The sequence below is a fragment of the Dromiciops gliroides genome, chromosome 5 (genome assembly GCF_019393635.1).
Source record: "Dromiciops gliroides isolate mDroGli1 chromosome 5, mDroGli1.pri, whole genome shotgun sequence".
NCBI classification, from domain to species: domain Eukaryota; kingdom Metazoa; phylum Chordata; class Mammalia; order Microbiotheria; family Microbiotheriidae; genus Dromiciops; species Dromiciops gliroides.
The window spans coordinates 211,607,326-211,751,504 of NC_057865.1; the positions used below are offsets into that span (position 1 = coordinate 211,607,326).

Below are 144,179 nucleotides of genomic sequence, written 5' to 3' on the forward strand. Positions count from 1 at the left end.
TGATGACTGCTGCTGTATAGTGTAGGTTTGGTATGGCTAGCCCACCTTCCTGTACAAATGCATATTATTATCATTAGTTCCCTTGATATTCTTGACCTTTTGTTCTTCCAGATCAATTTTGTTATTAATTTTTCTAGCTCTATAAAACAATTTTTAGGTAGTCTGATTGGTATGGCACTGAACAAGTAAATTAATTTAGGTAGAATTGTCATTTTTATTATATCAATTCAGCCTAGCCATGAGCAATTGATATTTTCTCAATTATTGAGATCTGATTTTATTTGTATGAAAAGTGTTTTGTAATTGTGTTCATAGAGTTCCTGGGTTTGTCTAGGCAGGTGGACTCACAAAAATTTTATATTATCTACAGTTACTTTAAATGGAATTTCTTTTTTAGCTCTTGCTGTTGAGCTTCATTGGTCATATATAGAAATGCTGATGGTTTGTGTGGATTTATTTTATATCCTACTACTGTGCTAAAGTTAATTTTTTCAAGTAGTTTTTTACTTGATTCTTTTCTAAAATTCTATTCACCTCTAACTTCTTTCTTATTTATTTTGTGTCAAGTGTCTGAGGTCACATTTGAATTCAGGTCCTCCTGAATCCAGGGTGGGTTCTTTATCCTCAGCGCCACCTAGCTGCCCCAAGCATAATATATTCTGCTCCAAACTTTGACATTTACTCTGTGTGTATCTCTCTGCTTTAAATGTGTTTCTTCTAAACAACATATTGTAGGATTTTTATTTCACTCTGCATTTCACTTCCATTTCATGGGAGAGTTCATCCCATTCACATTCACAGTTATAATTACTGTCTATTTCCTTCCATCCTCTTTTCCCCTTTATTTGTACTTTTTTTTCTTCTTTCACCTTCTTCCTCCTCACCAGTGTTTTGCTTCAGTCCCTATTCCTTTTCTTTCCCCTTTCTTCCCGTGCTTCTGCCTTCCCTTATATCACTACCATCCTTTTCCCCTTACCCTTTTACTTCCTTAAAGAGTAAGCTAAGTTTCTTTATCCAAACGAGTGTATATGTTATTCTCTTTTTGAACCAAATCTGATGAGAGTAAGGTTGAAACAATGCTGGTCCCTCCCTTCTTTCCCTCTATTGTAAAAGGTTATTTTTTGCCTCTTCATATGATGTAATAAATCCCATTCCACCTCCCTTTCCCTCTCCTCCCCCATTCTCCTCCTTTTATTCTGCCCCTTAAATTTCTTTATATCATCACATCAAAGTCTATTTAGTAACAATACCATAATAGAGATACAGATCTCAGGAGTCAAAAGTATTATCTTCCCTCATGGGATGTAAACAGTTTTACCTAATTGAATAACTTTTTAGCCCTGTTTATCTTTTTATACTTCTCTTGAGTCTTGTATTTGAACATCAAATTTTCTGTTCAGTTCTGGTCTTTTCTTCAGAAAACCTTGGAAGTCCCCTATTTCACTGAATGCCCATCTTTTCTCCTGAAAGATAATGATCAATTTTGCTGGGGAATTGATTCTTGGTTGTAATCCAAGCTCCTTTGCCTTCTGGAATATCATATCCCAAGCCTTCTGATCCTTTGTTGTTGAAGCTGCCAGGTTCTTTGTAATTCTGACTGTGACTCCATGATATTTAAAGTGTTTCTTTCTGGCTGTTGTAGTATTTTCTCCTTCACCTGATAATTCTGGAATTTGGCTAAAATATTGCTTGGAGTTTTCCTTTCGGAGTCTCTTTCAGGAGGTGATCAGTGGATTCTTTCAATGATGATTTTTTTCCTCTGATTCTAAAATATCAGGGCAGTTCTGCTTGGTAATTTCCTGTAATATGGTGTCTAGACTCTTTTTTGATAATGGTTTTCAGGTAGTCCAATAATTCTTATATTATCTCTCCTGGATCTATTTTCCGGTTCAGTTGTCTTTCCAATGAGGTATTTCATATTTTCTTCTATTTTTTAAGTCTTTTGATTCTGCTTGACATATTTTTATATCTCATGAAGTCATTAGCTTCCATCTGCCTAATTTTAATTTTTAGGGCATTATTTTCCACAGTAAGCTTTTGCACCTCCTTTTCCATTTGTCCAATTTTTTCTCCCATTTGGCCAATTGTATTTTTTAAAGAATTGTTTTCTTCACAGGGTAGCTAGATGACACAGTGTATAAAGCACCATGCCCTGGATTTAGGAGAACCTGAGTTTAAATCTGGACTCAGACACTTGACACTTACTAGCTGTGTGACCCTGGGAAAGTCACTTAACCCTCATTACCCACACACAAAAAAAAGGAATTGTTTTCTTCAGTCAGTTTTTGTGCTTCTTTTTCCAGTGGACTTCTCATTCTCTCATTTCTTCCCCATTTTTTCTACCTCTTTCCTTTGATTTTAAAAAAGCCTTTTTTTTAGGGCCTAAAAATCTTATATTTATTTTTTTTACCTTTATTTATTTATTTATTTATTTAAATTTTCAACCTTTATTTAGATAAGATTTCCAATTTCAAATTGTTCTCCCTCCCACCCCTCCCTCCCCCCCTCCCCGATTCAGCAGGTAATCTGATATATAACATTACACATATTTCTGCATTAGTCATGTTATACAAGAAGAAACAGAGCAAGAAAGAAAAACCTCAAAAAAGAAAAACAACAGCACCAAAAACTAAAGAGATAGTATGGTGCAATCAGTATTCCACAGTTTCTTTTTTTTCTGGATTTGGAGAGCCTTTTCCATCATGAGTCCTTTGGAACTTTCTTGTACCATTGGATTGGTGAGAAGAATCTGGTCTATCACAGTTGATCAACACACAATGTTGATGATACTATGCACAATGTTCTCCTGGTTCTGCTCATCTCGCTCTTCATCAGCCCATACAAGTCCCTCCAGGTTTCTCTGAACTCCTCCTGCTCATCATTTCTTACAGCACAATAGTATTCCATTATATTCATATACCACAAATTGTCCAGCCATTCCCCAATTGATGGGCAGCCCCTCAACTTCCAATTCCTTGCCACCACAAAAAGAGCAGGTATAAATATTTTTGTACGTGTGGATCCTTTTTCCTTTTCCATGATCTCTTTGGGGGAAAGACCCAAAAGTGGTATTGGTGGGTCAAAGGATATGCACAGCTTTATAGCCCTTTGGGCATAATTCCAAATTGCTCTCCAGAATGGTTGGATCAGTTCACAGCTCTACCAACAATGCATTAGTGTTCCAATTAAAAAATCATTTTTGAGCTCTTCCAAGAAGGCTTTTTGGTCTTGATACTAGATCATCTTCCCACTTGAGGCTTCAGATGTAGGCATTTTGACAGTATTGTCCTCATCTGGGTTTGTGTTTTGGTCTTCCTTGTCATCATAGAAGCTTTCAATGGTAAGGGTCCTTTTCTGTTCCTTACGCCTATTTTAGCCTATTTTTAAACTTATAAAGTTGAGGTCTACTCCTGAGACACAGTGGCCAAAATTGCAAGCTTCTTATGCTGAGGGATAGGGGCCTGGTCTACGGCTTTTTTCTCTGAGGTCTCTGTGGCTTTTGAATTCCTTACCTCCCTGGGTTTGCTCCCTGTGCTGGGATGGCTTGGCTAGGTCTCACCTGTCCTGTGGGTGGTTCTCTAGCTGGCCATTTGTATTTGTACTCTCAGCCAGGGTTGGTGGGTCTCACAAATGGCTTGTTGTGCCACCAGCCTTCAGAGTCAGGACCAAGGGCCCTCAGCAATTTATTTATGCTGTGGCCAGGAGCCTCCTCCTGACTTGCCCCTCCCCCCTCCCCATTGTGTTGCTCTGAGTTGTTCTAAGCTGTGCAGAGCTGCCCTCCCCTTTTGTCCAAGTAAGACAGAGCTTTCCTGAAGTCTTCTAAATTATCTCAAGGTAGAAGATTGTGTCTTTTTGTCTTTTTTTAGGTTCTGTGGTTCCAGAATCTGTTTAGACGCTTGATTTAATGTTGGTTTTGAGGAAAACTCAAGAGAGCTCAGGCAACTTCCTGGCTTCTCTCTGCCATCTTGGCTCTGCCTCCCAGCTCAGTTTTTTAAGAACCACTCTCTAGAGGAGGGCTTCTTAACCTTTTTACACTCTTGACCTCTTTTCACCAAAGAAAATTTTACATGACCCCAGATGTATAGGTATATAAAATAGATATACATAACCTTTTACTGTTGCCAAATGTTTTGCTATCCCCACACTCAGTTAAATGACCCCATATGGTGTTGAAACCAACAGTTTAAGAAGCTTTGTTTTAGAGAATAAGTCAAAGCATAAGACCAAAGGGGAAAAAAAATAGTGCCATCTCTCAGGAATTGAACTGAGGGGAGAAACAACTTCAGGGAGTCCAACTGAATTGAATGACCAACACAGCAAGCTGAACCTTGTGCAATATCATGAGGTGACCACAAGAGAAAGGGGACAATCCAGGCCCTGAAGTGCAAAAGTTATGAGGTTACTGGTCTAGGTGTGTACTCTAGATGTGTGCCTCTTTCCTAGTGTATTCCATGTGTGTGCCCACTCTTCTCATTAATGCTGTATAAATTTTTGGAAAGTTCTTATGGACTCTAGAGAAGCAGGAGAGAATAGGGGGGTAATAAAGCATAAAGGCTTTAGATTTAATACTTCATTGTTTCTCTTATTTGCCCCTTATATTCTGTAATTTAATCAACTAAGCTAGGGAAAGATTGGCTGATCTCAGAAGTCTTTAGTGCAATTCTTCCCCACTACTCTGGGGCAACTAGGTGACTCAGTGAATACTACTCTTTATTAATAGCTTTTCAGTTTTATATAATTGAAATTCTTTGCTTTATATTTATAATAATCCCTGGGATGTATTCAGTTAAGAATTCTTCCCCCTAAGAATAGTTGTGAAAGGTACTTCCTTTCCCTTTCTTCTAATTTACTTATATTATCTTTTGTATTCAGGTCATGTATCCATTTGGAGCTTTTGGTGGTATATGGTCTGAACTGTTGACCTAAACCTAATTTCAGCCTGAATAACTTCCAGTTTTCCTTTCTCAATTAGTTCATTGTCCAGCTCATAGTTCTTCTCTCTACTTCACCTCCTTCCCCCATTGAAGAAGACTTCATTATACATGCTTCCCAGTTCCACAATGTACTCATCCACCAAACTCCCATAACTTTACTTCTATACTCCACGTGTGCTGGCTTGCTCAGATTCTTGATCTTGCCATAGATCATAAGTTTTCTACTTCCATGATCAAGAACTCTGACTTTCTCTAATCTGATATTTTTTTTATCTTTGCATCACTTTCTATGCCTCACTCCTCCTACACCTAATCTTCATTTTTACTGTGACCTCAAATCCTTCAATATCTCATTATTATTTCAATCCCTCACTCTTACTATGTTCTCCTTCCTTTCCAATCATTATCTCTTGGTAAACCAGTTAAACTCTACACTATTCTCTATTCTTGAATCCCTTACTCTCTTGTTCTGTTGCCAATTGTGCTCTGCTAAATCTGAATCATGGATCACTCCTTTTATCCACATCCTGTGCTCATGTGCTGCTGAAAAGATGTCAGAAAATCATGAAAACATGTTGACTAGGTCCCCTATAAATTTACGCTACCTAATCTACACTGTATCCTCACTGCAGCAAGGAAATCCCATTGCTCTTTCCTAGTTGATTCCTCCATTATTCTTTATAGCTGTTCCAAAATTTTTCTTCTTCCCTTAAGCTTTTCATGTTATGCTCTCTTAGGCCCTCAACTCATACTTCACTGATAAAATTGAAACTATCCCTTGAGATGTCCCTCTTCAACCCTTTCCCTCATCTCATATCCCTCTGATATCATCCCCCACTATCCTCTTCTTCATTCTGGTCTGTGATGATGAAGTGGTCTTCCTGCTTGCCACACCCAAATGCTCTACATATGCCCTCCAGTCTTCTCCAGGAAATTGTCCCCACTCACATTGCCCACCCCCCAATCTTTAAATAAGGGACAACTGGGTGATTCAATGGATAGAGCACTGGCCCTGATGTTGGGAGGACCTGAGTTCAAATCTCACCTCAGACACTTAGCTGTGTGATCTTATCTGTAATTGCTTTAAACATCTGGGGCCATCTCCAGTCATGCTGTTCTATATCTTGCCATTGGACCCAGATGCCTTTTGAAGAGAGAGTGAGGTTGATGACTTTGCACAGACCTCCCTCACTTAAATCCAATTCACTGCACGTCATGACATCTCCGCAATGTCCTGGTCCTCTTCAAGAATGAAGGACAGGGGGGGCGGCTAGGTGGCGCAGTGGATAAAGCACCGGGCCTGAATTCAGGAGTACCTGAGTTCAAATCTGGCCTCAGACACTTGACACTTACTAGCTGTGTGACCCTAGGCAAGTCACTTAATCCCCATTGCCCTGAAAAAAAAATAAAATAAAATAAAACAAACAAACAAAAAAAAAGAATGAAGGACAGGGGGCGGCTAGATAGCACAGTGGATAAAGCACCGGCCCTGGATTCAGGAGGACCTGAGTTCAAATCCGGCCTCAGACACTTGACACTTACTAGCTGTGTGACCCTGGGCAAGTCACTTAACCCCCATTGCCCCGCAAAAAAAAAAAAAAGAAAAGAAAAGAAAAGAATGAAGGATAAACATTGGGGACAGCTAGGTAAAGCAGTGGATAAAGCATGGGCCCTGGATTCAGGAGGACCTGAGTCCAAATCTGGCCTCAGACACTTGACATTTACTGACCCTAGGCAAGTCACTTAACCCTCATTGCCCCCTCCCCCCCCAAAAAAAAAAAGAGAATGAAGGACAAGCAACAACAACTAATCTTTAAATATTTCTGCATCCCATATCACTCCTCAGCTAAACTCATTGGAAAAAAAACAACAAATAAGTAGGGCCATACTGTCTTTTCTTATTCTCTTCATAGTCACTAATCATCTCTTAACTGCAATATCTTATGGCCTCTTCTTAGCACTGATCCTTCTTGACTTCTCTGGAGCATTTGATACTGTTGAGATCCTTCTGGAAATTTTTCTCTGGATTTTCATGACTCTACTTTTTTGCTGTGTTATCATTTATGTCACACACTGGATATGTCTCCCTAGTCTCTGTCCTCTATTCCCTCTATACTATCTGACTTGGTGATTTCATCAGTTTCCATGAATTCAATTATTATTTCCATTCTCTTTTCTGTGCTCTAGTCATCAAAAGCCTGTTAAACATTTCATTTTGGATATTCTGTATAAATCTCAAATTCAATATGTCTAAGACATAACTCATTATCTTTTTTCCAAAGTCCTCCACTCTCCTTCACTATTACTGTTTAGGTTACCACCATTCTTCCAGTGAAGCGGGTTTTACAACCTTTGTATCATTATTGCTCCTCTTGCTAACTCACTCCACATATCCTTTGAATTTCCAAATTTTGTGATTTCCCCCCTTCTATAACATCTTATTGTATTGTATTGTATTGTATTGTATTGTATTGTATTGTATTGTATTGTATTGTATTGTATTGTATTGTATTGTATTGTATATGTCTCCTCTCCATTCATACAGCCAATACCCAAGTTTAGGCCCTAATCAGTTCTCACCTGGACTATTGTAAGACACCTTCCCACCCCAATCCACTCTCTTATCAGTTACTCTAAAGAACATGTCATTCCCCTGCTCAGTAAACTTGAATGACTTTTACTAACTCCAGGATCAAATATAAAGTTATTTGGCTGGCACTTATATCACTTTTTACTCTGGTCTTTTTCACTTTTTCAGTCTAATATCATTCTTCAAACATGATATCCCATTTCCCTTCTGTGTTCATCTTCACTGGCTGTTCTGAATTCATAGAATGTTCTACATCTTCACCTCTTAGGCTCTCTTAATACTCACTTCAAATTTCATTTTCTGCAGGAAGTCTTTGCCATGCCCTAGTGGCTAGTGACTTCCCTCTAAGGTTGCCTTCTATTTACTTTTCATAGATATTGTGTTTACCTAGTTATTTACATGTTGTTTCCCCCAATAGAATGTGAAGTCCTTGAAGGCAGGAACTCTTTTGCCTTTCTTTATACCCCCAGAACTTAGCACAGTTCTTTGCACATGTTTATAAGTTAATAAATGCTTGCTGATTAATAGATTGTAAAGATCCATAAGGGAAGAAAGACCATTTTATTTTAAAAATATTTTAAAAAACATTTTCCCACCCCCATTCCCTTGTGCTTATCATGTAGGAAATGATTAATAGATGTGCATTTAAAGAAGAAATTAAGTTCTAGTAAAACTGAATCATCTAAATTGAACCCCTACTAGAGTGGATGGGTGCTGGTCGATAAATCTAGAGAAGCTTGACCTGTAGAATAAATTTGACAGAACATAATTCTGTACAATATTGATAGAAGTAAAGCTTATATTCACCTTCTTGGACAGTACCTTTCTCCCTACTCATGGCATTTTACCAAGGATCCCAAGGTCTGCATGCTACTCATACCTTCCAGGGTCGAAAATCCTGGACCAAAGATAAACTCAATAAAATGCTTTTGAAGATTCAAGACTATGTTACAATTGGGATTATTCAAGTATGAAATGTTTATATACCACCAATAAATAATATTAAATCTTTTGATTTCATTTTTCTTAGAACAGAAAAAAGGAACATTTCACTACTACATAACCTTAGGATGGACAATTTTTTCTGTTCATTTCATAACATGGATCTGCTCTTTAGTATAGTAATTATTCAAGCACTAGAGTTCTTCTATAAATAAGATTAAATGGATTAAATTAAACCAAATAATATCAAAGCAGCCATTTGTTTGATTACTAAAAATAATACATTGAGAATCATTCTTTTCTATGCAGGAAACAGAGTGAAAGCCATTGTATTGAAAGTGATAGAAAAGAAATCTGATTCTCTAAAGGCTATATTCAGGGCTTATGATTTTTTTAAAAAAGGGCAACTTCATTAATTTCTAAATGTTTTAAAACAAGCACAGAATGAATTGAAGTTATTTGTGGAGCTGAAAAGGGTCAAATGAAAAAGGAAACCAATCTATAGAGAAGCCCATACCTAGATAGTAAAATTACATGTTTGTTGTTTTTTTTTTAACACAACACAAAATTGCCAACTTATGAACTTTTAAGGGTTTCTTTTCCCCATGAAATATTCAAGGGAATGAAGAAGAAATAATTGTTTAGTTTCTAAATAAAGTCTTCCCTTAGGATTGCATTTTTAACTTGCCAAACTAAACGAACCAAAACTTTTGTTTCCCTAGTAATATTGCTTCCCAAGAAAAATACACCTGCAGGTATCAGGGGCCAGATTTCTCCCACCATGAACTGACTTTCCTTACCTTAAGCAACATTAGAGGGCACTTCTGCATGGTAGCAAATTATCTACCAGGAGAGAGAAAGCAAGAGATAATACATTAAGCTCCTTTAAACTGCTGGCTTTTTCTGAGATTGAATAATTATACCTCATTTGCACCTGCAGAAGATCATACTGTGAAGAGAGTTCCTTTAGCTGATTCCCAAGTCAGTATAGTAGAAGTATTCTTAATAGTTCAGGCCTGGTAGTATGCAAGTTGCCATGTGTTAGTTTTTAGAATAGCAGCTATTGTCTGTACTGCCTAATTACCTTGTCTGGCATTCTACCATCAATCACTCTTGCTTGGCAAGAATCTGAGTCAAGTCCTCATATTTTACATGTATTTTCATGAAGTCAGTTCTTACAGTGAAACTATCAGGCATTTTCTACACAGTTTTGGCTTGTAGGTAAGCAAAATTCCAAATTATTTAAAAAACAACAACCCACCTCTCCTGAAGTACTTGGTATAGGACTAAAGGAAGAGGTATTTAAGGATGATCTCTGGATCTCAATTTCATTTTTCTAGACCTTTTTTTGGGGGGGGGCGGTAGGAAGGCCTGAAACTGTTATTGGTTGTTTTGCTTGTTAAAGGGAACTATATCCCTCTTCATTTACATGTTAGGAAGAACCCCAAATGTTACACTACATACTAAGTTATTGTCACAGGAGTTCTCTTTGGGTCCTAACTAGCCATTATCCACAAGCCAGCACAAAAGACAGACAGAAAAATTGCCGTTGATTCATTCAGAGTGTGATACAGTCCACCAATAGATTATGGATGTATGTGTGTGTGTGTGTGTGTGTGTGTGTGTGTGTGTGAAAGAGAGGGGGGGGGAGAAAGAATTGGTAGATGATAATTATATATTCTCCCCCTTCAAAGTTGTATAAGGCAGAAAGAGGAATAAAAGAGATATGCTTATTACACAGCAGGAAGAGCACTAGAAAGAAAAGATATTTCTTATAACCAAAGAGGATGCTTATCATTTGTTTCAAAGGAAAGGATACATCCCTGTTAATATAGTTATTTGAATGAGATCAAACATCATCAACTACCAGGCAAGACAGAGAAAAGAGACAAACTTCCTTGCAAAATAAAACCTTTTACAACAATTAGCAGCAGAAAAGAAACATTTAAGAAAGCCATCCTGCAGTATTACTAAGGTAATACAAAGTAAGATGGCAACTATAGAACAAAATGGAGTTAGTTATGTCAATTCTCAATAGGCCACTCTTAGCTTCTCCAAATCCTCTCTAAACAGTATGGATCATATGACCATAGATGGAGAGCAGGAAATGAACCACAGTAGTCAGCTGCTCTCACTATTTGACAAGTGAAAAACCTGAGGTTCAGGCAAGTTAAATACTTTTCTCAAAAACACATAGGCAGCAAAGAGGAGTGTTATGAGAATCCTGCTCCTCTGGCTTTTCCACTGAACCACTCGGTTTTCTGTCTCTTGGACAGGTAGCAAAGTCATCATCATCATCATCATCATTGGGATGAATGAAAAACCTGAGAGGTTTTGGCTAAGAGATAATTAATTTATTAATTAGGCTGGTTAATAATAAATTTATGGTCAGTGGTTTCTATTGATAATCAAAGACAACCACGGAGACACTGAATATTTTTAAATAAGTTTGGAAAAGGGGGTGCTCCTAAGAGGTGAAAATCAATCCTGATTGGTGAACAATTAATGAGGGGGTGGACTTTTAGATGAGAATGTGTCAACCTTTAGCTCCTCCTGCTGAGAATGTGGCTTGGTCATGAGACTCAGCTGCCTCCAGCAATCTGGACAAAGGAATCTATTTCTACCCAGACCACTCTTGTTGTTTTTCTCCATCATGAATTGAGTCACCCTGCAAGGCATAGACTTAATACTTTGGGGATGGAATTCACCTGGATTAGATTCTGTTTACACTTTAAACAGAAGTGAGATCTCCTAATTGGGCAGGGTCCCACCTAACGTAGCAGAGCATGTTTATGGAGGATTTGGGGCTAGCTTATCTATCAGCAACATCTTTCAGAGGCTGACTGACTGGCCTATAGGCCATTATTAGCCTGGATCCCAATTTAATTATTGATTATTGATATAATAGAAAAATAATAACTTACCATAACCATCACCATCCTTTTTTAGCCTATTGCATTGAGTCCAGATGGACAACTTCCAAGTCTCTCCTTAATTTGGCCCCATTATATTTATTTAATAATATTTCTTACCATTATTCAAAAGTACAATTCAAGTCAACAAACATTTATTAAATGTCTACTTTTTTGGTAAGAGAATATTCTGGGCATTCAGATTGGTCTCTGACACCCAGGACCATATTATATGGGAGGGGGGACAAGCAGGTAGATACAAAACACCTCCATATTAGCAAATAAAAATAATTTTGCACTCTCTAGGCAAACAGCCTCTGTGGCCATACACACCTCCATAGAACTTGCCTTGGTCCCACTCAAGCATCTCCATGAATTCTACCCCCAAACTCCCATTTCCAGCTATAACTGGATGACTTGTGACAAGTCCATCCAAAGCTGAGGTGGTATCATGGATAGAATACTGGGCCTGGAATCGGGAACAGCTGAGTTCAAATCCAACCTCAGACACATTAGAAATTAAAATCACAAATGCCCTCCCAAAGGGTTTTGATAACCCACAGAAGCCCCTGAATAGCTCATTTGATCTTAACACATTCATTATACAAAAGAAGAAACAAGTTTAAGTAAGGGAAGTAACTTGCCAAAGATTACCTAGGTAGGAAGTAGCAGAGCCAGGATTTAAAACTAATTTAATGTTTTGTTTTTTTCCACTGTACCAATTTCTGCCTGTTCTTTAAGTCTTGTCTCTTCTTGAAGTCCTCCTTGACTGTCTCTACCCACTTTCATCTCTCAGTTCTTTCAGCTACATAAGAGAGAGGACAAGATACTCTTGTAAAAGTAGTAGGGTGCATTTGAATGAGCTGCAGACAAAAATGATTGGACATCAATAGATTTGTATTCTAGTTAGGGTTCTGTGACTTTGGGCAAGATCATTAACCTACCCAAGTCTCTGTTTCCCCATTCATAAAATGTGATAAAAAAATGACAACAATAAAATGAGGCAGGCACTGTTCTAAGTGCATTTACAAATATTATCTCCTTTGATCCTTACAATAACTCTAAGAAGTAGGTAATACTATTAATCTCCATTTTATAGTTGGGGAAAGGAAGGCAAACAGTGGTTTAGTGACTTGTCTAGGCTCACACAGCTAGTAAATATCTGAGGCCAGTCATATCTTCCTAACTTCAGGCCTGGCACTCTATCAATTGTACCACCTAGCTGCAATCTTCTTCACAAGGTTGCTGCAGAGGTCTAAGAAGATAATTTATGAGAAGGTACTTCTAACATGTAATAAACTGTGGAAGTATATGGTGCTGTTGTTTATTTTTAGGTGGGGCTAGAGACTGGACCTGTACTCCACAGTTGGTAGAGCCAATACAGGTCTGCAACTTCTGGTCTCAGAGAACTGCAGAGGGCAGTGAGAGATTAAATGACTTTAGCAGGGCCACATAACCAGGATGCAATGGTCTCTAGTATCCTTGTATATATTAATCTTTGCAAATCAGTAAATTGGGAGTTCATTGGGGATCTACATTATGTCTTCTCCACTTCAGTGTGTCCCACAGCACCTAGTGAAATTCAGCATACATAGCTGTAGCTCAATAAATACTTGTAATTCCATGTACATCCTGATTGGGCCAGAACTGCAGGGGTATTTCCTTACCGGTTATCTATAAATCCATGGAGGCATCACCAAGGTTGGGAGATTTGAATATAATCAGGTACCATAGTTTTGAGTTGGTGAAACTCGGAATATAAATATTAAGTGAAGACCAATAAACCAAATAGTGAAGTACAGAAAACAGGAAGCCAGTGTTCAAACACATGATGAAACTAGTTGAACAATGGCTAAGACAAATTGTCTATTGTGTTCAATAGACTCTCTTTGCACATATCCCCTACAGCTTTTTTTTTTTTTTTTTTAGTGAGGCAATTGGGGTTAAGCGACTTGCCCAGAGTCACACAGCTAGTAAGTGTTAAGTGTCTGATGCCGGATTTGAACTCAGGTATTCCTGACTCCAGGGCCGGTGCTCTATCCACTGCATCCCCTAGCTGCCCCCCCCCTACAGCTTTTTAAAAGGCTTTTTAAAACTCTTCCATGCTAGGTCTCGATACTCTTTTTTGGTTAATTTGACCTGCAGACATCCAAAAGTACTTCTTCAGTTGTTCAGTCATATCTGACTTTTCATGACCCAATGTACAGTATGTTTGTGAGGCAATAAGGAAACTGATACTGTTCATTGGGTTTTCTTGGCAAAGATACTGGAGTAGTTTGCCATTTCCTTCTTCAATGGATTAAGACAGACAGAGTTTAAGTGACTTGCAGAGGGTCACACATCTATTGAATATTGTTGTTTGTCCTTCATTCTTGAAGAGGACCATGACATTGGGATGATGTCTTAACTTGCACTGAATTGTATTTAAGTGATGGAGAGCTGTACAAGGTCACCAAACTCACTCTCTCCTCTAGAGTCATCTGTATTGGCAAGATAGATATCAGGACGGCTGGAGATAGCCCCATATTTTTAAGGCATTTGGGGCTGGGTCTTGCCCAGGGTCATACAGCTAGTGTCTAAGGTCAGATTTGAACTCATATCCTCTCAACTCCAGGACCAGTGCTCTATCCATTGTGTAAGCCATATTTGAACCCAAGTTTTCCTGACTACATATACTCTTTTATTTTTTTAATCAAAAAATTTATTTTAGCAACAAACATATATTTTATTTTTTCCAGTTACATTTAAGGCTACTTTTCAACATTCATTTTCATAAGATTTAGAGTTCCAAACTTTTCTCCCTCCCTCCCTTTCCTCTCCCCTCTAAAAGACAGCAACCAGATTATATATGTACAATCTACAAATGCTCTTTTTATCAGTTCTTTCTATGGGGGCGGATAGTAAGCTTCATCATTAGTCCCTTGGGATTGTCTTGCTTTATTGCATTGCTGAGAGGAGTTAAGTCATTCACAATTGCTCATTGAAGAATACTGCTTCCACTTTGCAGTGCTGCTCAATTCACTATACATCAGTTCATGAGTCTTTCCAGGTTTTTCTGCAATCATCCTGTTTGTCATTTCCTATAGCATAATGACCATTCCACTACAATCATATACCACAGCTTCTTCAGTCATTCCTCAATTGATGGACATTCCCTTGATTCTCAATTCTTAGCCACCACAAAGAGTTGCTATAAATATTTTTGAACAATTTTTCCCCTTTTATTTTTTTCATGATTAATATTGTTATCTGTTTCCCTTCCATCCTATTCCCTTCCCCATGATATTTATTCTATTATCCATTTTCTTTCAACCTATCACTATTCAAAAGGGATTTGCTTCTGTCTGTCCCCTCCCCCACTCTTCCCTTCCTTCTTTTGCCCCTCTCTCTTTATCCCATTCCCCTCCTATTTTCCTGCAGGGTTAGAGAGATTACTCCACCCAATTGAGTGTGTACATCATTCCCTCCTTGAGCCAATTCTGATGAGAGTGAGGTCTTTGAGTCAATTCTGATGAGTGTTAGGCTCATTTAGTGCCCAGATTAAATAGATTAGTCCACCCAGTTGGGTGTGTGTGTTAATCCCTCCTTGAGGCAACTCTGAAGAGTTTAAGGTCTTTGAGTCTTTTCTGATGAGTGTAATATTCATTTACTGCCCTGCTCCTCCCCCATCTCTTCCCCAACTCCATAAGCCTTTTCCTGTTTCTTTCATGTAGGATTTCACCTCTGCCCTTCCCCCTCCCCCAGTGCATTCTGCTCACCCCTCAATTTAACCCTAAAGATGTCATCATGGGGCAGCTAGGTGACACAGTGGACAAAGCATCCACCCAGGACCCAGGAGGATCCCAGCCAAAACCCAGCCTGAGACACAAGACAGTCACTCACTGCACATCCCCAGGTATGTCCCCCAACTCCAATGTTTTATCCTTCTCTAGGGTCTTGTATTTGAAAGTCAAATTTGCCATTCAGATCAGGTTTTTTCATCATGAATATCTGAAAATCCTCTTTTTCATTAAAGTCAAAATTTTTCCTCTGAAAGTTTATGATGAGTTTTGCTGGGTAGGTGATTCTTGGTTGTAATCTCAATTCCTTTACCCTCTGGAATATCATATTCAATGCCCTCTGGTCCTTTAATGGAGGAGCTGCTAGATCTTGTGCTGTCCTGACTAGGGCTCCACGGTATTTGAATTTTTTTCTTTTTGGCAGCTTGCAATATTTTCTCCTTGACCTGAGAGCTCTGGAATTTGGCTATAATATTCCTAGGAGTTTTCCTTTTGGGATCTCTTTCTGGAGGTGATTGGTGGATTCTTTCAATTTCTATTTTACCTTCTGCTTCTAGAATTTCAGGGCAATTTTCCCTGAGAATATCTTAGAAGATGATGTCTAAGCTCTTTCCTTGATCATGGTTTTCAGGTAGACCAATAATTTTCAAATTATCTCTCCTGGACCTATTTTCCAGGTCAGCAGTTTTTCCCAGAAGATATTTCACATTGCCCTCTATTTTTTTATTCATTTGGATTTCCTTTATTGTATCTTGGTTTCTCATAAAGTCACTAGCTTCCATTTGTTCAATCCTAATTCTTAGGCAATTATTTTCATCAGAGAGTTTTTGTACCTCCTTTTCCATTTGGCCAATTTGACTTTTCAAGCTGTTGACTTTTTTCTCATGTCTTTCCTGCATCTCCCTCATTTCTATTTCCATTTTTTCCTCTACCTCTCTAACTTTATCTTCAAAGTCCTTTTTGAGTGCCTCTATGGCCTGAGACCTATTAATCTTTTTCTTGGAAGCTTTAGATATAGGAGCCTTGATGTTGACATCTTCTTCTGAGGGTGCACCTTTATCTTCCTTGTCACTGCAGAAACTTTCTATGGTCCTCACCTTTCTCTGTCTGCTCATCTTGCCTTTCTTTTACTTGACTTTTAGCTCCTTAAAGTGGGGCACTATTTCCAGGCTGCAATATCTCAAGCTTCAGAAGTCTCAGGTAGTATGATTTAAGGAAGATCAGGTTCTTCACTTACCTGGCCTGTTCCCTGGTCCATAGATGACCCCAGACCAACTTGCTAATCAACCAGCTTTGTATGTTGTGGTTGTCAGCTCAGATAAGCCTGTACCCCTCCCCCTCCCCCCAGGCCACTGCTACTCAAGCCTACCTCCATGTTCCTAGCAGGGGTGAAAAACCCAAGTTCTTCCTCAGCACCAGCATAGACCCCTGTAGTCTCTCCCCTGCCAATGGCTCAACCTTCTCACCAGACTGTGAGCTTAGTTCCAGATGACACTGGTACTTCAGCTCATTCAGAGGCTCTGGTGGTCTCCATCTCTGTTGAAACCTTCCTGGGACTGGATCTATGTCAGGGTGACTGTGGGGTTGGGCTCCACTCCTGTCTCAGCACAGCAGCTCCCTCCTTCAGACCTTCCAAGCTGTTCTTGGTTAGTAGATGATTTCAGCACATTCTTCTGTGGGTTTTGCTGCTCCAACCATTGTCCTATGCTATTATTTGGATGTTTTTTGGAGTGATCGTGTCATGAGTTTGAGATCTCACTTTCCATATACTCTTTACTGAGCCACCAATCAATTGGCCTCCAAAAGTAAGACTAGGTATTCATTATTCAAACCAATAAGTATGAATAATAAAGCCAGTGAAGGAATTGAATTATTTAAATTTGTGCTCTACCTATTTCCATTAGGCTGTCATGTGTCTGAAGCCAGATTTGAACTCAGGTCCTCCTGAATCCAGGGCCAGTGCTTTATCGAATGCACCACCTAGCTGCCCCCAATCCAACAATTCTTGAGAGAAATTTGGAACCATGCCGAAAGGGCTATAAAACTGCACATATGCTTTGACCCAGCAGTACCACTACTAGGTTTATATCCCAAAGAGATCATAAAAAAGGGAAAAGGACCCACATGAATAAAAATATTTATAGCTGTTCTTTTTGTGCAGGCAAAGAATTAGAAAATGAGGGGATGCCCATCAATTGGGGAATTGCTAAACAAGTTGTGGTCTATGAATGTAATGGAATACTATTGAATTGTAAAAAATGATGAGCCAGCAGATTTCAAAAAAACCTGGAAAGACTTACATGAATTGATGTTGAGTGAAATGAGCAGAACCAAGAAACATTGTACATAGTATCAACAACATTGCATGATGATCAACTGTGATGAAAAATTCTCTCCACATCAAGAAAAAGAAGTATGGAATCTGAATGCAGATTGAAGCATACTATTGTCACTTATGTTGTTGGGTTTTTTTTAGTTGCTTGTTGTTTCTTGTGTTTTTTTTTTCTTTGTTCTGATTCTTCTCTCACAACATGACTAATGTGGAAATATGTTTAACATGAGCATAATCAGATTGCTTGCTAGCTTCAGGTAGGGGGAGGGAAGGGAGAGTGGGAGAAGAATTTGGAACTCCAAATCTTACAAAAATGAATGTTGAGGGCAGTTAGGTGGCACAGTGGGTAAAGCACTGGATCTGGATTCAAATGGATTTGAGTTCAAATCTGGCCTCAGACACTTGACCCTGGACAAGTTACTTAACCCTCATTATCCTGCCAAAAACAAAACAAACAAACAAAAAACCAAAAATGAATGTTGAAAATATCTTTACATGTAATTGGAAAAAAATAAAACACTAAGAGAATAAAAGAAAAGAACAAAAAGCCATCCTTACTTCCAGCATAACAATAGTTTTAAGTTAAAAGAAACAAACAAAATGCTTTTCAGACTTTTTTTTTTCTTTTGTGAAGCCTTCTTTTAGGTGCAACAGAGTCTTTTTAAAAAATTTATGGAATAAAGCAATAATTATGCATACAACAACTACATAAAAGATGCTGAAGAAAAGTGCACATAACTCTGGGACTAAGAGACTTCTTTCCTTTGAATCTGTGCAACTTAGGCTAGATTTTTAAGCCATCCTTAAGGCTTGATTGGTTTAGAAGACTGAGGGTTTGGGCCCTTGACATCACTGAATTCAGAGATAAGGAACAAGCTGATCTTAATGATGGGCTAGCTCACCATAATAGGTAATTTAGAGACAGAGGAGTTTTTCTCAACTGAATCACTTCTCAGTCCTCTCAATGCTTATCCTTCTTTGCTTATCCTTTCCCTCTATGGCTAAGTAAATCTGTTTTTGTTCTGTTTAACGATGTATGAATGTATCATTTTGTAGCAAAATTGGTTCTTAACTCTCAAGGGAGCATCCAAAATCACATCATAGTCCAAAAAAGACAGCATGACACAATGGGAGAAACATTAGACCTGGGAACAACCACTGACTAGCTTTGGACTACAGGAAAATCTCTGAATTAGTTACTCTTTAGCCTTAGTTTCCTAATTGGTCAAATGGAGCTTGAAAATGTGATGACTACAGAATCCAAAGGGGTAGCTCTAAGTGGTGTAGTGGATAGAATGTTGGGCCTGGAGTTAGGAAGACGCATCTTCCTGAGTTCAAATCTGGCCTCAGATACTTATTGGCTGTGTGACCCTGGGTAACTCACTTAGCCCTGTTTGCCTCATCTGTAAAATGAGCTGGAGAGACTAGGACAGGTTTTTTCAATGGTGTTACTGATCATTTTGTAAAATAACTTTGCATCTCTTTTATTTAGTCCCACTCCTCCTCTGTTTGGCTCTGCTTTATTGTTTCTTCCTTTTTTACTCCATTTATTCACATTTTCATGGAGATCCTGGTAGGAATAACAAATAAGTAATAAGTAGAGTAAGTGATAAGAAGAAAACTAGAGATGATTTTCCGAGGTCAGTGCAGCATATATTATATTTAGAGTTGTGTTTTAGGGTCTCTTTAGGTGGTAACTTTTATATTGTTGCCCTTATCACATGGGTGACTCTATTAGGACAAGGACAACCTTCTCCAAAAGTTTTGTCACATTTCTAGGGTGGAAAAGAATATTCTTATAATTTTGAATCACTAGGTGGTGGTTCAAGAGGTAGATGGAGACCAGAAATAAAAGTTCAGGGAATAGGTACAGACTGTCATTTGTGGAGACTTGTTGCTCAACAGAGAATGCAATGTTAACCTTAACAACAGGTTAAGGGCACCTGCTGTCTGATTATTTGAGATGTGATATAGGAAAGGATGTTTCCTTAACCAAACACACTAAAGAAAAAAGGAAAAGTTACATCATTTTAAATAGCAAACCCTGACTGAGTGTACTTATACATTCAGCTTGTGGGGCAGATGGTCAAAAGCCACATGCTTGTGGATTTTCCCACTTTTTCCACACTTGTATACTCACAACCATTTAGGGCATCCATGGTTTAACCTCTGTTTCTTTCATTCCTATTTATGGGTTGAGTTTTTCCATATCATCAGATTAGTGGGAAAATGTGAACAGGATATAAGGAGATGGAAGTAGTTCCATATGGGGAAGTAAGTACCCCTTCATGCCAAAATTTTAAGGGAGGGTTTTTTTTCTTTTTCTTTTTCCTTTCCTTTCCTTTCCTTTTCTTTTTTTTTGAGAGGGTTTTTTTAAGTTCAGTTTTGGAATTCCAATGCAATGAAATTAGTCATCTGAATTTTTTAAAGTTATTATTTACTGGGCGAACAAATGAGGATTTCACTGTTGGAAGAGGTTAGTGTTAATGGTAGCAGCCAAGCTGGGTGGGGTTGGTTTCAGAAACAAATAGTGAGACTCTAAGCTACCTTTCCTCCCTTTATGCTTGGAAAGAGTGTGGGACAAAGTTTATTAATGATGGAAGCATCCTGTCTGGCCTTTACAAAGTTCATTAATATAAAGCCAATGTCTTCTATGACCTTTACAAAACTGCTTGTTTAGTTGAGATGTTTACGTAACCATTTGCTCACGAAAGGAACCTAGAACTCATCCTTTTCCTTACTCTCATACAATTCCTGCAACCTCATGCCCTTGGATTCTGTTGTTGTTGTTCAGCCGTTTCAGTCCCATCTGACTCTTTGTAACCCCATTTGGGGTTTTCTTGGCAAAGATAATGGAGTAGTTTGTCATTTCCTTCTCTAGTTTCTTTTAATTTGATTATTATTTAATTTGAAGAAACTAAGGCAAATAAGGTTAGGCAACATTCCCAGGGTCACACACCAGTAAGTGTCTGAGGCCAGACACTTCTCTGCCCTCAAAGATCTTACAATCTAATGGGAGAGACAACAAATATGTACAGGATAAATGGGAAATAATTAATAGAAGGAAGGCACTGGATTTAAGAGTTTCCTATAGAAAGGTTTCCTTTAGAAAGTGGGATTTTAAAGACAGGGAAAACAATAGGAGAAACATTCTAGACATGTAAAATGCCAAAGAAAATGATCAGAGCCAAGAGATTGAGTGTCTTGTATATACATGGAACAGCAAGGAGACCAGTGGTGGGAGAGTAAGGTTTAAGATGTGGAGAAGGAAATGGTAAAACCACTTCAGTATCTCTGTGAAGAAAATCCCAAATAGGGCAACAAAAAGTTGGACAAAATAGAAAAATGACTGAACAACAACAACAAAATGTAAGATATCTGGAAATGTAGGAGTCTTGATTAAGGGCCCTCAGTGAAACCTTTCTTATGTTGGAATTTTACTACCTAATCTTGTGTGTGTGTGTGTGTGTGTGTGTGTGTGTGTTGGGGGTGGGGAATGGTCAGAACTGTACTTTGAAAAAAATAACTTTAGTAGTTGAATGGAGTATGAATTGGAGTGGAGAGAGGCTTGCAAGAAGCAGCCCCACCAGCTATCTATTGAAGTAGTCCAGGTATGATGTGATGAGGACCTGAACTAGAATGGTGGCAGTGTTAGAGGAGAAAAGAGGGCATATTTGAAAGATATTACAAAGGTGAAATTGACAGGTCTTGAAAACAGAGTGGATATGGGGTGGGGGGTGAGAGATAGTTGGGAGTTGAGGATGACACCTAGGTTGCAAGCCTGGAGAACTAGGAAGATGGTATATATATGCATACACACACAAACACACACACACACACACACACACACACACACATATATATATATATATATATATATATATATATATATATATATATATATATATATATATATATATATATATATATGGAAGGTAGGTGATATGTGGGGTTTAGCAGGAAAGATCAACCCTCCCTGCTGTATAATTCCTGTCTCTCTTGACATCACAATGGTCCTGGTTTGTTGTTTAGTAAATTGGAGAAAGGAGAAAAATACAATTAAAGTCTCCTTTGAAGAAAAGGGTGGGGGAATAATAAGCATCCAGAGATGTTTATTCTGCTTCCTATCAAACTACACAATGACACTTCCCTGCTACATTTTCAGGGGTATAACCTCCACAACACTCAACAACTAATAGCTTTTAACAAATAAAAGTCTAAATTTCAGCTAAGGTTTATGCATTATATAATTTCAGCTTTCTATACATTTGAGTTCCCAATATTTTGGAGCCCTCACTTCCTACAAGTTTACCACAGAAAGTCAACCCAATATCCTGGGGAACTTCCTTTATTTCTCCTGAAATCGCAAATATAGCCAGATCACATAGGCTATCTACCTTCCTCTTGCCATATGACCAACCCATAATTTTCTCTCTTTCTCTCTCTCATCTATCTATCCATTTGTTTAATGGCATCCTTTATACTGGTTCTTTTTCAAAGTACCTTATTTGGTTTTTAATTTTTTTTAATTAAAATCTTCCTTCTCTCTCTCCTACCCTTCCCAAGCCCAAACTTCACTGAGAAAGCAAGAAAAACAAATCTGTTACAAATATGTATAATCGAGCTTCAATCTACAACTTGAGTCCATCACCTTTCTATCAGGAGGTTTGGTAGTACATTTTGTCATGAATCCTCTGGAAATCTTGTTTGGTCACTGTATTGATCAGAGTTCCTAAGTTTTCCAAAGAAGTTGTCTTAACAATATTGTTGTTATTGTATAAATTGTTCTATTGGTTCTGCTCACTTCACTCTACTTGTACAAGGTTGTGTGAGCACTTGCCTTCTGTGAGTTCTCAGAAAAATAGTCTTTTAGGCAAATGGACTTTTGACATTCAAACAACATGGCCAGCCTATTGGAGTTGTACTCTGTGCAGTAGAATTTGAATGTTTGGCAGTTCAGCTTTAGAAAGAACCTGTTCCTAAGACAATTCAGATGGCAGCAAATCAATTTCCTGGCATGATGCTTTGACAGGCATAAAATAATGGCTCTATGAAACTTCATTTTGGTAGGGAGCCTAATACCTCTTCTCTCTCATACTTACTCTCATAGCCTTCCAAACACTGACCTCACCCTGACAATGCATGCATTTACCCCATGATATGTGTGTACATCTCTGGAAAGTATACTGTCAAGGTAAATTAACTTATCCATAGCATTCCAATTTTCTCCATTTGCTGTAATGATCATTCCACATATGGATGGTGTAGTGCTGACTGGTGGAGAACCTCTGTTTTCCTGGTGTTGTTTTTATGCTTTATGTGATAGCTAACTGGACATGCTACAACATCTTGGAACCACAGGTGAGAGTTGGGTGGCAGGTAGACACCAAAGGTGGAAAACTACCATGTAATAGTCTCAGCAGCCTTCACACCAGAGTTACTATTCTTCCCTGAACAATTGAACACCTTTTAAAAAGTATGCGAATGTAGTGGTGTTCTACCAGAAAAAAAACTTCAGAAAAAGTTGAAGTATGCAAAGACAGACTTTGCAAGATAAAGAAAGCCTTCAGATGGAATATGATATTGCCCACCCTAGAAAGAGTGGGGGGTGTGACCACCTTAATTTCATATGAAGAGGTCAGAAATACAATGGCCTTGCCTGCATAGAAGCGGTGTCCAATTCATATAATAATGTGGGCCACTAAACCATACATAAGGATTCCTGTTGGTCACATATTGACTTAGAAAACAGCATCAAATATTATTTAGTTTTATTGTGTTTTTATTTCTTTTCATAAATATTTCCCAATTACATTTTAATTTAATTTAATTTTATTTTTTTTTAGCGAGGCAACTGGGGTTAAGTGACTTGCCCAGGGTCACACAGCTAGTAAGTGTTAAGTGTTCGAGGCTGGATTTGAACTCAGGTACTCCTGACTCCAGAGCCGGTGCTCTATCCACTGCACCACCTAGCTGCCCCTCCCAATTACATTTTAATCTGATAGGACTGTGTATTGGATACCTCTACTCCAGAAAATGCACTCCAGTCACACCTTTGTCACTAGCCACTCATCTATAAAGATTCCCAAAAGGGAATTAAAGGTTGAAATTACTGTTAAGGCTATATAGGGCTTATAGAAGGAAAGGATTTTTGAGCAAAGAAGAATCTGTCCAAAAGCTAAGCATCATTTTCCTAGATGAAAGTGCTCAGCAACATTTCAGCTGAAGAGAGCTCAGTATCATTCTCCCAGACTAATTCAACACATGCTAAAGGAGCAGCCATGAACATACTTCCTCTTGTAAAGCAGCATTTGTTTGCTCAGAGTGTGCAGGTTTGAATCTTTGCTGGAGTCTGGTCTAAAAACTCCAACTGTAGAGAAACTCCTCCTTCTTGTTGTCCGTTCTCCTCAGCAAACTGACATTCTCTGTGTTCACTTTGCTGCAGGCCAGTTTCCGCTCTAGGTACCAAGAGTCCAGGCTCCTGCCAAATTGGGCAGAGGGTGGAGGGAAGAGTTGAGAAGGCAAAAAGGAGAGAGAAAAAAAACACATGTACTTGTATTTACCAAGTGATCTCAGAAGTAATTTAATACCAGTTCAAGTTGTCCACATCTTACAAATAAGCTTCATTCTGGGGATTGTTTACACACTACTTCTGGTGTGTCTTTAATAAATTAAGATTTGCTGAAGTGGTAAAAAACAAAACACAAAACTAAACCACTAAAGATACAGTGAATGGTCTGCAGGTTGCACAGAAGGGCCATTATTCTAAGAGGAAGTAGGAAAGGCAATCATAAAATTTTGAAAAATCATGCAATAACTTTGTACTTATTGCCCATCTGTATTCATTACAATGATCTACTTCATAGACATATAAATAGAACTGGCAAGAAACAGATCTGGTTTGCTTTCAGACATGGCACTGAGTTTCAGCAAATGAAATTCAATTAGAGGCTTTAATAAAGGAAGTCTGAAAAATCTGTCAGTGGATTTCTGCAAAGCTGTCCTCAACTTCCTCACATCATTTACTTGTTTGATGCCTCAAAAGTTAGGGTAGGTACAAAAGTCCCCTTTGAAGAAAGATAATATTAAATTGTTTGGTTTGTTGTCTGATCCTGGAAAATTATTTGATTCTTAGGAAACAAGTTATAAATTGCAATTCCTGAGATTTCTCACAGAAGCTTCAGAGAAATGATGTCCAGAAATAAGAAACACACTATAAATTGGCTGTTTCCTGCATGAAGGTGTTATGATACACAATTAGTTCCAAAGATGGTTCATAATTATATTTACAAAATAAAAGTGTTTCTGATTCAAAGAATTGGTTCCGTGTTTTTTGTTTTTAATTTTGGCAAAAGTCTCCTTCAGAAAAAGAGTCAAGATAGTAAGGCAATTATGCATTCTGTTTCCTTGTGCAAGCAAAAGATGCCACCATAAGGAGATCTCCTGATTACAATGAAATCAAGATATTTAGAAGAATACTTTCAACTGGACAGGCTCATCTGTACTTTTTAATCCCTCCTATCTGTAAACAAGCACCTTCAGAATGTTCCAAAAATTCCATAAATGCAATAAACTATGGAGAGGCAGACCAATGTAGTGAATAGAAAGCTGGTCTAAGAGTCAGAAATATATTGGTTCAAGTCCTGCTTCTGATACAAACTGACTGCTTGAGTATGAGCAAGTCACTTTATTTCCCTATTCCCTAGGAATGGAGACTGAGTAAAAGTTGCAAAGCATAAGATCTATCTATGTTGGTAGGGAGACAAACTTGACCATTTGTTATAACTTTGCAGAAGTTAAAGTAAAATAATTTGGCATCATTAACTTTAAAACCCTCAGCACAAAATTTTAGACTTATATGCCAGACAATTATGAACTATTTTTCTTGATAGCAAGATACTTTCTGTTGATACCACATTTAGGAAGATGTGGAGTAAAGGTGGGAGAAAAGAAATTTGTAAAATGTAAGTACCTCTTCCTCTCCTTCTCCCCTTTATCCCTTCCTGCATTCTCATCTTTCTTCCTTCCTGCCTCTGCTTCCACTCTTTCCCACCCCTCTTCTTCCCTTTAAACATCTCTGTCAGGCTTTATTTCCTCTCCGTCCACAACTCTCTTGCTGCCTCTGAAGATTCTACCAGAACCTCATTATTGTAGACACCTGACCATTCTGCTGAGTAAAAGTCGTTTGACCATGTCAGTGGTGGAGGGTGGAGTGGTGGTGGTAGTAGTAGTGGCAGTCTCAAATTCCTTAACATACCACTCACTGCCACCTTCCTTTGAACAATAAAACAGCAAGCATTGTTTTCTAGGACATTAACTAAATAATTCTTGGTCAGAGTAGCAATTTGATAAATGATTGGCAAGGGAAAGGAGGACCCAACTTCATCTCTAGCCCAGGCCACTTTATGAAAAAACAAATAAAGGATTTTTACATAATTAGTAAATAAAATAGAGGGCAGAGCCAAGTTGGTGAAGGAAAGGCAATGACTTCCTGAAACTCTCCCCAGTACCTCTCCAAATACCTTCAAATAATGCCATACAACAATTCCTGGAGCAGCAGAACCCCCAAAGGATGGTGTGAGATAATTTTCCAGCCAGAGATGGCTTAGAAGTTCGACAGGAAAGGTCTGTTGTACTGGGATGAAAGTGGAACACAGACCCATGCCCACACCATGCAGAACCAACCCCAGTCTCAGAGGATCAGTCCTTGGGAGCTTCTGAATCAGCCATGGCAACAGTTGATTCTGGAACTCAGCCCATGGACAGTGAGGGGGTCAAGAGTTTGGTCAGGGAGATATTACAGGGGTCACTTTGATGGCACTGAGGCAGAACTCTCTTGTTTTGCCTGTGTTCAGATCCAGACCACAGTCTTGGGTAGTGGCCTAAGTTCAGTAGGGATGCAGGCACACCAGAGCTTGCAGCCCCAGTGGAAAAGGATTCTGTTTTAGCTTAGAGGGCAAGCAGGCCTGAGGTTGCTTGCAGGCCAGATCACAGGCCAGGGGAGTGGTGAACATGCCTATCCTTAAATCGTACCACCTGGGTCCCCCTGAAGCTTGTGATAGTGTGATCTGGAAGCAGTGCACCACTTTAAGAAGGAGTTAAAAGTCAAGAAATAGACTGGGGAAATGAGCAAACAGAAAAAAAATGCTGACCCTAGAAAGTTTCTATGGTGACAAGGAAGATGAAAATACACCCTCAGAAGATAACAAAGTCAAAGCTCCCACATCCAAAGCTTCCGAGAAAAATATGAATTGGTTTCAAGCCATAGAAGTGCTCAAAGTGGACTTTGAAAATAAAGTAAGAGAGGTAGAGGAAAACAGAGAAAGAGAAATGAGAGTGATGCAGGAAAACCATGAAAAAAAGCCAACAGTTTGAAAAGTCAAATTGGCCAAATGGAAAAGGAGGTACAAAAGCTCTCTGAAGAAAATAATTCCTTAAAAATTGGGATTGAACAAATAGAAACCAATCACTTTATGAGAAATCAAGACAATAAAGAATGAAAAAAAATAGAGGGCAATGTGAAATATCTCCTTGGACAAAAAGCTCACCTGGAAAATAGGTCCAGGAGAGATAATTAGAAAATTATTGGACTACCTGAAAACCATGATCAAAATAGAGCTTAGACATCTTCTTCCAAGAAATTGTCAGAGAAAATTGCCATGATAGTCTAGAACCAGAAGGTAAAATAGAAATTGAAAGAATCCACCAATCACCTCCTGAGAGAGATCCTAAAATGAAAACTTCCAGGAATATTATAGTCAAATTCCAGAGTTTCCAGGTCAAGGAGAAAATATTGCAAGCAGCCAGAAAGAAGCAATTCAAATTTTATGGAGCCACAGTCGGGATAACACAAGATCTAGCAGCTTCTACATCAAAGGATCAAAGGGTTTGGAATATGATATTCCAGAGGGCAAAGGAACTGGGATTACAACCAGGAATTATCTACCCAGCAAAACTGAGTATAATCTTTCAGGGGGGAAAATGGGACTTCCATGCAAAAGAGGGCTTTCAGGAATTCTTTTTTAAATTTAATCTAATTTAATTTTTTTAATTTTAATTTTATTTTTTTAGGAATTCTTGATGAAAAGACCTTAGCTGAATAGAAAATTTGATTTTCAAATAGTTGATCACCTTACAATATTGCTATGACTATGTACAATGTTCTCCTGGTTCTGCTCATTTCATTTTGCATCAGTTCATATAAGCCTTTCCAGGTTTTTCTGAAAGCATCAATCTCAATATTTCTTATAGCACAATGGTACTCCATCACAATCATATACCACAATTTGTTCAGCCATTCCCCAATTGATGGGCATCCTCTCAATTTCTCAATTTTTCCTTTTTTTTTTTTAGGTCAAAAGATATGCATTTTTTTATAGCCTTTGGGACATAGTTCCAAATTGCTCTCCTGAATGGTTGGATCAGTTTACAACTCCACCAACAGTGCATTAGTGTCTCAATTTTCACACATCCCTTCCAACATTTGTCATCTTCCATTTTGGTCAGAAATATGTCATCTAATAGGTGTGAAGTGGTACCTCAGAGTTGTTTTAATTTGCATTTGTTTGATCAATAATGATTTAGAGCATTTTTTCATATGACTATAAATAACCCTGATTTCTTTATCTGAAAACTGCCTGTTCATATACTTTGACCATTTATCAAGTGGGAAATGACTAATACTCTTATAAATTTGATTCAATTCTCTATATGTTTAGAGATGAAGTCTTTATCAGAGAAACTTGCTATAAACCCCCACCCCCAGTTTTCTGATTTTTAAAAAAATTTTGGCTATATTGGGTTTTTTTGTATAAAATCTTTTCAATTTAATGTAATAAAAATTATCTCTTTTACCTGTCATGATGCTCTCTGTTTTTTGTTTGATAACAAATTCTTCCTTTATTATTATTTTAGCAAAATCTAGTTTCCCTGATTATTTATTTTAATTAAGTCTAATTTTGCATTATTGATACCTGTTTTTTTCTTTACTTCAGCTGAAGCATAATTAATTCTGCTCCAGCCCCTTTATTTTAATTCTGTGTGTCTTTCTGTTTTCCAGTGTATTTCTTACAAATAACATATTGTTGGATTCTTGTTTCTAATGTATTTTGCTATCTGCTTCCATTTTATGGGTCGGTTCATCTCATTCACATTCAAAGCTATGATTGCTTGCTGAGTATTTCCCTCCATCCTTTTTTGTCCTCTTTATTCTTTTCTTTTCCCCCATCCCCTTTTCAAAATTCTTTTTTGTTTCTCATCACTGCTCCTTTAATACACCCTCTCCCTTATCCTATCTCCTTTCTTTTAGCCCCTCCCCCCACTAGGGAAATAGTTGTACTCAGTTGTGTGTATATATGTATTCCTCCCTTCTTGAACCAATTCAGATGAGAGTGAGGTTCAAGTATTGCTGCCCCCTCCATTTTCCCCGAAATTGTAGAAATTCTTCCTTACATTCCTCTTTTATATGAGATAATTCCTTCCATTTTCCATCTCCTATCCCCCTTCCATTGCATCCTTCTTCATACCCTTCTATTCTTCTTTGAGATTTCTCCAACATAATGGACTCATACTCATGCCCTCTGAATAGACTGCTTCTAATTACCCTATAATAATAAAATTCTTCAGATTACATGTATAATCTTCTCATATAAGATAATAGTATAAATCCCTTATGATTTTCCATTAGTTTATCTTTTCTTTCTTTCTTTCTTTCTTTCTTTCTTTCTTTCTTTCTTTCTTTCTTTCTTTCTTTCTTTCTTTCTTTCTTTCTTTCTTTCTTTCTTTCTTTCTTTCTTTTTGAAGGGCAATGAGGGTTAAGTGACTTGCCCAGGCTCACACAGATAGTAAGCGTCAAGTATCTCAAGGCCGGATTTGAACTGAGGTCCTCCTGAATCCAGGGCCAGTGCTTTATCCACTGCACCATCTAGCTGCCCCCAATAGTTTATCTTTTAATGCTTCTCTTGAGTCTTCTGTTAGAATATCAAATTTTCTATTCAGCTCTGGTCTTTTTATCAGTAATGCTTGAAAATCATTTATTTCATTAAATATCATTTTTCCTCAGTTTTATTGAGTGATTCTAGGTTGAAATCCTAGCTCCTTTGTCTTCTCAAATATCATATTCTAAGCACCCCTTCCCCCATTTCTGTTTAGTGGTAGCCACTAAATCTTGAGTGATCCTGACTGACTCCGTAGGATTTGAATTATTTCTTTCAGGATGACCTGCGATTTTGTGAATTAGTCTATAATATTGCTGGGAGTTTTCATTTGGGGATTTCTTTCAGCAGATAACTGTGGATTATTTCAACTTCTACTTTGCCTTCTGGTTCTAAGATATCTGGGTAGTTTTCCTTTATAATTTTTTTCAAAAATGACATTGGGGCTTTATTTATTTATTTATTTATTCATTCATTCATTCATTCATTCATCCACCCATTCATTTATTGATTTAGTTATCTGTCTATCTATTTATTTATTTTAGCATTCAGGTAGTCCAAAAATTCTTAAATTATCTCTCCTTGTTTTATTTTCCAGGTCAGGTGTTCTTATTTTTATTGTTAGGATCTGGGTTACTTGAGAGGGATAAAACAAGAGGAGTGGGTGGCTCCAATGCTGGCTGGCCATGTTTCACAGGCTTGTAGGTGATAGAGAATTCACCCAGGTAGTGTCCAATCATCTCGGGCTTAATTTCAACCTGATTGAAGGAATTGCCATTATAGACGTCCACCATACTACCCACCATTTCTGGCAGGATGATCATACCTCAAAGGTGTGTCTTCTGTGATGTCTAAAATCTAATGTGGGTCCTAACCTGCCTCCCCCCAGTTTTGGGGGGAAATTGGCTAAAATTGCTGGCCTTTTTTTCTTTTTGATGCTTCCACAGCTCAGTAGGGGCCTGTAAGTTTTCAGTGCTTCCAACCCAGCATGATTCACTGCCTTACTGGTTTGTGGTCTGGTCTTTACTAAGGGAGGGTTCCTATATCCTTATGACCATACTTGCTCTCTTCTCTAAACTGGAACTGTGACCTAGGACAGTGCATGAGTGATAATGTGTAATTATCACAAGGTGGCCAGATGGCACCTGATTCAACATCCCATGATAGTGCAGGGGTCCCCTGGCATCTCTTTTCTGACCAGGTACTATGTGATCCTAGGCAGGGGGCCATCTCCAGTCATCCTGATACATATCTTTCCACTGAACCCAGATGGTTCTGGAGGAGAGCATGAGACTGGTAACTTTGCACAGCAGGTACAATTTAAGGATCAAGCATAACAGGACTGTGTGACATGAAAAAGTCCTAGTATAGGGGGCAGCTAGGTGGCGCAGTGGATAGAGCACCGGTCCTGGAGTCAGGGGGACCTGAGTTCAAATCTGGCCTCAGACACTTAACAATTAGTAGCTGTGTGACCCTAGGAAAGTCACTTAACCCCAATCGCCTCACCAAAAAAACCTAAAAAACCAACAAAATAAAATCAGGGTATGCTGGGGAAGAATTAAATCTGCAGGTATAAACTTGGGATAACCCTAGCCTTTTAAGAGTCATTAGGAAGGTGCAGGTAGGTGGCACAGTGGATAAAGCACTGGCCCTGGATTCAGGAAGACCTGAGTTCAAATCCACCCTCAGACATTTGATATTTACTAGCTATGTGTGACTCTGAGCAAGTCACTTAACCCTTATTGCCCTGGGGAAGAAAAAAAGAATCATTATGGAACAGCTTTTTTTCTTTTAACATAAATTTTGCCACTAGGTCACTAATACTTAGCATATAATTTAAAATAATTAGCATAGTGATAATATTAGTCCAATATCCCTCTCAGAGAACAATTAGTCTCAAGAACCTTCAAGAGATTATTGTCTAGATGGGGCTCATGTAACGTCAGAGGACAATTAAGTGATTGATATAAAATTAAGTGATAATTAGGACATATAGACCATAATGCTGTAGGAGTTCAGGGGTATGTGAGAACAATGAGGGTCTAGAATAGTTAGGTAAGTCTTTCTAGAAAAGATATTAATATGTGTATCCAAGTTTATGTTTTCTAATATAAACTATCCCTTTATATTTAAGTGACTCTTGGATCTTGCTGCTGTGATAACTTTTATCATAAACTTTCCCTAATACTAAAGCTCATGCCATGAATAAAAATATAATTATGAAGCAGTAAGAGAAATGTGTCCTTTTCTCTTAAATATTCACTTCATGTTAATCCACATATCAATTATAATTGATTGAATTAAAAAGTCTTAAATGATTGAATGAAAGATTAGTAGAAAGCAAAGTGGTTTTTAAAAGGGCATGATGATTAAAAATATGAGACAGTTTGTGGGTAATTTCATCATTTGATTAATAATACTGGCAGGATATTAATAAAAGAATGGTCATTGGTTATCTCTCAGACCAAAGACAATCTTGGTGGTGGGGCTTACAGATTATAAAACCTTGAAACAGTAGGTGGTTCATCAAACAGCAATGAAATCTAATTGGTTAATGTAAATTTGGTGGTAGGCTATCTTAAAATGAAGGGCTATACCTCCAGCCTTGGGTATCAATTCAAAGAGTGTGAAGCCTGATCAGAGAACTTCCTAACTAGAAAAAAGATCTGTCTCCACCCAAACTTGAGTAGAACACAATGAGCTTTGGCACCCTAGATTCCTTGCAAGCTTGGAGTGGATCTGATCAAGATGAAAAGATTCAAGGCAATCCTATTTTCAGGGAGAAACTGGACTTCTAAAAGTCAGGGTTTGGGAAGAAGGGGGGAAGCACTGAATCTCCCTGAGATATCTGTTATTAATAATAATTTCTCACAAGGGGAAATGTATACTAGCAGCAGATTGAGACTTACTTCAAGGATGAGGGAATATATTTTCACAAAGGACTCAACACATTTTTTAAAGTGCATTCTGAAATATAGGCAGTAAAAGAAAGAAACAAAACACTCAACTACCAATTAAGTATTTACTCTTAATGCCCCAATTATATAATCTCACTGAGGAGAGTTACCAGGCTTTGCCACAGACCAAAATATTTAAAACAAAATCTGTCCTCCAGACTCTGATCTAAGCCAGAACACAATAAACATTAAAGTCACCAAGAGGTACAACCTCAGTATTTCACCTCATGTCACCTGTGGGGAAAAGATTGGTCAGAAGTGTGTGTGTTTTTATAGGTTTGAAAGCTATGCATAATTTAACATTCTACATCTGAGATGTTCTCCAAGTAAGAAAAGGAATAAAATAAGTTCACTCTCTTTAAGATCTAATGATGGCTTTAAAAATGAATACAAACATGTGAATGTTATTGAGTCCAGAATGCTTCAACCATAGTAATGGAGACAGCGTTAATGGGAATTTTGCAAATAAAAAACTCCACTTGAACTAAGTCTATGATTATATTGGGAAATAAAATCTGGAAAAAGTTAACATTTTTAATACTTTTAAAAGGGAGAAAACAGTGGATTTTAAAAATAATTAATTGGGGGTGGGTAGGTGGAGAAGAATTATTTTATGACTAATGTTGAATTTCTTATCATTTGTGTATAAAATATAGAAAGAGGGAGAGCATGTGTGATTATAATTGAATATTTGTGGATGTGTAAAAACAGTGATGTGGGTAGAGTACAAAGTTAAGGATGAATTGGTCTACTCTCTAATAAATTAGAGCATACAATTCAACTAGCTTAATTGGATAAAAGGAAAAAAGCATTTGTTTCATCTGAATTCAATTCAACAAGTTTTATTAAGTATGCCAGGCAATATGCTAGGTAGTAAGCATACAAATACAAAAATAAAAACAATCTTTGCTCTCAAGTACCTTACATTCTACCAAGGAGATAAACATGCACATACATAAGTAAATATAAAATATACTCAAACTGTGGGGAGTACTTAAGCTGTGGGGAGCTTAATTCTAACACCTGGAAGAATCAGGAAGGTATCATGTTAGAGATACTTGAGCTTGAGCCTTGAAGGAATCTAGAGATTCCAAGAGGTAGAAGTAATGTTGGAGAAAAGTGTAGAGATGTGATAAGGAAAAGGAGCAGGTACAAGGTACAATGTACAGTTATTAGGCCAGAATATTAGAATAAGTGTGTACTGAGAATAATTTTTTTGTTTTGATATAGCTGATTCCATTTTGTTTTAAGCTTCCATTTTGTGACTGAGTAATTGTTATATAAGTTGTTTTTATGTAATAAAATAAGCACCTGAATGGCATAGTTTGGTAATGATATGTGTGTGTCCCAGATTTGCTAAACAATGAATAATAAGGTGTCTATTCCTCAAATTTGGTTTAAAAAAACTACTGATGTCATATGTGTCCTCTAAATTTTAAAAAAATAAATTTTTTCTTAATGACATGTATAAAACAAAGTTTAATACTCTTTTAAGTTTTGAGTTTTAAATTCTATCCCTCCCTCCTTGCCCTCCCCTCTCCCTGAGTCTGTGAGCAATCTGATATAGTTTAAACATGTGCAATTGTGCAAAAACATTTCCTTGTAAGTAATTTTGTGGAGGAAACTCGAACAAAAAAAGAGAAATAAATAAAGTGAAAAGTAGTATGCTTTTAGTCTGTGTTCAGATGCTATTACTTCTTTCTATGTAGATGGAAAGAATTTTTCTCATCATGAATCTTTTGGGATTGTATTGGATTTAAGTCATTGTCAGTTATTTATCATACAGCATTGCTGTTACCATGTACAATCTTCTTCTGGTTTTGTTCACTTCACTCTTCATCAATTCATGTAAATCTTTCACATAATTCAATGTAATTGGAATCTTTTACATGTAAGGTTTTTCTGAAATCATCCTGCTTGTCATTTTTTATAGAACAATAAATATTTCATTACAACCATATATCACAACTTGTTCAGCCATTCCACAGGTGATGGACATCTTCTCAATTTCCAATTCTTTGACACCACGAAAAGAGCTGCTATAAATATTTCAGTACAAATAGGTTCTTTAAAAAAAAAAATCTCTTTGGGAAACAGACCTAGCAATGGTATTGATGGATCAAAGAGTATTCACAGTTTCATAGCCCCTTGGGCATACTTCCAAATTGCTTTCCAGACTGGTTAGATCAGATCAAAACTCCACCAAGAGTGCATTAGTATCCCAGTTTTTCAACATCCCCTCCAACATTTATCATTTTCCTTTTATGTCATGTTAGCCAATCTGGTAAATATGATATGGTACTTCAAGAAGTATCATAATTCTATTTCTCTAATCAATAGTGATTTAGAGTATTTTTTCACATGACTATTGTTAGCTTTGATATCTTCATCTGAAAACCACCTGTGTATATCCTTTGACCATTTATCAATTACTCAGTTCTTTACATATTTGAGAAATAAAGCCTTTATCAGAGAGATTTGCTGTAAAATAACCTTCCACCTGTTTTCCTTCTAATTTTGGTTGTATGACTTGTGTTTGTGCAAAGCCTTTTAAAATTTAATATAATCAAAATTGTCCATTTTACATCTTGTAATGGTCACTATCTCTTGTTTTATCCTGAATTCTTCCCTTAAACACACTGCTAGTGAGGTTGGCTTTGATAGTTTCCTTTTATCATAAGCTTACACAGTCCAATCACCAATCAGAAATTAAATGTAATCAGCTAATGTCCATATGTAGAAGTATAAGAACCTGACCTTGTTTTGACTTAAGCTGGCTTCTGAGACTTGAGAATTAAGCATCTCAGGTATTTGCTGAAAGGCAATACTGAATGACTGATGAAGATTTGTGGACTTGCCAGGCAACTATTCAGAGGGAGATACATGGCCTCTGGCTAGGCAGAAAGGGAACCTTATCACTGAGTACCATTATGAGACATGCTTATTGAGAAGTCCAGGAAATCAGGTTGGTGGTTTGTTCTTAAATGTGTTAATGATTGTGTCATATAATTGTGTTATAAACTAATGCTTGTATGCATTTGATTAATGATGTTTGATTGCAAGCATTGATAGATATGGGTCAGCTAGGTGGTGTAGTGGATAGAACCAACCCAGGAGTCAGGAAGACCTGAGTTCAAATTTGGTCTCAGATATCTACTTGCTATTTGATGTGGCCAGTTTCCTTATATGTAAAATGAGCTGAAGAAGGAAATGGCAAACCATCCCAGTATCTTTTTTGCCAAGAATACCCCAGATGGGGTTGGTAAGAGTCAGACATGACTGAAAATGACTGAATAACAAATTGATAGGTGTAAGTCTGATTAGTGTTAGGATAAGTACTAGTTAGCACAAGTAATGATAAATAATTTTCTCGTGCAACATGTGTTATAGTATAGAAGGTTGTAATATGAAATTACACTAGACAGATAACTTGGATCCAGATTAAAATGCCAAAGAGGAGTCTGTATCTTATCCCAGAGGCAATGAGAAACCACTAAAATTTCTTAAATAATAGAGTAACTGTTCAAACCTTTGCTTTATTATTCTCACTGGCAGCTCTGTGGAGGATATATTGAAGGGAACAAAAACTGTAGTAGTACAGTAACTCCTAGGCACCATGCAACCTTGTCTTTACTGTAGAATTTTCTTCCCTACTCTTTAACCTTAAGCCTTTTCTTCTCCTTAACTCTACCTCCCCTTTTCCTCTTGCTTTGAGGATTGTAATACACTCAATATTATCATTACCTCCTAAAAAGCATATCACTTGACTGGCTCATTGTTCCATTTAACCCTGTGACTTGCTGGATTATGTGTCTTTTGTCTTATCTCCTCCATTCAAGTGTAAGTTTCCCTTATGACTTTTTTGCTTTTGTATTTTTATCCCTAGAAGTTTACACAATAAAGGGAACATAATGAAAGCTTAATAAATTCTTTTTATTCTTTCATTCATTTCATCAGAAAAGAAAGACTTATAAGAGAGCACTAAGTAATAGTTACAAACTTAAAATAGCAATCCATTACTTATTCTCTCCTGGGATAAAGAGGACTTTGTAGGACTATTAAACAGATGTTTAATTTTTGCTTCAGATGTGTACTACTTGAGCAACTCTTGAAGTCCAGATCTTCCTGTCAGTATGGCTCTGTAGTTCTTTCAGCTGCAGAATCCTTCTAACTGTGGTATCCTCTTCTGAGAGGCTATTGGGGAAATCACCTCTTTTTGAGGCAACTAGTACCCAACTCAGGAGCCCCTAAACTAATCAGTTTCCATGTCTCCAGACCCCAAGTCTCATAGACATGTACCAGTAGCCATCATGATACTTAAGAGTGAGGGAGAGACCTAACAATCCCCTTTAAAATTCACAGAAATGACTGGTAGAGTTGCAAGCAACTGGATCCAACTAGGGAGAAAATTTTCCCTTTGCTCCCTTATATATAAGGGATCTATAGATCACTAAGGGGGATGGCTATTCCAGGATTAGTAACTGTCATGGGGGAAATGGGTAATTATGGGGATCCTTAGGTATTCCTCTTTCAAGAATTATACCCTCTCACACACAAATCCAATTAGAATAAAATAATCTTTTTATTAAGGCACTAGAGAAAGTTGACTATGAGAAAAGTCAAACTTCTCTTTAGGGGAGATAGTTTCAGAGAATTGGTTCTCTGAGATACCTATCTCCTTGAACAGGAGAAAGGCAAAAGCTTTTATAGAGGACAGATGGTGAAGGGACAGATAGGGTGATCAGCTGACTGTGGACAGTTCCCTTTGGGGGTGGGTAAAGCTGGAATGAGGAGAGATGGTCCTGAATTCTGGGGTTATCTGTTCCCTTGGCGTCACTCAGAAAGCAGCCACAGCTAATGGACTAATCTCCCTTGCTTCTCAAGGTATGTCTGTCCTTCAGTTTATCTGGACAGTTTAAACTTTAATACTAACCCAATGACAGTCACCAATCATCTTACACACCATCCTCAGTCACAGAAACACTCAGGGGACCAAGCAGGAACTACTGATCATGAATATCTTTCTGAAAGTGTTCTGAGCACATGGCCCATGAGGAGCCAATACAAATACTCCTATCAATCCTGTTACAGGATACACTCATTAAATTTTAGACCTGAAAGGAACTTAGAAAAGATATAAGAAAAATTCTCTATTTTATAGAAGAGGAAACAAATCCAGAGAGGAGAATTGATTTGTCAAGTTATGCAGTAAGATAATGACAGAATTGAGCCTAGAACCCCATGTATAGCAGCCATGACTCCCATGTCCATGTTCTTTGCATTAGGACCTTCTGCTCTCTCGCTTTAAGTCTTTCTAATGCATGTATGGTCATTCTTCACTAGATTGAAACTCCTTGAATACATAAACCACATTTTTTAACAATAACTTTTTATTGACCTTTTCTTTATATGTCATTCAAAAAAATGTTTATTAAGAATGCAACATCTGCCAGCAGCTGTGCTAAAACAAAAGCACTGTTTTTGATTTGAAAGAGCTCTCATTCTAATGAGAAAGAGAAGATCAAGTACTTACAAGATAAAGAAAAAAATCATGGAAGGCAATATCACAAGGAAGGTAATTATAGAGAAGGGACTCCTGAAGAAGATGAGATTTGAGCTGAGTTTCAAAGGGAGTCAGGGAAACTAAGATGCAGAAGTTAGGAGGGAGATCATTTGAGGTATGAGGGAAAGACACTATTCATTTCAGAGTTAGTGATGACCTGTTTGTTGACACACCTAATTGCTTTTCTTGACCTCTCTGTAGTTTTTGAAGAGGGGAAGGAAGGAAACAGCATTTATTAAGCACCTATTATTTGCTAGGTACTATGCTAAGTGCTTTACAAATATATCAATCACCTTTTTCTTAACACCCTTCTCTCAATAAATTTCTGTGACATTACCTGTATTACTGCTCATTTCTACCTGTCTTACTGCTCCATTTCAGTCTTCTTTGCTGGACCTTCAGCCAGGTAACTCACTAACACTGGGTTTCACACAGGGCTTTGACCTGGGTTCTCTTCACTTTTCCATCTATTCTATTGCATTTGGTGATATCATCAGCTTCCATGAATTCAATTATCATTTCTATCTATCTCAAAACTATTAGCCAGTGTGGTCAAGCCAAGATGGTGGAGGAAAGGCAGTAACTTTCCGGAGCTCCCCACATGATCCATCCACATACCTCCAAATAATACCATAAGATAATTCCTGGAGCAGCAGAACCCACAAAAGAACAAAGTGAGATCATTTTCCAGCCAAAGATGGCTTAAAAGGGTGACAGGGAAGGTCTGTTGTATCAGGGTGAGAAGGGAATGCAACCATGGTGTGCAGATCCAGCCCCAGGCAGGCTGTGCCCCCAGAGCCTCAGAATCATCAGCTTCAGTGGCTACTTCTGGAACATAAATATGGAACAGTGAGGGGGTCCAGCAGTTGTCTGTGGGGAGATAGGAGAGATCTCTGATAGGGCTGAAGCAGAGTGCATGTTTGGAACCAGGAAGCAGAGTTGAGAGGCAGCAGTCTAGTGGGGGAGGGACACAGGCACACAAAGCTGGCAACCACAGTGAATCAGATTTCTGCTTCTGAGTTAAAGAGCAAGCAGACCCGTGGTTACTTACAGACCAGAGCAAAAGACAGGAAAGCCGAGAATGAGCCTCTCCTTAAATATTGCCACCTGGGACCCCACTGAAGCTTGGGACAGTGCAGCCTGGAAGCAGTGCCTCACTTTAAGAAGGAGTTACTGTGTGAACCTGAGCAAGTCACTTAACCCCAATTGCCTCACAAAAAAAAAAGGAGTTAAAAGGCAAGAAATAGGCTAGGCTAATAATCAGACAGAAAAATATGAGGACCATAAAAAGTTTCTTTGGCGACAAGGTAGATCACCCTCAAAATACACCCTCAGAAGAAGATAACAGTCAAAGCTACTGAATCCAAAGCTTCCCCAAGAAAAGTATGAATTGGTCTCAAGCCATAGAAGTGCTCAAAGAGGACTTTGAAAATAAAGTAAGATAGGTAGAAGAAAAAAATGGAAAGAGAAATGAGAGTGACACAGGAAAATCGTGGAAAAAAGTCAACACCTTGAAAAGCCAAATTGGCCAAATGAAAAAGGAGGTGCAAAAACACTCTGAAGAAAATAATTCCTTAAAAATTAGGATTGAGCAAATAGAAGCCTATCACTTTATTTTTTATTTTCTTCTATTCAAATAGTATTTTATTTTTTCCAATTATATGTAAAAATAGTTTTCAACATGCATTTTTGTAAGATTTTGAGTTCCAAATTTTTCTCCCTCCCTTCCCCACCAAGACAGCAAGCAATCAGACATAGTTATACCTTACAATCATTTTAAACATTTCCACATCAGTCATGTTGTGAAAGAAGAATCAGAACAAAAGAGAAAAACAGCAAGAAAGAGGAAACAAAAAAACAACAGAAGTGAAAATAGTTTACTTCAATCTGCATTCAGACTCCATAGTTCTTTTTTTCTGGGTGTAAAGAGAATTTCCATCATGAATCTTTTGGAATTATCTTGGATTATTGTATTCCTGAGAAGAGCTGAATCTGTCACAGTTGATCAACACATAATGTTGTTGATACTGTGTACAATGTTCTCCTGGTTCTGCTTACTTCACTCAGCATCAGTTCATATAAGTCTTTCCAGGTTTTTCTGAAATCTGCCTGCTCATCATTTCTTCTATTTATTTATTTAATTTTCTTTCGAATAGAATCTTATTTTCCAAAATATATGTAAAAACAATTTTAGCATCAATTTTTTAAAAACTTTGTGTTTCAACTTCTCTCCCCTCCCTCCATTCGCACCCCCCACCCACAAGAACTCAAGCAATTCAAAATAAGTTATACATGAGTAGTCATGGAAAAATTCCCATATTAGCTAGTTGTGAGGGAAAACAGTCAAAAAGCCCAAAACTTCAGATTAAGGAATTGTCAAAGAGGAAAAGAAAAAAACATTTTTTAAATGTGTTTCCATCTGTTTTCAGATACTATCAGTTCTTTCTCTGCAGATGGGCTGCAATTTTCATAAGTTTTTCAGGGTTATATTGGATCATTGCCTTGCTGAAAATAACCACAGGCTTCCCAGCCTTCCCCCACTATTGCTGTTATTTTGTATACAGTACATTTCACTCTACTTCAGTTCATGTAGGCCTTTCCAGGTTTTTTTGATAGTATGCTGTTCATCATAACCTGCATATAGTACCTTAAGCTTGACAGAGGATTTTCTTCATAAAAGCCCAGCAAAGTAGGTACCATACGTTTTGCCATTATAATCAGTCATCATAACTATTTCCTTCCATCCCACTCCCTTCCCATGACATTTACTCTATCTTCTTTTTACCTATTCCTCCTCAGAAGTGTTTTACTTCTGAATATCCTCTCCCTCACTCTGCACTCCCTTTTTTTTCACCCTTCCTTCCTTATCCTCTTCCCCTCATATTTTCCTGCAGGGTTAAATAGATTACTCCTCCCAATTGGGTATGAAAGCTATTCCCTCCATGAGCCCACTCCAATGAGATCAGGGTCCCTGAGCTAATTCTGTGTTCTAAATTTTTCTTACTCCCTCCCTCCTCAGCTCTCCCTATGAGATCAAGCAATTCAATATGTCATACTTGTGCAGTAATGCAGAACATCATCTTCCTTGAAAGTTTTTTGCTTTTTCGAGCTGTTGACTTTTTTCTCATGTCTTTCCTGCATCACCCTCATTTCTCTTTCCATTTTTTCCACTACCTCTTTAACTTTATCTTCAAAGTCCTTTTTGAGTGCCTCTATGGCCTGAGACCAATTAATCTTTTCCTTGGAAGCCTTAGATATAGGAATCCTGTCATTGATATCTTCCTCTGAGGGTACACCTTGATTTTCCTTGTCACTGCAGAAACTTTCTATGGTCCTCACCTTTCTCTTTCTGTTCATCTTGCCTTTCTTTTACTTGACTTTTGGCTCCTTAAAGTGGGGCTTCAGAAGCTTCAGAAGTCCCAAGTTGCATGATTTAAGGAGGATCAGGTTCTTCACTCACCTGGCCCGTTCCCTGGTCCATAGATGACCCCAGACCAACTTGCTAATCAACCAGCTTTGCATGTTGTGTTTGTCAGCTCAGATGAGCCAGTGCCCCTCCCCTACCTAGGCCACTGCTACTCAAACTTACCTCCTGGTTTCCAGCAGGGGTGGAAAACCCAAGTTCTGCCTCAGCACCAGCCAAATTCTGTCTCCCCCTGCCAAGAGCTCAGCCCTCTAACCAGACTGTGAGTTTAGTTCCAGATGAGACTGGCACTTCAGTTGATTCAAAGGCTCTGGGGGTCTCTTTTTCTGGGGAAGCCTTCCTGGATCTGTGTCAGGGTGACTGTGGGGTTGGGCTCCACTCCTGTCTCAGCACAGCAGCTCCCTCCTTCAGACCTTCCTCGCTGTTCTTGGGTAAAAGATGATTTCAGCACATTCTTCTGTGGGTTTTGCTGCTCCAGGCATTGTCCTATGGCATTATTTGGATGTTTTTTGGAGCAATCATGTCATGAGTTCAAGAACTCACTGCCTTTCCTCTGCCATCTTCTGGTTAATCACTTCTTGACTGTTGTGTCCACTTTTTAAAAATTGATTTTTAGTCTCAGGTTTGCAGGGTATGTCATTTAGATTTGCATATAGACTCCTTTGCTTTTCAGAGTTCCTATTCTCTTTCCTTTGGCTGTTTTAGTGGGTGCCTATTGGCTTCTGTTATTTTATATTTATATTTTATATATCTGTTATTTCATATTTGATATTTATATTTCTTTTATATTTGAAGGTATTTCTCAAAGGCACTTTCAGATTTTCTTTTTAGTAATTGGAATTAGTGTCTTGGACTTCAAAGTAGGGTATTTTTAAAATATTTTAAATCTATGTATTATTATTATTTTTTTTTAGTGAGGCAACTGGGGTTAAGTGACTTGCCCAGGGTCACACAGCTAGTAAGTGTTAAGTGTCTGAGGCCGGATTTGAACTCAGGTACTCCTGACTCCAGGGCCAGTGCTCTATCCACTGTGTCACCTAGCTACCTCCTATGTATTATTTAAAGTGCTGATTTGTTTTCTGTATTCAGGCATTTTTGGCAGTATTCTTGAAATTTTTTTTGCATTATGATATTCAAGTTTTTTATTTAAATTTATAATGCTCTCTCTTCTGGCATCCTTTGGATGTTTCTGCACATCCTACCTTCAAGGTCAATGGCTTTAACCTGTGATGTTTAAAATCTAACTGTGATGTCTAAAAATCTAATATGTGGTCACCTTAAACTAGAAGTCTTTGGGCATTAAGCATTTATTAAATTTTAATAGTATTAGCAAAAAAAAAAAAAAAAAGAACATGTGGAGCTCAGAAAAGCCCTCTCTAGCCTAGAGTTCCAGCCTGGTTTGTTTCTTCAAGTCCTCTGCTACAAGCTGACTTCAATCATGAACTGCCCTCAAACTGAGTGTGGAAGCTTTTTATAGGTCTGGAGCAGAGGCAGTCCTTATACACTGCTTCAAGCTGATTGGTAGGCATCATCCAAATCCATTGGTTCACTGGACTTGAAGGTGGTCTCCAGTTGAGTTCAAAGTCCTTAGCTTCTGAGAACAATACCTTCTTAAGGGCCAGCCAGGTATGGTTACAATCTAATTAAATTGAAGTAGGCTAATCAACAAAGTCAATCACTCTCACTTAATTCAATCAGTTTAGATTAATCTCCAGGCGAGCCTTTGAATATCTACCAAATCCATTATTTTCTTACAAACCTATATAAAGATTAAGTGTTCTTTTAATTATTCCACCTAGAAAAAAGAATAATTTATTATACTTCAAATAAATGGGGGAAATTATTTCTATTTCATTATTCTTATATTCCAAATCTGTTATTCTCCCTTCTGCTGCTTTGGAAAAATTCTCTACTATGTAAACAACTTTCCTAGTCTGATAATTGAGTCTTTTTTAATGAAATTAAATATAAATATAAATTCTGATGTTTTTTCCTTCCTAATTCTTTTTCTTATGGATCTAAGTTTTATTTTTGCTTTTAACCATTTTGGGATTTACATGTTCAATTGGGACTCCATGGGGTTTTGTGTTTCATCAGGTATTGATCCTTTTCTAAAATTCCTGATTCCCATGGTAGCCCCTGTAATTTTTCTTGTCACTCAAATTCATACCCTCAGCATTATCCACTCATTGAATTTTTTTTAATTTTAGACTTTTATTTTCCAAATTACATGTAAAAGCAAATTTTGACATCAATTTTTTTTTTTGCCGGGCAATTGGGGTTAAGTGACTTGCCCAGGGTCACACAGCTAGTAAGTGTTAAGTGTCTGAGGCCAGATTTGAACTCAGGTCTTCCTGAATCCAGGGCCAGTGCTCTATCCACTGTGCCACCTAGCTGGCCCTGACATCAATTTTTTAAAAAAAAACTTTGTGTTCCAACTTCCCTTCCTCCCTCCCCTCCAACCCCAACACCAAGAACTCAAACAATTCAACAAAAATTACACATGAATGGTCATAGCAAACAGTTCTACCTTATCTAGGTTGTAAGTGGAAACAGATAAAAACAAAACTTCAGATTAAGGAACTGTCAAAAAGAAAATGTGTTTCAGTCTGTTTTCAGATACCATCAGTTCTTTCTCTATAGATGTACTGCAATTTTCCTAGGTTCTTCAGAGTTATTGGATCATTGCCTTGCTGAAAATAACCACATGCTTCCCAGCAGATCATCTTACATTAATGCTATTATTTTGTATACAATACATTTCTCTCTGCTTCAGTTCATGTAGGTCTTTCCAGGTTTTTCTGATAGCATCCTGTTCATCAAAATTTCTATATAGTACCTTGAACTTGACAGAGAATTTTCTTCATAATTGCCCAGCAGAATAGGTACCATACCAGCATAACTATTTCCCTCCATCCCATTCCCTTCCAATGATATTTATTCCATTGTCTACCTTATTTTGCCCTAATCCTCCTCATAAGGGTTTTGCTACTGAATGCCCCTATCCCTTCCCTCCTTATCCTCTTTCTTTCCTACTTTCCTGAAGGGTTAAATAGATTACTCTTCCTTATTGGATGTGTGTGTTATTCCCTCCTTGAGCCCACTCTGATGAGGTTATGGCCTTTGAGTTAATTCTGTTTTCTAAATTTTTCTTCCTCCCTCCTCAACTCTCCCTATGAAATCAAGCAACTCAATATATGTCATACATGTGGTGTTATGCAGAACATCTTCACCTTCCTCAAAAGTGTTTTGCTTTTTACAGTTCCCTCCTCCAAACTTCCCTTCCCTCCTTCCCCTCTTCTCCCCACCCATCACATCTCCTCCTCCCACTTTTCCTCAGGGCAAAAATACATTACTATACCTGCTTGAGTATGTATGTTATTCCCTCTTTGAGCCAATTCTGATGATAGTGAAGTTCACTCACTCTCCCTCTTCCCCTCCCCTCCATAGGCTTTTTTCTTGTTTCCTTCCGATGAGCTACTTCTTCCTATTCCACCTCTCCCCTCCCCCTCACCCTTATTTTAAAGATGTCATCATGGGTGAGCTAGATAGCACAGTGGACAAAGCCCTAGCCCTGAGCCCAGAAGGCCCAGAGTATAAATCCAACACCAGACAGCAGATAACCCACCTTGTTTACTCCAAAAAGAACAAAGATATACAAGAAATAAATGCTTTACAAATACCATCCCTTCACATTCATTTCAGACCTGTGTCCTCTGTGTATTCTTTGCTGAAAAAGTTCTTATGCATTGGAAGTATTATTTTCTCATGTATGACTGTAAACAGTTTATTCTTTTGATGTCTCTTGTAAATTCTTTTTCCTGTTTACCTTTTTATTATTCTCCAGGGTCTTGTATTTGAAATTCAAATTTTCTATTCAGTTCAGGTCTTTTCATCACAAATGCCTGAAAGTCATCTTTTTCATTGAAATTCCATTTTTCCCCTGAAAAATTATGCTAAGTTTTGCTGGGTACGTGATTGTTGGCTGTAGTCCCAGTTCCTTTGACCTCTGGAATATCATATTCCATGCCCTCTTGTCCTTTAATGTTGAAGCTGTTAGATCTTGCTTTATCCTTATTGGAGCTCCACAGTATTTGAATTCCTTTTTTCTAGCTGCTTGCAATACTTTCTCCTTGACCTGGTAGTTCTGTAATTTGACTACAATATTCCTGGAGGTTTGCCTTTTGGGATCTCTTTCAGGAAGAGATTGGTGGATTCTTTCAATTTCTATTTTAGCTTTTGCTTCTAGAATATCAGGTCAATTTTCCCTCACAATCTCTTGGAGGATGGTGTCTAAGCTTTTGTTTTGGTCATGGTTTTCAGGTAGTCCAATGATTTTCAAATTATCTCTCCTAGATTTATTTTCCAGGTCAGCTGTTTTTACAAGGAGATATTTCACATTGCCCTCTACTTTTTCATTCAATTGGATTTGCTTTACTGGGTCTTGGTTTCTCATAAGGTCACTACCTTCCATTTGTTCAATCCTAATTCTTAGGCAGTTATTTTCATCAGACAGTTTTTTTCATCTCCTTTTCCATTTGACTTTTCAAACTGTTGACTTTTTTCTCATGACTCTCCTGCATCACTCTCATTTCTCTTTCCATTCTTTCCTCCCTTTCTTTACATCTTCTTTCTATTTTTCCTACTTTCTCTTCAAAGTCCCTTTTGAGAGCTTCCATGGTCTGAGACCAGTTCATATTTTTCTTGGAAGTTTTGGATGTAGGGGCCCCGTGGTTGATTTCTTCATCTGAGGCTGCACCTTGATCTTCCTTGTCACTGAAAAAGTTTTCTATAGTTTTGAACTTTCTTTGTTTGCTCATCTTTTAATTTATTTTAAACTCTCCATGGGGGGGGGGGAAAGGGGGGCTGCTTCTGGGCTCCACTCCTGTTCCCAGCTTCAGAGGGTCCCAGGTGTTTTGGTTTGAGGGAGGGTTGGTTTTGCTCTCTCCTGGCCTGTTCTCTGGTCTGGAGATAACCTCAAGCCTACTTACTAAACAACCAACTAGCAAAGCTTTCTGTGGTGTGGTTCTTAGCTTCCACAAGCCCACGCACCTCCCCCACCTGAGCCTCCTGCCGCTCAGGATTTCTTCTTGCTTCCCTGCTGTGGTGGGACAGCTGAATTCTTCCCTGTCCCGCTAGTACCCCTTCAGTTTCTGCCCCCCACCTCCAGCCGATCTGCCCTCTCACCAGACCACACACTCAGCTCTAGAAGATACCAGTGTTGTAGATGATTCAGAGGCTTTGGGTTAAATTCCTCCAGTGGTGTGTCTGGTGTGCAGTCAGCTCGATTGCAGGGTTAGACTTTACTCATGGTCCAGCATGGCCCCCTGAAATCTATCTGTAGCTGGAGAATAATCTCAGCCTGTATTTTTGTGTGTTTTTCTGCTCTGGGGGTCTTTTATTGCTGTTTTTGGGGTGATTGTATCAAGAGCTCTGTGCGTTTAATGTCTTTCCTCTGCCATCTTGGATCTTCCCCTATCCCACTCATTTTTTAGAATGAAATTATTTAGTTTCCAATTAATTTTCAGTCTACCTTTCCATGGCTCTTTATTACATGTAATTTTTATTTCATCATGATCTGAGAAGGATGAATTTACTAACTCTGCCTTTCTACATTTGAGTATAAGGTTTTTGTGCCTTAATACATGGTCAGTTTTTGAATATGTGCCATGTACCGCTGGGAAAAAAGGTATATTCCTTTCTATCCCTATTCAGTTTTCTCCAGACATCTATCATATCTAAGTTTTCTAACATTATATTCACCTCTTTACCTTCTTTCTTATTTATTTTGTGGCTAGATTTATCTAATTCTTGAGTCTTGTATGTTAAGACTGAATTTTCAGGGGCAGCTAGATGGCCCAGGGGCAGCTAGATGGCGCAGTGGATAGAGCACCGGCCCTGGAGTCAGGAGTACCTGAGTTCAAATCCAGCCTCAGACACTTGACACTTACTAGCTGTGTGACCCTAGGCAAGTCACTTAACCCCAATTGCCTCCCTAAAAAAAAAAAAAAAAAAAGACTGAATTTTCCATTTAGTTCTGGTCTTTTCATCAGGAAACCTTGAAAGTCCCCCATTTCACTGAATCTTTTCCCCTGAAAGAGAATGATCAGTTTTGCTGGGTAATAGATTCTTGGCTGTAATCCAAGCTCCTTTGCCTTTCAGAATATCATATTCCAAGCCTTGTGATCCTTTAATGTTGAAGTTGCCAGGTCCTGTGAAATCCTGACTGTGGCTCCATGAAATTTAAATTGCTTCTTTCTGGCTGCTTAGGGGATTTTCTCCTTCACCTGGTAATTCTGGAATTTGGCTACAATATTCCTTGGAGTTTTCCTTTTGGGAGCTCTTTCAGGAGGTGATCAGTGAATTCTTTCAATGATGATTTTATCCTCTGATTCTATAATATCAGTGCAGTTCTCCTTGATAATTTCTTGGAATATGATGCCTAGACTCTTTTCTGATCATGGCTTTCAGGCAGCCCAATAATTCTCAAATTGTCTCTCCTGGAGATCTATTTTCCAGATAAGTTGTATTTCCAATGAGTTATTTCACATTTTCTTCTATTTTTTCATTCTTTTGATCCTGTTTGACTGATTCCTTGTGTCTCATGGAGTCATTAGCTTCCAACTGTCCAATTTGAATTTTTAAGGAATTGCTTTCTTCAGTCAATCTTTGTGCTTCCTTTTCCAAGCCACCATATCATCAGTATATGGGAATATTTCTTTCTCCTCTTTGCCCATGCCTTTAGTTCATTTCTCATGTTTTATTTTTATTTCTGGCATTTAAAATGTAATATTCCCTTTCTTCATATTTATTCAGAAAGCTCTATCTATCTCCATTGTAAAGGATGCTTAGTTTTAGTTTTTTAAATAGATTTTTTTTAATGTGGTCAAGGAAAGATGGCATGATGTCTTTTCTTTGTAGTGTTTTTAATATACGTGGGTATTGTAATTTTCAGAGATTCCTATTTCTCTTTTTAAACATTTTGAAATATCTTTTTGTGTTTCCATGTTCTCTTGGGAATTCATCAGATTCTTTGTTTCTTCCATTGGTTCAATTTCCCTTGTGTTTCAAGATTTATTTAGAGACATTTGTAATTTTTCGGATATTTTGTTATTAATTTCCCTTCTGATTTAAGTATCTTCTCTGTTGTTTTATCTCCTTGGACTCTAAATTTTTAACAGAATTTTCTTTGTCTTGAAATCTTTGATTAACTCTTCCCTCCCTTTATTTCTCCCTCTTACTCACTTTCTGAATATTTCTTTTCTGATTGATTTTCCAGTGGGGTTGGGCCACAAGATTATCTCAGCCTAATACCATTTCTAGCTTTAGTTTCTGTTCTGACTAATTTTTTGAGGGACAGCCCTAGTCTTATCTGGATATCAATCCTTTTTTTTTTTCAGGTTCCTCAACCCAGTCCTTTAGTTCTCTATTTCTTTGTCAGTGTTTGCTGTCTTTTTCAGGGTCAGGGAAGTGCAAGGTGAGTGCTGGGCAGACTTTCTGCTGCCTTGTTTTACCCTAACTTAAGGGTTACCACAGACAATTGGAAACAAAATCCTCCTGCCACATACCTTCCCCTTTACCTCACATACCTATATCAGAAATCCACTGCTTGTTACAATGGAATATTAGGGGAGGGCATATTGGTAGTCCCTGCAGCAGGAAGGAAATCCCTTAATGCATTCCAAAACACAAGTCTGTGGGTTGGATTTCTCTGACAGAGTATGGAGATTTCTGGGGAGAGGTGCTGAATGAGGGTATTATGGATTAGCATTCTCCACTGCTAATTCATAAGACTGTTACTTTGTTGGAATTCTTGCTTTTTGTCCTTTGTATTCAATGGTAATTACAATATGTTTTCAGAGCATAATTGTATTTGGGCTCTAAGCTTGAGGACAAGGGTGACTAGAAGAATGATGGTCCCCTTGACAGTAATAGGAAAATGAGGAAGTGGAAAGTGTATTGGGGGAAAGATGATTATTTCTGTTTTGGACACAATGAATTTTAGATGCCATGAACAGGATAAAATGAGGCAGATGGTAGGAGCAATACAGGGCTGGGGGTGACAAGTTGTGATCAGCAACAGGCAATGTAGAGCAAATGGAAGTCAACAATAAAAGTGAAGAACAAGATTAATGGTCATAAGGAATATGTATGTGTGCATACATATTTTACCCTAACTTAAGGGTTACCACAGACAATTGGTAACCCTTAAGTTAGGGTATATATATAAACACACATATAATATATATAAACATACATATATACATACATATGAATATTTATGCACATGAATATGTGCATATAGATATGCACGTGAATATATGAATATACATATGCACATGAGCACATATATGTATACATCTCTGCATAAATTTATTGTGTATATTATATGTGAGATGAATGAAATCTCCCAAGAGACAAAGTTTATAGGTTCAATTTATTAATTAGGCTAGCCAGCAATAAATAAACGAATAGTTGGTGCTTTCTCTTGATAACCAAAGATGCCAAGGAAGGTTCTGAAATGCCTTAAAGACATTTAATGAAGAGGCAGGCTAAAAGTCTTTAGCTCCTCCTGCTGAGAACATGACTTGATCATGAGACTCAATAGTTTTATGGCATCTGGGCAAGGGAAGCCATCTCCATTCATATTCCTCGAGCTGGTTTTCTCCTTCATGCCTGGATTGCCCTGAACTCTAAAGGAGATCATGAACAGGGATTTCCTTCTCCAAAAAAAGGCTCACCCAGATTGGATTGTTTTTATACTAAAAATAGAAATTAGGTCTCTCAAAGAAATCAAAGCTATCTGTTTTCATATGTTAAAAAAATGTTCTAAATCACTATTGATCAGAGAAATGCAAAACAAAACAATTCAGAGTAGCTAACATGAGAAAAATGGAAAATGTTGGAGGGGATATGGGAAAACTTGGACACTAATTTGGAACTATGCCCAAAGGGCTATAAAACTGTGAATTCCCTTTGATCCAGCAATACCACTTTTAGGTTTATAACCCAAAGACATAAAAGAAAAAGAGAGAGAGACTAATTGACCTTTTCAGGAATTGGGTCTTTACAGAAAATAAAATGGAAAAGGGTGGATCACATATTAATAATTAAAATAATAGTATAGATTAAATGATCATATGCATATACATATGTGTATTATTAAATATGTGTATATACACCCATAGACATGTGTGTACAAACACACATGTGGGTACAATGCATACATGTGTATATGTCTTAGACAAGAAAGCAAAGACACTCTTGCTCTTTGAAGGCAAGGGACTCAAGAGTAAAAATAATTTGGGAAAATAACAGATAGCTTAGGAAATTATATCTGAATTATTTTAATGTTTGGATAATGTCTTAATATATAGAGATATAAAACTCCTGGACAGAAATGAAGTATAATTAACAAAGACAGGTAAACAATATGATTATTACCATTAAGAAAATTGAAATTTATGCCTTTTTGAGACATTTCACTGAGGTTTTAATAATATGATTTCTTGGAAAAGATAAAATTTCCAAAACAATTATTGAAGTAAAAGACTGAATTTAAGCTTTACTCTTTTGTATGCAGACAGCGATATTGTTTGGAAGAACTGTGAATGACTTTCCTCTAAACAAAACAATGTTCCAAGACAATCGCAAAGGACTATTGATGAAATATACTATCCATCTCCAAAGAAATAACTGATCTTGATCGAACACAGACTGAACCATTCTATTTTCACTTTCTTTCATTTTTCCCCTATAATCAAGTTTTCTTGTACAAAATGAAAAATATGGTAGTGTTTTATGTAATTGCACATGTATAACCCATTATCTGATTGCTTGCCACCTCAGGGAAAGGGGGGTGGGGCTAATGAGGGATTAAAATTGGAACCTAAAACTATAAATAAAAATGTTTATTATAAAAAATAAAAAATAAAAAGAAGCAAATAAAATAAAATTAGAACAATTAAAATGGTAAAGAAGAAATCTTCCCAAGTAAGTTACCACAGAAAATCTAGGAAAAATACTGAAGCATCATAGGAAAAATGTATGTGGTACTTGAGTTTTGAGATTTTATAGATTGGTTTCAGGAAAAAGTTCATGCTTCTTTTCCCCTGCTTACTTTTCTACAATTTTTCTAAGAATGAATTCCAAGATTCATTTCTCTAAGACTCCTGAAAATTTTTCAGATCTTCCTTACTACTTAGATTTAGGTCAATTGATTTGAGATTGATTTGAGAAAAGTCATGACTTGTCAAAGTTTCCCCATTCATTCACCTCTAATCTCTTTATAATCACTGTTTTTTGGTGTTCTTACACAACTGAATCTAGACTACTATGTATAGAAGACTGGGGTTTGAATCCCAGCACTACTTACTTATTTACTTTCTGTGTGATTTTGTAAAAGTCATTTTGGCCTCAGTTTCCTCTTATGAAAAATCAAGGGATTCATCTAGGTATTTTCTGAAGTAAATTACAGCCCTAAGGCCTGTGATGTTGAACAAACAACAAAACGAACATGATACTTGATTTATTCAGAATATCAATATTTGATTTTTTTCCTCATTTTCCTCCTTATTACTAATATCTTAGGAAGTGTGTCTCATCTTCAGAACACTCACAAAATGAAAAATAGACATTTCAGACAATACATCAGCATTTTCACTTAAAAGATTAAAAAATTAACAGTTATTAAGCACCTAACACATGATCAGCAATATGATAGGAACTGAGATACAATATATAATGAATATAATGATCTGCTATTCACAACGAACTGACACAGACAGAAAGATAAAGTTAGATCTTTTTACTCATAGTGTGAGTGAATTAAAGTTATAAAATACTTATTATGCTACCAAGTTATTAAAAATTTTAAAACCTTCCCCAGCATATGATGACAAGAATGTATTTATTTGAAATTTAAAAATTGAATACTTGAAAGTCACATCTTTACTTGCCAACTCCATTGGTCACACCCTTGGGGCAATGAGCAAAGCTCAGTTACATAATCTTGGCTGGATGAAAGAGAAACCCTTTTTGCCTTCCCTTCCCAGCTTCCTGCTCACCCAGTCAGTGGGCAATGGGAGGGGAGAGAAAGGGAAAGATTCTCACTGAAAAGGGAATAAGTTAAAGCTATAGCATGGGGTTTAAAGCAGAAGCATGAGCATTATGCATTCTCCTCAACCCCAAAGGAGTCCAATAGTTTCAAAGATTATTTTAACCATCCCATCTCACTAGGATTAAAATGCACTTCTCACCTTGCTTGCCAGATAAATTAACTGTGACTATGAATATGGAAATGTCCATTTCTCTTAAAACTATGAAACCCAGAGGATAAGGTTTTATATTATTCTTTCTTTTCTTATTTCTAATTGCTTTTAAAATTCCTAAATGTTTTTTCTCTTTTTTGGTTTTCTCTGTCCAAAACCTATCCAAACAACATGTTTCCCAAATGTACAAACACCTTAATGATGGGGAAAGAATCTCTATAGTCCTCATAGGTGCACACATAGGAGCTCAGCACACTCAGCTTAAAAAGAACAGAAGTCTCATGGGGTAGACAAAACATATACTTGCAATAGGTGGAGAAAAAAGCTAGTTTAATGAATCAGGGATAGAGAAAAGTGGGAAATAATGACAGTCACATAATAGAAGGTACAAAAGAGTGAACTGACAGAGGGGCTAGGTGAGGTGATTAGTGTATAAAGATTAGGTGGAGTGAAGTATTTGGTTTTGTTTTTTTTTGTTTGTTTTTTTTTTTTTGCACAGGGCAATTAGGGTTAAGTGACTTACCCAGGGTCACACAACTAGTAAGTGTCAAGTGTCTGAGGCCGGATTTGAACTCAGGTCTTCCTGAATCCAGGGCCTGTGCTTTATCCACTGTGCCACTTAGCTGCCCCCGGAATGTAGTTTTGCTAGCCCATTATGACACCCATGTTGAGGTAATATTCTAGAAAAAGAAATGTTGAGATTCCAACACAATTTCTCCCAGGAAGTTCCACTAGACCCTTGAATTATGAAGGCTTACTTGTCCTTAAACTGAAGACTCAGAAAGATTAATTGGGAATTAAGATTAGTGATGTGGAGAGACAGTTGAAGAAGGATGAGTATCTAATGCTTGATACATGATGCAATTACTTGCTATTTATCAAACTCAAATACCTATTTAACAATAAGAAAAGGGTTGGGCCCAGAGGGATTGAGACATTCATCTTCTGTCTCACCACTAATAGTCCCCTTTTAACTCTGGATCCACAGATGCAGGCCATTTTCAGTCCTCAGTATACATAGAATGTAAAACATATATAGGATAGGTATTTATTTTATCTATATACATACATGCCAAAATATCTTAGGCAGATAGTAACAACTATTATACTCTCTTAAGAGAATGAGACTTAAAATGTTCAAACATCAAGCATTTTCTGGGACTGCTGAATCAAAATTTTATTTTCACTTTAATAACTTTGTCCCATCTAAACAGTTCCTTCCAGGTCCATGTCTTTTGTCAAATCAAACCAGGGGTTGGATTCATCTTGTTGATGGTAGCTCTCTGAGGCAAAAATTCTTCCTACCAGTCAGCTCCAACTGAAGGACCCAAGAGCTGTGACTTCTGGAACAAATGACATTTTCCCCAAGGTTATGGAGTCCATATGAGAAATACAAAACAGAAAAATAGGTAGGGGTCCAAAGCCAGACTCATCTGGCCTAGTAGAGATGCTGCTTTAGCTACCATTTGCTCAGAGTTGGCATGCCACAAGGCTAGGGAAGAAGCACTGTCCCTCAGTGGTAAGTCTACCATGTAGATTCTAACATTCCTAGCAATCAGGTTGATGGAGAGAGAGAGAGAGAGAGAGAGAGAGAGAGAGAGAGAGAGAGAGAGAGAGAGAGAGAGAGAGAAAGAGAGAGAAGCAGAGGTCAGTCATCTACTGAACCACCACTCTTCTAGGCTTAGTGGTCAACATTGCTTGCTACAACTTTGATACAGCTTCTTCCCTTTCTGCCATCATGGAGAACCAACTATAATTTTTTTATGCCACCCCAAATGGGAAAGCCATTCAGAACTGAACTACATTATTCATCCCTACTCTCTAAGGAGCAGACTTATGAAGTGTTCTTTAATCAGAGTAGAAAAAATGAATACTCTCTTATATATGCAAATGATCTTCGATCTCATCAATTTGGAACTTTTCTCCAATGACTCCATATTTACCTCTCTTGTGTGTCTCTTTTCCATATTCTTCCATAAGTTCTCTACAAGGGAACCCAACATGATGTAGACTTTCCTTACTTTTTTCTTGAAATTCATAGGATAGCAGTGGATCACTCTTCTTGTCCATCCATTATCTACAACCAGTGGAACCTATGACCAACTTTTCTGGCTGTCGTTCTTGTTGTCATTTCCTTAGTGACATCTTGAAAGGCTGACTGATATAGTGAAAGAATGCTATGTTTAGAGTAAGACAATCTGAGTTCAGTTCTTGGCTTTGGCACTTAACACATATGGGAACTAGAACAAGTTGCTTAAATTTTCCAAGTTTTAAATCCTCATGTGTAAAATGATGGGTTGGGAAAAGGGCTTTTGAGGTTCCTTCTAATTTTAGACCTATGATCCTTTGATCTTTTACTCTTTTTCTTTTAAATTTCTCATTGGTTATATGTTATAAGTTATAATATTGGTTATATTATATAACCATATTGGTGATATTAATTTTTAATTTCTTTGAAACTGTTGTATTCTGTGTCTTGCTGCCGTACAACAATACTGGTAGAATATCAGGGTTTTTGAAAATGTATATTTTTTTTCTCCCATGGGAAACTTCAGTTCATTATAGAAACTATTCTATTTTCCCCAAGCAATGTAACCTGCTCTTTTCTCCAATTCAAGCTCAACCCACTGTCCATTAGTACTGCCTGTTTCAGATATAGTGATGAGAAAAATCCACAAAAATCTTGTCCATTTTACTGTATGTTATAATCTGTTTTGTTTTTACTGTGCAGATGGTTCAAAAAGGGCTTTTCAGTTACAATAAGTGGTTGCAGATCTCTTAAAGGAAATTCTCAAATGTTCTAGAGCTTGATGCCATTCTCCAACAGGAGCATCTGGAGAACCTTAACCCACACAAGTAATACATCATCTATATGGACTCCATATTGGTTCTCCTCCATTACTGATCACAGTTGTGAACAATTTTGACTAATAATACTTGAAAGGCTATGGCAAGCAGCAAAGGTACCACAAGAGGACAGAAATGTAAATGTCTCAATTTTGAAAAAGTGAAAGAAAACAGAAGACACAAATGGTTGGTAAATATTTAGAAATGGAACCATTGATAAACAAGAACCAGAATGGTTTTATCAAGGGAAGATCATTTCAAACTAATCTCATTTCCTTCCTCTCCCCACTCTCTTGCCCCAACCCGACCTTAATCTGACAGATAAAAGGAACAATCTTGATACAGCTTGCTGAGATTTCATCAAAACTTTTAATAAAAGCATTTTATTCTGTTTTGTGCACAGGATGAAGAAATATGGATAGTACTATTAGATGGATTCAGAGGTGCTCAAAGAATGGTTTTTAATGATTCAAAGTTAATATGGAAGGAGGTCTTGAGTGGAGAAGATCTGAGGTTGGCCCTGTGACAAGTCTATTTATCAATGACTTGAAAAAGGTTATAGATGGCATGCTCATCAAAGTTGCAGATGACAGAAAGCTTGGAGGGTTAGCTAAGGCACTGGATGAGAGATTCAGGATCCTAGGGTAGAACACTAGGATGAATCTATTAAGATGAAATTCATTATGGAGAGGATGTAAGTCACAACTGGGAAGAAATCTAAATCTCAAAATTAGGGACAAAAAAATTAACCTAAGAAGTATAACATGTGGGAAAACTGATTTTTTTTCTGTATAAACATTTTTATTTATAGTTTTGGGTTCCAATTTTTATCCTTCGTCCCTCCCTTCCCCTCTCTGAAGCAGCAAGCATTCGGATATGGGTTATACATGTATGATTATGTAAAAATATTTGTCATTTTGTACAAGAAAACTTGATTAAAGGGGAAAAATTAAAGAAAGTGAAAAATAGCATGCTTCAGTCTGTTCCATCAATATCAATTCTTTCTTTGGAAGTAGATAGTACATTTCATCAATAGTCCTTGGGGATTGTCTTGTATCATTGTATTGCTGAGAATAGTCAAGTCATTCACAGTTCTTCATCAAACAATATTGCTGTCTCTGTACAATGTTATCTTTGTTTCTGTTCACTTCACTATGCATCATTTCATACATGTCTTTCCAGGCCTTTCTGAAGTCATCCTGCTTGTCATTTCTTATAGCACAATAATATTCCATCACCATCATATATCACAGTTTGGGAAAAACTAATTTGATAGCAGTTTATTTGAAAAGCATCTGGAAGTCTTAGTTTACAACAAGTTCAATATGTTAGTGATATGACATGGTAGCCAAAATTGCAAATGTGATCCTAAGTGGCTTTAAGTGAGGCATACCTTCTAGGATTAGGAAATGCCCCAACTTAACTAGAACTTGACTGGAATAGGTTAAATCTTTCCAGAGGGAGACAATCAAATTGGTGAAGTGCATTAAGTACTATGTGTCAACTGAAGGAATGGTAGAAATTTATCGTAACACAAACAAGATTCTAGGTGTACATGATAACTGTTTTGGTGTATTTGAAGGGCTGTTATGTGAAAGAAGGATTAGACTCTTTGAATTTGATGCTAGACATCGCAAAAAAACCTGAGCTTTGATTTCAGGGGAAAAATTTTCCCTAAGAATGAGAACTGTGTGAAAATTGAAGGGACTACTTTTAGAGATGGTAGGTTCATCCTCAGAGTTCTTCAAATAGAGGCTGGATGATCATTTGTCAGGTATGTTAAAGTCTGGATTAGAAAAGATTCCCATAGAGGTCCCTTTCAAATTCACACTAAAATTGTGTGATTCTGTACCCAGAGGAAGGTGAAATACCTCAAGTCTGTACCATATGAGTATCACTGCAAGAAAACTGTGATGTTTAACTTAAAGAGAAACATGGTGGGCATAATGGAGGAATGAATAATAGCTATTTTTAAATACTTGAAGGGATGGGATGTGGAATAGGCCAGGCTTCTTCTCCCTGGTCCAAGAAGGTAAAATTGTTCCCAAAACATGGGAGTTTGTATATTTACAACAAAGTTAACCTTGATATAAAGAAAAACTTCCTGACAATAATACCTAGCCAAAAGTGATGTAGGCTATCTTAGGAGATAGTTGGTTTCCCTCATTTGGTGACCTCAAACAAAGGGTGGATAGCCACTTTTATATGTTATAGAGGAGATTCTTGTTCAAGTATGGACTTCAAAAGAGGATCTCAGAGATACCTTCTAACCCTAAAATTTTGTGATTCTATAATCCTTGCTGTCACATGAAAGATAAAAACAGGAAGATTTAGGTTAGAACCAACCAGTGTGAACAATAAATCCCCTGAAATGGTCACAGATATCCACATTCATACAATTTTGAGTTCTATTTATGTAAAATATATTCATAGGTTCCAGACCAATGGAAATATGCAGTATGAATTCAACTAATGCAACCATTTCACAGGATTCAATTTTTATACTAATTGGGACTCAGCTGTATATAAGGAAGAAATTCTTAACAAATTAGTGCTATCTGAAGGTATAGTACTAGTACAATATAGAACTATAGTTTCAGTAAGGATTAAACTCTACACAACTAGAGATGATCAAATAAAATCTTTATGACCACTTTGGGGGAATAGCATAATGGAGATTCCTACTTTAAGAATACATTGTTTGAAGTAACTTCATTAGTCTCATGCTAATATTTGTATGTTCTTAGAAACACACACAAAAGTTAATATGCCTCCCTTTTAACATAGTGACAAAAGGTATGACTTTCTTCCATATCTTATTGTAGATATTAAATATGAATTCACAGGGTAGCACAATACACTGACCATATTATATCTGATATGACTCATAGAACAGACTACATCCTTATTCTCCAATGTAGTACAGTACATTTGGGATTTTTTTCTCTCCTGCAGAGAGAGACAAATACATCCCTCATAATTGAATGCATCTGAAATTCACTATGTAGTCTATTATTTAAGGTGCAATGGAATCATCCTATTAAGTGGTGTACTATGCCATAATAACACCTACTACTCTTGCAGTTCCCAGGACTAACTGCCAACCATTCCTCTAGACCTGAGCCAGATTTCAAGTGACTTGAAGCAAAAAGATTTCCCTCTGGATAATGGTATCCAGTGTTCTCAATTAACACAGGAAAGGTTGATTAATCTTCCTTTTGGTGGTCTTGCTCTGTGTTGAAGGGAAGAAAAAAAATCACTGCTCACTTGATTTGTTATTTCCACTCAGCTGTGTCTACCAACTGGCAGCCAGGCCCTAGTGTGGGTTTGAACGATTAGTGGAGTTCCCTCATCCAGTAGCTGCACTCACCATGGGTGTGGCCCACATGTTACCACAGCTGACACACTAGGAACCCAAATGGTCCACAGACAGAATCTCTCCCACAGGGAGATTCAAATAGGAAGCATATCAGCTGGAAGTAATTATTGGGGATTTCCCCCCTTCTCTGGTATTTAAAGTTGGTAATTGTCCTTGAAAACTTGGAAAATCAATTTGATCTCTTTCTTACTCTACAAGAAGAATCTTTTTTCACTCCTATGATATCCTAAAGTTCATGTGTCAGCTAATCACAACCTATTAAGGAAAGCAACCCCAAATTAGGATGACTTTGGTGCTATCTACTGAAACTTTCAAATCAGCCAAGAGCAAGCAAAACGAAAACTTCAGAAATTTCAAATTGACAATGGTGAGTCTTGCAAGATAGGTGATGACTGCTATAGGTTGGGAGAGTTATGACCTTCTGGAACCTTCTGTTATTATAGAACAGCATAGTCATATAGTCACATTGTTTCATTGCCACTGTGGCCTGAAGCTGGATATATCCTGAAATTTTCTGAGGATGTTATTCATAAATGCTTAGTTAATCAAACTCAGGCCTCTCTCTAGAATCAGTATGCACAGGCCAAATTTATTGCCAGGAGAAGGAAGGTGCCAGACCATTAGAAGGTAAGCTAAAACTTGTGTTCTGGCTCAAAGGAATATGAATTTTCAAACTTTTTAGATTTTTAAAATATTTATTAAATTGACTGACTTTCTGTCCTGACAATTAGAACTTTGTACTCCTCAAGAATTTACAACCTCCAGGAGTACAGGTATTCTCTTTTTAAAAAAATTTTTTAAATACCAAAGGTAATTTTTCCTCTTTTTCTCCCTCATTCCTTAAGCAAAAGTCTGAGCCAAAATCACTTTTGATCGGTCAGTGCACATGATTACCAACCAGATTGATACAAAAGACACTTTTCTGTCTGAAATGGTTCAGTCCCAAATGTGAAATGCCAACTGAAGATGTGCCAAGCTCTGTGAACATTTTTGGGCTTTTCTTACCATCATGAACAATAATGATATCTCTCTCAACTGAGGAACTGGCTCTCTACTGATTTTGCCCCTAATTTCTTCTAATTTCTTTTTCTTCCTTTCTTTTCTTTTCTTTTTTTTTGGGGGGGGGGGTGGGGCAATTAGAGTTAAATGACAGCTAGTAAGTGTCAAGTGTCTGAGGTCACATTTGAACTCAGGTCCTCGTGAATCCAGGGCCAGTGCTTTATCCATCGCACTACATAGCTGCCCCTGTCCCTAATTTCTAAGATGAATGATTATCTTTTCTTTTTGTAAATTGGAAAACTCTACTAAGATGAGTGCCACTTACTCATTAATGGCATAGGGAATAATAACTACTCTGACTGATGAGAGTCACTGAAGATTAAATTTTCTTCTCCCAATTTTAAGGAAGAAAACAAATAAGAGTCATATTCAAAACCATAGAGACAGGAGATAGAATGTTGAAATAGAAAAAAAGCTAGTAGTCCAATTTGCCTGGAATGTGGGACTGTGTTGAGAAATAATATAAAATATGGATAGACAGATGGGAGCCAGATTATGGAATTCTTTAAATACCAAACCAATAATTTGTATTTTATCCTACAGGCAATGGAGAGCCACTAAACTAGCAAGTATTATGTCCAGAGAGGCAGCACCATTTAGTAGAAAGAACACTGAACTTGCAATCAGAAGACACGAGTTTGAATACTAGCATGACCATTTACTACCTGTGTGATTTAAGACATGCCCTTTATTTGGCATTTAAAGCTGTAAATTCACAATATTACCCCTCCCTACTTTTCTAGTCTTCTTAAACTTTATACACTTCCTTGCAATCTGTAGTCTAGCTATACCAACCTACTTGCTGGGGTGGGTGTGGGTATGTGTATACATACATACATACATACATACATACATACATACATACATACATATATATATATATATTTATATGTTATTCATCTATGATCTCTATGCCTTTGTGCCAGTGAAAAGGCACTGTCACCTGACAAGGTCTAGAACCAGCAACCTCCAACAAAGGGCAAGTCTGCAGTTGTATTGCTCAGATTCATGTTGTTCATGGGAGACTGCAGAGGTCAGACTAGGAAGGTAGTTATCAGATTGGACTTTGGGGTAATCTTAAAGTTCAAAGCTCTCTGTTCTGAGTCACTCCTGAAGTGGTTAAAAAACATAGAACTCAACACTTAGAAAAAGCATGAGAAGCACACCAGGAAATGAGGATTAAACAAGGTCCCAATGATTGATGATTCCTGCAGAAATGCAAAAAGTCTATCCTTAACACCAAATAAAATTAGAAATTTAGATTAAAAGAATGAGTGTTTACTCAAAAGATACCAATGATAAAGAGCTATTATAAAGCAAGACACGAATCAGAAGACAATAACTCCACATTATCTATAAAATAAACCTCAAAGAAAATTACAAAATTCTTGGAAGAAATGAAGTAGTTTTTAAAAAATAATATAATACATGACCGTTTTGAGGAAAGAACTGGAAAGAAATGAGACCTATTGAGGAAAGAATGAAAATGAGAAACAACAAGTTGGTTAAAGAGGTACAAAATCTTATCTTACTTTCTGAAAATCAGAGTGGATCCAACAGAATTTAGTGACTCTATGAGACAATAAGAAATATTAAGAAAAAATCAAAATACTGAAAAAAATAAGAGAAAATGTAAGATCTTTTATAAAAACCAACTGACCTGGAATAGAGGTCAATGAGAAAAAAAATTAAGAATCATTGGAATATGTGAAGAAGAAGAGCCAGGATATCATATGTCAAGAAATCGTGAATAAAACTTTCCTAAACCTATTAAAATTAATGAGCAATAAAGACCCTATAACATATGGTGGCTACAAGGAGATGAGGGCTAGGGAATATTTGAAAAGGTGAAAGAGGCTTATAACCAATAATAGTTTACCTAGTGTTATGGGAGGATCATGGACCCCGGTTACCCCAGAAGTTGTCTGGGGAGGTCAAGTAACTTTTTCCTTGAAACACCAGGAGTTTTCCCTGAGATCAAGTAGACCTCTCCTTGAGCTCAACCAAGGACAGACACACCCAAAAGAGATAAGCAGCACTGGATTCAACTGAGCAAGTTCCAGGACAACCACCCTACATTCCTCCTCACAACCTGGATGAGGTAATCCTGTTAGGTGTGGCTATACCAGGCAGGGGGGGGGGGGGCGCGCAGAAACTGCCCACAAGCATACTGTTCAGACACACCAGGATGGAGTTAATGGCCATCACCAGATTGCCCGTGACCGTGATCAAACTACGCCAGCCCACCACCAGACGACCTCCAACCCATCACAGAATAAGGGACATTTTACCCACACCATCTTAGCCCTATAAAAGGGTGCTCCCCAAGCTAGTTGGGGAGGAAAGCATTTTTAAAAACTAATTAATTAATTAATTTTTAAAAATAAAGTATTTTATTTATTTTTTTCCCATTACATATAAGGATAGTTCTCAACTTTTGTTTATACAAGCTTTCCAATTTCAGATTTTTCTCCCTCCTTCCCCACTCCCCTAGAAAATAGGTAATCTGATATATATTATGTGTGTATACACATAATAACATTAAACATATTTATTTCTGCATTAGTCATGTTATAAGAGAAAAATCAGAGCAATGAGGAAAAACCTCAAAATAGAAAAATAACATCACCAAAAACAAAAGAAATATTATGGTTCATTCAGCATCTATACGCCACAGTTCTTTTTTTTTTTTTTTTCCTGGATTTGGAGATCCTCCTCCATCATGAGTTCTCTGGAACCCTTCTGTACCATTGCATTGGTGAGAAGAATATAGTCCATCACAGTAGATCAACACACAATGTTGATGATACTGTGTATAATGTTCTTCTGGTTCTGCTCATCTCACTCATCATCAGCCCATGCAAGACCCTCCAGGTTTGTCTGAACTCCTCCTGCTCACTGTTTCTTACAGCACAATAGTATTCCATTACATTCATATATGACAACTTGTCCAGCCATTCCCCAATTGATGGGCATCCCCATAACTTCCAATTCCTTGCCGCCACATAAAGAGCAGCTAAAAATATTTTTGTACATGTGGGTCCCTCTCCCCTTTCCATAAATAATCTCTTTGGGAGAAAGACCCAAAAGTGGTACTGCTGGGTCAAAGGGTATGGACAGCTTTATAGCCCTTTGGGCATAATTCCAAATTGCTCTCCAGAATGGTTGGATCAGTTCACAGCTCCACCAACAATGCATCAGTGTTCCAATTTTCCCACAGCTTCTCCAACATTTATTATTTTCCTTTTGTGTCATTTTAACCAATCTGATAGGTGTCAGAGTTGTTTTGATTTGCATATCTCTAATCAATACTGATTTAGAGCATTTTTTCATATGGCAATAGACAGCTTTGATTTCTTCACCAGAAAACTGCCTATACATATCCTTTGACCATTTCTCAACTGGGCAATGACTTGGATTCTAATAAATTTGATTTAGATCCCTATATATTTTAGAGATGAGGACTTTATCAGAAGTACTGGCCACAAAAATTGTTTCCCAGCTTTCTGCCTCCCTCCTAATGTTGTATGCATTGCTTCTGTTTGTACAAAAACTTTTAAATATAATGTAATCAAAATCATCCATTTTGCATTTTATAATATTCTCTATCTCTTGTTTCGTCATAAACTGTTTTCTTTTCCAAAGATCTGAAAGGTAGACTATTCCTTTCTCTCCTAATTTGCCTATGCTATCGCCTCTTATGTCTAAATCATGTATTCATTTTTACCTTATTTTAGTACAAGGTGTCAGATGTTGGTCTATGCCTAATTTCTGCCATACTATCTTCCAGTTTTCCCAGCAGTTTTGGTCAAATACTGAGTTCCTATCCCAGAAGCTGGAGTCTTTGGGTTTATCAAACACTACATTACTAGTATCATTTACTACTGTGTTTCCTGTGCCTAGCCTATTCCATCCTTTACTCTATTTCTTAGCCAGTACAAGATAGTTTTGATGACTGCCACTTTATAGTAAAGCTCCAGGTTTGGTACCGCTAACCCATCTTCCGGTGCCTTTTTTTTTCATTATTTCCCTTGATATTCTTGACTTTTTGTTTTTCCAGATGAATTTTGTTATTATTCTGTCTAGCTCTATAAAATAATTTTTAGGTAGTCTGATTGGCATGGCACTGAATAAGTAAACTAATTTAGGTAGTATTGTCCTTTTTACTATATTAGCTCTGCCAATCCATTAGCAATTGATATCTTTCCAATTATTTAGATCTGATTTGATTTGTGTGAAGAGTGTTTGGTAGTTGTGTTCATAGAGTTCCTGGGTTTGTCTTGGCAAGTAGACTCCCAAGTATTTTATATTATCTACCATTACTTTAAATGGAATTTCTCTTTCTATCTCTTGGTGCTGGACATTGTGGGTCATGTATAGAAACACTGATGATTTATGTGGATTCATTTTATATCCTGCTACTTTGCTAAAGTTGTTAAGTGTTTCAAGTAATTTTTGAATTGATTCTCTAGGATTCTCTATGTATACCATCATATCATCTACAAAGAGTGATAGTTTTGTTTCCTCTTTGCCTATTCTAATTCGTTTAGTTCCTTTCTCTTCTCTGATTGCTAAAGCTAGCATTTCTAGTACAATATTAAATAACAGGAGTTATAATGGACATCCCTGTTTCACCCCTGATCTTATTGGGAAGGCCTCTAATTTATCTCCATTGCATATAATGCTTGCTGATGGTTTTAGGTAGATACTGTTTATTATTTTAAGGAAAGCTCCACCTATTCCTAAGCTCTCTAGTGTTTTTATTAGGAATGGGTGCTGTATTTTGTCAAAAGCTTTCTCTGCATTAGTTTTCTTATAGATGTGGTTGATTATGTTAATAGTTTTCCTAATGTCGAACCAGCCCTGCATTCCTGGTATAAATCCCACTTGGTCATAGTGTATTAACCTGGTGATCACTTGCTGGAATCTCCTTGCTAATATCTTATTTAAGATTTTAGCATCAATATTCATTAGGGAAATTGGTCTATAATTTTCTTTCTCTGTTTTTGCACTGCCTGGTTTTGGTATCACCACCATACTTGTGTCAGAAAGCGAATTTGCTAGAACTCCTTCTTCACCTATTTTTCCAAATTATTTATATAATATTGGAATTAATTGTTCTTTAAATGTTGGGTAAAATTCACCTGTAAATGCATCTGGCCCTGGGGATTTTTTCTTAGGGAGTTCATTAATGGCTTGTTCAATTTTTTTTTTCTAATATGGGTTTATTTAAGGATTTTATTTCCTCTTCAGTTAACCCGGGCAGTCTGTATTTTTGTAAATATTCATCCATTTCATTTAGATTGTCAAATTTATTGGCATACAGTTGGGCAAAATAATTCCTAATTATTGCTTTAATTTCCACTTCATTGGTGGTGACATCACCCTTTTCATTTTTGATACTGGTAATTTGGTTTTCTTCTTTCTGTTTTTTAATCAAATTATCCAATATTTTATCTATTTTATTGTTTTTTTTTATAAAACCAGCTCTTAGTTTTATTGATTAATTCTATAGTTCTTTGCTTTTAATCTTATTGATTTCTCCTTTAATTTTCAGGATCTCTAGTTTAGTATCTAATTGGGAATTTCTAATTTGTTCTTTTTCTAGCTTTATAAGTTGTATGCCCAATTCATTAATCTCCTCTTTCTCTTTTTTATTCATGTAACCAGTTAGAGCTATAAATTTTGCCCTAAGCACTACGTTGGCTGTATGCCATAGATTTTGGTATGTTTTCCATTATTATCATTGTCTTGGATATAGTTATTGATTGTTTCTATGATTTATTGTTTGATGCATTCATTCTTTTTATTGTGTGTGAGGCAATTGGGGTTAAGTGACTTGACCAGGGTCACACAGCTAGTAAGTGTTAAGTGTCTGAGGCCGGATTTGAACTCAGGTACTCCAGACTCCAGGGCTGGTGCTCTATCCACTGCACCACCTAGTGGCCCCCCATTCTTTTTTTTTTTTTTTTGTTAGCGAGGCAATTGGGGTTAAGTGACTCGCTCAGGGTCACACAGCTAATAAGTGTTAAGTGTCTGAGACTGAATTTGGACTCAGATACTCCTGACTCCAGGGTTGGTGCTCTATCCACTGTGCCACCAAGCTGCCCCCCATTCATTCTTTAGAATGAAATTATTTAGTTTCCAATTGATTTTCATTCTACTTTTCCCTGGCTCTTTCTTACATGTAATTTTTATTGCATCATGATCTGAGAAGGATGCATTTACTATTTCTGCCTTTCTACATTTGACTATGATGTTTTTGTGCCCTAATACATGGTCAATTGTTGAAAATGTGCCATGTACTGCTGAGAAAAAGGTATATTCCTTTCTATCCCCATTCAATTTCCTCCAGACATCTATCATGTCTAACTTTTCTAGTAATCTTTTCACCTCTTTCACTTCTTTCTTATTTATTTTTCGGCTAGATTTATCTAATTCTGAGAGGGGGAGATTCAGATCCCCCACTAGTATATTACTGTCTAATTCCTCTTGTAACTCATTTAACTTCTCCTCTAAGAACTTGGATGCTATACTACTTGATGCATACATATTTAATATTGATATTACTTCATTATCTATAGTACCTTTTAGCAAGATGTAGTTTGCTTCCTTATCTCTTTTAATGAGATCTATTTTTGCCTGTGCTTTGTCTGAGATAAGGATTGCTACCCCTGCTTTTTTTACTTTAGCTGAAGCATAATATATTCTGCTCCAGCCTTTTAACTTTACTCTGTGTGTATCTCTCTGCTTCAAATGTGTTTCTTGTAAGCAGCATATTGTAGGATTCTGGTTTTTAATCCACTCCGCAATTCGCTTCCGTTTTATAGCAGAGTTCATCCCATTCATATTCACAGTTATTACTCTCTATTCCCCTCCATTCTATTTACCCCCTTTGTACTTCCCCCCCTCTTTCACCCTATTCCTCCTCACTGCTGTTTTGCTTCTTACCCCTGCCTCCCCCAATCTGCTCTCCCTTTTTATCATGCCCTCCCTTTTCTTTACCCTTTTCTTCCTTGCTTTTGTCCTCCCTTCTATCAGTCTGCCCCCCTTTCCCTTCCCCTTTTACTTCCCTAAAGAACGAGCTAAGTTTCTTTATCCCAACGAATGCATATGTTATTCCCTCTTTGAATCAAATCTAATGAGAATAGGGTTGAAACAATGTTCACCCCTCCTTTCTTTCCCTCTGTTGTAATAGATTTTTTTCACCTCTTCAAATGATATAATTCATCCCATTCTACCTCCCCTTTCCTCTCCTCCCCATAGACTCCCTTTTTAACCCCTTAATTTTCTTTGCATCATCACATCAAAGACAATTTATATTTATACCCTCTGTGTAAAGTCCTTCTCTCTGCCCAAATACATTTATAGTCCTTAACAGTTATGAGTATTATCTTCCTGTGTAGGGATGTAAACAGTTTAACCTAGTTGAGTAACTTTATGTCCCCCCTCTGTTTACCTTTTTAAACTTCTCTTGAGTCTTGTATGTTGATTGAATTTCCTATTCAGTTCTGGTCTTTTCATCAGGAAACATTGAAAGTCCCCAATGTCATTGAATGTCCATCTTTTCCCCTGAAAGAGAATGCTCAGTTTTGCTGGGTAATAGATTCTTGGTTGCAATCCAAGCTCCTTTGCCTTCCGGAATATCATATTCCAAGCCTTGAGGTCTTTAATGTTGAAGTTGCCAGGTCCTGAGCAATCCTGACTGTGGCTCCATGATATTTAAATCGCTTCTTTCTGGCTGCTTGGAGTATTTTCTCCTTCACCCGATAATTCTGGAATTTGGCTACAATATTCCTTGGAGTTTTCCTTTTGAGGTCTCTTTCAGGAGGTGATCGGTGGATTCTTTTAATGATAATTTTATCCTCTGATTCTATAATATTAGGGCAGTTCTCCTTAATAATTTCCTGGAATATGAAGTCTAGATTCTTTTTCTGTTCATGGCTTTCAGGCAGTCCAATGATTCTCAAATTGTCTCTCCTGGATCTGTTTTCTATATCAGTTGTCTTTCCAATGAGGAATTACACATTTTCTTCTATTTTTTCATTCTTTTGATTCTGCTTGACTGATTCCTGGTGTCTCATGGATTCCTTATCTTCCAACTGTCCAGTTTTAATTTTTAAGGCATTGTTTTCTTCAATGAGATTATGCACCCTTTTTTCCATTTGGCCAAATGAATTTTTTAAGGCATTATTTTCTTTAGTGAAATTATGCACCTTTTTTTTCCATTTGGCCAGATAAAATTTTTAAGGAGTTGTTTTCTGCAGTTAATCTTTGTGCTTCCTTTTCCAAGCTGCTGATTCTTTTTTTCATAGTTTTCTTGTTTTGCTTTCATTTCCCTCCCCATTTTTTCTTCTACCTCTCTCAATTGATTTTTAAAATCCTTTTTGAGCTCTTCCAGGAAGGCTTTTTGTTCTTGAGACCAATTCACCTTCCCTCGTGAGGCTTCAGATGTAGGCAATTTGAGGGTATTGTCCTCATCTGAGTTTGCGTTGGCTTCTTCCCTGTTGATACAGAAGCTCTCAATGGAGAGGGCTCTTTTTTGCTTCTTACTCATTATTGCATCTTATTTATTTATTTTTTAAGTTGAGGTCTGTTCTGGGGGCACCAGGGTCCCTGTTTTGGGCTTCTTGTGCAGGGGTATAGGTGCTGTTTCACTGGCTTTTTACACTGAGGACTTTAAGTGTGTGCAGTTTGCCCCCCCCCCACTTCCTGTCTGAGCGTGCTAGTATCAGTGGGCCTAGTCGTGCCTGTCCTGTTCGTGGCCCTCCAGCTGGCAACTTGCCTTCTTGGCTGGTGCAGGTAGGTTTTTCCACTGTCTTACTTGGCCACCAGATTTTTGAGCCAGGTTCCGGGGGCCTCAGTTGTTCGGCTGTGGCCTGCAGCTTCCTGCTGACTTGCTCAGACCCCCTCGGCGCTAGGCTGCTGCCCTGTGCTGCACCTCCCTTTTGCCTGAGTCAGACCAATCTTTTCCTGAAGTCTTCTAAATTATCTCTGGTTGGAAGACTGTGTCTCTCTGTCTCTTTGCAGGTTTTGTAGTTTCAGAATAGGTCCAGAGGCTTGATTTAATGTTCTTTTTGAGGGAACATAAGGAGAGCTCAGGCAGCTTGCTGATTCCTCTCTGCCATCTTGGCTCAGCCTCTGGAAACACATTTTAAAATTTAATTTAATTTAATTCCCTCTTTGACATTCTTTAATCTGAAGTTTTGTGTTATTTTTGACTGTTTTCTCTCACAACCTAGCTAATGTGGGAATGTTTTCCATGACTACTCATGTATAACTTATTTTGAATTGCTTGAGTTCTTGTGGGTGGGGGGTGGGAGTGGAGGGAGGAAGAGAAGTTGGAACACAGAATTTTAAAAATTGATGTTAAAATTTGTTTTTACATATATTTAAGAAAATAAAATTCTATTTAAAAGAAAAAATATGAAGCAAAAGGGAGTGGAAAACCATACATTAGGGTTTAAATTCAAAGGTGTACACTAGAGACATCTGAATTCCCAAGGGGACATGCAACCACAGCAACATATTCCCAAAATGGTTCAAAAGAGGAATAAGAATCACAATAGCAGGATCTTTGTAGGAATAATCAGTATAATAGAAAAAACTCAAATTCACAGTGACAAGTCTCACCAAAGATGTAAAAGAGAAAAAAATTGATTAAGAATACAAATAAATGGAAGTGAAAGACAATATGAAAGAATAGATAAAAGCACTAACAATAAAAGAAAATTTGATCTCTATATAAGAAAGACATATTGATCTTGAAGACAGGAAGTATATAAACAAGGATTTTAAGTCTCCAAGAAAAATGTGATAGGTCAAAATATCTTAACTTCAATTCAATTAATATGTTAATTAAAGAAATAATGCGATAGAATTTAATATTACTTCTGAATGCAGAAAAGAACTGCTGTTGAAAATAATAAACAGATTGCCTCCAGAATAAAAAAAAAATCTATACTGAAAACTCTGAGGTTCATACAATTCCAATCAAAATAGCATGGAAGGAAATACATAATTAATGATGATAAATATGGATATAAAGAGAATTAACTCACACATGAACCAGAAGAGAGTAGCAGAAAGTAGAATCCAGCAGTATGTTGTTTGCAAGAATGTGCTTTAATCATGAAGATTCAGAAGAGTTTAAATAAGGGGCTAGAGCAAAATATGTTATGCTATAGTTAAGCTAAAAAAAAATAGGTGGCAATACTGATCTCAGACAAAGTAAAAACAAAAATCGACTTCATTAATATAGAGTATTAACATGGGCTCTGTAATGACTATCCTGTATGGTAGAATTTCTTGAAAGGGGAGAAGGATGAAGGTCTTACACAACTAGCCAATCAGAAAGGATTTTGAAGCCCCAGACTACTTGACATACCAGTAATCCTTTGTGAGTGAACTCTAGTGAAATTTGGAGATATCTGTAGCTACCAGAAACCACAGGACCAGCCTTGATCAGCTGCAAGGACAACCTTGAACAGAAGCTGCAGACTCAAGACCTTGCTTAGGACTTTAAAAAAAAATGTTTTTATTTAAAATGTTGAGTTCTAAGTTCAATCCTTCCCTCTCTTCCCTGATAGCTTTCCCTGAGACAGATAGAGATCACACATGTGCAATTATGTAAAACATTTCCATAAAAGTTATTTTGTATAAGAAGACAAATTAAAAGTAAAAATTGAAAGTGAAAAATGGCATGCTTCAGTCTGTATTCAATCAGTATCATTTCCTACTCTGGAGGTGCTTCATCATTAGTCCTTTAGTATCGTCTTGGGTTATTGTATTTCTAATTCACAGTTCTTCATTAAACAATATTACTGTTAATGTGTACAGTGTTGTCCTGATTCACTATACTTCTTCTATGCAAATCAACTATATATATATACACGTATATATGTGTGTATATATATCTATATGTACATATATATATATATATATATATCCACTATACATAAGTATGTATCCTGTTTCACTTCACTATACATTAGTTCATGGAATTCTTTCCAGGTTTTTCTGAAATCATCCTGCTTGTCATTTCTTATAACACAATGATATTCCATTACAATCATATGTCACAGCTTATTTAGTCATTCCCCAATTGATGGGCATCTCTTTGATTTCCAATTCTTAGCCACCACAAAAAGAGCTGCTATAAATATTTTGTATAAATAGGTCATTTCACCTTTTCCTGGATGTCTTTGAGATATAAACCTAAGCAGTGGTATTACTGGATCAAAGGGTATGCTCAGTTTTATAGTCCTTTGGACATAGTTCCAAATTGCCCTTCAGAATGATTGGATCAGTTCCATTAACAGTGCATTAGTGTTCCAGTTTTCCTACATCCCCTTCAACATCCAACATTTTCCGTTATTTGTCATATTGGCTATTCTGATAGGTGTGAGGTGTTACCTCAGAGTTGTATTAATTAGCATTTCCCTGATCAATATTGATTTAGAGCATTTTATATGACTATAGATAGCTTCAATTCTTTGTCTAAAAGACATATCCATTGACCATTTATGAATTGGGGAGTGACTTTTATTTTTATAAAATTGACTCACTTCTCTGCATATTTGAGAGATGAGGCCTTTATCAGAAATGCTTGTTGTAAAAATTCTTTCCCAGTTTTCTGCTTTCCTTAAAATTTTGTTTGCATTTGTTTTATTTGTGCAAAAGCTTTATAATTTTATATAATCAAAATTAACTACTTTACATTTTATAATGCTCTCTATGTATTCTTTGGTCCTAAATTCTTCTCCTGTCCATAAATCTGACAGATAAACTATTCCATTTTTTTTTTAGTGAGGCAATTGGGGTTAAGTGACTTGCCCAGGGTCACAAAGCTAGTAAGTGACAAGTGTCTGAGGCCGAATTTGAACCCAGGTACTCCTGAATCCAGGGCCGGTGCTCTATCCACTGAGCCACCTAGCTGCCCCTTCATGCTTTCTTAATTTCCTTAAAGTATCAGTCTATATGTGTAAACCATGTAACCATTTTGCCCTTATTTTGGTATTTTGTCTTTTGAAATTAATTTGTTGGGGGTAACATTTTAAGGTAAGCCCCATTTATTCTTATGCTCTCTAGTGTTTTAAAATAGGAATTGGTGCTGTATTTTGTCAAAGGCTTTTTTGCAACTATTGAGAAAATCATATAATTTCTGTTGGTTTTCTAATTGATATGGTCAATTATGCTGATAATTTCCTAATATTGAACCAGCCGTGCATTTCTATTCTAAATCCCATTTGGTCATGGTCTATGATTCTTTTTTTTTTTCCTTTTCTGGTGAGGCAAATGGGGTTAAGTGACTTACCAAGGGTCACACAGCTACTAAGTGTTAAGTGTATGAGGCTGGATTTGAACTCAGATCCTTCTGAATCTAGGGCTGGTGCTCTATCCACTGTGCGACCTAGCTGCTCCATAGTCTATGATTCTTATAAAATATTGTAATATTTAAAAATTTTAGCTTCAATATTAATTAGGGAAATTGGTCAATAATTTTCTTTCTCTGTTTTGGCTTTTCCTGATGTGGGCATTAGCACCATATTTATTTCATAAAAAGCATTTGGTAGGACTCTTTCTTCACCTATTTCTCCAAACAGTTTATATAATATTGGGATTCATTGTTCTTTAAATGTTGCTACAATTCACTTTTGAATCAATCCAGTCCTGGGAATTTTTTCTTAGGAATTTAATCGATGGCTTGTTCAATTTCTTTTTCTAAGATTTGGTTATTTAAGTATTTTATTTCTTCCTCTTTTGATGTGTGTAATTCATATTTTTGTAAGTATTCATCCATTTCATTTAGGTTGTCAAATTTATTGGCATATAATTGGGCAAAATAGCTCCAAACAATTGTCTCAATTTCCTTTTCACCCCTTTCATTTTTGATACTAGTAATTTGGTTTTCTTCTTTCTTTTCCTAAATCAAATTAACCAATGGTTTATCCATTTTAGTGTTTTTTTTTTATAAAACCAACATATAGTTTTATTTATTAGTTTGATGGTTTTCTTACTTTCATTTTTAATTATCCTTCCTTTGATTTCCAGGATTTCTAATTTGTTATTTCATTGGGGATTTTAAAATTTGTTTATTTTCTAGTTTTTTAGTTGCATCTGCATTTTCTCTATTTTATTGTGATAAGTAATTAGAGGATAAATTTTATCCTAAGTACTGCTTTGGCTATATCCCATAAATTTTGATATGTGTCTCATTGTTGTCATTTTCTTTAATGAAATTATTATTAATGAAATTACCTTTTTCTTTGAAGCTTATTCAGTGTCATACCAATGAAATCACCAAAACATTATTTGTTTGAGCTAGAAAAAGTAACAAAAAATTCATCTAGAAGAACAAAAGTTCAAGAATATCAAAGGAATTAATGAAAAAATGCAAAGGAAGGTAGACTAGCAAAGCTAGATCTCAAGCCATATTATAAAGCAGTAATCATCAAAATTATCTGGTACTGGCTAAGAAATAGGATGGTAGATCAGTAGACTAGATGAACTATATAAGACATAGCAGTAAATGACCATTGTGACCTAGTCTTTGATAAACCCAAAGAACCCAGACGTAAGTGGTGATATCATAACCAAATTAGAAGAGCAAGGAATAGTCTCCTTTTCAGAATTGATGGGCTAAATTTAGATTGAAGTATACTATTTTCACTTAATCTATTTTTTCTTTTGGTTTGTTCCTTTTTTCATAACTGTGACTAATATTAATGTTAATATTAATATTAATGTTTTACATGAATACACATATATAACCTATATCAAATTGCTTACTATTTTAGGAAAAGGGAAGGAGAAAAACTTGGAAATCATAATCTTGTAAAAGTGAGTGCTAAAAATTATATTTACATATAATTAGAAAAATTTTAAATACTATTTATATCTTGTATTATATTGTACTGTATTGTATTATATATAATCATATATTATGTATATAATTATATGTACATATATACATAAGAATATGTTCTCTATAAAGTAGAAACAACTGTTCTCTAAAATACTTTAATATTATTCATGACATTGTACACTGCCATATCCTGTTGAATGTATCCTTCTGTTAAAAAAAAATAAGGAAGTTTTCTTCCACATAATCATAGGAGAAATGGTGTTGTTGTGGTTTTTTGAATGTACATTCAAGAGGGCATGGCTATGTATAATACCAGAGAAGAACTATGAAATCTTCAGTTTACCTTGTTTGGGTAAGTTTAAGAAATGCTTTAAGGTTCCTGTAGAAAAAGCATTTTAATAAATTAATAATAAGAGTTCACAGGCATATGGTGCTTTCTTTATATTTTACTCAGTACTTTCTCTATGTAAGGAGTTTCTGGTCAGATTCCACCTGAGTCTGACAAGGCTTTACATTCAGGAAAGTTCTGTCTGTTACAGGAAGCCAGAGTTTGAATGGAAGGATGAGGACTTGGGTAGACTGGCATTTTCCATCTCTAGAAGTTTGAAAGGGAAGGTTTGGTGCATTACTTTGGTCCATAGGCATTGAGAATGTTTGCTGTTAAAATATTTACCTGATTTGCCTTGTTTTTAACTTTAAGTAAATTATCCAAGTTAGAAATCATGCTTTGCAAACTTTACAATGCTATAAAAATGTAGCCCTTATCATCATTATTATTGTTTTATACATTTTCACTAACTGCTATGTTATTTCATATAAGTGACAGTAAAATGGTGTGGCTTTTTGAGAAAGCATGTCAGGGGACTTGAGGGTTGTGGACATTAGTTTGAGGAGATTGAACAAACACAAACCAGGATTTAAAATCTTGGCAGTACCTATGGGGCATTACACTAACAACTACCACATGAGATCAGTTATGTTAAATATAAAATATGTGAGCAAACAGCGGACAAGAAAGGGCAGTTTTTAATATTTTTTTTGTCTTAGATGTACAATTGCAGCCTCAGTGTCCACAGGTTCAATTTGCTTCACCTGAACAACTACCATAACTTTTCTCAAAAAACAAAATAAATGTTATTGTAGTGTGTAAAATAGAAGTGCCGCTTACATAGTACTGGTAGCTATGCTTTTATGAGAGTCCTTTAGACTCAGTGTGCACGTACAATATAATCAGATCATTATACCCTTGGTGACCCAATTTGTATGGCAAATGAGGCAGAGTTTTATTTTGTTTGCTTTATTGTTTAACCTTAATAACATGAGGTACCATGTACAGTCTCAGTCTTTGTAGTGTTTTGTTTGCAATTCCCTCTACTCTATAAAAATAGACTCTGAGGTTCATAAGGCTTGTGTTGTGCTCTTTGACACATATTGCAAAATGACTTCATACTATAGAAGGCCAAGTCAAGGTACTTTGCTGTCTAGAAATTGTTCTTAATGACCTCTCTCCTCTCTACCTCCAATATAAAAGGTCTAAATCTTATTCAAAGGATATCAAGTTAATGCCTATTTTAGTATCAGTTGTAAGTCTGGAACAGAAAGTATGGATTCAAATCTAGATTTTTTCATTTTTAATGGGTAGTAGATAAATGGAGACTTTCCTCCATGCTTTTTAGCAAATTCCTTATATAGCTCTAACAAGCATTTAGAAGATGAGGTAACCACCAGGAATAGCTGCTTTATTATAAAAGCTTAGTGTTAAGCTGCTCTTGCTAATCTGACATAAGGGAAAACTAAAGTTTAAATCTCAGGCTTTGGCAAGCAGTATAAATTGCTGCCTGGAAATTAAGAGCCAGGCAGTAAATTGATATTCAAAGTAGGTGTGGATGTAGAGTCAAAACATGGCAGAAAGTATCTTCAGCTCTGGAACAGACCCTTTGGTCCCAAGCAATAACTTCTACAAACAGGTTTTCCATGCATTATCCTGACCACATCTGTTATGGATGCTCAATATATTGGAAAAGAAAGGTACAACAGATGTACCATGAATAGAGCCACACAAAAACATTCCAATATGTTAAAACAACTGATCCAAGTCAGCAAGAAAAATTGAAGAGCCAAGGGATAAACCCACTACTTGTTTCCAAATTCTGAGAAAAGCTTGGGTGGCATTTCTAAATAAGCTTTTTTTTTTTTTTTTTTTTTTTTTTGGCGGGGCAATGGGGGTTAAGTGACTTGCCCAGGGTCACACAGCTAGTAAGTGTCAAGTGTCTGAGGCCGCATTTAAACTCAGGTACTCGTGAATCCAGGGCTGGTGCTTATCCACTGAGCCACCTAGCCGCCCCCATGGGCTGGCATTTCTATAACTGTTTTTTTTCCCCATTATTGTTATCCCTTTAACTTCCTGGTTCTGGGCAGGATCATTAACACCAATGCTTCATCACTGACAGGAAAAAAACTCTTTGTGGACTTTCCAGGTTTGCTTCAGTAAACTTCAGTAGTTCAGATCTTTTGGGAAACATTTCTGGACTTACTATCATTTAATATATGCCCAAGCACCACTACTAACAATAATTATACTACTGATATTTACATAGCAGTTTAAGGTTTGCAAAGCACTAGACATTCTTTATTGCATTTGATCTTCACAATTCTGTTAGGTAGGTACTGAAGTCCTATCTTACAGATAACAAAATGGATTTTCTAACAGGTTGTGACTTTTATATGGCCACATAGCAAATGTTAGAAGAAAGATTTTAACTTAGGTTTATCAAAACTCCAGTTCTAGGACTTTTGAACTACACAATCATATCTCCAATAATTATATATACTCTGATGTTCCACTATTCCTCTTATGGTCTTATCTATGTCATTTTCTCCTCAAAAGATGCATATTAAAACACACCCATGTCTATACATCTGGAAGCAGAAAAGGACCTTCAGGACTATCAAATCCAACCCTTTTATTTCGCAGATGAAGAAACTAAGGCTCAAAGAGTTTAGGTTATTTGCCTAGGTAACACAGATAATAACTGGCGGATCTTTGACTTGTAATGACTGGTAAGCTAACTCCAAATTTAGATCTCTTTTCATCTATTGAAAATGAGAAAAAATGGGGCAGCTAGGTGGCACAGTGGATAAAGCACAAGCCCTGGATTCAGGAGTACTTAAGTTCAAATCTGGCCTCGGACATTTGACGCTTACTAGCTGTGTGACCCCAGGCAAGTCACGTAACCCCCATTGCTCCACAAAAAAAAAAATATGGTAGAGAAGATGGGCTTTGGAGTCAAGAGAAATTGCATTCAAATCCTGCCTCTTACCTATATTAGCTTGTGATCATGAACAAGTCATTTAATTTCCCATTGTTTTAGGCAACTCTAAGATTCCAAGTTACATACAAGTTGACTATCTACATCAATGGAGAAAATTTACACACCAGAAGTTCCCCACAGCAATGAAGTCACAGGTGTGTATGAATGCAAAAATATATGTGTGTAATGGTATGGAAATTGTCAGGAAAAGCACTAATTTAGATATGGTTTCATTTTGTGACAGCACTGGTCAGCATTTTGTGAGATTAGACTCACAAAAGACATCTGACATTGATCAGATGAACCTGGTTTTGACACTTTTGGGAGGGGTAGTGCTATTTCTCTGTCAATCGAGTGAGATATATTTTGTGTCTTATAGCTTATGCTGTCTTTTTATGTTTTTAATTGTGTGTTTTTAAGAAGGAATATTATTCTGAGGAAATGTGAAGTTGTATTTTTAAAGAGCCCATGTCAAAGAAAGACATATAGCAGCAATTATTAGTGTGAGGAAGGCAAGTGTTTCAAGGATCATTGAAACCCACAATCAATCAGGACAAGTTGATCCAAAGTACTAAGAAAAGTGTAACTGATAAGGCAATAAAAATTCCAAGATCTGACAAACTAATTTTGCAATTAATGAATCCTCAAATAAAAACAACAACAACAAAAGAAGAAAAGATCTTCACAGGGTCTACCAGTAGGAGAGATTGCTATTGACAACTCTAAAGTTATATGTAGGTTTATTGATATTAGAACAATGCCAGTTTTTTTTTAATTGCTATTATTATGAAGAAAAAACAATAGTCACAGACAAGACTAAAAGATGAAGACTGGAAAAAAAGGAAAATTTTACTAATAGAATTCATGTTTTCATTCAATCCTATACCAAAACAATTCTAAGAAGCCAGGTATGCCTTTATATAATATCTGGTCATCTTATTAGCTTACAAACATCCACCCAAAATGTTTTTGAAATTTTATATTTCTATAATGTCTGGAAGTCTTCTCCCCATTGGGGATATTATCAGTTTTGATAAATATATTGATTTACTGTGAAGTATAATGGTTCTACAATTACATAATTTCACAAATGGAGATAGAATAATGCATCATGACCTTACACCATTGCCCAAAAGGTTAATAAATGTATCCAAAAGTTAAAGATAAAAGTGCTTCAATAGACTTGGAACTTACCTATTTTAAATCCTGTTAAAAACCCATGGACTCAAGACTAGCAAAGATATCAGAGTAGGAGGGATCAGTACAGTTCAACTCTTATCACTTCTCCAACAAAGAGTGAGGAAGAAAATCATACCAGTTGTGATTGGGAATTTCAAAGAGAAATGACAAGGGGTTAGCCTGTTATGTTGCTCTGACCTTAGAGCGGAATCTTAGACTTGCCTCAAGGTAGCGTGAACAGGAAGATGCTTTAGACCAGGGGTAGGCTTACAGTTCTCTCAGTCCAACTTCAGAGCTGACTCACAGATTAATTCCACAAGGTAGTGCTACAGAGCAGGGAAGGAACTATGAACTGAAAATAGGCCTACAGCTATGTTATGTTAAGCCTTCAGAGCCTTCCAGCTATCTGAAAAGGCTTAAGTTAATCAGCTGTTGTCCTTCATATTCAAAGAGGACCAAAATGACATCATCATGTCATGGTCAATGTATACTGTGTCCAACTGGGGCTGATCAGACCAAAAAGAGCTCAGAGTGCTCCACCACAGGTCAGGCACAAATAGTCCTATAAACATTTGGAATGGAGATGTCTCTAAATTTGTGTGTCTCATGTTTCTTTTGGGCTCCTTCTTGGATACAGGCACACCATGCCAGACCGTCATATGTCAGTGTTTCCCATGTGTCACAATTGATACCAAAATTCTTCAGAGAGATCTTGAGAGGGTCCTCTTTTTTTTCTTTTTGCTTCTTCTGATCTCCAGGTGAGTTTTTGCCTTGTGTGAGTTCTCTAGAGAAGGTTATCAGTATTGTATACCAGTTTCACAATGGCGCACATATCAGGACCATACAAAGCCCCAGCATTCCCTGCAGAAGTGACCAAAGCCCTAACACAAGATGCCAATTCAGAAAACAAGTTTTGAAGAGAGAATAAATAGGACACCAAGGATAAAGACCTATTATGGAACCAAGGATATCCATAAAACAAACCCAGAAAAAAACAATAACTCCACAATATTTACAAGCAAGGCTTCAAAAAAAATCACAGCTTGGTGAGTTAGAATTCCTGGAGGAAATAAAGTAATAGATAGAAAAATTTTTAAATGATATTATAAATCAAATTTAAGTGGTAGAAAAAATACTGGAAAATAAATGAAAACTCTGAATGAAAAATGAAAGGAAATTAACATAAAACCTTATCCAAATAATAAACACCCTGAGAATTAGGCTGAACCAAAAAGAAATTAATGACTCCATGAGACAATAAGAAATATGTATATATATATATATATATATATATACATATATATATGTGTGTGTGTGTGTGTGTGTGTGTGTGTGTACATATACATATATTAGTTGAGAATCAAAGGCCTAAAAAAATAGAAGAAAACTTAAGGTTTTTTTTTTTAACTTCAAAAACAACTGACATGGTAAATAGGTCAAGAAAATATAATTTAAGAATCATCAGACTACCTGAAAACCATGAGGAAAAAAGAGCTTGGATATAATTTTTCAAAAAATCATTTTAAAAAGTTACACATATCTATTAGAATAAAGAACAAAATGAAAATAGGCAAAAAATATCCAGATTATATCCTAAAAAATAACCCAAAATGAAAACTCCTATTAACTTTATAGCCAAAGTCCAGAGCTTCCTGGTCAAAGAAAAAAAATACTGCAACCAGCCAGAAAAAAAAATAAAAGAGTTCAAGGAGGTGCTAGGTGGCACAGTGAATAAAGCAGTGGCCTTAGATTCAGGAGGACCTGAGTTCAAATCCAGCCTCAGACACCTGACACTTACTAGCTGTGTAACCCTGGGCAAGAGACTTAACCCTCATTGTACTGCATTAAAAAAAAAAAAGTTCAAGTACTAAAGAGCCACAGTCAGGTTCATACAAGATTTGGCAGCTACTATATGAAAGAGATGACACCTTGAAATATGATCGTCAAAAATACTAATATATATATATATATATATGTATGTATATACATACATACATACATACAACCAAGAATAACTTACCCAGAAAACTAAATATAATACTCCAGGTGAAATTTTCCTTTAATTAAATAGAGAAATTCCATGTATCCCTGATGAAAAGATAAAAGCTAAGCAGAAATTTTAAAAATGAACACAGAGCCAAAAGAAACATTAAAAAGTAAATATGAGTTGAGGCACCAGAAGGAAAATAGAAATATGAAGTGTTTACATTCTTATAGTGGGAGATGTTATAAATGTTCCTTCAGAGCTCTAATGTCATCAGAGATTACAGAGAGGGCAAAGATTGAGAAGGTTGTTATATTATGTTTTTATTATCTTAATAAAATCAAAGAAATGGAGGCAAAAAGAAATATGGTGGGTAAAGAAAGGTAGGAGAACTTACTTTCTAACATAATTGGGGTGCACAAGTAAAAGACTATACAAATAAGAAAGAAGTTGGGGAGAACTGGTGTCACTTGAATCTTTCATCAGAATTGTCCAAAGGTGAGTAGAAATTGTCAGAGTGTAGTGTAGAAATACATTCAGTTAAACAGGGAAACAAGAATGAACAGGAAGAGAAGAAAACAAGAAGAGTAGCTTCTTAAATTAAGAATCGAAAGACTGAGAAAATAGCAAATCTAAGGTATTAGGGAGGAATTAGTCATAAAAAAAATAAACTCAGAGTTTAGAGAGTAAATAATAAAGAGGGGTTTTAAAAGAAAAGGGAAGTCAAAACCTGTGTAAATAAAATTTATGAGAAAAATGTCTTTTCCATAAATGATAAATTGTTAAAGAGTATAAAATTCCACTAGCCACATGAAAAAATGCTGCAACTGACTATTAATTAGGGAAATTATAATTAAAGTAATTTTCTACTTCACATCATAAGATAGACAGAGATGGCAAAAATGAAAAATAATGAATATTGGAGGGACTGTGGGGAAACAGAAAAATTAATGTAAAGTTGTTGGAACTATGTCGTAATGTCATTAAACTATGCTTTTATGCTTAATCTTTGACTCAGCAATACAGTGATACCATCATAAGACATATAACACAAAGAAATCAAAGAAAGAGGAAAATAACCAGTAGGTATGTTTAATAGCTAAATTGTTGTATCCTTTTATGCTGAAGAAGTAAGGAATATATTTCAAACACCTGTAAACTCAATGCCAAATAGTATATAACATGAGTGATTGCAGAAAACAAGATTACACATTGCATATTAAAAAAAGAATATAGAGTAAATGTCATGGGAAGGGAGTGGGATGGAGGGAAATATTTATGATGATTGATTATAATGGCAAAATGTATGGTTACCTACTTTGCTGGGCTTTTATGAAGAAAATCCTCTGTCAAGCTTAAGGTACTATATACAGGTTATGATAAACAGGATACTATCAGAAAAACCTGGAAGGTCCTACATGAACTGAAGCAGAGTGAAATGTACTGTATACAAAATAACAGCAATAGTTGGGAATGATCTGCTTGGACCACGTGGTTATTTTCAGCAAGGCAATGTATCCAATGTAACCCTGAAGGACTCTGCCTATCTGCAGAGAAAGAACTAATAGTATATGAAAAAAGATGGAAACACATTTTTCATTTTTTTTCTTTTCCTCTTTGACAATTCCTTAATCTGAAGTTTTGGGGTTTTTTTTGACTGTTTTCTCTCACAACTAGCTAATATGGGAATTTTCCCATGACTACTCATGTATAACTTATTTTGAATTGCTTGAGTTCTTGTGGGTGGGGGGTGGGAATGGAGGGAGGAAGAGAATTTGGAACAGTTTTTAAAAATTGATGTTAAAGGGGCAGCTAGATGGTGCAGTGGATAAAGCACCGGCCCTGGAGTCAGGAGTACCTGAGTTCAAATCTGGCCTCAGACACTTAACACTTACTAGCTGTGTGACCCTGGGTAAGTCACTTAACCCCAATTGCCTCATTAAAAAAAATTGATGTTAAAATTTGTTTTACATATATTTTGGAAAATAAAATTCTATTCAAAGAAAAAAAGTTTATGTATACCTATTTTATATACCTGAGGTTGTGTAAAAATTTCTTGGTCAAAAAGGTGTCATGAGCGGAAAATATTTAAGAAACCCTGGATTAGTGGACTGCTCAATTTCTGACTATTTTACCAGAAGATATATAATGGGAATTATTTATACAGTACAGACTAAAAGAAATATGACGTGCATAATTAGCAATACTGTAAACTTGTTCATATTTTATGAGTTTTCATTATCTGCCTCCCTGTAAATTGTAATGCTAGTTAATCCCGTTTCAGGGTTTGTCAAATATATACTTGTGAGTCTTTATAATTTTAGCTTTTGAGTGTATATATGTGTGTGTCTATGTGTGTTAAGAATAAAATGAATGTTCCATACCTGGTTTGCATTATGCATTTGAATATCTTTTGGGGAAAAACACTAACCTAAGTTATTTATAAGTAAAATAATCTCTGGGATATTGGGGCAGGGATGGGGCTAATGATCAAAAGAATGCATGAACATGCAACCAATGCCACAATTAGAGGCTAGGATTGGACATGGTCCAAAATACATGCCTGGGTACATGGGCCCCAGAAGGAGTTCTACAGAGACTATTGACTTTAAGATTCAATTTTCACATCCTTAGCTGGTAAAAGGAGAGATGGAAGAAAAATGTGAGAAGGTTGGCATTTCCTTTTACTATTGACCTGTCATAACTATGGCCTTATGATCCCCACATTATCTGGGACTCTGGATTATATGAGTCCTATTATCATTTTGCCTTCCTCCCAGATCTTGCAAGAGTTCTGAGGGCAATGTGTCACAAATCTCACTGTCCTCTCTCTCTTGATGAATTCTCCTGTGCTTCATTCTTTGTAATTCAGTATGAAATACACCTTTCAAACCAATCGCATAGTCTAGAAATGACTATTTGCCTTTTCTGGGGTCAGGCAAATGAGAATTGTTGGTGCACTATTTTGAACCACAAGGAGATGATTAAATTTATAACTACAAACTTGCATTTAATAGCAATAATTTAATTTTCATGACCTCTCAGACCTTTCCAAAATAAGAATGATAAAAAAGAAATAAAATAATTGCAGCCATCTTCACAGGCTAGGATTCTAAGAGTCCTAATGAAGTAATGATCTGATGAACTAATATCAGAGAAGGCCAACTCAATCACTCAGACCCTCATCCCTATCAGTTCCCATATTCTAGCTGGGCTACACAATAGGACCCACAGGCTTATGGCCTGGGATCAATTCAGGAATTTCCTTGCTGCTACTCCTACAGTCTCCTATAGCAACATCTCTCTGCTTATTTGTTCTTACTCCAAATTTCTGAGACAACAAGCAATGAGACTCAACTTTTTCTCAAACCCTATACACTGTGCAGAGGTAGTGTAGGAAAGTAAAAAGAAGTTTGTACTGCCTGGGGAGGAAGTATCCTTGTTATAATAATGGGCAGAAGAGAAAAACTTGAATTCACTGTAGCAAATTTCACCAAAGAAACAAAAGAAGGAACAACATATTGGCAATGGAAATGCACTGACGTTAAAGATAATGAAGAGCAGCAAGAAGCTATAACTTAAAAAAAAAATGATCAATATATGAGCCAAACATTGATCTTGAAGATAGGATATATAGACACTTTAAAGACATCTTATAAGTCTCTAAGAATATGACAAATTAAAAAACCTAAACACCACAATTCAAGAAATAATATAAAAATTTCCTTGAACTTCTGAACCCAGAAAAAAATATCAACTGAAAGAATATACAAATCACTTCTGGAAAATATAAAGCCAGAAATGTAAAAGTACAAAATTCCATCCTCCTTCATTGCTCATTTCAGGAAGAAAAAAAAAGTCAATTGTTATCATTATCCAATGTTCCTTTTAAAAGATGACTTTGGGAATGATTGATCTTTGGGAACCAGACACAACTTCATTAATAAACGCATGCAAATAACCATGAAAAATGGATAAGACAATTTATTTAGAAGACAACTATATTTTTATACTGCAAACTAGTCAGACAGAATTTAACTTTCTTTGAACTTCAAACAAGTAGAGAAAAACTTTCTGTATATTTTCTTAAACATAGAACTCTTAGATTTGATTCAGAAATTTAAAAAGAACAACCCTCAAACAGTAGTCTTGTTCATTAAGATGAAACTGTGAAAGGGAGAAAATTGTATTCACATTTCCTTTACTAAGTACTATTCTATATATGACATTAGATAATCTATTAATAGTGAGCATATAGTGTGGGTACATATTACTCTTTTTAGATAGGATACTCCAATGAGAGGATAAAATTTAACTTTAGTCATTAGTTATAAACTGAAATTGAGTAGCAGGGTTTATTTTTTTCTCTTAAAATAAAATGTTTTTCCAGATTTTGTACTTTTAAAAAAATACACACTACCATTATAGTATTTATATTCCCCATATTCCTAAGGCTTTCTCTTTCAGAATGGTGACTAACATGATAAGTCGGTATTTTAAAACCACCTAATGTCTAGCACTTTAGCACTTTAAAACCTTGGAATAATAGGAAATAAAACCCAAAACATATGCTTTCTCAGTTAGAGCTTCTTAAAATCTAGATGAAAGATATAAGATAAAATGCACAGATTATATTTTATCACTTAGTACTAAAAACGTATGCTATATAAGTGTTTTAGAACTTAAAATTAGCTCTACATTGGCTGCCATAGGCTAGATGTATTTTAGAAAATGGCAAAGAGAATTTGATTCAGCTAGACCTTGAAGCATTGATATGATTTGGGTGACTGAAAAAGAAGGGAAAAGGAGTTCAAAATCAAAATGGTATGAATAAGCATTGAGTATGTGAAGGAAAGTCAAGAGACTGATTTAAGTGGAGACAATGTTGCTTGTATAATGGAAAATACAGTTAAAGGTAAAGTAGAGATACATTATGGGTATATATGTATTTGTAGAGAGCTATCTCACCAAAGTAAAATTAATTTCAAATTTGAGAGGTAATGCAGAAAATAAGAAGTAACATTTATTTAGCATTGTGTTTAGTGAAACATTTTATTTATTTTATCTTATTCAAGCCTCACAGTATCATTGAGTTATTTATTATTATATATCCATTTTATCAATGAGTAAAATGAGTCTGAGAGTGGTCAAGTGTAATCACCAAGGGTCACATAGCTGTTAAGTGTCTGCTTTAGGACTCAAACTTAGGTCCTCTATCTCTAAATCCAACACTCACTCCATTCTAACACCTAGTTGCTGTTCAATAAAAATAATTGTGGGGCAGCTAGGTGGTGCAGTGAATAAAGCACCGGCCCTGTATTCAGGAGGACCCGAGTTCAAATCTGACCTCAGACACTTCACACTGGGCAAGTCACTTAACCCTCATTGCCCCACAAAAAAAAAAAGGTAAAAAGCTATCTATCATATAATGGATATAATTTCTATAATGCTTGTAGTTTAAATATAGCTTATTTGCAATGTTTATGATGTTACAAATTTAACAATTGAGTGATCCTGGGCTAGTCACATGTATGCCTAAATGTATGATAATCTATGATCTTCAAAAGATATATCTCCTTCTCTTGTTCCCTGATCCTATCTCTCTTCCAAGCCTCCCTATGTCCAATGACAGTATAAATAGAAAGAAGGATCAATCCAAGAGATCTTATAAAGGAAGAATTGTCTGACTGCCTGACTTAATGACTTACTAGATAAAGGAATAAAGAAGCCAGAAGAATGAGATAATCATGGTTTTGAGTATGGACAATCTAAAGAATGATACTGCTATCAAGAGATGTATGATATACATTTTTGTGCTCTATAAAATAGTTTGTGACCCTCAACTGAAAGTAATATTAAATATTAATAAAATTATTATTAAATAGCAATAAACATTGCTTGCTTAGGGAAAAAAAGAAAGAAAATGTCCTACAAACTTTTTTTTTTAATTTCTGGAAAGATTTCCTGAGTACATAATGCTGATACTCAAACAAACTTGAATTCTAAATATTTAAATTCCTTTCTCACTTATTTTTCTGATGTGATTTTTTAACTTGACCTTTACCAATGCAACCTAAATTCTTAGAGACTAACAAAATTCATGGTCCCGTATGAAGTAAACTGACTTAGAAGACTTAGAAGAATGGATAGAGAAGAGGTATTTAACTTCTTTGTTTATTATCTAATCAGTGCAGGTGAAAATTCTTTGTTGTGTCTAGGTAGGACACAAGCTGATCTGAGAGAGTGGAAGTCAGCCTCAGCAGGTTTCATTTACCTCAAAGAGTGAGGGTACAGGAGATTCCCCCAACTGTAATATTTAGCTCACAGGCTGGTCTAACAGAGGTTCAAGCAAAGTACATGGACTATCTTATCTACCTTTCCCACCCTTATAGGGAGGATATGGGCTGGGGGCAGATGGAGAGCTCATCTACCTCCCTGCAGAGAAGAGGAAAGGTGATAGAAGTCAGTAAGAATCTTGAAGGCAACTACTGAGGCCATCCCCAAGTGTACAAACCAAAGCTTCAGGATTGCCAAGATAGTTGGGGTCTTCTTCTCTAAGTTACCCTTTAGGCACTGGGTTCAAGACACAGTCAATTATTCTAAAATGGGGGTTTTTGTTTCCTTTTCTTAAGTTGGATAAATCTTGGCATGACTGCAGTTAGAGTTTTTTTGGTTCTGATAAGCTGCTCTTGTTATCTTCCAAATTTGTGGGGTTCCCTTGATATTCATGGACTCAAGGAAGGGGCCTTGCTTGCCCAGATCTAAGGGTGGTACTGCCAAAAGAATATGTGACTTTTGTGGTGTCACATAGCTAGTCATATACTAGTATGTGTTAAGGAAATTGAACCAAGGTTTTCCTGACTTTGAGCCCAGCTCTCTGCACTATGCCAGGCTGCCTCTATGATTTATGATTACAATTTGTTAATTTTGTCTTTCATACCAAATTCACCTCATGGAGGAAGTGTAGAGCTAAAAATACTCACACTCATCACCCAGGACAACAGGAAAAGCCAATGGCGTTTCAATTAAGAAGCCCAATAGAAAGGAACTTGGCCCATCATGAAAAACTAATTTTAAAAAATATATCTCATGTCACCTCTCTCTTGATAAGTTATTTTAACTGCTAGAATTGCACAATGAATATTTTTCTTTAAAGTAGCATACATTTACAACACCACCTCAGTAATCAAATGCTAAAAGGCCACAGAGAGGCTTGATGATGTCTTGGTGGGCCACCAACCCTTCACAGCATTATCACAAGACCTGTGTTCCACTTACAATCAGGTTGCCTTAATCTTTAAGTAAACATAACCTGGCTGGCCTCCATTTCCAACACTCTTTTCAAAAGTCAATATGAACACAAATGTAAAGATTAAAATAAATAAAAATTCTTCACATAGGAACAAGAGTCTCATTGTCTAGCTTGGCAAATTTACCTGAGGCTGTTTTCTTTTTTTGATCCTTAATTGAAAAATTGAGCCTCCAGCAGCCAAAATATACAGTGAAGCTAAAGGCATTGGCATCATCAAGAAACTGGCACTTGAGGCTGCAGCAGGGAGTTTTTGTGCCATGTGTCTGTTTTTGATTTATTTCTGTCATAAAAAGCAAATAGGTGTAGCATCAGAATGATTTGAGATTTGTTCCCAACTTAAACGCCTCCAGTGGCCTCTTAAACTTGTAACAACTCATGTTAGGAAAATGGAACTGTCTTGACAGAGTTTACTTCTAGCTACAAAGAAGTGGTTCCTTCTGTTTGTGTTTTTAGGGAGCAAAAGGTGGGGCATTGATGATAGTGGGAGGAGGTTGTGGAAGGAGGTGAAAGCTCTGATGCTGCCCTCCCCCAAAACAAATAATTCTGGGGTTTTATGTCTGCAGATGTGTGTATGTGTCTGTGGATATAAACACTCAAAAAAATCATTTAACTTTCCATTATGCCTACTCTTCTTTACGTTTTTCATGAGGCTGTGGGAGTTCCAGTGGGGCAGGTTTCCTGGAGGCTGGACCCTGCCAACACCTGTCAAAAAATCCATGATGGTTTATGGCAACTTATGGGACTGGGAAGAAAGAGGAGGGAGGAAAGGGGGCCTAAATGGCCCTCCCAAGAAGTAACCAACTGAATGAGTAACTTCGCAAAATTCCCTTAGTGTGTTAATACTTAAAAACATACAACTGAAAATCAACCCTCTGCCTCTCCAGAGAGTTGTAATGAGTATTTGGGCTGAAAACCTTGGTGTGCCAGCTCCCAGAGCAGATAGAGAAATTTATTTTATCTATTTTAAATCATACATTTTTTTAAAAAAGAGTTTTTCTGCCAAGGGAGAGAAGGAAGTTGCAGTGAAGAGACTTGTGATCAATTGCTGTGTCTCAACTGTCATCTATTTTTTTTATTTTGTTTTAAAATTTTTTGCAGGGCAATGAGAGTTAAGTGACTTGCCTAGGGTCACATAATTAGTAAGTGTCAAGTGTCTGAGGTCAGATTTGAACTCGGGTCTTCCTGAATCCAGGGCCGGTGCTTTATTCACTGCACCACCTAGCTGCCTCTGCCATTTGTTTTTGTGCAAACACATGACAGATGTCAGTCAGTGAGCATTTATTAGGTACCTACTTTGTGACAGGCACTATAATACTGGATATGTGTGAACATATTTCTTCCAGAACAGGATAAGACTAAGACATATTTATCTTCATAAGCGTTCACAAACTTGTCTCTAAAGATATTCACCTGGTCTATCTTAAACACAAGGTACCATAATCATTGCGGAGTGGGTGGACCAGCAGAACACCTGTGAAATCATATAGGGTTGCATTCTGAGTGGAGCAGAAGGGAAGCAAAAAATGGACCACATGAATTGGTATGGATTTTTTGTCTATAATAGCAGTGTGATAAAGTATAAGTGGCATTCAATTTGAAGCCTGAAGCTCTGGGTTCAAATTTCTGCTCTGCCAGTCACTACCTGTGTGATTTTAAACTCTTTGAGCCTCAGTTTCCTCTTCTGTGAAATGAGGCAGTGTCATAGGAAAAGATGACTTGAAGAATCTAGAGAAATATAGGAAGAGTTTTATGAATGTAGGCTGAGTGAAATAAGTGGATCCAGGAAAATAAATAAATACAACTATAACAATGTAAATAAAAAAGATAAAGCTAAACACTATATATGTATAATGACTATGGCTGATGACTTGTATATAGAGAAAAATGAGAAAATGTACCTCCCTTATTGGAAAAATTAGAGACTCTGAGTATGGAATGTCACAAGTGCTCCTTTATGTGGTTCATTTATCAATTGGTTTGGCCTAACTGCTTCCACCACCACCACCATTTTCTTTTTACAAGAGAAGGTTTATTTCAGAGAGGTGACATGCATAGAATTGACTGGGACATACAAATAATAGTCATTAATAAGCCTCTAATATAAAATAATGTGAGGTGGTTGAACTGGAAGACCTCACAAGATTTTCCTGATCTATAACAGTGCTCCCTTTGGAGCACTTGCTTTGAGTTTTTGCCCTAATTACATTTATATTTATATTATCAGTTTGGATCCCAGAGAGCAGCTACTACCCTGAGAATTTCTACAACTAAAGCAATAGCTCATGAATACCCACAAATGTTCTTCCCATTAACAATTAGTCATACTAATTGTGGTGGAGTGAATGGTCATAAAGCCTCACTAATGTACTCCAAGCAAAGGCTTAAAAAGAGCACTAGACTAAATAATTATCAAGTAATCCCAAAATAAATTATATCAAGTGCGTTTCTCCAGCACAAGAAGAAAAGAAAAGATATTGGATAGAGGCTGAACCAGAAAAGCCACTGTGAAGGACAACAAACAAGACAATTTTACTGGAAAAAAACATGGAATTGTAAAGAATTAATTGTTATTTGAGGTTTTTATGCCTCCACAAGCACTGGTCTGGGGCTCCGCAAACCGCATGGTGCTCCACCCACTGGTTGTACCCGTTGCCAGGGCTCTGGCACCTCATGTCATCACCACTCGCCAACGCCTACATGGGCCTGGCAAAATTATAATGATTGGAAGCCTAGTGAGGGCAGTCATGTGACTATCAGAGCAGCCATCCCATTGGCTGGGACTGTGTGGGGTGTTTCGAGGTTTGGGGGAGGAGATTTGGGCATTCTAGGTGGAAACTGGAAAGTGATAGGCATTCTGCTGCGTATTTTCAGCTGATTCCTGGGTGGTGGTATTTTTCAGGTATTATAATTTCCCTTTCCCCATTTTATTTCCTTTCCCTTGATCCTACTGATCCTGTTTGTGTTTGTTGTTTTTTTAAAGTTCGTTCTTGTTAAAATAAATCTTGTTCTGTTTTGAGGAAGGCTGCTGGTTTCCTTCCTTGCCCCAATATTGCAGTGAGCCGCTTAGCTAGCACTCCCCAATTAAAAATTGGTACCACAGTTTTTGGCGAGCCAGCCAGGAGTTGATTAACCTAGTGAATTTCTTTAACCCACCCCCCCTCCCCCTTATTTGGCCATGAGCCAACTAACCTGGGGGACCATCTTGCCCCACCCCTAATGCCCCCCTTAGGTGATCTGCCTTGCTCTTAAAAAAACAAACAAAAAAACTTAGCATTTATCTTGCTGGTCAGAGAAAAGCTGGTTCATTTTGAACTGCACCATGATTGAATATTTACAGAATATAATTTTCTTTTAGAAATTATTATGGCACTTTAAAAAGTATGGCAACATAAATGTCATTTTAAAAGGCCTTAATGCTTGCAAGAACAAAAAATAACTTTTAAGTAGTTGTTGAAGTATTAAATTCTTAACATGTTAAGAGTTTTAAAAGAGTTGATATATAATATATATCATAAATATACATGTATATATTCAAGATGATTTGATGACAATAAGTGCACAAAGTATTTTGTTGTTGTTGTTGTTGTTGTTGGGTTTTTTTTTTTTTGGTTTTTTGGGTTTTTTGCAGGGCAATGGGGGTTAAGTGACTTGCCCAGGGTCACAGAGCTAGTAAATGTCAAGTGTCTGAGGCCAGATGTGAACTCAGGTATTACTGAATCCAGGGCCAGTGCTTTATCCATTGTGCCACCTAGCTGCCCTTTATTTTGTTTTGTTTTTTTAAGTTGTTTTTGCAAGCTCTTTCGATTTGAAAACTTTAAAACTGAACTTGTAGTGGATTATCGAAAGAGAAAAAAAAGAGTAAGCTACATTCTGAAGTTCTGGAATGCAGCATCTCAAATTTGCACATTGGAGATCTTTAAATCCTAATATAGTGATGACCAAAAATCCCATTAGAGTTGTTCCATTTCCAATGTCTGACTTTAATGGTTTGCTGTTGGGAATCAAGAATTCTCAAGGGACACCCTGAGCCTGAAAATATAGGTCTAAGAAGGCTCGGATAAGATAGATTCAGGCTGGTTAGAGACCTGAGTCAGTGTGACTTGCAACAAAGTCATAAAATCTTGAAGCTGAGATTCATGTATAATCTGTTGGTGTGACCTCAGATTCAGCCTAGGATCCAGCAGTTGTGAATGTCACTAAGGTCTCATGCATAGATAGGTATTTGGGAATGCCCAGACAAGAAATGCAGAAGGGAATCCCAAAGTCCAGCAAAATAACATTCAAAGTATTCTGAAGATCCAGTACTTTAATAACCTATAATACTGACATTTGCTAGCACTCACAGGGCAGATACACCAGAAAAGTAAAAGTTAGCGGCAGGAACCTAAGTAATTGAGATTATTCCCAACATTGCCAAATCACGAGTACTGCAAGGTACTGAGACTGAACCTGGAATAAAGTTTTTTTTCTTTTCTTTTTTTTTGTGGGGCAATGGGGGTTAAGTGACTTTCCCAGTGTCACACAGTTAATAAGTGTTAAGTGTCTGATTCCAGATTTGAACTCAGGTCCTCCTGAATCCAAGGCCAGTGCTTCATCCATTGCACCACCTAGCTGCCCCCTGGAATAAAGTTTCAAATAAGGAAATGAGATTCAAGATATTGGGAAACAGAAGGAAACACCAACCACTATCAAGAAATACTATAGTTCTAAAACAGTCCAAGAATCCAAAACAAAAGAATTCCACAACTGCAATCAGAGCCTCAAAGGAAAAGCAAAATGGCAGCTACAAAGATTATAGAGTAACTGAAGGAAATGAAGCTGAGAATGGAAAGTGTAACCCTAAATGAGAGCTATGGAAGAAAGGATTGGAAAGAGAACAAATAGATTAGGACAAAAAATGCAAGCCTTATCCAAGAAATGGACTTCCTGAAAATTGGTGATTTTCACTTGTTTCATCAAATTCTACTCTTTGTGACCTCATGGACTATTTTTTAACATGGAATTTTCTTGTCAAAGATATTGGTTTATTCCTTCCTCAGTGGATCACTTTTTTTGTTGTTGTTAGAGCTCTCCACTATGACCTGTCCATTTTGTGTAACCCTGAAAGGACATAGTTCAGTTTTGTTTAGGTATGACAAGGTTCTCTGACATGACAAGGCAGTCATCCATCCAGGAAGGCTTCTTTTAGGGAAACCAAGATTGATTAACATGCCCAACGTCACACAGCTAGTAAGTATCTGAGACTGGATTTGAATTCAGGTCTTCCTATCTCCAGAACTAGCATTCTATTCATTTTGTCACCCAACTGCTCTTCTTGAAAATTAGATGGACTAAATAGAAAGCATTGACTTTATGAGTGATGTGCACAATGCATATGAAAATAACATTTTAAAATATAAAAAAGATGAAAATGAGGCATATTTTGTCCTAAAAAACTGATCAGAAAAATAGGTCAAAGAGAGATAATTTGAGAAATATCAGAGTACTTGAAAAGTTTGACCAAAAAAAAAGCCAAGATACCATATTTCAAATTATTTCAAAATATTTCTATTAGAATCAGAAGGCAAAGTGAAAATAAAAAGGTTCACTGACCATCTCCTGAGGGAAATTCCAAAAGGAAAACTCAGAAATGTCATATCCAAAATCCAGATAAAAGAAAAAATAATACAAGCACCCTAAAAGAAAGAGTTTATTTACTGTGGAGCCACAGTCAAATTCACAGAAAACCTGGCAGCTTCAACTGCCAAAAGATGAGGTGACATTGGAATATTATGATAGAAAAGGTAAAAATCAAAGCCTTTCAACTCAAAATAACTTATTCTACAAAACCAAGTATAATCTCATGTAAGAGTTGTGTGGACAGGGGGGCAGCTACGTGGCACAGTGGATAAAGCACTGGCCCTGGATTCAGGAAGACCTGAGTTCAAATCTGGCCTCAGACACTTGACACTTACTAGCTGTGTGACCCTGGAAAAGTCACTTAACCCTCATTGCCCCACAAAAAAATAATGGAAGAGATCATTTTAATAATGATAAGATTACATGAGGTAGCAAGAGGTGAAAGGGCCTGGACATTGTATAGAGAAGCAAGTTCAGAAGCAACATGCTATGTAACTCAGACTAGATGAACAGACATGAGTCTCAATTCCAATTTCTTTTCCAAACTGATGCCTGTAGAGGAATAAGCAGGGCTCTGGAATATCATATTCCATGTCCTTTGGTCCTTTAATGTAGAATCTGCTAGATCTTGCTTTAACCTTATTGGAGCTCCACAGTATTTGAATTCCTTTTTTCTAGCTGCTTGCAATATTTTCTCCTTGACCTGGCAGTTCTGGAATTTGACTATAATATTCCTGGAGGTTTTCCTTTTGGGATCTCTTTCAGGAGGTGGATTCTTTCAATTTCTATTTTAGCTTTTGCTTCTAGAATATCAGGTCAATTTCCCCTCACAATCTCTTGGAGGATGGTGTCTAAGCTTTTGTTTTGGTCATGGTTTTCAGGTAGTCCAATGATTTTCAAATTATCTCTCCTAGATTTATTTTCCAGGTCAGCTGTTTTTACAAGGAGATATTTCACATTGCCCTCTACTTTTTCATTCAATTGGATTTGCTTTACTGGGTCTTGGTTTCTCATAAGGTCACTAGCTTCCATTTGTTCAATCCTAATTCTTTTTTTTTTTAATTTTAGTGAGGCAATTGGGGTTAAGTGACTTGCCCAGGGTCACACAGCTAGTAAGTGTTAAGTGTCTGAGGCCGGATTTGAACTCAGGTACTCCTGACTCCAGGGCCAGTGCTCTATCCACTGCGCCACCTAGCCGCCCCCAATCCTAATTCTTAGGCAGTTATTTTCATCAGACAGTTTTTTTTCATCTCCTTTTCCATTTGGCTTTTCAAACTGTTGACTTTTTTCTCATGACTCTCCTGTGTCGCTCTCATTTCTCTTTCCATTCTTTCCTCCCTTTCTCTACATCTTCTTTCTATTTCTCCTACTTTCTTTTCAAAGTCCCTTTTGAGAGCTTCCATGGACTGAGACCAGTTCTTTTTTTTCTTGGAAGCTTTGGATGTTGGAGCTTTGACCCTGTTATTATCTTCTTCTTCTGAGGTTGTATTGTGGTCTACCTTATCCCCAAAGAAGTTTTTGATGGTCTGCTTTCTCTGCCTACTCATCCTGGCTTACTATTTCTTGGGTTTTAACTCCTTCTTAAATTGTGGTGCTGCTTTCAGGACACACTTTTCGAGCTACAGCATGGCCTAGGAGATGATTGGGCTTCTTCTCAGCCTGCCTGGTGTTAAAGCTAAAATTCTAGCTAGTCTGTCTAAAATATCTAATGAGTGGTCGCCAATAAATTATAAGCTTTAGCAAGAGTTAGACTTTTAAGCATTTATTAAGGAGAATAAAAATTTGGTAAAGAGAGAGAAAGGCCTAGATTCATCTATCTATTAAAGGGAGAGCACATTTCTAGCTCTGCTCTCTGCTAGATTCCACAGGAAAGAGCGTGAGTCAGAGCACCAGGCTCCCCCTTCTTTCTCCCACAAGCAAACATCACTTCCTGACACCAAAGAAAAGACTCATGGTCTTGCCCTCAGAGACCTTCACCTCATGGCAGAGCTTTTCTACAGTAAGTCTCCAGCAGGTGGCTTCATTCCAATCATTACACTAGCCTTGCTTTTCTTTGATTTTAAACTCTCCCTGAGGGTGGGGGGGTGGGGGTGGGGCTGCTTCTAGGCTCTGCTGCTGTTCCCAGCTTCAGAGGGTCTCAGGTATTTTGGTTTGGGGTGGCAGATTTTAATCTCACCTGGCCTGTTCTCTGGTCCAGAGATAACCTCAAGCCTACTTACCAAGCAACCAACGAGCAAAGTTTTCTGTGGTGTGGTTTGTAGATTCAATGAGCCTGCTCCCCTGCTCCCCTCCCTGAGCTGGGCCTCCAGCTACTCAGGATTTCTTCCTGTTTCCCCACTGGGGTGGACAGTCAAATTCTTCCCCCCAGTCCACTGGTACCCCTGCACTTACCCTGCCCCCCCCCAAAGCCAGCCGTTCAACCCAACTGCATGCTCGGTTCCAGAAGACACCTGTGCTGCAGCTGATTCAGAGGCACTGGAGCAAATTCCTCAGGCAGATGTCTGGTGTGTCAGCCCGATTGGGGGGTTAGGCTTCATTTGTGGCCCATCACAGGCCCCTGAAATCTATCTATAGTTGTAGAAAACTCTCAGCCCGTATTTTTGCATGTTTTTCTGCTCCAAGGGTTCTTTTATTGCTATTTTGGGGGTGATTGTATCAGTGAGCTCTGTGCATTTAATGTCTTTCCTCCACCATCTTGGCTCTACCCCCATAAACTTTTACTATTGCCAAATTCTTTCTGACTCCCCCCAAATTCAGTTATGCAACCCCATATGGGATCACAACCCACAGTTTAGGAAACTTAACTCTAGGGGCAGCTAGGTGGTGCAGTTGATAAAGCACTGGCCCTGGATTCAGGAGTACCTGAGTTCACATCCGGCCTTAGACACTTGACACTTACTAGCTGTGTGACCCTGGGCAAGTCACTTAACCACAATTGCCTTACCAAAAAAAGAAAAGAATTTTAATCCTAATCAGTGGCCATACTTTCCAAGAGCGCTGAAGACTTTGTTGAAAACCCCTTCTTTCAGCTTGAACCCAACTAAGTGCTAATTACTAAGGGACTCTGGGTCTACATTTCCCCAAGGAAACCTCTAATATTCACCTAAGAAGTGGAAAGGAAGTAGAAACACAAAAATGGAAAGGTCATCCAGGGGTCAAAATTCAAACTCTCCTAGTCATGTTCCCCTGAACAAGTTGCCACATCATCATGATTGACATAGTACTGAGGTAGAAAGCCAGCCCTTTTCTAGCTCTCACTGAAAGACTTAGAATTATATGATGCTAAGGACTTGGAAATTGAGGGGTTGCCCATCAATTGGTGAATGGCTGAACAAGTTGTGGTATATGAATGTAATGGCATACTATTGTGTTGTAAGAAATGATGAGCAGGCAGATTTCAGAGAAACCTGGAAAGACTTGCATGAACTGATGATGAGTGAGATGAGCAGAACCAGGAGAACATTGTATACAGTATTAACAACATTATGTGTTGATCAATGGTGATATACTTGTTTCTTCTCAGCAATACCATGGTCCAAGATAGTTCCAAAGACTGATGTTGGAAAATGCTCTCCAAGTCCAGAAAAAAACAAACTGTGGAGTCTAGATGCAGATAGAACTATATTATTTCTATTGTTTTGTTGTTGTTGTTTTTCTTTTTTTAGGTTTTTCCTTTTTGCTCTGATTCGTCTCTCATAACATGACTAATGCAGGAATATGTTTAATGCGATTGTACATATATAACCTATATCAGATTACTTACTGTCTTGGAGAGGGAGGCGGGAAGAGAGGAAGGGAGAAAAATTTGAAACTAGAAATCTTATGAAAACAAATGTTGAAAATTATCTCTAGATGTAACTGGAAAATAATAAAATGTTTATATGAAAAAAAGAATTATATCATGCTATCTCGTGTCAAATCAAGAAGGTAGTTAGAAATTGTTTTTATTTGAACTGACATACTATGCCATCTCTCACTGCTTTCAGAGTGAGAGAGATATAAGGGACCACTCAGGGTTTGCCATCATACTAAAATGACAAATTCTTTCAGCACTGGATCACCAGATACCCAAGAGTAAGCCCCAAGTTCCTACATGGTCAACCTGAACTAGGAAGGGAAAAGTTGGGTATGCTTATAGGGTTGGATAGAGATTGCTGGTGACATGGTGGATAGAGTACTGGGACTGAAGTCAGGAAGATCTGAGTTCAAATTTACCCACAGATACTTCCTAGCTATCTGACCCTGGGAAAGTCAATTAGCCTCTGTTTTCCTCGGTTTTCTCAACTGGACAAAATAATAGCACCCATCTCATAGTTGTAAGGATCAAATGAGATAATATTGGGTAAAAAAAAGACTTTAGCATAGTGCCTGAGAAGTAATAGGTACTATATAAATGCTTATTCCCTTCCACTTCCCCTTCCTCATAGTACATTAGTACATATCTATTGGTATATCTCTGTTAGATACTGTAAGGGGCTAAAATTCTAGCTAGTCAGTCTAAAATATCTAATGAGTGGTAGCCAATAAATTATAAGCTTTAGCAAGAGTTAGACTTTTAAGCATTTATTAAGGAGAATAAGAATTTGGTGAAGAGAAAGGGAAAGGCCTAGATTCATTTATCTATTAAAGGGAGAGTACATTTCTAGCTCCCTTCTCTATCTGAGTCCTGAGGAAAGAGAGTGAGAGAGCCAGCCTTGCCTCCTCTTCCTCCCACAAGCAAACGTCACTTCCTTATGCCAAAGAAAGCTCCTCATGGTGGTGCTTTCCTACAGTAAGTCTCCAGCAGGTAGCGTCATTCCAATCGTTACAATACTTTCTATATAAAATGAACTGGGCCCAAAATTGCACAGAAGGAGGTCAGTAGTCTGGGTTGGCTCTAAGAAGTTTCACAATTCATGATCCCATGTTCTTTCTGTAATAAGTCCTGAGTCATGCAATCCTGAAGTCTTTTTAAAAAGGTTAATATATTTTAAAATAGTATATTATTTTTCTCCAGTTAACATGTTAAGACAATCTTTAGCATTATTTTTTTTATTTTATGAGGCAATGAGGGTTAAGTGACTCGCCCAAGGTGTCACACAGCTAGTAAGTGTCAAGTGTCTGAGGCTGGACTTGAACTCAGGTCCTCCGGAAATCAGGGCCGGTGCTTTATCTACTGTGCCACCTAGCTACCCCCCATTACCATTACTTTTGCAAGATTTTCAGTTCTACATTTTTCTCCACCCCCCCACTTCACTTCCCCTCTTCCTAAAATGGTAAGCAATTTGATATGTTATATATATATATACATAATGCTATCATTTAAAACATATTTCCACATTAGTCACAGTTGTAAAAAAACAGATGAAAAGGAAAAATGATAAAAAGATAAAGTGAAAGAAACATGCTTCAATCTGCAATCATAGTCCATCAATTCTTTATCCGGATGTGGATAGCATTTTCCTATGTGAGTCCTCTATAGTTGTCATTATGTTGCTGAGAAGAGTTGAGTCATTCACTGCTGGTCATCACACGGTGTTACTGATATTGTGTACAATATTTTTCTGGTTCTGCTCATTTCATTTTTGCATCAGCTCATACAAGTCTTTCTAGGTTTTCCTGAAATCTGCCTGTTCCTCATTTCTTATTGCACAAGAGCATTGCATTATATTCATATACCACAGCTTGTTCAGCCATTGCCCAATTGATGGACATTCCCTCAATTTCTTATATTTTGCCACCACAAAAATGTTGCCATAAATATTTTTTCACATATAGGTCCCTTTTTCCTTTTTTATGATCTCTTTGGGATACAGACCTAGTAATGGTATTGCTGGATCAAAGGGTATGCACAATTTGGTGGCGCTCTGGGCACAGTTCAGAATTACTCTCCAGAATGGATGGATCCATTCACAACTCCACCAACAGTGCATCAGTGTCTCGATTTTACCACATCATCTCCAACATTTATCATTTTCCTTTTTTGTCATATTAGCTGGTCTTATAGGTATGAAGTGGTACCTCAGAGTTGTTTTAATTTGCATTTCTATAATCAAAAGTGATGTAGAACACTTCTTCATATGCCTATAAATAGCTTTTATTTCTTCATCTGAAAACTGCATGTTCATATCCTTTGACCATATACCAATTAGGGAATAGCTTATGTTCTTATAAATTTGATTCAGTTATTTATATATTTAAGAAATGAGGTTTTTATCAGAGACACTGTAAAAAACTGTTTCCCAGCTTTCTGCTTTCCTTCTAATCTTGGTTGCATTGGTTTTGTTTGTACAACAATCAAAATTATCTATTTTACATTATGTAATGCCCTCCATTTCTTGTTTGGTCATCAATTCTTCCCTTACCCATAGGTCTAACATATAGACCATCCCTTGCTCTTCTAATTTGTTTATATTGTTACCCTTTATGTCTAAACCATGCACTCATTTTGACAGTATGAAATATTGATCCATATAGTACAGTATGAGATATTTATCTATACCTAATTTGTGTCCTGTTGTTTTCCAGTTTTCCCAGTAGTTTTTGCCAAATACTGAGTTCTTATCCTAAAGGCTGGGGTTTGGGAGTTTATCAAACACTAGGTTACTATATCCAATGGCTACTTTGTCTTGTGTCCCTAATCTATTCCAGTAATTTACCCCTCTATTTCTTAGCCAATAATTTTTATGGTTAGTGTTTTATTAATGGTTTGAGATCTGGTATTCTAGACCACCTTCCTTTGCATTTTTTCTCATTAATTCCCTTGATATTCTTGACCTTTTGTTCTTTCAGATAAATTTTATTGTTTTTTTCAAGCTCTATCAAATACTTTTTTGTATTTTGATTGGCATGGAACTGAATGAGTAAAATAATTTAGGCAGAATTGTCATTTTTATTATATTGTCTCAGCCTACCAATAAGCAATTCATATTTTTTCCAATTTTTAAGTGTGACTTCATTTGTTTGAAAAGTGTTTTGTAATTGTGTTCACCTAGTTCCTGGTTTTGTCATGGCAGGTAGACTCACAAGTATTTTGTATTGCTGGGCTTTGTTGGTCATGTAAAGAAATGTTGATTATTTATGTGGATTTATCTTATATCCTGTAATCTTGCTAAAGTTGTTAATGATTGCAAGGAGTTTTTTAATTGATTCTCTATGGTTCTTTAAGTATACCATCATATCATCTACAAAGAGTCAAAGTTTTGTTTCCTCATTGCCTCTTCTAAGTCTTTCCATTTCTCCACTATTTTTAATAGGAATGGGTGCCATATAAATATCTATGTTTTATCAAAATCTATATTTTATTAAAACCTTTTGTGCATTTATTGAGATAATCATAGGATTTGGTTTTGTTGCTGATACGGTCAATTATGTTGATAGTTTTCCTAATACTGAAACAACCCTGCATTACTGGTATAAATACCACCTTGTCATAATGTCTAATACTTGTGATATATTGCTGTAGTTTCTTTGCTAGAATTTTCTTCAAAATTTTTGCATCAAAATTCATTACAGAAATTGTTCTGTACTTTTCTTTCTCTGTTTTAGCTCTTCCTGATTTAGTTATCAACACCATATTTGTCTCATAAAAAGAATTTCATGGGACTCCTTCTTTGGCTATTTTCCCAAATAGTTTATATAATATTGGAATTGATTGTTCTTTAAATGTCTGGTAGAATTCACTTGTAAATGTATCTGGCCTGGGTATTTTTTCTTGGGGTTCATTTTCTTGTTCAATTTCTTTTCTATATGGTGGGGTTATTTAGGCATTCTATTTCCTGATATGTTGATCTAGGTAATTTATATTTTCATAAATGTTCATCGATTTTGATCAGATTGTCAGATTTATTGGAATGTAATCAGGCAAAATGTTTCCTAATGATTACTTTAATTTCTTTTTCATTGATGGTAAGTTCACCCTTTTTGTTGTTGAAAGCCAATGGCTTATCTATCTTACTGGTTTTTCCCATAAAACCAGCTCCTAAATTTATTCATTAGCTCAAAAGTTTTTTTAAAAAACTTCCAATTTCATTAATCTCACCTTTGATTTTCAGGATTTCCAAATTGGTGCTCAACTGGGGATTTTCAACTTGGTCTTTTTGCAGGTTATTTTAGTTGTATTCTCAATTCTATTTTGTCGATATAAGAATTTAGAGAAATTAATTTCCCATTTGGCTGTATCCCATAAATTTTGATATTTTGTCTCATTGTAGTCATTCTATTTAATGAAATTATCAATTGTTCTAGGATTTATTCTTTGACTATTAGATTATTTAGTTCCAATTAATTTTTAATCTATCTTTCCATTGCCCTTTGTTGAATGCAATTTTATTGCATTATGATCTGAAAAGAATACACTTAATATTTCTGCTGTTCTACATTTAGTTTTGAGGTGTCCTAATTTTTGTGTAGGTGTCATATGCTACCAGATCATTTTACTTATCTCTTGAGGAACCTGTATGTAGACAAATAAATAACAGTTAGAACCAAACATAGAATGATTTGTTTAAAATTGGAGGAGTATGATAAGACTATGTATAGCACCTTATTTATGTAATTTATGTGCCAAGTACACCTGTGAAATGTCAGGATTAAGGTTTTTGGGAGAAATATCAACAATCTCAGATAAGCAGATGATACCACTCTGATGGCAGAAAGTGAAGCATTAAGAAGCCTCTTTTTTGTAATAAACATTTTTACTTATAGTTTTAGGTTCTAATTTTTATTCCTCTTTTTCTCCTTCTCCTATCCCATTCCTGAGGCAGCAAACAATCAGATATGGGTTACACATGTATGATTATGTAAAACATTACCATAAGTGTCATTTTTATAAGAAAACTTGATTAAAAGAAAAAAATGAAAAAAGTGAAGAATTGCATTCTTTAGTCTGTTCCATCAATATCTGTCCTTTCAGTGGAGGTGGATAGTATGTTTCATCAATAGTCCCCTAGGATCGTCTTGGATCATTGTATTGTTGAGAACAGTCAAGTAATTCACAGTTCTTCATCAAACAATATTGTTTTCTCTGTGCACAATGTTCTCTTGGTTCCGTTCACTTCACTATACATCATTTAATACATGTCTTTCCAGGCTTTTGTGAAGTTGTTCAGCTTGTCATTTCTTATAGCACAATGATGTTCCATTACTATCAGTTTGTTTAGCCATTTCCCCATTGAGGGGCATTCCTTTGATTTCCCATTCTTAGTTACCACAAATAGAGTTGCTACAAATATTTTTGTAAAATAGGTCCTTTTCTCTTTTGGGGGATGTCTTTAGAATATAAACCTAGCAGTGGTATTGCTGGATCAAAGTGTATGCACAGTTCTATAGCCCATTGGGCATAGTTCCAAATTGCTCTCAAGAATGGTTGGATCTTTTTACAACTCTGCCAACAGTGGATTAGCATCCCAGTTTTCCCACATCCCCTCCAGCATCCAACATTTTCCTTTTTTAATCACATTAGCTACTCTCATATGTGTGAGGTGATACCTGAGTTGCTTTAATTTGAATTTCTCTGCTCAATAGTGATTTAGAGCATTTTTCATATGACATATATCTATGGTTTCCTTGTCTGAAAACTGCCCATTAATATCTTTTGACAATTTATCAAGTAGAGAATGATTTGTGTTTTTATAAGTTTGACTCAGTTTTCTATATATTTGAGAAATGAGGCCATTATCAGAGACACTTGTTGCAAAAATTCTTTCCCAATTTTCTGCTTTCCTTATAATTTTGGTTACATTGGTTTTTGTTTGTATAAAAAAAGCTTTTTAATTTTATATGACAAAAATTATCTGTTTTATATTTTTAATGCTCTGTACATCTTCTTTGATCCTAATTTCTTCATATGTCCATAAACTTGACAGATAAACTATTCCATGTACTACTAATTTGCTTATGGTATCACCCTTCATGTGTAAATCATATACACATTTTGACCTTATTTTAGTATAGAGTGTGAGATGTTGGTCTATACCAAGTTTCTGCCATAGTGTTTTCCAGTTCCCAGCAGTTTTTGATAAATAATGAGTTTTTGTTCCAAAAGCTTGGATATTTGGGTTTATCATATACTAGATTACTAAAGTCAATTACTATAGTGTAATTCATACCTATTCTATTCCACTGATCTACCATTTTATTTCTCAGCCCATACCAAATTATTTTTATAATTACCACTTTGTAATCTAGTTTGAGATCTGATACTGCTAGAACACCTTCTTTCACACTTCTTTTCATTGATCCTCTTGATATCTTTGAGCATTTGTTCTTTCAGATGAATTTTGTTATATTTTAGCTCTATAAAATATTTTTGGATAGTTATATCAGGTAATAAATAAATAGATTAATTTAGGTAGGATTGTCATGTTTATTATAGTGTCTTGGCCTACTCATAAACAATTTTTTTCTAGTTGTTTAGATCTGACTTTATTTGTGTGAGAAATATTTTATAGTTGTATTCATATAGTTCCTGGGTTCATCTTGGCAGATAGACTGCCAAGTATTTTATATTGTCTATAGTTGTCTTAAATGGAATTTCCCTTTCTATCTGTTGCTGCTGGACTTCGTTGGTAAAATATAGAAATGTTCATGATTTATTTGTATCCTACAACTGCTAAAATCGTTAATAATTTCAAGTAGTTTTTTAATTCATTCTCTAGGATTTTCTAAGTAAAGCATCATATAAATTTCAGGGTGACAGTTTTGTTTCCTCATTACCTATTCTAATTCCTTTAATTTCTTTTTCCTCTCTTATTGTTATAACTAACATTTTTAGTACAATATTAAATAATAGAGGTGATAATGGGCATTCTTTTTTTACCTCTGATTAGGAAGGTTTCTAGGTTATCCACGTTATAGATAATGCTTGCTGGTGTTTTAGATCAATAATACTTATCATTTTAAGGTAAGTTTCATTTATTCCTATGCTCTCCAATCTTTTAAATAGGAATGCATACTGTATTTCATCAAAGGCTTTTTCTTCATCTATTGACATAATCATGTTATTTCTGTTGGTTTTGCTATTGATATGGCCAGTTATGTTCATAGTTTTCCTTATATTGAACCAGCCCTGCATTCCTGGTCATAGTGAATGATCCTTGTGATATATTGCTGTAATCCTTTTGTTATGATTTTATTTAAAATTGTTGCATCAATATTAATTTGGGAAATTGGTCTATAATTTTTTTCTCTGCTTTGGCTTTTTCTGTTTTGGGTATCAGCACTATTATTTTTCTCATAAAAGAAATTTGGTAGGATGCTACCTATTTTCCAAAATAGTTTATGTAGTATTAGAATTAATTGTTCTTTAAATATTTGGTAGAATTTGCTAATGAATCCTTTTCATCCTAGGGATTTTTTCTTAGGAAGATTTTATTTATTTTTTAAATTAAAAATTTTTTTTTTACATATAAGGTATTTTATTTTTTCCGTTACATGTAAAGATAGTTCTCAACTTTTGTTTATACAAGCTTTACAATTTCAGATTTTTCTCCCTCCCCTCCCTTCCCCCTCCCTTAGACAGCAGGTAATCTGATATAGGTTATATCTATATATCTATATCTATATACATATACATATATCTATATATCTATACACACACAAATATATATACACATAATAACATTAATCCTATTTCTGCATTAATCCTGTTATAAGAGAAAAAATCAGAGCAGTAATGCAAAACCTCAAAATAGAAAAAAAAACCCAATAGCACCCAAAACAAAAGAAATAGTATGGTTCAATCAGCATCTATACTCCACAGTTCTTTTTTTTTTTCTTGGATTTGGAGATTCTCTTCTATCATGAGTTCCCTGGAATTCGGAATATTTTTAATGGCTAGTTCAATTTCTTTTTCTAAAACTGGGTTATTTAAGTGTTTTATTTCCTTTGCTAATCTAAGTAATTTATATTTTTGTAGATACTCATTCATTTCATTTAGATTGTCAAATTTATTTGCATATAAGTGGGAAAAATAGTTATTAACAATTGTCTTAATTTCTCCTCATTGATAGTGAGTTCATTCCATTCATTTGGGGGGGTGGGCAGGGCAATGAGGATTAAATGACTTGTCCAGGGTCACATAACTAGTCACTGTCAAGTGTCTGAGGCCAGATTTGAACTCAGGTCCTCCTGAATCCAGGGATGGTGCTTTAGCCACTGTGCCACCTAGCTGCCCCCTCCATTCATTTTTTTTATACTAGTAATCTAGTTTTCTTCCTTCCTTTTTTTGGATCAAATTAATTGATGGTTTATCTATATTTTTTTCATAAAACCAGCTTCTAGTTTTATTTATAAATTCAATGATTTCCTTACTTAATTTGTATTACGTTCTCCTGAAAGAAATCCCAAAATGAAAACTCCCAGGAATATTATAGCCAAATTCAAGGAGAAAATTTTACAAGCAGACAAAAAGAAACAATTTAAGAACTGTGCAGCCACAGTTAGCATAGCACAGTAACATAGCAGGTTCTACATAGAATATGATATTCCAGAGGGCAAAGGAATTGGGGTTACAACCAAGAATCACCTATCCAGGGGGAAAAATGAGACTTCAATGAAAAAGAGGACTTTCAGATATTCATGATGAATGTTAAATTTGGCTTTCAAATAAAATAAAATAAAATAAAAGTCCCTAGAGAAATATAAAAAGGCAAACAGGAAAAAAGAAATTAAGAGGGATGTTAAAAGTTTAAACTGTTTACATTCCTACATGGGAAGATGATACTTCTAACTCATAAGAACTTTATCAGTATTATGGCAGATGATAGAAATAAATTTAGACAGAGGGCACAGGTGGGAATTGATAATGAAGGAATGATATCTGTAAAGCATTTATTTTTTGTTTATCTTTTTGTGTGGGGGTGGTTGGAGTTGGGTTACATGCTTGGGGTTATGCAGTGGGTGAGTGTCTTGTGTCTGAGGCCAGATTTGGGCTCAGGTCCTTCTGGGTCCAGGGTGGGTGCTTGGTCCACTGTGTCACCTAAGTGACCCATGAGACATCTTTAGGGTGAGAGGAATGCACTTGGGGAAGGAGAAGGGGAGAGGTAGAATGGGGTGAAATCCCACATGAAAGAAACAGGAAAGGGCTTATGGAGTGGGAGGGGGAGAGATGGGGGAGGAGTTGGGGCAGTGAATGAGCCTTACACTAATCAGATTTGGTTCAAAGACCTTAATCTCTTCATAGTTGTCTCAAGGAAGGAATAACATACACACTCAATTGGGTGGAGTAATCTATCTAACCCTGCAGGAAAGTAAGAGGGGAAGGGGATAAGGAGGGAGGGGTGAAAGAAGGGAGGACAGATTAAGGGAGGGGGCAGTCAGAAGCAAATCATCTTTGAGGAGGGATAGGATGAAAGAAGATAGAAAATAGAGTAAATATCATGGGGAAAGGAATAGGATGGAGGGAAATAGTTAAGAATAGTAACTGTTAAAAAAATTTTGAAGCAGAGGCAAGAGTAATGAAGATGATGACAAGAACTGATTGATGATGATGATAAAAAGTATGGTACTTTACTGGGCTATTGTGAAGTAAATTCTTTGTCAGGTATAAGGTACTACATAAATGTTATCTATTACTGTTGTTGCAGAAATCAACCTCATGGGTTTATTGTAAGGAAATCTCTTTTTAAAGTAGTATATAAATGTAGTTTAATATAAAAAAAATTATGAGGAGCATGCTATCAGAACAACCCGGAAAGATGATGCAATGTGAAATGTACTGTATACAAAATAACAACAATATCTGCTGTGAATTACTTAATTATTTTCAGCAATGATCCAAGACAACTATGAAAAATGCAGCCCATCTACAGAGAAAATTGATGGTGTCTGAATACAGATTGAAGCATAAAAAAAAAAAAAGAAAAGAAGAAAAGAAACCTAGGAAGGCAGCTGTTATTAATAATAAACCATGGTGTTTTGCTTTGAAAAAAAAAGTTACTGTATCATGCTAAGTGTTCTGATATTGACATCATTCACATTGGCTTATGTGGTGGAATAGTTCTAGAACCTGGTTCAGTGGTGCTATAGATTCTTGCTTCAAGCCTGAATTTGAACAAATTATTTTGGGTAAGCTGATACTATGAAATATCAAACTCAGTGATGACCTAAATCAGGAATTATTGGCATGTGCTAAGGAGATGAATGAGTTTAATACTCCTATTGGAAACACCATGTGTACTTTAGACTTCTACAAAGGCCAAGATCTCCTGCATGGTGCTTTCTGCTCATATACTGACAAGGAAGAGCAAGAATATTTTCAGGCATCTTATGCTGCTGAAATAAAAAACATTGTGATAGAATCTTCTATTTTTGCAGCCATGTGTGGTACCAGTGGCATCAAAGCTGCTGTTGTGTCTGTTACCATTCTAAATTATCTCAAGGGGGAAGCTAGGTGGTGCAGTGCCTAAAGCACTGGTCCTGGGTTCAGGAGGACCTGAGTTCCAATCCAACCTCAGATACTTGACACTTACTAGCTGTGTGACCCTGGGCAAGTCACTTAACCCTCGCTGACCTGCTTAAAAAAAAACAAACTAAATTATCTCATGGGAGATCAGATTAGCAGCTCCCATGAGGTGATTGTTGAGTATCAGAAGAGACCAGAGAAATTAGTAGTACACTTCATCAAGAAATGTCTGGGAGGAAAAGCATGAAAATCTTGTGTTTTTCAAAAAACAAAACCAAACATTTTAAGAAAATCCTGTAATTATTTGCAATCTAAATAATGGATCTTAAAAAAAAATCCCAACAGTCCACTATATCATTAAATGTCCATTTTCTGCATTGAAAGATTATATTCATTTTTGCTGGGTTGGTGATTCTTGGCTGTAAACCTAAGTCCTTTGCTTTCTGGTTTATCATATTCCAAGCCCTGTGATCCTTTAATGTGGAAGCTGCCAAATCCTGTGTAATCCTGGCTGTAGTTCCATGGTATTTGAATTGTTTCTTTTTGGCTGTTTGCAATACATTTTCCTTGATCTGTCAGCTCTGAAATTTGACTATGATGTTCCTGGGGGTTTTCATTTTTGGATCTCTTTTAGGCAGTGATTAGTGGATCCTTTCAATTTCTATTTTGCCCTCTGGTTCTAATATTTAAGGGGAGATTTCTTTGATAATTTCTTTTTTTATTGAATAGACTTTTATTTTACAAAATATATGTAAAAAGAAATTTTAACATCAATTTTTTAAAACTTTGTGTTCTAACTTCTCTTCCTCCCTCCATTCCCACACCCTACCCACAAGAACTCAAGCAATTCAAAATAAGTTATACATGAGTAGTCATGGAAAACATTCCCACATTAGCTAGGTTGTAAGACAAAACATTAAGGAATTGTCAAAGAGGAAAATTAAAAAAAAATGTGTTTCCATCTTTGATAATTTCTTGAAAGATATCATCCAGGGTTTTGTTTTGTTTTGTTTGTTTGTTGATTAAAATTTCACATTTTTTTCTTATTTTTTACTTTTTAAATTTTGTTTTATCATATCTTGATGTCTCATCAGTTTCTATTTGTTCCATTATAATGTTTTGTACTTCTTTTTCCATTCAACTAATTCTGTTTTTAGTGAGTTATTTTCCCCATTAAATTTTTATCTTTTATCACACTATTGACTCTTTTTTCATGGTTCTCTTTCTTTACTCTCATTTCTTTCCCCAATTTTTCTTCTATTTCTCTAATTTGCTTTTTAAAGTCCTTTTTATGCTCTTCCAGGAATTCTCTTTGGTCCTGAAACCAACATATATATATATATATATATATATATATATATATATATATATATATATATATATATGTATGTATATATATGTATATATATGTATATATATGTGTATATATATATGTATGTATGTGTATATATATATATGTATGTATGTGTGTATATATATATATATATATTTGGAGCTTCACCTCTAGCCATTTTGGTATTATTCTCTGTCTCTAAGTTTATGCCTTGATCTTAATTATCACCATAGTGATTTTATATAGTCAAGCTTTTCTTTTGCATTTTTTGCTCATTTTTATGTCTTTATTGGTGACTTTATGAAAGAGGTGGGTTCTAGTCCTGTGCTATCTCAAGTTATTTTTGTACTGAGGCTCTGTGTCTTACAGATGGCTTTCACTGGGCTTCAGGGCTAAAGCCACTTGATTTTTCTGTAGGGTAAGCTTCCTTTCTGACTAGTATGGAGGGGAGGGGATCATTCCTCCCTTTTGGCCTTCCCTGGATGTGAGCTGCTCTGCCCCAGGGGAGGTTCCCTGCTGCTGGGTTTCTATAGTTAACAGGGCCTCTCTGTTAGCAGGCCCTGGAGATATGCCACAGGGTTCGGACTCCCTGTTGCTGGTTTGCTATGGGAAAAAAAACACATCTCTTTGCTGGTAGGCCCCAGAAGTAGGAACTCACTGTTGGCCAGCTTCAGGTAGGGCTTCACTTTTGGTCAGCAATGGGGTCAAGTCCTCCCTGGTGATTTTGTGCTGGGGTTCAGTGGCTGGTGAAGGTCCTTGCTATGCTGTCCAGACTGCTCACTTGCCTAGAGGGCTCTTGGTTTGCAGGAGGGCTGGGTTGGTGGATTGCCCCTGGTTTAGAGCCCTGCTTCAGACTCCCTGCTGTGAGGCTAACTGCTGCTCTTGAACCTCACTTCCTTCCTAACCAGGTAAGACAGACCTTTACAGGCTTGACTTCCCTGTTCCTGGGACAATTTTGAGGCAGTTTTCTATTGGTTTGGAGGGGCTATTTAGGAGAGCTTCAGAGGGTTCCTTCCTCATTCCATCTTCTTGGCACTGGAAGTCGACCTCATCATCAAAACATTTTTTAAAAGTCTTAAAAGTATGTTTCAGTCTACATTCAGAATTTAACAGTTTTATCTCTCTGGATATGGATAGCATTTTTCATCATGAGATCTTTGGAATTGGCTTGGATCATTGTCTTGATCAGAGTAGCTAAGTCTTTTGCAGTTGATCATCATTATAGTATTACTGTTACTATGTACAATGTTCTTCTGGTTCTGGTCCAACAGTTCATATGTTTTCTGAAAGCAAAAAGTATTCTATCATACTCACATGCCACAACTTGTTCATCCATTCCCCAACTGATGGGCTTAATTTCTTTCTTTTTCTTTTTTTTTGGTGAGGCAATTGGGGTTAAGTGACTTGCCAGGGTCACACAGCTAGTAAGTGTTAAGTGTCTGAGGCCGGATTTGAACTCAGGTCCTCCTGAATCCAGGACCAGTGCTCTATCCACTGCACCACCTAGCTGCCCCGCTTAATTTCTAATCAGCTGTCATTATTTCAATTCTTTTTGATACATATTTTTGCACAAATAGGAAAATAGGTCCCTTTACCTAGGGATTTCTTTTTTTAAAAAAATTGCCTGGAAAATAGATCAAGGAGAGATAATCAAAGAATAATCTATTACAACTGAAAAATCTTGACAATAAGAAGGCTAGGTATCATGTGTCAAGAAATCATGAACTGGGGCGGCTAGGTGGCGCAGTGGATAAAGCACCGGCCCTGGATTCAGGAGTACCTGAGTTCAAATCCGGCCTCAGGCACTTAACACTTACTAGCTGTGTGACCCTGGGCAAGTCACTTAACCCTAATTGCCTCACTAAAAAAAAAAATAATAATAAAATAAATAAATAAATAAATAAATAAAAAAGAAATCATGAACTAAAACTGCTCAAACCTATTAGAATCAGAAGGCAAAGTAAAAAAGAGAAAGAATTCAACAGCCATATTCCAAAATACACACCAAAATGACAATTTCCAGTAACATCTTGCACAAAATGCAAAGCTTCCAGGTCAAAGAAAATTACTGCAAACAGCCAGAAATAAAGAGCTCATTCATCAGGGAAGCATGATTAGGATCAGACAAGGATCTCCCACCTACCACAATACATGAGAAGAGAACTTGGTACCTAATATTCCAAAAGACAAGATAAAAACTTACAGCCAAGAATAAACCAACGTAGAAAAGGTCAGAATAATATTACAGAGATGGAGATGATGGAGGCAGGGGTAAGGAATGGATCTTTAATAGAATAGAGTACTTCTAAGTGTTGATGACTTTTTTAAAAAATGGAAACATAAAATTGTTTGGTATTCAAATAAAGACATAAAAATTAAATACATCTATGTGGTTAGAAGGGAATATATAAAATGTTTATATTATAATAAGAGGAGAAGAAACAAGGGTCCCCTCAGAAGACTGTCATAAGGATCATAGAGAGAAAAATAGCTTTGTTTCAGATATCCCTGACAATGGCCTGATAAACAAGGTTTGTAGACAATAGAAATATATGATAAAAAGTCATTCCCCAATTGGTAAGTGATCAAAAATATAATGTTCTCTAAGTAAAAATTGTGAAATATTAACATCAATATTAAAGAATGCTCCAGATGTCTGTAAATTATGTAAGTTGTGTATTACCTTAGTCTTCATGTCTGAGTAATCATTGTGCCATATCTCATAGCTCACACAAGATGCTTAACAGATTCTTAGGTAGCAGATGACTATTTTCAACTTTTCTTCTGGTCCTGAATGCGTAAATGCTATTACTTTCATTGGCATACAACTTTCAGAACTCTATCCAGATATATCTGATAATATATTTTATTTATTTTTTCCAATTACACATAGAATTTTTAACATTCATTTTTATACAAAATGTTGAATTCCAAATGTTCTCCCTCCATCTATCCCCTCACCCTTCTTTAAGATAGTAAGCAATTTGATATATGTTATATATGTGCAATCATGTAAAACATATATCCTTTAGTCATGTTATAAAGAAGAAGAACAAAGAGAAAATACCATGAAAAAATGAAGAAAATGAAAATAGTATGCTTCAATCTGAATTTAGAACCCATCAGTTCTTTCTTTGGATATGGATAACATTCCATTATGAGTCTTTTGGATTTGTCTTGGATCATTGTATTGCTGAGAAGAACCAAGTCAATCCTAGTTAATTATTGCACAATATTGCTGATACTGTGTACGACGTTGTCTTCATTCTGCTCACTTCACTTTGCCTTAGTGCATGTGTTTCAACGTTTTTCTGAAATCCACCTGCTAATCATTTCTTATAGCACAATAGTATTCCATTATATTAATCTACAATAAGTTGTTTAGCCATTCCCCAACTGACGAGCATTCCCTCAATTTCTAATTCTTTGCCACCAGAAAAAGAGCGGGTATAAATATTTTTGTAAATGGAGGTCCCCCCCACCAGCCTTTTTATTATCTCTTTGGGATATTTGTGTTATTGCTGGATGAAAGGGTATGCACAGTTGGATTCCCACTGGATGTCTGAGAATATATTTGAAATAATTATATTTGAAATAAAATGCATAACTCTAAGGATGTTTGGGGGTTCTCATAAGTATAAATGAACATTTTGGCTGGGAATAAAAATAGCACAACTGGCCTCAGGACAAGTGTTAGCTTATTGTTCTACAAGTACACATCCAACTATTAGGCAGTGTGTGATTTTAAGTAACAAAAAAAGAAGGGTGGTATAGGCAATAAATGCTAGATGATTTAAAGAGAGACTCACATAGGTGGAAACAGCTGCTTAAATGATGATCTCATGAAAGCAAGAGATGATCTGTACATTCAAGAATGAATAGGATTTGGATGGGTGGAGGGAATGGAAAAGTCAGGAGGCAGGATGAGTGGGACTGAAGACAGCATTAACAAAAGCTTAGAGTTGAGAGAAATTGTTTATTTGGGGAACAATATGGAGGCTGACATGGTTAGAGTGGAGGGATTTTTACCTGGGGAGGGGGTAGAGGGGGGTGAAAAGCCTTGGATTTAGATAAAAAGACCTGGATCAAATATGAACAGCTGTGTGACTTTGGGATAGTCACTACATCACTGTGGGATTTAGTTTCTCCTCTTTAAAATGAGGTTAGACAAGATGAACTTTGAAAACTTTCTCAACCCCAAATCCATGATCCTAATATTTGGGTTTTCCAGGATCTGGACACTTGTCCATAATAAGCAATATGAGAAGACAAACTCATTACTGCTCCAACCACCTTGAGGTCCTGAGAATAAGAGAGTAATAATAAGAGCCACAATCCTGGGCTCACTTCATATGCCACCCAGAGAGGAAAGATTCTGTATCTCATTACCATCCTTCATTATTCACCCCCCCACTGGTGTTTTTAATATTTGATGACAGAATATACAACACACCCGTGTCTTGAAATCAGAAATCAGAAAATTGTTTTTTAAACACCACCAAAAATTCCTTCACAGTGCAAGTCACACGTGCCAGCAGTGGATAAGACATGTGCCAAAGTCTACAGGCTCCTGGCACCAAAATGCTGTTTCTTCCAGCTGAGGAGTAATAATTTGACACCTCTGAAGCAGCAGGACCTCATAGCCTGACAACTGCAGCCTTGTTCTACAACTCCAAACCATTCGAACACATTACAAAAATCACAGTCAGCAACATCCATACTGGATTTTTCCCCCCATCTTAGCAGTTCTCTCTTGTCTCTGATGTGGGCTCAAAGATATACTCTGTGGTGTTACTGTTAAGCTTTTCATTTATTTTTCCATGCTTACCTACACAGAAGAAAACATTCCCTTTTAGACGCCAGTCCAAATTATTTGAGAATACTTTTGACAGTTGCCAAATAATTTAAAATGATACCTTCTTAACACCTTCTCAAAACATATATCTGACAACTCAGAGGAGAAAAGCATCACTTTAACAGAATCATTCTATGAATGCAGATTTTGACCAAGAATATTCATTTCATTGCAATAACTTTTTTTAAACATAGGTTTCAGTAATATCTCATTGCTTTGAGCTTTAAGGAACACCTATGCTTACAAAGATCTTTAGTCCTTAGATTTCCTTATATTACTTTGGCTTATGAATTCCTAATAATATATTTAATCATGCATGTATATAGGTTGGTCAGTATTTTCAATGATATGATTTAGAGGTTCCCCTTGAAAAGACAAATGCAGAAATGGTACAATGGCAAATAGGCTTTTGTACAACAAAACAGTATAGTAGACATCCATCAAAATTGGTCTTAGAAGCAACTGAAAACAAAAGCAAGTAATAACTGATGGATATTTAAACTTATAATTGGGTTAAAGGTGGTAATTGGTTTTAACTTGGTGGAAATATTCAGAGCAAATTTGAACAATGAAGCATTCATTATTAACACTGATCAGGACCTAGCTACATGCAGAGCATGTGAAGTAATTGTGAGGCAAAGGAGGAAAGCCAAATGCACAAAGTGTCTTGCTTGTACAATCCATAAAAATGCCAGTGTATAGATCTTAGTTGAAAGAACATTTAGTGGGGCAGCTAGGTGGTGTAATGGATAAAGCACTGGCCCTGGATTCAGGAGGACCTGAGTTCAAATCCTGCCTCAGACACTTGACACTTTACTGTGTGACCCTGGGCAAGTCACTTAACCCTCATTGCCCCATGCAAAAAAAGAAAAGAAAAGAAAAAGACAAGAAAGAAAGACCATTTAGAGCTCTAAATTTTTTTTTTTTTAGTGAGGCAATTGGGGTTAAGTGACTTGCCCAGGGTCACACAGCTAGTAAGTGTTAAGTGCCTGAGGCCAGATTTGAACTCAGGTACTCCTGACTCCAGGGCCGGTGCTCTATCCACTGCGCCATCTAGCTGCCCCCCCTAGAGCTCTAAATTAAAGTGTCTTCCAATGATTAAACATTTCAATTGATCTAAGATGTCTTTGAGGCAAGTACTTCCTCATATGATATAGATTACAACCCATCTTTGCTATCTCATTCTGTCCAGTTCATATACAGACCTTCAGCTGGTTTGTTTAGCATTTTGTGGATGTTAATACAACATTTAGCCCATCCATTGGTTATAGTTCACTCTGACTTTGTGCCCTTTCTTGGACAACCCTGTCCTTGATGATGCTTTTCATGTCAATTCTCATGCACAAATCACTATTGCCACCTGTTGCACTCCCCGTGTGGCTTTCTATCGATCTTATTTTAATCATGTAATGATAATAATGGGCAATATTAAAGGTAACACAGTGGATAGAGTGCTATACATGAAGTCAAAAACACTCACCTTCCTGAGTTCGAATCTAACTTCAGATACTTACTAGTTGTGTGACCCTGGGCAAGTGTTTTAACTCTGTTTGCCTCAGTTTCCTCATCTGTAAAATGAGCTGGAGAAGAAAATGACAAACAACTCTAGTATCTTTGCCATGAAAACCCAATATGGGTCATGAAGAGTTGGACATGACTGAACAATACATTTTTCCAGCATATTATCCATTTTCCCACTCCCATACTCTGTGATTCAGCAAAATTGGGTCCTTGCATATGGTACTCCAGCTCTTATCTCTTCACCTTTTCACTGACCATCCCTTAAGCTTGGCATACATTCTCTCATCACCTGCATGTCATAGAATCTCTCATTTCCTTCAAAGTTCATCTCAAGCACCCCTTTCCTTAGGGATCCTATTCTAATTCCCCTGCTAGTTCCCTTCTCTATCTCACTTTTCTTTACACTTATTCCATATGTACTTATATATGCAATTGTTATCTCCTGCAATGGAATGTAAGCTTCTCAAAAGTTAAGATTGTTTAATTTTCTTGCCTTTGCATCCAGGCCTTAGTAGGACCTAGTAGGTTTTTAATGGAGGGAGAGTTTTTATTTGTTTGTCACTGGTTAGGTGTGATTTCTGCTCTTCGCCCTTCCAGTCACAGGGCAGTCTGGGGGCCTTTCAGAATATCTGGTGCAATAATAGGGGGCTCAGAAAGGACAGGAAAGGGCTCAAAGAGCACAAATCTGCTCCAGGTACCAAAGTGGCATGACAAAGAGAGCCAGCAGTCATTTCTCCTAGGAGATGAGGAGTCTCACTGAAGATATGGCAGAAGGTGGAAAGACTCAGTACATTACACTGAGACTTCCTTAACCATTCTCACAGAAGTCATCCATGAAAGAGAAACACAGACTGATAGGCCCTAATGGCATGAACACTGATTCCAATACAGTTCTTAGCATCCCCTTCTCCCTGCCAAGTGAAAGCTGCTTGGCACACATATCTCTGTAGAGCCAGTGGCTCAAGCAAGCTGCTGGCCAGCGACAGGTCTACTTTAGCAGGATGGTCAACAGCCTGTGAGGGCCTAAGCAGAGTCTGAAAGGGGGCAGATTTCTGGTTACAGGTTCCAGATCCCCTGGTTCAGGACCACCACTTCCAAGTGAGCAAAGTGTCCACAATGTGCAGATCCCTTTTTAGTCTTTCCTCATCTTCCTATTGAACAAGCTTCATGGAAGTACACTTAGGTAACTGGAGTTCTCTAGGCTTTCCTTCTTGGGCACAGTCCCTCCTTCCCTTTTCCTTTTTTGGCTTGTAGATGATAACAGTCAATCAGCTGCCACTCTGGGGATGTGGGTGGGGTCAGGCACTGATGATCAGCAGCAGGAAAGGCTACTTCTTAACTATCTGGATGACATCCTCATGCTCCATTATATGGGTCAATCCCACTCTCTGAGGACTATATTTGGTGCTGGTTCCCCACACTAAAGCATACTTAAGCTGGCTGGTGAGTGTTCAGTGGATCCAGTGGCACACATGCTCTACAGAAGCTCCTTTCCAAAGAATAATGGCATCTGTAAAGTCTGGTCTTTGTCCTCCTTTTTGGGTGTAGATAGATATCAGGGCCAAGTACTCCCAAAGCACCTCCAGCAAAAAATCCAGATTGAGCTTCATTCTGCAGCTGATAGCAACACTGTTGGGCTTTTATGCCAGACATTCAACTTCCTCCATTGAGATCTGATTACTTTTGTTATAAACATACAAGAAGGGGATATTCACTCAGTTGCCAACAATCACATCAATAAACTCTTCTGGTGAACAGTGTTTTTGGAAGAGTACTTCAGCACTGAGGATTTCATACTCGTGTAGGATGAGCTGCACCAGCTTTTCAGAGCACTGGCTCACTGTGACTGTTGAATTGAAGGAGACCTCACCACCTTTCTTTGGTTTTAAGTAGATATTGGTCTGTACTTGTTGAGCTGGATACCCATAGATTCCAATTCCTTTTCCAACAGGGCACTCTGCACCTCTCCCTTGCTGAAAGTAAAACTTGCCAAGTACAGAGCACAGCTCTTGGAACCCTCCAAATCTGCCTCCACCAAAGGAGAAGGGTTCGATGTGATGAAATCTGGAGATGCAAGAGTGGCACTGATTGGCTTTCCTTCTGTGGGTAATTCTACCTTCTTGAGCTTAATGATATCCACTGCCAATTGAGCTACATCCTATGAATTCACCACTCTGACAAATATCCCAGGTGTCATTGAATACAAAGGAGCCAATATTCAGCCCTTAGATCTTCCTGGAATCATTGAAGGTGCTGTACAAGGGAAATGCAAAGGCTGCCAGGTGATTACTGTGGCCAGGATGGCCGATGTTTTCATCATGATGCTGGATGCCACCAAGGGAGAGGTGCAGAGGGCCCTGTTGGAAAAGGAATTGGAATCTGTGGGTATCTGGCTCAACAAGCACATACCAATATCTACTTCAGGCCAAAGAAAGGTAGTGGGATCTCCTTCAATTCAATAGACACACTGAGCCTGTGGCCTTTTTCTTCTGGGTGTGGAGGATCTCCTTCTGGATCTCCAAGATATTCTCCCTGGATGCCCATGGTGGTGGCAGCAGGCAGGGGCAGCAGCAACGATGGCAAAGGAAAGGCTAAAACTCAATAAATTCTTTTCATTCATTCATTGATATGTTGCAGAAGAAATTCTAAATGGCATTTTAAAAAGCTGAGATTATGTCATAGGGATCCTAATGCCTATTACAATTGACTTATCAGGGGTGGCTAGGTGGCGCAGTGGATAAAGGAGTACCTGAGTTCAAATCCGGCCTCAGACACTTAACACTTACTAGCTGTGTGACCCTGGGCAAGTCACTTAACCCCAATTGCCTCACTTAAAAAAACAAAAAAACAATTGACTTATCATAGTTACAGAATGGTATATATAAGAATATTTCAATGTAATATTAAGGGATAAATTTGGAATATGTTAATATTTATTTAAAAGAGATATTATTGATAAATCTTGTTTCTTTTATCACCTACATTTCCTAATCTATCCTTCCCCCTTTTTAGTGGGCCATTCCTTATAACCAAAAATGAAAAGGAGAAAAGAATAGTTTAGCAAAACTAACCAATGCATTAACAGTCTGATGTTATATATGCCATGCTTACAACTGTTTTTTAAAAAATATCACCTCTGAAAAAAAGGGGGGGGTAGAGTTAGGGGAGGAGATTGAGGTAAAGAGAAGTACCCAGTCTTACCCATGGTTACACGGTTTGGTGCCTTGTTACCAAGGCAGCTAAGTGGTACAGTGGATAGAGCACTGGCCCTGAAGTTGGGAGGATCTGAGTTCAAATCTCACCTCAGACACTTATTAACTGTGTGACCCTGGGCAAGTCACTTAACCCCAATTTCCTTAAAAAAAATCCAAGGCCATCTTTAGTCACCATGATATATATCTTTTTAAAAATTAATTAATTATTTTTTTTCCATTACATGTAAAGATAGTTCTCAACTTTTGTTTATACAAGCTTTCCAATTTCAGATTTTTCTCCCTCCCTCCCCGCCTCCCCCCTTCCCTAGACAGCAGGTAATCTGATATAGGTTTTATATATATGTGTGTGTGTGTGTGTGTGTGTGTGTGTATACACACATAATAACATTAATCCTATTTCTGCATTAGTCATGTTATAAGAGAAAAATCAGAGCAATGATGAAAAACCTCAAAATAGAAAAAACAGCATGAAAAACAAAAGAAATAGTATGGTTCATTCAGCATCTATACTCCACAGTTCCTTCTTTTTTTTTCTTAGATTTGGAGATCCTCTTCTATCATAAGTTCCCTGGAACTCTTCTGTGCCATTGTATTGGTGATAAGAATATAGTCCATCACAGTAGATCAACACTCAGTGTTGATGATACTGTGTATAATGTTTTTCTGGTTCTGCTCATCTCACTCAACATCAGCCCACGCAATACCCTCCAGGTTTCTCTGAACTCCTGCTGCTCATCGTTTCCTACAGCACAATAGTATTCCATTGTATTCATATACCACAACTTGTCCAGCCATTCCCCAATTGATGGGCATCCCCTCAACTTCCAATTCCTTGCCACCACATACAGAGCAGCTATAAATATTTTTCTACATGTGGGTCCCTTTCCCCTTTCCATGATTTCTTTGGGGAAAAGACACAAAAGTGGTATTGCTGGTCAAAGGGTATGCACAGCTTTATCACCCTTTGGGCATAATTCCAAATTGCTCTCCAGAATGGTTGGATCAGTTCACAGCTCCACCAACAATGCATCAGTGTTCCAATTTTCCCACAGCTTCTCCAACATTTATTATTTTCCTGTTTTGTCATTTTAGCCAATCTGATAGGTGTCAGGTGGTACCTCAGAGTTGTTTTAATTTGCATCTCTTTAATCAATACTGATTTAGAGCATTTTTTCATATGGCTATAGATAGCTTTGGTTTCTTCATCAGAAAACTGCCTGTTCATATCCTTTGACCATTTCTCAATTGGGGAATGACTTGGATTCTTATAAATTTGATTTAGTTCCCTATATGTTTTAGAGATGAGGCCTTTATCAGAAGTACTGGCCACAAAAATTGTTTCCCAGCTTTCTGCCTCCCTTCCAATTTTGGATGCATTGCTTCTGTTTGTACAAAAAAATTTTAATTTAATGTAATCAAAATCATCCATTTTGCATTTTATAATATACTCTATCTCTTGTTTGGTCATAAACTGTTTTCCTTTCCAAAGATCTGATAAGTAGACTATTCCTTTCTCTCCTAATTTACCTATGGTATCACCTCTTATGTCTAAATCATGTACCCATTTTGACCTTATTTTAGTATAAGGTGTAAGATGTTGGTCTATGCCTAATTTCTGCCATACTATCTTCCAGTTTTCCCAGCAATTTTTGTCAAATACTGAGTTCCTATCCCAGAAGCGGGAGTCTTTGGGTTTATCAAACACTACATTACTAATGTCATTTACTACTGCGTTTCCTGTGCCTAGCCTATTCCATTGATCTACCACTCTATTTTTTTAGCCAGTACCAGATAGTTTTGATGCCTGCCGCTTTATAGTAAAGCTCCAGGTTTGGTACTGCTAACCCACCTTCCTTTTAATTTTTTTTTCATTATTTCCCTGGAAATTCTTGATTTTTTGTTTCTCCAGATGAATTTTGTTATTATTTTTTCTAGCTCTATAAAATAATTTTGAGGTAGTCTGATTGGTATGGCACTGAATAAGTAAATTAATTTAGGCAGTATTGTCATTTTTACTATATTAGCTCTGCCTATCCATGAGCAATTGATAACTTTCCAATTATTTAGATCTGATTTGTGTGAATTGTATTTCGTAGTTGTGTTCATAGAGTTCCTGGGTTTGTCTTGGCAAGTAGACTCCCAAGTATTTTATATTATCTACCATTACTTTAAATGGAATTTCTCTTTCTATCTCTTGCTGATGGACTTTGTTGGACCATGATATATATCTTGCCACTGGACCCAGATGGCTCTGGAGGAGAGAGTAAGGGTGGTGACCTTGAACAGTACCCCCCACTTAAATCTAATTCACTGCCTGTCATGACATCACCCTAATGTCACAGTCTTCATTGAGAATGAAGGATAAACAATAACAGTACCAACAACCAACAATTCTTTGCTATTATAGTATGTGAGATTAAAAATTGGATATTAGATCATAAATCTCCCCTACTTAACCTTTCCCTTAATTTATCTCCCAGACTAGTAAATGGAAGAAGCTTTTGGTTTTCTAGATAGACCTTTTATTGTTATGGTAGTCACAAGGTGATGTTGATTAGAAGGATAGGAAAGTAGAAACACAATACAAATCATCTTAAGTCTAAGCTTAGTCTATATTCCTTATAAAAACTCACCCAAACCTAAAGGCCACCTTTGGAGAGATCGAGACCGTCCGTGCAGTCAGGAGCCCCGCCAAGCCGGCAAAAGCCCCACTTCCATTCTCTCCACCCCGGAAGTCCAGTCCGTAGCAGGCAGTCTGACGTGGGCAGCAGGCGGACTGTTGGTCTCCTCCCCAAAAGGGTGGTCCTTCAAAAACTGGCATCTTTCAGTTATCCTAACCGACTGTTAAAAAACTTTCATATTTTTTACCACAAGTAGCAAGAAATAAAACTATAAATATTTTATTATGGGTATTTTTGCCAATATATATATATATATATATGTATGTATATATATGTATGTGTGTGTATATATATATATATATATATATATATATATATATATATATATATATATATATATATATATAATTCCAAATTGCCTTCTTGAATGATTAGACAAATCCACAACTCCACGAAATGAGCATTAGTTGTGCCCATTTTCCCAGAAATCTTCCAACAGCTGTTTTTTGTTATTTTTTCCAATTTGCAGGAAATCTGACTTATTTGATTTGCATTTCTCTTATTAGTGATTTTGGTCACTTTCTTTTAAAAGAATACTTTATATGACAATTTCTTTTGGGGTTTATTTTGGGAGGATGGCTGGTCATCTTTTTGGTTTTATGTGGTTGAGTTTAAACAGTAGTGTTTAATGGATGCTTTGTGTGCTCGCTCAGTAAGTACAACCTAGGGTTATCTTCTTTTGAAGACTTTATATGAAAATCAGTTGCCTTTAATACTTGCAGAGACTATACATACCTCACTGTGCAAGTCCTTCCAGCTGGACCTTTTAAAAAAAAACAGGTAGTAAATTATTTAATTCCTTTCTTCTCATTTAAGGAAAATAGAAAAATTCTGGCTAAAAATACTTATACCAAGAAAAGAAAGGATATTTTCTGTTTCTGAATACTTAGGCCTTTTATTAAAAGACTTTCTCAGTACAAAGCTCCTACATTTTCATAAAAGAAATTGGGAAAAAAATAACCTCTGCTGGTAAATTAGCTTTTCTCTTATCCAACTGATCCAAAAAAAAAAAAAATCCAAGGCAAAGGCTGGGTTAATGGCTAGATTTAAGTTTTAGTTCTGCCCTGGTGGCCAAAATATGAACTCTCTGGATACATGTTGAGATCTTTTCTTATTTCTTTTTCTTTTTCTTGGCAACTTTGCTGAGTATTGGATTATTTACTTTGCATAATCTGAATACCTGAATCAGTTTATAGAATATCATTAAAAAGATATATATTTCCCTTCAAAGGATAAAGTATGCATCTGAGTAGGTAAGAGATACATTGACTTGCAAATCTTTTGTTTTGTTTTGTTTTGTTTTAGTCAAGAGTAAAGAAATATCTCTCATCCATTTTTAACTTTGTTAGGTGGAATAACAAAATGCATGAGGATCTCTCCAAAAGGGAATACACCTAGGACAGTATTGCTACAGATTAGTTTGCTTCATTATTCCCAAATCAGTGTATAATGGCAGATATTTATAACAATTTTTAAAAGCAATTTATACTTATGTTTCTCTATCTATCAATTAAAGTATTTATTAATCACTTGCAATGATAAAATATCTCCCCTTCCAGCCCTTAGCTATCTCTACTAAGTAATTTCATGTAAAGGGACTGCATGAGAGGCACTCCTAAAGAAGAGACCAGTGTGTCAGATAGAAACTGCTGGAAATCATTGGCTGAAGAATGTTCTCTAAGACTTGAATAAGTTGCTGGTAGATCTGAATCATAAAATAGCTCATCACCTTGCTATCACAGACTAATCCTGGTAAGTGTTCTGGCATGGTACATTATAAAATTGTATCCATAAATTCCTCTTCAAACAGTGAGAATTTGGTTATAAATAGAAAGTAGAACACAGAAGGTCAAAGTGGGTACATGATTTAGGTATAGAGGGTGATACCATAAACAAATTAGGAGAGCAAAGAATAGTAATAGTTTGCCTTTAGTACCAAACAAGATATAGAGAGAATTATGAGATTTAAAGTGAATAATTTTGAGTTTATTAATTTTTTTTAAAAAAGATTTTGTACAAAAAACACAAGGCAGCCACGATTAGAAGGAAAGCAGAAAATAGCAGAAAGCATTTTAAAGATGGTATCCCTAAAAAAGGCCTCATTTCTCAAATATATAGAGAGCTGTGTCAAATTTACAAAAATTCAAATCATTCCTCAATTGAGAAATGGTCAGACAAAAAAATCAAATCTATCTATAATAATAAAAAAATGCTATTAAAATGTTTTCCCAGTTTTCTGATTTCCTTCTAATTGTTTGCATTGATTTTGCTTGTGCAACTTTAAAAAAATTATATAATTTAAATTATCCATTTTATATCTCTCAATGCTCTCTATGTTTTATTTGGTCCTAAATTCTTCTCTTATCCATAGATCTGACAGGCACACTATTCTAACTAATTTACTTATGGTATCACACTTTATGTGTAAATTATGTATCCATTTTGACCTTATCTTGATAGAGTGTTAGATGTTTTTCTATACCATACTGTTTTCCCAACAGTTTTTGTCAAATAATAACTTTTTGTCCCCAAAACCTGGATCTTTGGGTTTGTCAAACACTAGGTTATCAAAGTCATTTACCACAGTTTATTATGTACCTAATCAATTCCACAAATCCAATGCTCTGTTTTTTGCCAGTACCAGATTATTTTGATAATTATGTGGTATGTGATTATAATGTCTTTGTGTTATAAGAAAGGATGAGGATGATTTCAGAAAAAAATGGTAAAGACTGGTAAATTAATAGTAAAAAAATGGTAAAGAATGGTAAAAAATTAACTGATGCAAAGTGACAGGAATAGAACCAGTAGACCATCATACACAGTAACAGCAATATTGTATAATGCTCAATTGTTAAAAATTAACTGTTCTCAGCAATACAATGAATTGCTGTGAAACAATTCTAAAGGACTCATGATTTAAAAATTCTATATCCACCTCTGGAGAAAGAACTAATGGGCTCTGAATGCAGACTAAAGCATAATTTTTTCACTTTCTTTGTTTTCTTTTGGGTTGTTTTTTGTTTGTTTTGTGGGGGGGATTTGGTTTATGTTTTCTTTCACAATATGACTAATATGGAAATGTTTTACATGAGTATACATGTATAACCTATATCAAATCACTTAATATATCAGAGGAGTTCAAAGAGGGAAGGAGGGAGAAAAATTGAAACTCAGATTTTAAAAAAATGAATGTGAAAACTTTTTACATTTAATTAGGAAAGATATTATTCAAAAATATTTAAGTAAATGTAACAACTTTGAAAAACAGCAGAAAAACCCAGGGATTATATTGAAAGTTATGTTGACTCAGTTCCCAGACCTGCTTCTCAATTAATGTTGGTGGAAGTTGTCATGCACCCACCCAACTGTGACATCTGTACCCCTGCCTGAAAAGTGTCACATTCTTACTACCATGGAGAGGAACTGAGTTGCAAGGGTCCAACTTCTTTTGCTGATATTGACTTATCTAAATTGTCTATCTCATTAAGAAAATTTGCAATAAAAGTTGTCACCACCTTAAAGCCGTTGCTGATATTTAGAGATCAGCCTTTAACTTGTTGTTACCTTGATGTACTTATCATAAATTCCTTTTAATTTTCTTTGTCCTGAGTTTTGCCTTGTTAATCAGAGTGAAAACCCAAATGAAGAATTTTCTTTTCGATAATGGTATGGTGAAAAGTCCCATCTTTGTAGTCAGAAGACCTATGTCCAAATGCCACTTTTGCTCTGAGTGACTGTGGAGAAGTCATTTCACTTTTCTGGTCCAGTTTTTATATGTTCTTTGCAAGAAATCTAGACTGTGAGCCTTTCCTCTCAAAGCTTTAGCCAAAAGATCAAAGAACTTCTCCAAAGTTTTATCAACTCCACCCCTCTTGACATGCTCCAATGTATATTCAAGGCAGAGAGCATTAATTAATCCTAAAATGAAGAGATTCTTATGAAAATGAACTTTAAGCTTGGGGTCTTTTCCATTAGTAGAGCTATAATATTATGTAATATAGAGTTATAACATACTGGCAACTTGCTAAATATATGAAAAAAGTAGTTGATGAGACCACAGACATGAACAGAAGCTAAAGGGATAGACCTAGTCTGAATAAAAAAGAACCTTCATCCTTCAGAGGTTAACGGAACTAATTGTGTTACTGTGAGCTCAAAGACTCTTCAACACTTGTCTGGAAGAATCTACGCATGAAAGGCTGGCCAAGTAGAAGGGAAAAAAAAAAACCTTATCTGATAGAGAGAGAGACAGAGAGAGACAGAGAGATTGAATGGCTAATTGTCTGTGGTTCCCTCAAATATGAAATAATTTCACTATTTAATTCTACTGATAACTGGGGATTTTTAGTATGGCTTTGATAGCATAATTCCAAATCCTGCTTCTTTTTAATTCATCTAAAGCAAAATAATTTTTGTTATTGCTTCTCATTTTGATTCTACGTGTCTTTGTTCTTTAGATGTTTCTTTTTTATGTTTGTTGTTTTATTTTTGTACTGTTAATATGAATATATGTATCATCTGGATTTGACAGAGGCACCTTATTATCCAAAAATATTTTTATAACATGCTGGATTAATAGGATTAATAGAAGGAAAATGTCCTTCAACTGAATTCCAAACTGAACCCAGATAGCTAGCAGATACCCTACCTAGTATCTTCTTTTTCCTCAGGATAGTAAGTCCCTTTCTTATGGCAACATCTGGGCATCCTCATGCTTGCCAAACACTTTTTTTTAATCCTGTAATCTTATCATGATACTTTCGTATTTCCTCCATACTTGTTATAACTGTAATTCTTTTTTTTTAAAAAATTGTTTAATCTTTTCTTTTTTAAATTATGAAAGTACTTTATTATTTTCCAGTTACAGGTAGAGTTTTCAACATTTTTTATAAGATTTCTAGTTTCAATTTTTTTCCCTCCATCCCCCCCTCCCCAAGACAGCAGGTAATCTGATATAGGTTATATATGTACAATAACAATAAACATATTTCTGCATTAATCATGTTATAAGAGAAGAATCAGAGCAAAAAGGAAAAACCTCAAACAAGAAAAACAACAGCACAAAACCCAAAAGAAATAGTATGGTTCAATCTGCATCCATATTCCACAGTTTTTTTTTTCTGGATTTGGATTTTTCCATCATGAGTCCTTTGGAATTATCTTGTACCACTGTATTGCTGAGAAGAATCAAGTCTATCACAGTTGATCAACACATAATGTTGATGATACTGTGTACAATGTTCTCCTGGTTCTGCTCATCTCACTCATCATCAGTTCATATAAGTCCTTCCAGGTTTCTCTGAAATTTGCCTGCTCATCATTTCTTACAGCACAATAAAATCCCATTACATTCATATACCACAGCTTGTTCAGCCATTCCCCAATTGATGGGCAGCCCCTCAATTTCCAATTCCTTGACACCACAAAAAGAACAGCTATAAATATTTTTCTACATGTGGGTCCTTTTCCTTTTTTTATGATCTCTTTGGGAAAAAGACCCAAAATTGGTATTGCTGGGTCAAAGGGTATGCACAGCTTTATAGCCCTTTGGGTATAATTCCAAATTGCTCCCCAGAATGGTTGGATCAGTTCACAGCTCCACCAACAATGCATCAGTTTTCCAATTTTTCCACAGCTTCTCCAACATTTATTATTTTCCTTTTTTGTCATATTAGCCAATCTGATAGGTGGTACCTCAGAGTTGTTTTAATTTGCATCTCTCTAATTAATAGTGATTTAGAGCATTTTTCATATGTCAATAGATAGCTTTGATTTCTTCATCTGAGAACTGCCTGTTCATATCCTTTAACCATTTCTCAATTCAGGAATGTCTTGGATTCTTATAAATTTGATTTAGTTCCCTATATATTTTAGAAATGAGGCCTTTATCAGAAGTAATGGCCATAAAAATTGTTTCCCAGGTTTCTGCCTCCCTTGTAATTTTGGATGCATTGCTTCTGTTTATATAAAATTTTTTTTAATTTAATGTAATCAAAATCATCCATTTTGCATTTCATAATATTCTCTATCTCTTGTTTGATCATAAACTGTTCTCCTTTCCAAAGATCTGAAAGGTAAACTATTCCTTCCTCTCCTAATTTACCTATGGTATCACCTTTTATGTCTAAATCATGTACCCATTTTGACCCTATTTTAGTATAAGGTGTAAGATATAACTGAAATTCTTAAACTGCTGTTCCTTCTGTATCGTGCTATTGAAACTGACAACACCCTGTAATCAGAGGACAAAACCCATGTATACCCTCAGAAATGGGGAGTCTTTGAGCTCTCTTTTTAGGAGGGGAATCTCCACATGATCATGTGATCACAAGCTATTTCTAAAGGGTAGGGATTCCTCAGTTTGGGCATATAAATTATTTAATCTGGCTAAGTCCTCTTGTAGATCTGTTGCATTGCAAATGGTTAAGAAACATTTTTTGATGTGCACAAATATTGCTAAAATGATTAGATTTGACTAAAGAGAATGACAAACTAAATTGTCCTATTGAAGCTGCTTTGACGGGTCTAAATTAGATTAAAGAAAACCTAAAAAGAAATTGTATACGATTGTTTCATGTGTGTCTATATTGTCTTGTCTCTGTGTAAATGTGAGATTGTCTCATGTGTTCAAGTCTCTGTTGAAAATATAAGTTTGTGCTTGGAATTTAGAAGGAAAGTTTTGTCTACTTGTTTGATAAAACTATCCCCAAAATGTGACTAGATTAAGGAAGAGGGGGAAAGGCAGAAAGAAACTTGCTGCTCTAAGAATATCTTGGAAACTACTTAGAAAGCTGAATGTGGTATTAAAATGCTAATTTAATTTTTTTACAACTGGAAAAAAAAGTAAGAAAAAGAAAAGGGTCATTTCAGTGACTAGAGAAAGGTAGTTTTGCTATTGGTTTTTTAAAAACTGACAGGCTCACAAACAAAGGAAGAGTTTTTTAGCAAGAAAAAAATCATCAAAAAGGTCAGTGAATTTGATTGGCCATCTAGTTAAGAAATTTGGGGATTCATACAAACTAAAGTCAAGTAAAATCTGTTATATACTGCCATATATATATATATATATATATATATATATATATATATACACACACACATATACATACATACATATATTATTGGAATAGATTAAAAAATACACACAGGAAAATATGAAATTCTCAGAACAAATGGTTCTTGAGCAAATTAATACTAAAATGAAAGTATCAATTGAAGTTCTATAAGATATCATTTGGAAAATAGATCCAGGTGTTATTGAATCAATTCTGGTCTCATTCGAAGTTAAATTTGTTATTATGATACTCTATCAGGAAATTTGTATAGTTAAGCTATTACCTCAATTATGTGATTTGTAATATGTAAATGAAAAAGGGATATATAAGAGATATTGTCAAAATATAGATTCTTTAAATTCTTTTTTGGGGGTTATGAATTTAATTGTTTGTAATAATGGTTTTCTGTGAAGTGGACATAGTAATAACCTTTGAGAATATCCTTGGCTATATTTTAAGGTTTCAAAATCTAACCAGATGCTCAGTAAAGTACAGTGATTTGCTTATTAAGAACTAGAAATTACAAAGAAAAAGATTTAAAAAGAAAAAAAAATCAGTCTCTAACCATTGGGCCAAACTGTCTTAAGCCTGACTTTCAAACTCTGTCTTCAGTTTCCAACTAGTAAGGTTAGATAACCATCTACTTAATTCTGTCTAGCCATCTTTTAGGATAAATCTCTAGAAAGACATGGAATCTAATGTTATATAAGTATTGGATATGGTAAAAATATTGGTTAATGGTTAATGTGCTTATTATGTGGAATTTTAACTATCTCCTAAAAGCCTTGGGACAGAAAAATTGGCTGTAAGGAAAGGAAAAAGCCAGCACATTTAAACTTTAACTTGTTATCTGATAAGTTTCAAATGTAGCTGCTGAGGTCGAAGCTCCTTAGAAAAAGGAGGAAACAAATTTTTACGTAGTAGGGGAATCAATTGCCACTATGTATCTTTCACAAAGGTATTATGTGAATTTATAAATTATAAATTTTCTGTTATAAAGGCAGAGTACTAGGCCAGAGAATTAAAATGTTACCATTAGTTATTATAAATGCACAGTTGATTTGACTTATACCAAAATCTGCCCTAAAAGAAATAACGTGGTCTGAATGTATGCTGAATGTATGGTCAATTAAGACCTAACAGTAAAAAGATTTGGCATTAAGGAACCTACTAGCCATGTGACTCCAAGAAAAGTTCTATTTCTCTCAGTTTACTTTTCTGTCATAGAACTTACCTCCCAGAGTAGTGAGGATCACATGATTGTAAAGTGCTTAGCATAGGTCAAATATTATATTAATGATTCTCAGTGTACAGTATAGAGCAAAAGCACATGTAATTAAATGTAGAATACCTGATGACTGGTAGTTTATTGGGGATGTTTCAAGTTTATATGTGTGTGTGTGTATTATATAAAATTCCTAATATTTTAAGGTATTACGTGTTTCTAAAATTTTCTTATACTGTATAATTTGGTAAACAATTGTATCAGCTATGGTGAAAAAGCGATTTCCACCAAGGTCCACGAAGTAGAAGGTTGTTATTGCAATATTGAAATAATTAGTTATTAAACTAATCATTAAGTATCTAAATAACTAGTATGCTGTGAGAAAGATCTTGCTGTTTTGACCTGAATTTATTGGTATTAAACAATAGTTAAATTAGTGTCCGAATTTGATATGCATAAGATATACTAGTGAACATTGGTAACTTATGAACTTTCCTTAATAGGAAATAGGAATTTACCTGTGATTGTTATTTGGAATTAGAACATGTGTAGGAACACATGTAGAGTAGCTCAGTCATCTCAAAGATTTTAAAGGAATTCTGAGGGCAGTATCCTCTGAGGTTAAGTAGGACATTTTCTAGTTTGTTCCTAGTATGCAATTTGGAATCATTTACACTCATTTCAACCATTGTTTGTTATTGAGCATCTCAGGGCAGATTCATTTTTGTAGCATTAACTCAGGGATGAAAAGCATCAATTTAACATGGGTACAAGCATAGTTAATGCTTGCTACATAGGGTATGTGATCCTTGAGAAGTGAGTTCACTTTTAGTACTGTTCCTATAATTATTAGAACTTGCTATTTAAGACATTATGGGATTATCAAGGAATGTTGAGCCATATGACCCATAATGGCAGCAAACCAATGGGGTTTTTACTCCACTGCAGGTGGAGTTCTCTTGGGAAAGGCTGGGAGACCAGCTTTTTAGCAAATGTTGAAGTAGGTGTCTCCTGACTCAGTTTCCCCAAATATTACACATGGAATGAAAACTCTCCCACCTAGCTGATATTTTGCTGACTTTGAGCCTGACTCAAGATACCTGGCTATCTGCAGATCTTCTGCCTGGACTGTACATGGAGTTTGGAGAAGTATTATTCCATGAGAGCTTTGCCTCGCTTCTTTTATGGCAAATTCCTATAATCATGTCACTTGATCCGCACGAACACAATATTGGCTTTTCATCCCTAGATTAATTAATATCTGGGTAAGATGCAGGTATAGGACTCAAGCTATTTGACCTAGAAATTCTCTTCCCTTTTAGAATCTAAACAACTAAAGTTCATAGCTTTGCCATATGTCTATTATTGGTTAAGCATTTTTGAAACTGAATAAGAAATATTTCAAGCTTGTTTTGTTTTGTTTGTTTTTGTGGGGCAATGAGGGTTAAGTGACTTGCCCAGGATCACACAGCTAGTGTCAAATGTCTGAAGCTGGATTTGAACTCAGGCCCTCCTGAATCCAGGACTGGTGCTTTATCCACTGCATCACCTAGCTGCCCCCTCAAGCTTGTTTTGAAGAAAATAATTTTAACGCAACAAATTTTATGCAACAATTTTATTAGAGGGGGTTAGTTATATAATATTTTGTTATACCTATGGAGAAATCAACTTTAAGTTTATTATGTAATGTGGAAATTACACCTGTCTGTGAAGCATGTCCTATAATACAAACATGGTGTTTGACATACACTGTTCTGAAACTAATTAAGTGTTATTCTAAGTCTTTACTACAATTGAAGTTATTAATTTTAATTTACAGATGAATGTAAAATTCTCTTAGGGAGGGATGTATGGTTATCTGTCAATCTTTTCCTTAGGGTTTAAATAAACGCTCTTATAGTCACTATCTATGTGGGATTCTAGAATGCAATCAATTGTCTTGATTCCTAGTGATCAGCAGGAGAGATATTAATTGAACTATACAAAATAAAAAGACTTGTCTAAAAAGACTCTTAAGACTGCTTCTGAGAAGTGAGATGTGCCTTCTTCAAAAAGGGCTAGTGAACTGGTTTGGACTGCCCTAGCCCAGTGAAAATCTTTTGTTCTGGTTCATCTAAGACTTAAGCAGGGGACAACTGCAGCAGACTACAACCCCAGGGTCCCAAGGATGAGAAGTAGATGGCATCCAGAGGAAACTGCACCCCAAGATTGGACTGGAAAAGGGCTGAGAATACCCAGCATCCCAAAGACTCTGGGCCTTTCCCTGTTGTCCTATCCACCTTATCAGGTCGCCCTATGGTTTTGAATTCTACTACAGATGGGATGGATTTTGATATTTTGGGAGGCTTTCTTTGCTGCCAGCTCTGCCCCACCATTTGACAATTATCTGTACCTCTCATGTGACCCCACACCCTCTCAGACCCCTAGTTGAATCTATCTGCCTACTTGGCTCTGTATACTTACTCAGCCTGACCATCCCATTCAGTACCCCTAAGCCAGGGATTCCCTCATGTGTCATTACAGTGAAATTCCATGCCTTTGACAGATTTTTCAGGACTTACAGGCCTTCCTATCATTCTATTACCCACATATCTCCTCACCTTGATTAAATGGTGTTCCTGTCAAAGTTAGGTTCCAAACAGAAGCTCCTTGGTCTACAGTGGTCAATAAAATTGACCTCTTGACTAACAGGTAGGGAATGTTAATATGAATATATGGATCACCTGGATTTGATGGAGATACCTTATTATCCAAAAGTATTTTTTATGAAACCCTGGATTAATAGCAGTAAAATGTCCTTCAAATGAACTCCAAACAACCCAGATAGTTAGCAGATAAAAGACCCTACCTAGTGACTTCTTTTACCTCAGGATAGTAAGTCCCTATCTTATGGTAACATCTGGGCATCCTCATCCTAGCCAAACCCTTTTTGTTTTTGGAATCCAATAATCTTGTCATGATGCTTCGGTATTTCCTCCATACTTGTTATAACTGAAATTCCTAAACCTCCGTTGCTTCTGTATCATGCTATTGAAACTGACAATGCCCTGTAATCAGTGGGAAAAAAACATATATACCCTCAGAAATGGGGAGTCTTTGTTTTAATGTTTATTGTCTCATTCAAAATAGATACATTACAAATATAAGTGGTCTCATAAAAAATAGAGGGATGAATAAATTACTTTTTACAAATATGCATGGGGAAGAATAAACTCCATCAAGGAATAGATATAATTACAGAAGATAAAATAATGATATTATAAAAATCGAAAAAGTAGAAAAAGTAATCAGGGAATATAAAAAGACTTCTATGAAATGATACAGAGTGAAGTGAGCAGAGCACATAAAAATTTATAAAATAATAACATTGTAAATAAAACCAATTTTAAATAATTCTGATTATAAAATTTTAGATTTTAGAGGATTGATGCTACTTACTTCCTGTCAGAGAAATGATGGACTCAAGGAAAGAATGAAATATACATATTTAGAAATTGACAATATGGATTTTTCTTTATAATGCATATTTATTACAATTTTTTTCCTTTTCCCTAATTTTAGGAGGATACTTGGCATAGAAAAAGTACCAAATGATAGATTTGTAAAAAGAATAAGGAGGGAGAAGTAGTAGAACAGGAGGAAAGGAAGGAAAAAAAAGGAACAGGAAGGGAAGGGGATGAAGGAAGTAAAAGAAGGGAAGAAAACTATGAAAGAAAGAAAAGAGGGTTAGCAATGCATTCTTTAAAAATTCACAGAAGAGAACAGAAGGTGAGAAGGAAGCAGATAAGCAAAGCATCTTTGAAAGTTGTTTGTTGAAGTTATTATGCTTAAAAGTAAAGAGAAACTATATGCAATATTCATGTATTCATATATAATCCTCATTTTCTGTTTTTTGTATACAGAAATGCTCATTATATTTGTTGTTTGTTCCAAATAATAAATAAAAAGTATATATAAATATAAAAATATGAATTTATCATATAATAAAAATCTAAAATATTTAGGAAGTTGTCAGAAATTAATGTAGAAGCCAAATACAATGAATAAACAGTTCTTTAAAAAATTACAAACTATTAAAACTATATGAAATACCACTCTAAATCACTAATAATAAGAGAAATGTGAATCAAAACAAATCCAAGGTTTCACCACACATCTTGTGAATTGGCAAAGATGAAAAAAGATTTGTATAGCTCAGGATAATTATAACCTCAAATGTCATGAATTAAAGCTTATGGGGGCAGCTAGGTGGTGCAGTGGATAGAGCACTGGCCCTGGAGTCAGGAGCACCTGAATTCAAATCTGGCCTCAGACACTTAACACTTACCAGCTGTGTGACCCTGGACAAGTCACTTAACCCCAATTGCCTCACTAAGGAAAAAAAAAAAGCTTATGAACCCATTCTTTCTGTGCCAAGCACATACATACTTACATACATACACATACATACATACATACACACACATGTATGCGTGTATGTGTATATATATATATATATATATCTTGTTCCTGACCTGAAGCATAGAAATTACCAGGTAATAAGGACATATATTTTGGCAGTTCATGTGGTGATAGACAAAACTTGTTGATGGACATAGTGTGAAAGAATTAAGCTAAAAGTATACATTTCAAAATGCACAATCTCTGACCATGAGCCTAATAACTTGCCAACATTTCAAGTCAATATGTTAAATATTTTTAGGTCACAGGAAAGAAGATATGGCCATAAGCTCTGGTCTTTTTTTTTTTTTTTAGTGAGGCAATTGGGGTTAAGTGACTTGCCCAGGGTCACACAGCTAGTAAGTGTTAAGTTTCTGAGGTCAGATTTGAACTCAGGTCCTCCTGACTCCAGGGCCAGTGCTCTATCCACTGTGCCACCTAGCTGTCCCATGCCACCTAGCTGTCCCAAGCTCTGGTCTTTTGATCAATGTCTTGATCAAATATTGAAATGAAATAATTCATCAAGATTAAGGTTAGTGACTACCCTGAAAAAGATTCCATTAACTTAAAAAGGAACAATAAAATGTAATACTGAGAAGAGACTCTTTCGTAAATTCAACCTCAGTTAAAAAATAGTGTGAGAGGGGCAGCTAGATGGCGCAGTGGATAGAGCACCGGCCCTGGAGTCAGGAGTACCTGAGTTCAAATCCGGCCTCAGAAACTTAACACTTACTAGCTGTGTGACCCTAGGCAAGTCACTTAACCCCAATTGCCTCACTAAAAAAAAAAAAAATAGTGTGAGAACCATGATAAAAAAAGAGCCTAGACATCATCTTCAAAGAAATTATCCAGGAAAATTGCCCTGATATTCTAGAAGCAGAGGTGAAATAGAAATTGAAAGAATCCACCTGTCACCTCCTGAAAGAGATCCCCAAAGGAAAACCTCCAGTAATATTATAGCCAAATTCCAGAGCTCCCAGGTCAAGAAGAAAATATTGAAAGCAGCTAGAAAAAAATACTGTAGAGCTACAGTAAGGATAACACAAGATCTAGCAGCAATGGAGTGCATGGAATATGATAGTCCAAAGGGCAAAGGAACTGGAACTACAGTCAAAAATTACCTACCCAGCAAAATTGTTTATAATCTTTCAGGGGAAAAAATGGGATTTCAATGAGAAAGAGGCCTTTCAAGCATTTATGATGAAAAGACCTGAACTGAATAGAAAATTTGACTTTCAAATACAAGAACCTAGAGAAGCATAAAAAGGTCAGCAAGAAAAAGAAATCATGAGGGATATTAAAAGATTAAAATGTTTACATTACTACATGGGAAGATAATACTTCTAACTCATAAGATTTTTCTCAGTATTAGGGCAGCTAAAAGGAATATACTTAGACAGAGGGCACAGGTGTGAATTGACTATGAAGGGATTTTATCTGTAAAGAATTTATTTTTTGTTTATCTTTGTTTTTGTGGGGCAGGCAGGGTGGGTTGGTTTATATCTGGGGCTAGATGTGGGCTCGGGGCCTCCTGGGTCTTTGTCCACAGTGTCACCTAGCTGACCCATGATGACATCTTAAAAATAAAGTTAAGGGGTAAGAGGAATGCAATAGAAGAAAGGGAAAGGGAGAGGTAGATTCCCCAATCCACCATGTAGTTCACATCAAAGAAACAAGAAAAAGCTTATGGAGTAGAGGGGAAGGTGGGGAAAGAGTTGGGGAGTGAGTGAACTTTACTCTCATCAGAATTGGTTCAAAGAGGGAATACCATATACACTCAAAAGGGTATAGTAATATATCTTGCCCTGTGGGAAAGTGGGAGGTGAAGGCGGGGGGTGGGGGGAGAGGCAATGGAAGGAAGGGCAGATTGGGGCAGGGAGCAGTAAAAGGCAAAACATTTTCAAGGAGGGATAGGGTGAAGGAAAATAGAAAATAGAATAAATATCAAGGGGAGGGAATAAGATGGAGGGTAATACAGTTAACAATAGTAACTGTTCAAGAAATGATGAGCAGCATGCTATCAGAAGGATGTATGAAAAATGCAAACCATCAACAGAGATAGAACTAATGGTATCTGAATACAGATTAAAGTATAATTTTATTTGTTAGCTCTTCTTTCTAAAGGTATTTTGTCTTATTTTCTTTTACAACCTGACTAATGAGAAGATGTTTTGCAAAACTGCAAATGTATGGCTTATATTTACTTGCTAGATTTCATAGGGAGGAATGAGGAGGGAGGGAATAAAAGAATCTGGAACACAAAGTTTTAAAAAATCAATGTGAAAAGTAATGATGAGCAGGAGGAGTTCAGAGAAACCTGGAAAGACTTACATGAACTGACTGAGAGTAGCAGAACCAGGAGAACACTGTATACAGTAACAGCAACATTGTGTGATGAACAATGGTGAAAGACTTGTCTCTTTTTAGCAATGCAATGATCCAAAACAATTTCAAAGAACTTCATAATAGAAAATGTTCTCAACATCCAGAAAAAAGAACTGTGGTTTATGAATGCAGACTGAACCATACTGTTTCTACTTTGGGGCTGTTTTTTTTTCCTCCTTTTTTGAGGTTTTTCCCTTGTGCTCTAACTCTTCTTTCACAATATGACTATTGCAGAAATATGTTCAATGTGATTATGCATACTTAACATAGATTGCTTTCTGTCTTGGGGAGGAGGGAGGGAAGGGAGAGTGAGAGAAAAATTTGGAACTAAAAATCCTATGAAAACAAATGTTGAAAACTATCCTTATATGTAACTGGAAAATAATAAAATACTGAACGGAAAAAATACTTTGAGATCATACTTGTATTTTACCTTAATAATAGAATTTTTCCCTAAAATTGACTCACACCATCTTAAAGGTACATGATTTTGGTGTTTTGGTCTATAGAAAGGATATTTAATGTAGTAGAAAGTGCTATGGATTTGGAATCTTACTAGTTGGGTTCACATCTCATCTTTATCTCACATGTTATCCTATGTGAACATTGGAAAGTCATTTAACCTCTTTGTGCCTCGGTTTGTTTTTCTGTACTATGAATGTTTTGTGCTAAGTGGTCTCTAAGGTCACTTTTAATTCTTTATGCAACAGTGATCAGGGTGATAGGAAGAAATATCAGTTGAAAATAACAGAAAGTGAGGGAAGTCTAGCACCTAGAGACATCATCTTTGACAGAGAAATCTCCCCTTTTTGCTGTTGAATATTGGGTATTGTAAAAAAAATTCATTATTAGCTAGAAAAATTAGTCTGAAAAATTATATAATTGGACTTATATGAAAAATTATGAGTATATGAAAAATTATAAGTTTAGAAAAATTATAATTGGGTCACAAGTCCTGCCGTGGTCTCCTTTCAAATGTAAAAATATTTTAAATGAGTAAGGCTAATTTGACTGGGGTACTTAATCTGGGACTGTTGACTAGCTGGCTATCTGACTGCTATTAATTTAGCATGGGCCATTTATAAAGTTCCACCACACTGTTCCCAAATTGATAAGCAAAGGATTAAGAAGCCTTTTAACTTAATCAAAGCAGAGTTTATTTATGAGATACAATTTTAAATTAAGAATACAGGGAAATAAAATGTACAACCTGGCTGCATTGTGGCGCATCTCTTTGCACTGCATCTCTTTCCCACCTGCTGCACCTGGAACTATTTTTTAATACAATAAGGGCCATTGCCACCTCTTGCCTTAGGGTATGTTACACTTTCACTGCTCAGCTACTTTCTTCTAATTTTCCTCTTAATCTTCTGGCCTCCTTCCAGTATGTCTAGTCTCCGTTCCCTCCTTTCTGTCCATTCTTCTCCAACCTCTTAACCTTCCGGCCTCTCCCTTGCTCCTAGTCCTTTAACCTTCCCCTGTGTCCTTCTCTGTTCTTCTAATCTTGTCAGTCCCCCTCAGCCTTGTCTGCTGGTCCCTCTATCTTGTCCTTTGGCTTCCCTATTCTGTCTAACTCCCAGGTCTATATATATCTTTCTTTTCTCCACTCAAACCTTGGAGCTTTTTTCACCCCCACACGCCAAGCTAATCCGCCAGCCAGGGCTACAGCTGGGGCTGGGGGGACGCTTGAGCATCATGTGCCTCAGCACAGGCCACGCCAGAGCCCAGCCTGGACAAGCCTGGGATCTCTCAGATAGATCAGCTCAGGTGGAAGGGAGCTGGGGGCTTTCCCCCCCCCCAGCTGTCTGACCTGCCATCTCATACAGCCCATGGGGCTTTTTGGCTCAGCTGAAGTGGAGAGGGAGGGGCACCAGCACCTCCCACACAGAAGCCCTGAGGGCCAAAGGCTTTCTAATCTCAGCCCAAAGGTAGAGTCCCCAAATCAAAATAAATTTCCACAGTATCCAGACAGAAAGTAATAGGATAGAGTAATATGCACTACCAATTCAACTCTGTACTCTATAAGATACTAAGATAATTTCCTTTCCCCGAGGTTGTTTGGCTTTATAATGCTATTGAGGCAATTATGGGCTTCAGAGACAGGAACTCCCTTTACTTCTATTTATTACCTTACAATAGAAAAATCTTTTGTTGAATATTCTAAAATTTATTTTTACAACTAAAAGACAGTGTATAATTCATAAAACTCCTCAAGAGTAGTTGGCCAGGGGGGCAGCTAGGTGGCACAGTGGATAAAGCACTGTCTCTGGATTTAGGAGGACCTGAGTTCAAATCCTGCCTCAGACCCTTGACATTTACTAGCTGTGTGACCCTGGGCAAGTCACTGCCCCTGCCCCCCCCCAAAAAAGAGTAGTTGGCCAGTATTTATTTATTTATCTATTATTTTCTTCTTCTTCTTTGTGAGGCAAATGGGGTTAAGTCTCAAATACTAGCTGTGTGACCCTGGGCAAGTCACTTAACCTCTATCTGCCTCCATTTTCTGAGTAGTGAAATGGGAATAATAATAGTACCTACCTTCCAGAGTTGTAAGGATCAAATGAGAAAATATTTGTAAAACACTTAGGACAGTATCTAGTAGCACATATTAGGTGCATAACAAATATTTGTATACTAAGGACCATACTAAGTCTAGAACTGGATAATTGTATTTCATTTAGTTTAACCTCCTCTACTCAAGTTCACTTAACCACATTGAAGATAGATGTAAGATAGTCTATTTCTAAACCTCTATAATGATAACTGTATTAAAGAAAACAGTAGAAATGTATGAAAATGAAAGAAAGAAACATTATAATACCACAAAAGGTTATTTCCTATGTACCTCTAATGTTGTGATAAAACAAAGTTGTTCTAAAGTGGCTTTGAAATCATAAATTTAACATAGCTTAAAGGTAATGATATCACCCTAGAGAATAATTTGTAAAATAGCAAAACTCATTTTCAGGAAGTTTGTCATCTAAGATTAAAATTTTTCTTTGCTTTTCAGTTTTTTAATATCAGTCAAGCAAAAGTACTGGAACGGTTAACATGAATTCTTTAGGTGAACTTGCAGAAATACATCATTTGATGTCATCTTTTTTCCCATTTACTTCACTGAAAGTTTTCCTACAATAACTCTCTTTATTATTCATTTAGAAATTGAGGCAGATTTATCCAACATTTATTCAAATATAAGGAACTCTGGGGCAAGAAATTAGGAGGGGAGGACATTTTCATGAAATTGGCATCAAGTTTTTGGCTTTGAAGGGCTGGAAATACAAGAATTACTTTTCTTGTGGTATTTTGGTTTCTGCTCCCAACCAAAAGCAGGAAGGGCAAAGATGCTCAAAAATAGGTGGGGGGTGGGGGTGGGGGATTAACTCAACTTGAACCTCAAACAAGATTCAGGTTCAGTTTCAGTGTGAGTAAAAGGCTCAACTACATTCTTATTTTAACCAAAACACTTGGCCCATCCATCTGAGTGACTGGTTTATTAGTGCACAGAATTTTGTTCTATCTTAAGAAGCAAGTGAATGGCTGGTATGTAAGAATCAAATATCAAATTCCAGTGTTGTGCTTTAATCAATTTTACAGAAATAGAAAGGATTTTTAAAAATCATGATTGGTGTGGAAATAGAGATGACCAAGGAAGTAGAACTATGAAGGAAACTGGCTCCTGCAAGGGTACTGCTTGTTGATGTATTTTAGAGGAAACAGATGCTTATTAGATTAGGTGACCTCTGAGAGCCCTTTAAACTTGGAAATTCTATAATTCCATGAAGTCTGTTTTATTATTTAGAAATACTGTTTCCCCACCCACTATCTAAATACACACACAGGTAAGTATGCATTTTATATACACATACATATATAATTTAAGCATACATTTCATAAATATACATGTTCTCTATAACATATGCACAAATTATATATTATATCCAAATATTACATATGTTAAATACAAACACTTGAACACACACACACACACACACATATATATATATATATATATATAAATCAATACACATTTCTTAAGTGCCTACTATGTTCCAGACAGGCCAACTAGGTGGCACAGTGAATAAGAATATGAGCCCTTGAGTCAGGAAGATTTATCTTCCTGAGTTCAAATCTGGTTTCAGACATTAGCTATGTGAGCCAGGGCAAGTTACCTGTGGAAGCCATTTGCCTCAGTTTATACATCTGAAAAACAAGCTGGAGAAGGAAATGGTTTGACATTTACCACTCCAGTGTCTTTGCCAAAAAAACCTTAAATGGGGTCATGAAGAGTTGGACTCAACTACAATAACAGCTATAACAACAAATGTTCCAGGCACTGTGATGAAGTGGTAGAGATACAAAAAAGAAGCACAGGACAGTACCTTCCCTCAAGGAGCCTACAATCTAATAGGGAAGATAACATGCAAACAAATATACACAAAGAAAACCAGATATGGGATAAATAGGAAATAGGACAGAGGGAAGGCACTGAAATTAAGAAGAACTGAGGAAGTCTTCCTGTAGAATGTGGGATTTTATTTGGGACTTAAAGGAATCTAGGGAGGTGAGTAGATGAAGCAGAGGAGGGAAAGTATTACAGATATGGGATTAGAGAGAATTCCCATAGCTGAGAGGAAGGGATATTAAAGTCTCCTACTATTGATGTTGTTTTACAACTCACATACCATTTAAAAAAGAAATTACCGAGAATTTTGTAGAATTAGAGGATGAAGAGTCAAGATGGCGGAGAAAAGCCAGGAAGTTGCCTGAGCTTTCCTGAGTTTCCCTCAAGAACAACATTAAATAAAACCTTTAAATAGATTCTGAAACTCCATAATCTACAAAAAGATAGAGAGACACAATCTCCAATTTGAGATAATTCAGAAGACTTCAGGAAAGATTGGTCACACTTGGGTAAAAGGGGAGCTCAGTACAGCTCAGTTCAGTGAAGCACTGAGGGGATTAGGCAAGTCAGTAGGAGGCTCTTGGCCACAACACAGCAACTGAGGCTCCTTGATCCTGACTCAGCAAGCCAGTGAAGCAGCAGGCCAGTTGTCAGATCTGCCAGCACTGGCTGAAAGGGCAAACTGCTAGCTAGAGAACCACCCACAGGACAGGCACAAATAGGCCAAGTGATCCCAGCTCAGGGAGCAAGTCCAGGGCAGTGAGAAATCCACAAGACACAGAGGCCTCAGAGCAGTAAGTCAATGACCTGGCCCCTATTCCCTAGCACAAGAGGTTTGAAACAGTGGCCCTTGTGTCCCAGGGGTAGACCTCAACTTTATAAGCTTCAAAAATAGGCTAAAATATGAGTAAGAACCAGAAAATGATCCTTACCATTGAAAGCTTCTATGATGACAGGGAAGACCAAAACACAAACCCAGATGAGGACAATACTGTCATAATGCCTACATCTGAAGCCTCAAGTGGAAAGATGATCTGGTCTTAAGACCAAAAGGTCTTCTTAGAAGAGCTCAAAAAGGATTTTTAAAATCAAAGGAGAAAGGTAGAAGAAAAAATGGGAAAAGAAATGAGAGAAATGAGAGGTACACAAGAAAATTATGAAAAAAGAATCAACAACTTGGAAAAGGAAGCACAAAAATTGACTGAAGAAAGCAATTCCTTAAAAATACATTTGGTCAAATGGAAAAGGAGGTGCAAAAGCTTGAATTAGGGAGATGTAAGCTAATTACTCCATGAGACACCAGGAATAAGTCAAACAATCAAAAGAATGAAAAAAAATTGAAAAAATGGAAAGACATCTGCCCTGGAAAATAGATCCAGGAGAGACAATTTGAGAATTATTGGACTACCTTAAAGCCATGATCAGAAAAGGAATCTAGACATATTATAGGAAATTATCAAGGGGAACTGCCCTGATATTGTGGAATCAGAGGAAGAAAATCATCATTGAAAGAATCCACTGGTCATCTCCTGAAACAGACCCCAAAAGGAAATTCCTGAATTATCAGGTGAAGGAGAAAATACTGCAAGTAGCCAGAAAGAAACAATTTAAATATCATGGAGCCACAGTCAGGAATACATAAGACCTGGCAGCTTCATCATTATAGGATTGGAAGGCTTGGAATACATTATTCCAGAAAGCAAAGGTGGTTGGATTTCAACAAAGAATCAACTACCCAGCAAAACTGATCATTCTCTCTTTTTTTAAAAAAATAAAAGTATTTTATTATTTTCCAGTTAAATGTAGAGATAACTGTCAGCATTTGTTTACATAAGATTTCCAATTTCAAATTTTTCTCCCTCCCTCCCCCTTCCACCAGACAGCAGGAAATCTAATATAGGTTATATCTATCTATCTATCTATCTATCTATCTATCTATCTATCTATCTACATATACATACATACATACATACATATGCATAACATTAAACATATTTCTGCATCAGTCATGCTATAAGAGAAGAATCAGAGCAATAAGGAAAAGCCTCAAAATAGAAAAACAACAGCACCAAAAACAAAAGAAATATTATTGTTCAATCAGCAACCATATTCCATAGTTCTTTTTCTTTTTCTGGATTTGGAGAGCCTTTTCCATCATGAGTCCCTGGAACTTTCTTGTACCATTGTATTGGTGAGAAGAATCCAGTCTAGCACAGTTGATCAATACATAATGTTGATGATACTGTGTATAATGTTCTTCTGGTTCTGCTCATCTTACTCATAATCAGTTCATGCAAATCCTTCCAGGTTTCTCTGAACTTCTGCTGTGATCATTCTCTTTTAGGGGAAAAAATGGACATCCAATGAAATAGGGGACTTTCAAGGTTTCCTGATGAAAAGACCAGAACTGAACAGAAAATTTGATCTTCAAATAAGAATCAAGAAGAAACAGGGGTAAAATGTTATTCAATAAGTTTAAACTATTAGGGGCAGCTAAGTGGCACAGTGGATAAAGCACTGACCCTAGATTCAGGAGGACCTGAGTTCAAATCTGACCTCAGACACTTAACACTTACTAGCTGTGTGACCCTAGGCAAGTAACTTAACCCCAGTTGCCTCACCAAAAAAAAAAAAAGGTTAAACTATTTGTATACCTGCATGAGAAGATAATATTTATGACTCTTGAGAACTGCATTTCTATTTGGATAGATAGAAGGAGTATACATAGAGGGTATAGGTATAAATTGTCTTTGATGTATTGATATAAAGAAAATTAAGGGGTGAAAAAAGGAGTATAGAGAAAGAAGAGATCAATGAATTGGGTAAACAACTAAAAAAGCTAGAAAAAGAAAAAATTAAAAATCCCCAATTAAATACTAAATTTAAAATCCTGAAAAATCAAAGGAGAGATTAAGAAAATTGAAAATGAGAAAACTAAAGAATTAATCAATAAAACTAAGAGCTGGTTCTATGAAAAAAGTCAATAAAACAGATAAACCTTTGGCTAATTTGATTTTTAAAAAGAAAAAAGAAAACCAAAGTACAAGTATCTCTTTTTTTTTCTTTTTCTTTCTTTTTTCCTTTTTTTCTTTGGCAGGGCAATGAAGGTTAAGTGACTTGCCCAGGGTCACACAGTTAGCAAGTATCAAGTGTCTGAGGCCAGATTTGAACTCAGGTCCTCCTGAATCCAGGGCTGGTGCTTTACCCACTGTGCCACCTAGCTGTCCCTAAATTATAAGTAACGAAAATGAAAGGACAGAATTCACCACCAATGAAGTAAAAATTAAAGTGATAATTAGGAGCTATTTTATTCAACTCTACGCCAATAAATTTGACAATCTAAATTAAATGGATGAATAGTTACAAAAATATAAACATCCAAAATTAACAGGAGAGGAATTAAGCCCATTTAGAAAAAGAAATTGAACAAGCCATCAATGAATTCCCTAAAAAAATATCCCCAGGGCCAGATGGGCTTACAAGTGAAT

The 144,179-nt window shown here is 36.5% G+C and overlaps 2 pseudogenes; one reads left to right on the forward strand and one right to left on the reverse strand.

Moving 5' to 3' along the window:
• Positions 1 to 30,560: 30,560 nt before the first annotated feature.
• LOC122728926 lies at positions 30,561 to 107,823 on the forward strand (annotated as a pseudogene).
• Positions 107,824 to 116,613: 8,790 nt separating this feature from the next.
• Positions 116,614 to 117,829, reverse strand: LOC122728927 (annotated as a pseudogene).
• Between the last annotated feature and the right edge of the window lie 26,350 nt (positions 117,830 to 144,179).